The sequence below is a fragment of the Balaenoptera musculus genome, chromosome 5 (genome assembly GCF_009873245.2).
Source record: "Balaenoptera musculus isolate JJ_BM4_2016_0621 chromosome 5, mBalMus1.pri.v3, whole genome shotgun sequence".
Taxonomy (NCBI): Eukaryota; Metazoa; Chordata; class Mammalia; order Artiodactyla; family Balaenopteridae; genus Balaenoptera; species Balaenoptera musculus.
This window is the reverse complement of record NC_045789.1, coordinates 64,285,746-64,391,135: the sequence shown is the minus strand read 5'-3', so window position 1 is coordinate 64,391,135 and position 105,390 is coordinate 64,285,746. Positions and strand designations below refer to the sequence as shown.

General features: G+C 41.6%; 3 protein-coding genes across 9 annotated transcripts in view; 1 reads left to right on the top strand and 2 right to left on the bottom strand.

Annotated features, from left to right (window-relative positions):
• Window positions 1-4,270, bottom strand: part of LOC118895305 (coiled-coil-helix-coiled-coil-helix domain-containing protein 2-like) — a 16,023-nt gene extending 11,753 nt beyond the window's left edge. Inside the window, exon 1 of the mRNA XM_036852243.1 lies at window positions 4,085-4,270. Within this exon, the coding sequence (XP_036708138.1) occupies window positions 4,085-4,270 (186 nt within the window). The remainder of the gene's footprint in view (window positions 1-4,084) is intronic.
• Window positions 4,271-26,547: 22,277 nt separating this feature from the next.
• Window positions 26,548-66,389, top strand: CRACD (capping protein inhibiting regulator of actin dynamics). Of its 2 annotated transcripts, XM_036853567.1 has the most exons (9): window positions 26,548-26,609; window positions 28,613-28,634; window positions 34,124-34,288; window positions 36,106-36,174; window positions 38,724-38,906; window positions 39,560-42,350; window positions 58,537-58,727; window positions 59,384-59,546; window positions 61,552-66,389. In XM_036853567.1, the coding sequence occupies exons 2-9, from the start codon at window positions 28,626-28,628 to the stop codon at window positions 61,710-61,712; spliced, it is 3,732 nt and encodes a 1,243-aa protein (XP_036709462.1). In that variant the 5' UTR covers window positions 26,548-26,609; window positions 28,613-28,625; the 3' UTR covers window positions 61,713-66,389. The 2 variants fall into 2 exon arrangements, with proteins under 2 accessions (XP_036709462.1, XP_036709461.1); XM_036853566.1 differs by lacking the exons at window positions 26,548-26,609; window positions 28,613-28,634 and having other exon boundaries at window positions 34,165-34,288; window positions 36,058-36,174.
• A 3,943-nt stretch (window positions 66,390-70,332) lies between these two features.
• Window positions 70,333-105,030, bottom strand: AASDH (aminoadipate-semialdehyde dehydrogenase). 6 transcript variants are annotated; one of them, XM_036853568.1, is made up of 15 exons: window positions 104,778-104,866; window positions 101,119-101,393; window positions 100,907-101,027; window positions 97,464-97,789; window positions 89,662-89,854; window positions 82,442-82,683; window positions 81,963-82,069; window positions 81,257-81,429; window positions 80,633-80,825; window positions 79,474-79,589; window positions 77,627-78,422; window positions 74,813-74,976; window positions 73,481-73,603; window positions 72,517-72,648; window positions 70,333-71,085 (listed from the first exon to the last, which is right to left on the bottom strand). In XM_036853568.1, the coding sequence occupies exons 2-15, from the start codon at window positions 101,346-101,348 to the stop codon at window positions 70,696-70,698; spliced, it is 3,306 nt and encodes a 1,101-aa protein (XP_036709463.1). In that variant the 5' UTR covers window positions 101,349-101,393; window positions 104,778-104,866; the 3' UTR covers window positions 70,333-70,695. The 6 variants fall into 6 exon arrangements, with proteins under 6 accessions (XP_036709463.1, XP_036709465.1, XP_036709466.1 ...); XM_036853570.1 differs by lacking the exons at window positions 101,119-101,393; window positions 104,778-104,866 and adding an exon at window positions 104,971-105,030; XM_036853571.1 differs by lacking the exons at window positions 101,119-101,393; window positions 104,778-104,866 and adding an exon at window positions 104,987-105,017.
• Between the last annotated feature and the right edge of the window lie 360 nt (window positions 105,031-105,390).

Below are 105,390 nucleotides of genomic sequence, written 5' to 3'. Positions count from 1 at the left end.
TATAAAATTTTATTCCCTATTAACGTTGCTAAATCACAGTTTGCTGTCCGAATGTTGGGTGGACCTCGTTGCAGTTACTGAGTTTTTCCTAAAGTTAATCCTGGAAAAATAATTAATTGCCACAGTCAGTAATAAAATAATCATAAAAATAAACTTCTAAATTTTATTCAAAATGTAAAGATACTTCTGACAGGAATGTATAATTAATGTTGGAAATGAGAATGTGGGAAATTTTTTTTTTATAACTGAGATGTCACCAAACACTAAGACTTTGAAGCAGACGTCTAACAAAAGCTTCTGTGTTCTGACTCCTCCTCTGAAGAAAGATTGGTGTTCTTAGGACTTTGAATCTTTTTTTTTCTCATGGTAAGAGGATTGTTTGTTGGATGGAGAGTTCAGGTAGGTTTTACTGTTCTTTTACCTTCCGGGTAATAAGTAAGGCATTGATGAAGAAGCAGCCTTTCCCAAGTAATTTATGAGAAGGGCGCTGTCTGACATCTGGACTTTGACATGTCTTCCAGGATGATGTGTGTGGGCTCATGCCAAGTGATTGCCCATATAACATGCAGCACAAAGTGCTAGGCTGCCTGGATTACAAGCAGTCCTCAAACGACCAGCTCTACAGATAGGTCACCTGAAGGAGACCATTCTGTACTCACATGAAGCCCACCAAGTTCTCCGAGCTGAGGCTTCCATACCCTGGTGCCCTCTCCTAGACTGTCTGTTCACTTTCTGCCCCGCCCCCCCCCAATATGACCAGTGCAGCAAATATTTTATCTGGTGGCTGCCCCCATTCAAGACACTTGAGGCAGGACTTCCCTGGTGGCACAGTGGTTAAGAATCCACCTGCTAATGCAGGGGACATGGGTTCAAGCCCTGGTCCAGGAAGATCCCACATGCCACGGAGCAACTAAGCCCCTGCACCACAAGTACTGAGCCTGTGCTCTAGAGCCTGCGAGCCACAACTACTGAGCCCACACGCCACAACTATTGAAGCCTGCGTGCCTAGAGCCCGTGCTCTGCAACAGGACAAGTCACTGCAATGAGAAGCCTGCGCACTGCAACGAAGAGTAGCCCCTGCTCACCGCAACTAGAGAAAAGCCCACGCGCAGCAACAAAGACCCAATGCAGACAAAAATAAGTTAAAAAAAAAAAGACAGGCATTACTCAGCCATAAAAAAGAACAAAATAATGCCATTTGCAGCAACATGGATGGACCTAGAGATTCTCATACTGACTGAAGTAAGTCAGAGAAAGACAAATATCATATGATATCGCTTATATGTGGAATGTAAAAAAAAAGGCTACAAATGAACTTATCTACAAAACCGAAATAGAGTTACAGATGTAGAAAATAAACTTATGATTACCAGGGGGTAATGGGGGGAGGGATAAATTGGAAGATTGGGATTGACACATACACACTACTATATATAAAACGGATAACTAATAAGGACCGACTGTATGGCACAGGGAACTCTACTTAATACTCTGCAATGGCCTATATGGGAAAAGAATCTAAAAAAGGGTGGGTATATGTATTTGCATAGCAGATTCACTTTGCTGTACAGCAGAAACTAACACAACATTGTAAATCAATTATACCCCAATTAAAAAAAAAAAAAGGCCCCGTGCATTACAAAGGCCCTCATCAGCCTTCTTGGCTGACCATGTAGACCAAGTCACCCATCAGTTAAATACCCATTCAAGAAACTGTAATTTAATTTGCCTTTAATTACAGTTAACTCTCTTGGTTCCAGCTCAACTGAACCCCACCAAATCCACCTTGATTTTAGAGAAAGGGATGACTTTTTTCCCCCCATCAATAAATTCTAACATTCTAAAATTCTCTACTTAGCTTAAAAACTAGATTTGTGGGCCCAGGCTGGAGGTAATGATGTTATCATAACTGATACTTTCAGAATTTTGCTATGGTCTTTTAGAATATTTCTGATTAGAGAATTTGGGGTTAGGTATTTCTACAGTGGGAAAAAAAGCAAATGATATAAAAGGAAAAAGGAAGAATTTTACCTCAGAAATAAGTGAAATGTAGCCTAAGTTACTGTTTGACCATTTACTATGATGCTGTCAAACTTAGAAATCAGATGTCACTTACATTATTTTGAGCCTTGGACAGTTGTAGAGAAAGTACTCACTTATTTCATCAGGCAGTGCCAAAGACCAATTCTATAGTAATTGTAATGATACCTTATAGAATTTCAATTCTTCTAACATTTCCCTAATATTCTGTGGTGGTCTTCAAAAACTACTGATTATAATTTTTTATATTAGCCTTTGGAGATTTTACTGATGGGAACCAAAAGTAGGTTTTGTGAAAATCTGGCCTATACTCCTGAATAAATAACCACTGAAAACATACAGACATTATGAAATAAACCCTCCAATTTTGGGGTTTTTTTTTTTTTTACCATTTTTAAATGATATGATCTCAATTATATTGCACATTTCCTTGTCTTTTAAATAATTTAACTCTGAGGACTACATGCCTAGCACAATGCCTTATGTATGGGGGCATCTGCTATGTTGTAAATCTCCTTTCCTTTTAAGGGTGATACAGTATGTTATTTCAGGGATTGATGAAGTTTGAAGGTGTGTTTGTATTTATACTAAGGATTCCAGACTGTTATCTTTTTGTAATTGGTGATTATACTTTCTGCTTCCTCACTGTCTCACGCCACTGCTCAGAGCAAAGTAGTTTCTTCCTCACGTCAGATTTTCTGTGAACTCTTAGTAAGGCCAGAGCTGCAGATCACCAGAGGAAATGATATGACTACCTTGAACCTCATTAATGTCATTTTTATACTCAGATCTCTCTGTAGACTCTGGCCAGCAGAGATCTGGGGGCTCTGATACCCAGCTGGGGGCTCGTACCTGTGTGTTTTGTGCAAGTACTTTCCTATACACATTGTGAGTGTTCATCTCTCCTTTTCCCTCAAAGCTCCTGACTTCAGCTTCCAAGATATGTTTCCCATGACACAGACAAGTAATTTCATCTCTCTGGGCCTCAGGTTCCTCACCCGTGAAATAGGGATGTTAGTAGTAACTACTTCCCAGGGTTGTTTTGAAGATAACTGAGTTAATATCTGTAAAGGTCTTAGAGCAGTTGTGCATAGTAAGGGTTAAATACTTTAAAAAAAAGATTGACCACTGGATAAATGACTCTTTAAGCTTCTTAAAGAAAAGGAAAGATCTGAGAAGATACTTCTCCTGGTAGAGGGTGATTTACACTTTCTTTTCTGGGGTAGGAATGGAGTAATTTGGAGGGATTTGTATCTGAAGGAGCAGAACTGAAAGGTACCTAAAATATCTGTAGAAAGTGCTGGCAGTGAGCCTGGGTCCTGACTGGATCAAGTAATATATGGAAAGATGTGCATAGCAACTCCTCTGGGGGCTCGTCATAGTAGATCTTAAAAGGAGACAAGAGGAATAAACTGGAAATATATGGGGATGGAGGGAATTGGGGACAAAGCTTACACCAAGAGTTAGAAGTCATCTTCTGTTACCTAACAAAGGCTGAAAGAGAGTGATTCTCAGGGGAGATGATATATATATGTAAGTCACATACACAGATATATAAATCTTTTAACCACCTGTCTGACTTAGGTGTTTTTCTCAGCTTCTTCCGTGGAAAGGGGCCCTGGCCATCTGCTTTGTTAAAAGAAAGCAGGCAGCAGCTTCGTGTGGCACGTGCAGGGGATGCCCTGCCGACCACCATGAAGCTTGGAAGCCCTTCGTGGTGCCCGCGGGCGCTTGTCGAGAGCCCGGGGGGCGGGGGGTGGGGTGCGGGGGGCCCATGCCCGGGGCCCGCCTCGCCCGCTGCTGCGGCTGCTGCGCGCACCGGCTGCCCGACGACGGCGCTGGCGCGCGGCCCGGTGGCTCTTGGCTCCAACAGCTGGGCCGCCCTTTGCCCCGGCTCGCAGCCCGGTGGTAATTCTCTCTAGGCTCAGAGGGGCAGCCCTGTCAAACTGCAGCGTGTGTTTATCTTGTAATCCGCAGACAAGAAGAAGGGAGGCAAATTCCAGCCTTTGAAGAAGTTGTTTGGCAAAAGGAGAAAGAAAGGCACGTCGACGGCCCGGGAGGCGTCTGCAGGGCGCAAGGGTCGCTCTCCCCCGAGTGTCAGCAATGGGACCTTCTCTTCCGACGAGGAGACCCTGGAGGACAGCCTGAGGTAATCACTCGCACTTTTTTTCCTGACCTTCAGCGGAGTTCCGGGGTGGGGAGTGGGGTCCCGAAGGAGGCAGAGCGGCATCTTCGTGGGCTCCACTTCTGGGAAGGTGGAGGCCTGCGGTGCGTGGTGCGCTCTGTGCGGAGACCTTACCTCGGGGAATTAGCATACGCGTCTGGCCGCACTTTGTGGGAGAGCGTAGAGATGTGCGCCTTTATCTTGCTGCCCTCACTGGGGGAGGAAGGCAGCAGCTCACTGCCTTGGCTCGACCCAAGCTCCTCGGGTTGGAGGAGACCATGTCCCCCTGTCCCATTGCCTGGCGAGGAGGAAGGGTGGTTCGTACACTAGGTTTTACACCCGCGTTGAGGATGCAAACTGCTGGGGCTCAGGGTGTCACCCTTCATCCCCCTGGCCATGTCTAGCAGCTTCCAGAACCTGCCTACAATGGGGCTTTCAGTTTCTGCGTCTTGTTCTCTCTCTCTCTCTCTCCTCCCCTCCCTTCTCCCTCTCGTCGTCCTTCTCCTTCTCTCTCCTTCTCGTTGCTCTTTCCTCTTTTGTCTCTCCTTCTCTTCCTCTTAGAGAACAGGCACTACATCTGGCTGTTACCGTGTCAAGAACTCAGAGAAGCAGGGTAAGGAGGTACTTTCTCACCTGAGTGCTGGGAATTGAAGTCAGAGATGGTTACGTTCTGCTACTGACAGCTCAGAAGTCAGCTCCTCTGAGAAGCCCTTTCCCACTACCCGCTCTGATTTGTTTGCCCTTGACTGCCTGGCTCCCGCAAAGAACTTGTTACTTTCTCTGCAAATGATTGATCAGCTAGTCTGTCTCTCTCACTCAGCTGCCGGTTCTATGAAGCCAGGGACCAGGTTTTATTCAGCCTCACCTTAGGCACTCAAAAAGTGTTTCCTATGAATGACTGGCACTGCATTAAGTTGTCCTAGCACGTGTTGAAGGCATAGATGATGTAACCTGTGATATTCTCACTGTGTTTGAAGGACAAAGACGAAAACAGCCTCGGTGGTCTGTCTGTGAGTATAGTGTTGTCAACTACAGTTGAGCCCAGATTACAGAATCCTCAGGCAAGCCGTGCACATTAAGCATTATGGTGCCCACAACAGCATTTGTTAGCCCTAAGTAATGCTGAGTCTTTTCCTCCACAGGCCTGTATTTGTTTTCCATTGTCTTTATTAAGGAAACTATTGAATTTAACCAAAGAGAACAATTTCACTGAAAGGAGAACACAGCTAGCACCAAACTAACCCAATTGTTGGAACGTCAGTATCAATATAGAATTGAGTATTGTCCAGCACGAATCAGGTTTGACTTTACTTTGGTTTCTTCCCTTGCAAAATAGGAATGTGAACCTTTTTGCTTCACAGCATCAGAATGAGGTACAGATACTAAAATGTGACCAAGTAGCAGTTTAATGCAAAATCTGAGATCAAGTCTGGAAAGTTCTCCTTTGGAAGGACTGTCCTATGAAAACGCAACTTGTCTTTTTTATAGCAGGTTATGGTTTTGTCAAGTCTCTGATTTCTTGCTGAATTTTATTAGCCTCTTAGAAGACCCTAGACCCTTGTTCTCTTCCCATTTAAGTGGTATTCTGTTTACCCCTTGGGGTTTTCCTTAAGGTTTTAAGTTTTAAAACTTAAAGATTTTAAGGTTTACCTTGGGGAAATTTACATTGGATCAAACAGCTACATTTCCATTAAATGTACGTAATGTTACCTGTTCTTATTGATAAACCTATATTTATGAGACATATACTATATTTTAATTATTTAATACTTATTTGTATAATACAGGAAGCTAGAAGGATAAGCTTGGGACGATGAGTTTAAAAAAGGCTCTTCAAATGTTTTTAAAATTAAAAAAATAGGAAAATAGAAGTTGCTTAAAATATATATTCCCTCTTTCTTCTCAGAAACTTCCAATTGAAAAATAATTCCGCCCACAAAGTAAATATTACATGCATCACTTACAGTATAGCTGAATTTCTGATTATTCGCCCTATTTACAGATGGAGAAAATGAAAAATGTTGCTTCCAACAATTCTTATTTTCAGTTCACTGTTCACTTAACAGATATGTTACTTCACATTGCGTAAGGATTCAAAAAATGTCTGTGCCTTTTATTTGCTATTTCCAAAATGGGCAGCTCTCACTAAAGCACAAAAGTCAAAATTCCATTAACATGATCTCTGGTGGAGGTTCCAAGGAGGCAGATTTCAGCCCAATGTGAGGGAAAATTTCTTAATTACTAGAGCTGCTTAAAAATGGGGAGGCTGGGTATGTGCCAGAGGCATTGGAACTGATGAAGGGCAATTTCTGCACTGGGTGAGAATTTAAAGGAGCTGAACTTTAACATGCTGTCAAACTCTAAGAATCTGTAATTCTAGAAATGTCTCCATGGCCTAAAATAGCTCTTTATTGATCTCCTTCTGCCTGAAATTTCTCATTTCCTTTGGGTTTCAAAGCATTCTGTTCTCTCTAGGTTAGAAGTCTTTATTTCTCCTAGGCTACTACTTTTAAATTATACATGCCTATGGGAAAAGCAAAACAGTAAAACGTGATCAGTTTTTAACAATTGAATGTGACTTCCTTTAGTAACTAAATACAGCTGATATTGTGTTTCCCAAAGTGTGTTTAATAGATGTTAAATTTAAAAGGGGGAGAGGGTCAGTTTGACAAAGAGATCTGGGAAATCCTGGACCAAAATGAATTAAATAGGGTTCTTTACATGGGACTTTTCAGATCTTTTACTATGCCAGTGTGCCCTGGGAATTTCCAAGAAGAGGGATGTAGTTTGCAGCATTTCCAAGATTTAACCACAAATCTTTGTTTCACAGAGAATATCCATGGGTGTATATTAAAGCTACCACATATTAAACTTAATACATTGTGTTTTGCATAGGTGAATTCCTGTAATATTTACCGTGACTCTGAGATTGACATTATTATTCCCATTTCAAAGATGAGAAAACTAGGGCTAGAGAATGACTTGCTAGTAAGTTGCTGAGCCACTATTCAAGCAGTAATGAGTGCATTGCTGCTATTCTGCCTCTGTATTCTGCTGCGGCCATACTAGGGAGCTAGTCATATGGCCCTGAGTTGCCCTGCTGGTCCTGGGTCACCAGGCTCAGGTATCTTCCTGCCTTCAGCTGCCTGATGGAGGCTCTGCTACTTATTGGGACACCACTTGTCCTACTTCCAATTTCTGCCTAACACCTGGCATTTACTGTGATCATGTATAGCTACAGCACTTTACAGTAAGCGCCAGCTGTAAGCATGGTGAGAACCGAAGGGGCTCCACAGAGGGTGAGCTTACTGTGGGGCTGGAGCAGATAGGAAGGGGCTCAGGAATGAGGAGAACTTGAGCTTGAGCTGTCTCCCAAAAAGGGACAGGACTTGGAGTGCTGAGAGGCAAGGCACGGATGTTTCAGATCAGGAATGGCATGAGCAGAGACTTTCACACAAGAATGAGTGTGACACGAATAGAATAGGAGGAAACTTTCCCACTCGTTGTATGAGGCCAGTGTTACCCTAACACCAAAACATCACACACAAAAGAAAACTACGGACCAATAGCTCTTATGAATAAAGACATAAAAAATCCCAAACAAAATACTAGCAAACTGAATCCAACAACATATAAAAAAGGATTCTACACCATGACCGAATGGGATCTAAGCCAGGAGTACAAGGTTCGTTTTATATACAAAAATCAATCAATATAACACACCATGTTAATAAAATAAAGGACGAAAACCACATGATCATCTCAGTTGATGTAGAAAAAAGCGTTTCACAAAATCCAACACCCTTACATGATAAAAACACTCAAAACTGGGCATGGAAAGGAACTTCTTCAACTTGATAAAGGACATCTATGAAAATCCACAGCTAATATTATACAAAATGGTGAAAGAATGAATGTGTTCCCCTTCAGATCAGGAAAAGGACAAGAATGGCTATTCAACACTGTACTGTACTATACCATAGGTTATAGCTAGGACAGTTAGGCAAGAAAAAGAAATAAAAGGCATCAATTTTGGAAAGGAAGAAATAAAAGCTATCTATTTGCAGATACCATGATCTTGTATATAGAAAATCCTAAGGAATCCACAAATAAACCATTTGACTAATAAAGTTGAAACAGGCTGCAAAATACGAGATTAGGGTTTTTGCATTTCAATGTACCTACGCCTCCTGAGAAGAGTCCAGGCTTCCCACAGCCCCCCTGTTAGTCCCACTGGCCCTCCAACCAGCCAAGGGAGCTCGTCTCCCCTGTGTTGGACCCCAGGACTGGGGCACCCAATATGTGGCTTGAACCCCTCCACTCCTCAGGGAGGATCTCTGCCCATATAATCTGCCTTTCCCTCTGAATCCCCTCCCTGGGACGCAGGTTCTGAACTGATCACTTCACACCCATTAGGAAGGCTATAATAAAAAAGACAGACAATAGTACGTGTTGGTGAGGATGTGGAGAAATTGGAACCCTCATACATTGCTGATAATGTAAAATGATGCAGCCACTTTGGAAAACACTTTGACAGCTCCTCAAAATGTTAAACATAGAGTTACCATATGACCTAGCAATTCCACTCCTAGGTATATACCCAAGAGGAATGAAAATATATGTCCACACAAAAACTTGTATACAAATGTTCACAGCAGCATTATTCATAATAGCCCCAAAGTGGAAACCATCCAAATGTCCATCAAAAGATGAATGGATAAATACAACGTGGCGTATATCCATACAATGGAATATTATTTGGGAATGAAAAAGAATGAAATCCTGATACATGGTATAACATGGATAAACTTTGAAAACAATACATTAAGTAAAAGAAGCCAAATAAAAAAATACCACCTATTATATGATTCCATTTATGTGAAATGTTCCAAACAGGCAAATCCACAGAGACAGAAAGATTAGTGGTTGACAGGTGCTTGGTAGGGTGGGGGTGACTGCTAATGGGTACGTGGTTTCTTTGGGGTTATAAAAATCTTCTAAATTTAGGTGGCAGTGATGGTTGCCCAATTTTGTGAATATACTAAAAATCATTTAAATGTACCCTTTAAAAGGGTGAATTTTATGGTATTGGAATTGCATCTCAATAAAGATTTTTTTTTTGTTTTTTGTTTTTATAGAGCAGGTTCTTATTAGTCATCGATTTTATACACATCACAATCCCAATCGCCCAATTCATCACACCTCCACCCCCACTCCCCCCATGGTTTTCCCCCCTTGGTGTCCATACGTTTGTTCTCTACATCTGGGTCTCAACTTCTGCCCTGCAAACCAGTTCATCTGTACCATTTTTCTAGGTTCCACATACATGCGTTAATATACGATATTTGTTTTTCTCTTTCTGACTTACTTCACTCTGTATGAAAGTCTCTAGATCCATCCACGTCTCAACAAATGACTCAATTTCGTTCCTTTTTACAGCTGAGTAATATTCCATTGTATATATGTACCACTTCTTCTTTATCCATTCGTCTGTAGATGGGCATTTAGGTTGCTTCCATGACCTGGCTATTGTAAATAGTGCTGCAATGAACATTCGGGTGCATGTGTCTTTTGGAATTATGGTTTTCTCTGGGTATATGCCCAGTAGTGGGATTGATGGATCATATGGTAATTCTATTTTTAGTTTTTTAAGGAACCTCCATACTGTTCTCCATAGTGACTGTATCAATTTACATTCCCACCAACAGTGCAAGAGGTTTCCCTTTTCTCCACACCCTCTCCAGCATTTGTTGTTTGTAGATTTTCTGATGATCCCCATTCTAACTGGTGTGAGGTGATACCTCATTGTAGTTTTGATTTGCATTTCTCTAATAATTAGTGATGTTGAGCAGCTTTTCATGTGCTTCTTGGCCATCTGTATGTCTTCTTTGGAGAAATGTCTACTTAGGTCTTCTGCCCATTTTTGGATTGGGTTGTTTGTTTCTTTAATATTGAGCTGCATGAGCTGTTTATATATTTTGGAGATTAATCCTTTGTCCGTTGATTCGTTTGCAAATATTTTCTCCCATTCTGAGGGTTGTCTTGTCGTCTTGTTTATGGTTTCCTTTGCTGTGCAAAAGCTTTGAAGTTTCATTAGGTCCCATTTGTTTCTTTTTGTTTTTATTTCCATTACTCTAGGAGGCGGATCAAAAAAGATCTTGCTGTGATTTATGTCAAAGAGTGTTCTTCCTATGTTTTCCTCTAAGAGTTTTATAGTGTGCGGTCTTACATTTAGGTCTCGAATCCATTTTGAGTTTATTTTTGTGTATGGTGTTAGGGAGTGTTCTAATTTCATTCTTTCACATGTAGCTGTCCAGTTTTCCCAGCACCACTTATTGAAGAGACTGTCTTTTCTCCATTGTATAGCCTTGACTCCTTTGTCACAGACTAATTGACCACAGGTGCGTGGGTTTATCTCTGGGCTTTCTGTCTTGTTCCATTGATCTATGTTTCTGTTTTTGTGCCAGTACCATATTGTCTTGATTACTGTAGCTTTGTAGTATAGTGTGAAGTCAGGGAGTCTGATTCCTCCAGCTCCATTTTTTCCCCTCAAGACTGCTTTGGCTATTCGGGGTCTTTTGTGTCTCCATACAAATTTTAAGATGATTTGTTCTAGTTCCATACAAAATGCCATTGGTAATTTGATAGGGATTGCATTTAATCTGTAGATTGCTTTGGGTAGTATAGTCATTTTCACAATATTGATTCTTCCAATCCAAGAACATGGTATATCTCTCCATCTGTTGGTATCATCTTTTTTTTTTTTTTATTTTTTTTTTATTTTTTTTAAATTTATTTATTTTTTGGCTGTGTTGGGTCTTCGTCTCTGTGCGAGGGCTTTCTCTAGTTGTGGCAAGCGGGGTCCACTCTTCATCGCAGTGCGCAGGCCTCTCACTATCGCAACCTCTCTTGTTGCGGAGCACAGACTCCAGACGCGCAGGCTCAGCAATAGTGGCCCACGGGCCCAGCTGCTCCGCGGCACGTGGGATCTTCCCAGACCAGGGCCCGAACCCGTGTCTCCTGCATTGGCAGGCAGACTCTCAACCACTGCGCCACCAGGGAAGCCCTGTTGGTATCATCTTTAATTTCTTTCATCAGTGTCTTGTAGTTTTCTTCATACAGGTCTTTTGTCTCCCTAGGTAGGTTTATTCCTAGGTATTTTATTCTTTTTGTTGCAGTGGTAAATGGGAGTGTTTCCTTAATTTCTCTTTCAGATTTTTCATCATTAGTGTGTAGGAATGCAAGAGATTTCTGTGCATTAATTTTGTATCCTGCCGCTTTACCAAATTCATTCATTAGCTCTAGTAGTTTTCTGGTGGCATTTTTAGGATTCTCTATGTATAGTATCATATCATCTGCAAACAGTGACAGTTTTACTTCTTCTTTTCCAATTTGTATTCCTTTTATTTCTTTTTCTTCTCTGATTGCCGTGGCTAGGACTTCCAAAGCTATGTTGAATAATAGTGGTGAGAGTAGACATCCTTGCCTTGTTCCTGATCTTAGAGGAAATACTTTCAGTTTTTCACCATTGAGAATGATGCTTGCTGTGGGTTTGTCATATATGGCCTTTATTATGTTGAGGTAGGTTCCCTCTGTGCCCACTTTCTGGAGAGTTTTTATGATAAATGGGTGTTGAATTTTGTCAGAAGCTTTTTCTGCATCTATTGAGATGATCATATGGTTTTTATTCTTCAATTTGTTAATATGGTGTATCACATTGATTGATTTGCATATATTGAAGAATCCTTGCATCCCTGGGATAAATCCCACTTGATCATGGTGTATGATCCTTTTGATGTGTTGTTGGATTCTGTTTGCTAGTATTTTGTTGAGGATTTTTGCATCTATATTCATCAGTGATATTGGTCTGTAATTTTCTTTTTTTTGTGGTATCTTTGTCTGGTTTTGGTATCAGGGTGATGGTGACCTCATAGGATGAGTTTGGGAGTGTTCCTTCCTCTGCAATTTTTTGGAAGAGTTTGAGAAGGATGGGTATTAGCTCTTCTCTAAATGTTTGATAGAATTCACCTGTGAAGCCATCTGGTCCTGGACTTTTGTTTGTTGGAAGATTTTTAATCACACTTTCAATTTCATTACTTGTGATTGGTCTGTTCATATTTTCTGTTTCTTCCTGGTTCAGTCTTGGAAGGTTATACCTTTCTAAGAATTTGTCCGTTTCTTCTAGGTTGTCCATTTTATTGGCATATAGTTGCTTGTAGTAGTCTCTTAGAATGCTTTGTATTTCTGCGGTGTCTGTTGTAACTTCTCCTTTTTCATTTCTAATTTTATTGATTTGAGTCCTCTCCCTCTTTTTCTTGATGCATCTGGATAATGGTTTATCAATTTGGTTTATCTTCTCAAAGAACCAGCTTTTAGTTTTATTGATCTTTGCTATTGTTTTCTTTGTTTCTATTTCATTTATTTCTGCTCTGATCTTTATGATTTCTTTCCTTCTGCTAACTTTGGGTTTTGTGTGTTCTTCTTTCTCTAGTTCCTTTAGGTGTGAGGTTAGATTGTTTACTTGAGATGTTTCTTGTTTCTTGAGGTAGGCTTGTATAGCTATAAACTTCCCTCTTAGAACTGCTTTTGCTGCATCCCATAGGTTTTGGATTGTTGTGTTTTCATTGTCATTTGTCTCTAGGTATTTTTTGATTTCCTCTTCGATTTCTTCAGTGATCTCTTGGTTATTTAGTAACGTATTGTTTAGCCTCCATGTGTTTGTGTTTTTTACGTTTTTTTCCCCTGTAATTCATTTCTAATCTCATAGCATTGTGGTCAGAAAAGATGCTTGATATGATTTCAATTTTCTTAAATTTACTGAGGCTTGATTTGTGACCCAAGATGTGATCTATCCTGGAGAATGTTCCGTGCACACTTGAGAAGAAAGTGTAATCTGCTGTTTTTGGATGGAATGTCCTATAAATATCAATTAAATCTATCTGGTCTATTGTGTCATTTAAAGCTTGTGTTTCCTTATTAATTTTCTGTCTGGATGATCTGTCCATTGGTGTAAGTGACGTGTTAATGTCTGCCCCTATTATTTTGTTACTGTCGATTTCCTCTTTTATGGCTGTTAGCAGTTGCCTTATGTATTGAGGTGCTCCTATGTTGGGTGCATATATATTTATAACCCTGCTGCTGGGGGGCTGTAACACTTGGGGAGGGTGGGCCGGCCGTGGAGACGACGCGGCCCCCCCACCCCGAGCCACCTTCCCCTTCGGCCTTCCCAGCCATCCTGGAGCCGGTCGCAGCGCACCACTGCGGTGAAATATGCCTGGCGGCGACCGGTCACCAGCTGGGGGGCGGTCTCCCACCGGCTCCACCCCCGGCCCCACCGGCCCACCTCCACCCACGGAGACGCGGGGGGAGAGGCGAGGGATGGAGGGAGGGCTGGGGGAGGGGTCAGGAGGAACGGGGAGCGGGAAAGATCCGCTGGAACGCCAGGACGGCCAGACCCGCTGCTGGGTTGAATCCTCCAGGAGGACTGCGCGGACCCCACCTGTTTAAGATGTTTTTAAAGAAAGGAATAAATGTAGTCTTGATGAGGTTATACCTGGCTGAGGTGGTTAAGTTCATGTTGGCAGGAGAGACAAGGGGCATATTTTCCTCCTCTGAAACCCTAAAATAGGAGGTAGAAATTTGGGGTGGAACAGAAAGGGGTAATTTTGAAGTAGGATGTAAGTGCAGAGTGTAACAGGCTAGCTTGGAAGGGTAAGCGGCTGCTCCCATTTACTTGAGGGTTTTGTGCCCTGCATTGGGGGTCCATGGGCATCTTGATAGAGGAGAGGGGACCTGGGGAAAGATACAGGTCATGTTTGAGGCTGCCTACTTGAAATATGTGCCTCTGGCTGACCCCACACCCCTGCCCCCCTAATAATATAAATTGTACTCTTCACTTATATGAGACCCTTATTCAGTAGTCTCTCCCCGCCACCAGCACACACAGATATACACACACACACACACACACACATGTGCGTGCACACACCAGTGTTAAAAGTTTAAGGTCATTTTTAGTGCTGATCCAGTACCTTCACTTCACAAGTGCTGTTAGTGTTAGAGATATGACTGGACTCCAGGTCAGCTGATTTTGCACTTGGTAATCCTTTTGTCTAGAACAGCCCCACCCCCATCTCCACCTCCTTCCCCCAGCTAATTCCTCTTCATCCTTCAGTTTTCTGCACAAACGCACCTTCCTCGAGGGAGCAAGCTTTCTCTGGCCCCCTGAGCCTAGATCAGGACCCCTGCCTCCAATGTTCACACAACTTCCGTAAAAGCAGGCCTGCATGCCTTGTCTTTCATCGTATTTCCAGCCTCTAGCACTGTGCCTGGCACATAGCAGGCATTCAGTAGTTATTCATTGAATGAATGAGTACATGAATCCTGCCCTTTTTACCATACTGACTCTTCCCACTGTACCAGTCAGTGTTTGTCTAATTCATCCTTCAGTTTCCCATCATGATGAAGAGTATCACTGTCCCTCTGACCTGCTGGAAAAGGAAAATTACATGGTTGGTGTAGTGAGACAGCATGTCACCAGTGAAATTACAGTGAAGCTCAGGCTCCCTGATTACCGTGTGTGCTTAGGTCCCTTGGCCTTGCTGCTTTTCAGAAGATGAAGTCAGAAAAGACTTATTTTACTTGATCATTTATCCTCGATCCATAGGAACCTGGAATGTGCTGAAATTGAACAGGGAGTAGAGAAGAGGTACAAAAGCATTAAATGCATGAAAATTAGGGCTAAGCAAGAGAACAAATAGAGCTGGGCTGAGTAAGTCTCGGGGAAAGAAAGATGATGAATCAGTTTTGCCTATTATTGGAGATACAAGATGTGGGAGAGCAGCAGATCAGGAGCCAGGGTCCTCTTGTGAATACAGGTGCTTTCACTCATGAGCTGTGTGACCTTAACCAAACCAGCCTCTTTATCTGTTAAATGGATATGCTGTCTTCAAGGATTATTATGAGGACAAAAAAACGCACATGACATTACACTATCTGCTATAAAAAAGCACTTTACAAATGCAGGGCATAATATTACTACTACTGAGATAAAGAGGTTGTCGATAACTAGCTTTCTATTTCCAGAGCATAGACCAAGACTAAATTGATTCCAACAGTGGCTAGAGAGGTTTTTTGATTTTTGTAAAATAAATTTATTTACTTTTATTTATTTATTATTTTTGGATGTGTTGGGTCTTCGCTGCTGTGCGCGGCTTTCTCTAGTTGCGGCGAGCAGGCGCTACTTTGTTGCAGTGCGTGGGTGTTGCAGCGCACGGGCTTCGCATTGTGATGGCTTCTCTTTTTGCGGAGCACGGGCTCTAGGCACGCAGGCTTCAGTAGTTGTGGCTCGCGGGCTCTAGAGCGCAGGCTCAGTAGTTGTGGTCCACGGGCTTACTTGCTCCGCGGGCATGTGGGATCTTCCCGGACCAGGGATCGAACCCATGTCCCCTGCATTGGCAGGCAGATTCTTAACCACTGCGCCACCAGGGAAGCCTGGCTAGAGAGGTTTATGAAAAGATCTTTCTCCAGGTGGGGCATCTGAGGAGTGGAACAGGTAGCGTGGAAGCCCGTGGAACCCCTACAGAGCATTAGAGGGAGGCTAGACGATTGCTCGTCCTACGTGATCTAGGCATGGGACTGAGCCAAGGGGCTGAAGTAGATGATCCTTTGACTTCCAGTTCTGAGAATCTGTATTTTAAGATTCCAAACTTTCTTCCTCTTCCTTGAATTTTTTATGATGTATCCTGTTTCTACTGTAATTATTAGGTGATTTGGTACTCTATAGCCTATTGAGTACCAAATATTTTCATAAACTACCAGAGTCCAGGATGAACCTCCAAGACGCCACACAAAGTGTAATCTGACTTCAGGCTCGTCCAGCAACTCTAGTTTGTTTGATGAAGATAGTTAATTGCTCTTTAGCATTTCATTTGAATGAGACTCACGGATCTGCTTAGGAAGAAAAGTGCTGATCAATTACAATTGCCCCTGTTGTCATAGAAACAAGCTGCAATTGGACTATAATTATATTTCCTTATTCCTGAAGTGAATCCCTAATCATTGCCGGGGTAATTACCCAATATCTATGGTCCCAAATTACATGATGCTTGTCCAAAAAAGACAAAGGAGGAGTAGGAGGGCTGGCCTGAGACATGTGTTAACTGTGCAGCTGCAGAGAGCCTTCTTCTTTTTTGGGTGGGGAGAATTTCCCTCTGTAGGCTCATACTCCAAGGTTAGATGATGTCAGTGGGTCTTAGATGTGCCCAGAGTTTAGAGTAGTGGCTAGAAGGCTGTATCAGGTAGGATGATTTCAGTTGTAACAGAAAACACTTCTACTGGTATCTTTCTTCAACAGTAATCAAATATATTATCTGATTCCTTATAGTCTGGAAGACTTTCCAAGTTCCAAGGTCCATTAATGAAGCAACCCAGCAACATCATCAAGATCCAGTCTGATTCCTTTTTTTCTCTCGTATTTTCAGGGAGTAGGCTCTTGTCCTCAGGCTTGTTTCCTCATAGCTCCAAGATGGCTGCCACTGTTCCAGGTGTCACATGCAGATGACACAGACCAGGAATGGAAAGGGGATCATCCCTGTCTTGTGTCACATTTTATTTATGAGGAGACCTTGCCCAGAAACGCCTCCCCCAGCAAACTTTCCCTCCCTTTTCATTGTTCCTTTCACAGCAGACCCCACTGCAAACAGTAGTTCCAGACAACAGAACTTAAAATTGAGATGACTCTGCTTGACTCCTCCCTGCGCTCCTTAGCACTAACTGCACAGTGGGTGAGGGATGGAATAGCATGTCTAAGGGATAACTTTGTATTGCTTTCTTTCTCACCTTCTCTCTTTACTGTCACCTTCCAGTGCCTAAGCTCCAGGCCACAGGCCCATCACACACCCTCTATCTGATCTCTACCACTTCTGCAGATAAGCATGGGCATAGGGCACTGGACCTGGGCTTGGACATCCTAGGAGCATGGGGCATGTCATCCTTTGCTCTCAGGCAGCAGCATGTGCCACTAAGAAAGAAAGGCAGCCTCTTGGGGGAGAAGTGATATCAGAACACCAGAGAACTGTCCAAATGAGCTGTCCATGCAGATGGGCTAGGTGGGAAAGGAGAATCAAAAGGAGATCCAAAGGCATAGTGTGATGGCTGTTTTTGGTCATTCAGCTGTTAGCATCCGGTTCTTCTTCTCAACAGCACCCACATTTCCTTTCAGGGAATCAACTTTGCCTCACTGTGTGCCCTTCTGACAGGACATAGTGCCTGCTTCCTATGACAGAAGCCAAAAGGACCAGATCTTTTACTTGCCCTCCCGCTGAAGCCTGGCATGAGCATGTGACCCAGCCTGGCCCATCAGTCTTTGTCTCCTAGGGCTTTGACTTGGCAAGTGGGTCCAGGAAGTAAGGACACAACCACGAGAGCAGCGTGTAACTGGGCTCTTCCCGTGGTGTGATGGCCGCTGTGTTTCCTGATGCCTAGACCTCTAGACCACTCTTTACCCCTGTCTTTCTCCAAGCTTTGACTCTAGATTTCGTTGTTCTGTGAGCCCTCACTGTTCACCTAGTAGATTTTCTTTTGGTTGAGTGAGACAAAGTTAGTTTCTGTTAACTTGCAACAAAGAACTATAACTGACATAGAAAGAAACCTGAAAAACTTGGTGAGAGAGAGAGACGGCATGAAATAGAAGGTGGGAAACAAAGCCTGGAGCAATTCCCTGGTTTGAGTTGAAAAGGAGGCCTAGAAGGAACCTTTAAAGGTGCTGAACATCCTGGCTTGCCCACCCCTTGGCTCCTCAGAACTTTCTCTGATGGCCTCCTACATAGGCCTGCCCTCCCTGAAAAATACCCACCATCAGAAAATATTCCCCCTCCTCCCATCAGTATGTTTGCATCATGCTTTCACTCCCTCAGTGACCTCTCCATGGGAAACACATCTGGTTAACTACCCTTCAGTGTTAATCCTTTACTCATCCATTTAAAAAAAACTTATTCACAAACTTTATCTGGTAAAGTTCTATGGGAGAAACAAAGATAACAAATGTGATCCCTGCCCTCACCAAACTCCTAGTACTGTGGTGGAGACAAGATGATACCATTATCATTATTAGAATCACATCTATGGAGCATTTTACAATATGCAAAGCACTTTTATTTTCCCTCTCATTTAAGGCATGATTATAGTAACCATAACATAGACATGTATGTAACAGGAGATGCATGCATAGGGCTTTCAGTGGGAGAAAAGATCCCCTTCTTCCAAGGAAATAGGAAAGGCTGTGTGGGGTTGATAAGATGTGAGCTGGACCTTGAAGGGTGGGTAGGACCTGAACTGAGAGATTGGCCTTGGGCAGTCCATCCATGGGGAGGAAGAACCCATGCAGTGACAGAGCCCAGAGAGGGTATTCGGGGAACCGAATGGTTGGGTTTGCCTTACAGGATGTTTGAAGTAGGGTAACATTTGATAATAATAGGTAACACTTCTATAAGAACTTAGCTCATTTAATCCTAACAAAAGCTCCATGAGGTGGGTCCTATTATCATCCTCATTTTCAGATAAGGAAACTGAGGCACCTGGAGGTTTAGTGACGTGCCCAAGGCCACACAGCTAGAAGTGGGAGAACCAGGTTTCACAAGAAGGCACACTGGCCCGAGTCCGAGTGCTAAATCCCTGCACTGCATGGATTTCATAGAGCCAGAGTGGTTCAGGGTCCTTAAAGGCCAAACATGAAGAGCATTAAATGCCAAGCAACCATTACAGCTTCATCTGGTAGGACTTTGGCAAAAAAGGAACCACTAGAGGTTTCTGAGCTGGCAAAGTAATTGCTTGAAGATTGATGTAGGATTTGAGAGGAAGTGGAATTGGAGAGGACTTCAGTTGGAGACCATTTACAGGTGTCAGTCATATTACAGAAATAAGCAGAGGATCCTCTGAGGGCAGTCGAAAGGCCAGCGAGTATTACTGTCACTGCCCGCCTGGTTTCAGTTCTGTTTTGATCAAGTCTCTCCCTTCACCTCCCAGGGCCTTAGCTTCTTTGTCCGAAAGGATTCCAGCAGTGGCCTCCCTGATCACAGAGTCAGCAGAGACTGCTGGCTGTGCCAGGGCTGCCATCTGCCAGAGCTGCCGCTGCCCTGGATTCGCAGCTCCCTCTCTTGGTGCTCGTTTCCGTTAGAGACCCACTAGAGATGCGACAAGCAGTTCTCCGGGCCTCCAAGCACAGTCGTGGAGGAGTGTGGCAGGCAGAATCCAGTGCAGGCCTAAAATGGGTCCGGGAGCTCAGGATTTGCAGTGCTACTCATTGATTTCTGTATTGTTTTTGAAAGATTTCTGCCTGTGAAAGGACAGATAATGTTACTCACTAAGGTCTTTTGCACAATACCTTTCCCCTAACCTGGGTCTGACCTTACTTGCAAAATAATATAGCACAGAACCTGAGGGATGATAGTAACACAGAAATAGGAAAGATTGGAGTTTTGTGGGAAACGCTTGTTGAGTTTGGTTTTGTTCATGTTGAGTTTGCAGAGACAGTGGGATAGCCAAGTAGCTGGAGACACGTGGGTAGAAGAGAGCGTAGTATTGGAGTTAGATAGACAGTTATTAAAAGTGATTGTTAAAGCCCAAAGAGTAGCCTCAGGTCGTTCTACCATCTCTGCCTTTGGAAAGATAACCATAGGAGTCAGTGAAGAGTTGAGGAGAAGATGAAAAGCTGGCCTCCATGGGCTGATTAGAAGCCTCTGATTAGATGTTTGGAATCCCAGCCTCTCTGCCTATAACAATATTATCAATGACAACAACAACAAAACCTTTCTTTGCATAAAGGCCCCAGGAACTTCTGCTCTTTGGACCTCTAAGTCCAAACGGACCATTTTTCTGGCGTCTGTAAGTCATGGCTCTGCGATTCTTCTCTAAGCTTATGAAGACTGTTCCTCAGAGCCCAATGTTGTTCCAAATTTCCCAAGTGGGCCTCTTTTCCTCTCCTTCTAGAGTTTGCTTTTCCCACATGTGCTTGACATTTGACCTCAGATCTTGTTTTCATTAAGATGTCTGTTAAATGACTGTATTGACAATCCTTCAGTTACAAGTTAAAAATCTGGGGGATTTTAGAGGTCCTTATATATCTCACAACCGATCAACAGGCTACTCTGTGTCCTAAGCATCACAAGAAAAGGTTCCCACACAGCAAGTCCCATTTCTTCCATCTGAGCAGATAGTCTGAGGGTAAGTTGCGGCACTGAGGCTCAGAGGCCCCTCGCCTCTTGGCTCACTCGTAATAAATGGAAGGGCGGAGAATTGGCCTACTTTGCAATCAGTTGTGAAAGATCTTTAAATGTCAAGAGTAAAGAAGTCCAGATGAACTCGGCTAAGGTACAATTTGTGGTAAATTGCCCCTCCATCTCCTAATCATGTAGTTTATAGTTCCCAGCTGGTTAAGGACAAAGATTCCCACCAAGCTCTTTGTTCATTAGAACATAATTTCAAGCTGAGATCGCCACACGTGGGCTATTCAGTTTCCATTCCAACCCTGCCTCAAAATCTGGAACTTGGGGCAACATTCTTACCCACTCTTTGTCTCAGCTTCCTCTTCAGAGAAAAGGAAATAATCTACATTGTAGAGTTGTTTGGAGCCGACATTGGTAACCAGGATTAACAAAGATCTAAAGTTACACAAATTGCCAAGGATGTAATGTTAACTTGCATTACGTAAACTGAATTATTTAGAAGAGAGTGTTCATTAGTGTAACTAATAAACCAATGACCATTCTCCTGCACTGTTTCTTCTCAGAGCTTTAAAAAGGGACAAAAACCAAATATAGGAAGAAAAAGGTACAAATGTTTTTCATCACTTTGAAAAGTAATCCTCTTAAGAACCTTAAGCCTTATCAAAAAGTAGGTCCTGTCATGTCTAGAAACTTAATAAATATCAAAAAAATTATTTAGTTACTTTCACTTCTGGCTGTGATGAAGTAGCTTGTAGCAAATCGGTGCTCCCACCAAGAACAACTGGAAATACATATAAAATATTAAAACAGAGACGTCTGTTTGAAGCTGTCAGATTGCTGCTAAGGCACCAGACTTGAGCAGTGAGATCCTGGAGAGAAGGGAGGCCCATTGAGTTGAGGCCAACTTTCTGCATATTGCTTCTCTCCTGTTGGCATTAGTTGACTCTCAGGGTGCAGGTCAAGAGACCAAAAAGGCTCAGGGTGGCTGCCAAGAGGAGGAGAAGGCAGCAGAGCTGTAGGCAATCTCATGGAGCTGGGAACACAAAAATTAGAGTTTGAGGCTGCCATGACAGCCAGGACTTGAGGGACTAAGTTCCCCCCAAGAGAAGAGAAGCCCAGAATGAACCTAAATCTAGGCAACAGTTTTCCTTTTGAGGAGTCTGTTGATACAGCTGCACAGGAATGCAGGCTGAAAAACAGGGCAGTCTAGGGTGCTGGAAAGACAAAAATTGGAGTTTGAGAATCCACCAAGGAGAAGGGCCTTAGGAAATAACCCAGATTCTTAGTTAAGACTCCGGGAGGCCTGTACCCTACAAGTGGGGACCAAGCAGAGGTAGTCTGAGCCTGACAAAGATTGCTAACCAGCCAAGATCAGCTTGGTTTCTGATTGGATTGAGGTGTTTTTGCTCCTTTGCTGCTTGCTAGAGGAGTGAGCAAGTCCTCTCTGAAAGGAGAGAACCCAGCCTCTACAGTTTTTTGTGCATTATGTGCAGAATTCAATTAAAAAATTACCAGGCAGTTAAGAATCAGATTATGAGGAAAACAAGATAATAGAAATAGACCCAAAGGGGGCTAAGATACTGCAGATTCAGACAGAGCCTTTTAAACAATTGTGATTAATATATTCAACAAAATAGTTGACAAGGTGGATAATTTCACTAGAGAACTAGAATCTATTAAAAAGGATCATATGGAAATTCTTTTTTTTTTAAACGTCTTTATTGGAGTATAATTGCTTTACAATGGTGTGTTAGTTTCTGCTGTATCACAAAGTGAATCAGCTATACATATACATATATCCCCATATCCCCTCCCTCTTGCATCTCCCTCCCACCCTCCCTATCCCACCCCTCTAGGTGGTCACAGAGCACGGAGCTGATCTCCCTGTGCTATGCGGCTGCTTCCCACGAGCTATCGATTTTACACTTGGTTGGAAATTCTTGATTTGAAAAATGCTACTGATAGTAAGAACTCAGTAGGTAGTTTTAACAACAGACTGGACACCACTAAAGAGAGGATTAATGAGCTGAAAGCAAGCTAGGTCAGTAGAAAAATCCAGACTGAATCATATTGAGTAAAAAGAACAACAGATACAGAAAAGAGCATGAAAGACATGTGGCTCATGTTGAAAAGGTCTAACATTGGAGAATCAGAGGGGGAATAGAGAAAAACGGGGCAGAAGCAGTATTTGAAGAAATAATGGCTGAGAATTTTCCCAAACTGATGAAAGACACCAAGCCACAGGTTTAAGGAGTATTATGTACCCTAAGCTAGATAAATTAGAAGAAATTCACACCTAGCCACAACAGACTAAAACTGAGAAAACCAAAGACAAAAATCTTAAAGTCAGCTATAAGAGACAGACTGCTTGTCTTTTCAAAGAAGCAGTAATATAAGTGCATCTATAGAAATTCTATAGCTAACATCATAACTTAAGGTAAAATATTGAATCCTTTTTTGCTCAGTTTGGGAATATGACAAAGTCCATCATTACCACTTCTATTTAAGTTCATGTGAAGATCCTAGCTAACTGCAGTATGGAAGGAAGGGAGGAAGGAGAGAAGGAGATTGAAAATGAACAAATAAAACTCTTTTGTCATAGATAACATGATTCTATACATAGAAAATCCAGAAGAATCAACAGTCATATTATTATGATTAACAAATAAATTTAGCTAAGCCTAGTTATAACATCAATAATCAATAACCAAGTGATACTTCAATAGTCTGCCAATAAACAATTAGAAAAATAAAAATTTTAGCCTATACCATTTACAGTAGATTTAGAAACATCAAATATGTAGGAATAAATCTATCGAAATATGTAAAAGACCTCTATACAGAGAACTACAAAACATTATTGAGAGTAAGTAAAGAGGATCTAAATATTAATAAATGAAGGAATATCCAGTGTTCATGGATTAGAAGATTGACTATTGTAAAGATGTCAGGTATCCCAAAGTTTATCTATAGATCCAATGCCATCACAAAAGTAATCCTAGGAGTGTATTAGAGTCTGTGTGTGTGTGTGTGTGTGTGTGTGAGTTTATGTAGAAATGCAGAGACAAGAGTAGCCATCTGGAAAAAAAAAACAAAGCTGGAGAACATAAACTGCTAGATATCAAGACTCATTAAAAAGCTATAGTAACTAAGACAGTGTGGTATTACTGCTGTAAAAACAGACAAATAGACCCGTAGAACACAGTCCAGAAACAGGTGCACACATATACAGTCATTCAATTTACGGCAAGTCACTCATTGTCTTTAAGCCTCAGTTTCCTCATCTATAAATAGGCTTAATAATAGTGCCTTCCACATAAGGTTTAAATATTATATATCACAAGGATTTAGGTGTTATATTAAAGAAGTTAGCACACATGGAAGGGACATAGCAAGTGCCCAGTAACATTTAGCCAGTATTAATATTACCACTGTGACTACCACTGTTATTATAATTATTACTACTACTACTATTACTATTCATTTTCTCTATTTTTCAATAAGATCATCTGGAATTGGGGAATGTGGGGACATTAAATCCTGGTTGGCAACAAGGAATATTTGGGGCAACACAGAAGAGCAGGAAACTGTCAGTTCTTAGCCTTCCTGGAAAAAAGAATTAGAGCAGAGAGTTAAATTTCATGATTCAGTCAAAAGATTGACTTGGAAACTGGAAGGGAACTTGGCCTAGTGCTGGTGTATAATGTACATACAACTGTGAGACATTAGTAAGCATTTATTAAGCATCTAAAGTGGACTTGTCCATGTATGTGTTTATAAGAATATTTGAGAGCCTGCGTGCGTATGTAAGCCATTTGTAAAAACACTGTGTAGAAAATGAAGTCAGTTACCTCTTGTTTCATCTGAATCATAGCCAGGGATCTGAGAAAAAAGTTTAGACACAATATTAAAAGGTTTGATTCCATAACTTTGAATGGAAAGTTTATTTCATAGCATCTTTAGGTGAACTTGGAAGTTCATTTTATAGCATAGGTCACAAAGTCTCTGAGGACAGGGAGATAGTGATACATTTAATTTCCTTTTCATATTCATATTCATATCTTAAAACAATGCCTCATATTTCATAAAGTGGGTTGCTGCTATATAGTGCCTTGTGCTATTTAGCCGAAGGCTTACCCATTATTCCAGCTATTTAGTGTCTCCAGCCCTCCCATATTCCAGCCCACATGGCTGGAATTGGCATCCTGTCTTCCTCTCCCACTGATCCGCCCAAACTCCATCTCACTCATGGGAAGGAATACTAGAGACCTTCCACCACTTTAAAACACTTCAGTTGCCTGGCCTGGGATTGTATTCAGCAGATCTGAATTATGTTTCTTATGCTACAACTTCTATTTAGGCGACTTTAAATAAGGTTATTTACTCCCTGAGTTTTATTTGCAACAAAATATTGGTGATGAGATAATGAAAGTAAAACTCTCAGCACAATGTTTTCATCAAAGTAGGGATTGGTGGTTATTATTATTATTGCCGGGGGCTTCCCTGGCGGTGCAGTGGTTAAGAATCTGCCTGCCAATGCAGGGGGACACGGGTTCGATCGCTGGTCTGGGAAGATCCCACATGCCGCGGAGCAACTAAGCCCGTGCGCCACAACTGCTGAGCCTGTGCTCTAGAGCCTGTGAGCCACAACTACTGAAGCCCACGTGCCACAACTACGGAAGCCCGCGCACCTAGAGCCCGTGCTCTGCAACAAGAGAAGCCACCGCAGTGAGAAGCCCGCGTGCCACAACGAAGAGTAGCCCCCGTTCCCCGCAACTAGAGAAAGCCCGTGAGCAGCAACGAAGACCCAACGCAGCCAAAACTAAATAAATAAATTTTAATATATATATATTATTATTGCCGAAGATCACACAGCCAGGAGGCTCACATCCAAGTCTTCTGTTTCTAAACCTCATATGCTTTGTTACCATGCTGCTCGTAATTTGGCAAATTTGATGAAAAAATTTGGTACTCAGCCTTTCCAAGTAGGTCTAAACTTGGTCGGGACCCTGCCTGCTGCATTTCTGTAATTCAGTTCAGAGGTACAGCTGGAGGCCCGTTTCCCCCAGTACTGCGTCTTCTTTCTTGCCCTAGGTCACTGATAAAACCTCCAGGTGGAACCCCTTTCTGGGGAGGGGAGAGGGAGAAGTGGGGCTCTCTCACCCCTGAGAGAGCTGCCTGTGTGCCTGGCATCACGGAAATGTGCCTGCCTTGCCTTATGGGGAGTGTGTGATTCTGCCCCTGCGTGTTACTTCCCAGAGGTAACTTAATTTCCAAGATCAAGTAAGGAACAGCTGGTGTCTGCTGCTTCCTCCTCCTGCAGTTCACCCAGCCTGTACCTCCCAGTCAGGTAGAAGTCCAGATTTCCTTGAAGTCCAGACTTCTTTGAAGTCCAGCCTTTCAACTGAAAAGTGTTTATTGTTGGGTACCTACCACCTATAAGCCGCCCAGTGCATGCCACCCATTAGAAGCTCCCTAACACACATTTCTCCTCCTCTTCTCTGAATTCCTAGAGTCTCGACAGAGAGACTCTTTATTCCTATAGTTCCTATAGCAATTCCAGGCCTCATCAAGTCTTTGTTTTAGAGGTATATATCTTCCTTCCACTTTGATCGCAACCTGAAAGAAAGAAACTCTTGCCTCTTACTTCCAGATCTGCATGTTACTTAAAAAGTACTTGTTGACAAGACTTTACTGGGGTAAAACTGACAGTGACAGCTCATCAGGAGAAAGGCTCCTACAGTTAACATTTCTGCAGTGCCTTCTGTCCTGGGTTCTCTACAAACAAGTAGCAGTCTGAGTTCTCCCACCGAGTGGCTCTGAAACATTTCTGCGTTGGAGACATGCTCCCTTATTCCAGCGGGACCCTTCTGTCTACCCAGCTACTTGGCTGACCTCTCACAGAAAAGGACACCATGCTGGAAGTGCTTTCTGAATGAGACAGGGGATGTGGGTGGAGTCCCCTAAATCAGGAGGAAAAGGAAATTGAATTGCCAAAAGGAATCTTATCATCCTAGTAAAATGAAGCACATGATTTGCATTCCAGGTCCTTCAACTATTCTGTGGGAACCCGGGCGTTTTCCCATGACAGTATTTTTATCCCTGATGGGGGAGCAGAAAGTGAGCAGACAGTTCAAGCAATGTCACAGGACAACATCCTGGGCAAAGTCAAAACTCTTCAGGTAAGACAGCTTGAGATTGGAAGGTCAGAGCCATAGGGAAGGGGCCTGGCTATGGAGGGAAGTGGGAAAAGTTCCTAACTTGGCCTTGAGTAGTGGATTGGGAGGTCCAGGGGGTAGCTCCTGGGGAGAATGTCTGCTTTCTCAAACCTCACTCAGTTTTCTGGAAGCCTCCGTCCACCTGTGAGAGGTTCACTATCACCGTTGTACCCACCTACATAACACGCCCTCTCCTTTTCTCTCAAGTTGTTCCCTCATTTTTAACTGGACTTAATGAGGACGAGTGCCCTAGAGAGGCTGCAGAACTTGGGTGAGAGGAAAGAGCTCCTAACCGTTAAGTGTTGGCCATAATCCCTGAGCACAGGGTTGACTGTCAGCTGGGGGTAAGCACAGCAAGCGTTCCCTTTCCAAGTCTCCATACTTGGCCAGTGAATGGTAAGACTCTTTATTATTCTGTTGTGTTTGTAAATCTGGCTGCCCTGAGCCACCCTATCTCAGAGGGGTGCTGTGAAGCTCTTCAGCTTCGCTCCTGTTCACACTGCAGGGTTGGGCAGTTTTCCTACATAAAATTGACTCAGATGGTATCTCCTTAAGAATGAAAATATAATAAAATAATTTTTCACTAAATGAGATTGAAATAACGGGAAATCCAGGAAAAGCAAGGGGAGCAAAGACCCCTGGGATCTGACCAAGTAAGTCTGCCCGAGTGCTCAGTAGGACTCACTCACCCGACAGAAGTGCCTAAGCAAGCACTTCTCTGAGCCGGGGGTGCTTGGAAGCAATGCAGACTATGAACAGGGGGCTCTGGTCTGCTGGTTTCCATCTAAGTCTACAACAACGAATGAACCAATAAATGAATGAGTGAATGAACCAGCAAAAACATAAAAAATAAAGGGGACAGCTGGCTTGAATAGCTACTGACACTCAAATTTTTCTGTTTTCTTGAAATATTCTCGTTTCTACTGATTATTAGCTATGTATTTTGTGATGTCTGTTTGGTTACATATTCCACACACACTCAGCTGAATATAGCATATGGTGAGGTGGGAAATAGCCAACACCCTGAAACCACACCCGAACTTGCCTAGATCTTTGTACCTACCACACCACTGCCCAAGGCCATAGTCCTGCCCTCAGAACTAACCTAGGCACTTCCTTCAAATTTCAGCTTTCCTAACTAGCTCCCCCGTTCTTGGTTCTTGCTGGTTGTACTGCTACACATTTTATAGACTCAGAAGAAAAAGTAAGCTGTCTCTTCTCATAAGCTGGAGAAGGGGGAAGGGTGTGACGGCCAAAGAAAACCTTGATCCCCTTCCTCCTTACCTTTCCTTCTTCAGGTCTTTTATTTCCTGGAATATTATTGCTGCAAAGTAATGAACCCTCATAATATTCCCTTTCTAAGGGGAATGACTTAAAGATTTCAGTCTACAAAACAACTGTATTTTACAAGGGCTTTCAAGGAGTTCTTTAAAAATTAGATAATAGTCTGTCATCCTAAATGGTATCAGCTTTGTAATGTCACACCACCTGCCACTGCCACTCCAAGAAGTGGATTTTGAGTTGTAAAAAATAGATAATTCCTCAGTATTGAAAACACAGAAACTCCATAGAAATATGTGAATGCCAGTTGTTTGTGTTAATGATGTAAGCCATAAGTTTACAGAATCTGATCTCATAACTAATAAAATGTAAAACAACTAACTTCCCTGAAGCAACAATTCTGTTAAAACAGGAGAAGAAATGTGAGTAAAGCAGAATAGCTGTCTAATTTGAGTGCTCTCCTTTGGACATTATCTACTCATACAAGGTCTGCCTAATTTTGCTTCTGCTGCATGGATTCAAAAGCTTCCTTACAGCTCCAAAGTTATGTTTTTAAACAATAAAATAAGAGACTTTTGCTCTTCGAAGAGGGAAATATGGGGACCATTATCATAGCAAATGTGATTTTTGGAGTGACATAAGATATAACTGTATCACCCCCAAAAGACTGTGCTTTTATTTTTCAGTCGACTAAGCAGTATGTTCCTGGTAAGTCGTAGAAATAGTAGTTAACTTTATTAACTTGCATGAATGCTTTGCATTTTTCCATAAAAACGTTATGCTGGTATTGATGCTTAGTAAGCAGCATAAAAGACCGCCCCCTCGTAGACTCCAGCATGGAATGAGGGTGTTTAGTTACGTCAGAGGCATGTATGTTTTTTGTCTGAAATTGTCTTTGTGTATGTGTGTATGTTTATTTTAAAAAGAGAGAGAGAAGTAATGGCTAACACCTATTTGACAGTAAATGTCCTAGCAAGCTGATTTGCCACCATTATTAAGACATTCTTTTGAAATGAGATTTCTACTGGAATGTCATTTAAAAAAAAAAAAATGCCATTTTTCTCTGGCTTAAGAAACTTCCTAGTCCTTGGAAACCGGAGCCACGCCTGTTAATGACTGCACTTGGAAAGGTTGCCCCCTAGTGTCCACACGTAGTCATCTCAGCCAGAGCTGTCCTATGTTGCACCCGTGATGGTTAGTATCTGTCTGCTGATGCTGAGTACGGAATGACTGAACACAGCATAAATAAGCCTGCTCTTCTCTGAACAAAGTGAATCTACCACCTGCCAAAATTTCTGTGGCAAGCAATTGAACCTTTAAAAGAAAAATTACTTTTTCCCCTGAGTATAAAAATAATTCATTTATTATTATTGCAGAGTGAGAACAGATTTTAATATATAGGACAGTTACAGGGACAGAAACAACAGTGGTGTCCTTTTTGAGGACCCTATCCATAACAGTCAATTGTTCTATGGCCAGTGGGTGAAATAAAAAGCCCCCGCCAGGCCTCTGCCACCACCTAGCTGCGTGGCCTTGGAGCAGTTCATTTAACCTCTCTGACCTTCATGTGCCCTATCTGAAAAATAAGAGGATGCATGTGATGGATGATCTGAAGGGCCCCTCCAGTTCTTAAAATCGGCCATTTATACAAAATCACTGTTCACCTGCTATAGCACAGAGTGGCTTTGTAAGCTTTGCACTTCACTGCATTTGGACCACAATGACCTTGATGTTCCCTACAGCTGCCCAGAGCACAGATCAGGGAGGTGGCTGTTTATTTCAGATCAAACCAGGCTGTGAAGTATGTATGCACCTGTCGATGATAAGACTCAGGAACATCACAGTCTAAGCCTGCAAGTGATCTTTTAGAATTATACCAGATCTTTGTCAGAAAATGCTTAGTCTGTTAGCCCACGGACTGTTTAGCTCAGGAGGGAAAACCTCCATATTCAGTAGCTGCTATCTCCTGCTGAGCTGGATTTCACTTTAAAATGCCAAAGTGTCTTACCTTTGAGGATTTGGGCACCTCACGCAGCTGTCGAGGACACAAAGAATAAATAGCTGCTCTTAGCCACTTCTGCACAGAGCGAACGTCTTTAAATCTGTGTGCTTTTGATTTTGCTTGTTCTTTTAAATTCATTTTAACTATGGGAGTATACGTAGTTCGCTCAAGAGGACAGCAACTTTATTCTTCTTCTGCCTTGTTCTTACAGACGTGGTCTGAAGGATGGCTGTGAAAAGTCTGGGGAAATCTAAACTGGCAGTGTGAGAGCTGCAGAATATGATGTGCTTGGAATTTCCACACCATAGGAGAAAAGCCTCATAAATATGGATGTGCATTCCTATAACATCGTTCTCCAACATTCCATATTACAACAAAATGGCCCCATTTGAGTGAATAAAATATCGCCCCTTTTAGCTCACATTCCAGTCTAACAGTAACTCCATTCATAGCCACAAGTAACATGGACTCAGTTTAGGCACAGCGGTTCCACTCTCCCCTCTGGCTATTATCTCAGTACATATAAAGAATCCATGGGTATGTAAAAAATATATATCTATATATGGAGGGAGTGGTAATAGTTTATTTTCCTGAAAACTTAAGGGCAACCTCATCTCAACAGACTGGTTTTCAGTGATTGCTTATATCACAGTTCTTCCCAGGACCATGCCTGAATGGTGCGCAGAATAAAAGTCACCAAAAAGCCGCATTTATCCCCATACTCAATTCACTCGACACCTGAGATTGCCAGATAGGTTTCAGCAGTCACCTTTTAGTTGTCAGTAAATCACACAAAGTGTCCAACAGCCCAGTCTCCTTCGAGTCAGCTGAAGGAAGCATTTGGAGCAGGAACCACAGGGCAGGTGCAAGAGCCTTGGCCTCGAGAGCCCAAGGCTCAGTCACCATGGCCTTGGACCTTCAGCCCTGGCCTGGCCTGTTCCACTGTCTCGTCCCCAACCACTGCAGGGTGTGTCTGTGAAGACAGTCCTTTGTCTGGACAGAGAGGCTGCAGCCCTATCCCTAGACGATGGCCGTCATTTCTTTCATGACCTGGGTCCTCCCCTCCTCCATCCCACACCCACCTCCCAAGCTCCCTAGCCAGCAGCCCGAACTTGTTTTCTCTAGAGGGATTTTAAATCCAGCTGTTTTATGGAGATGCTCATCGTTACTCTCAAAGGCAACAGCATTGTGTTTCTTTTGCCAGGATGCACATATCTGTGACATAAATCAACCCTCTGGTATACACACACATTCTCCCTCCCTCCCTCCCTGCCTCCCGCTTCCTCTTCCTTCTTTCCCATCCACCTTCCCTACCCCGACCCCACTCCCTTCAGCTGTTGTACCTGCCACCAAGGCTGCAGCTTCTCCTCCCTATGCCTCTTCTCTGCCCCCTGCACCCTCCTCTCAATTTGCCTCTTTCTTTAACTCTCTACTTCATTTCTTAATATCACTCTCTCCATTTCCCAGCTTTGTCCCATGCACCTTATTTCACCTGTTCTTATTGCATCTAATATTTTTTCCCATTTTCTCTTTCATTTTCCATTGGCAGCCATGATACCCATCCCATCTTTGGAGTTTATTTCAATCCAGACTGGGATTACATTTGGCCATATTTTCTTTTTTTTATCCTAAGCATCAGGGTGGACCAATGTCAGTGTTCTAAAAAGTGCCCTAATGAAGAATAATATCAGCATATTCATTCTTTTCTGTGATGGTGGCAGAAATCCTAACTAAAGGGCATTTAGGGTATTAAGCCAGGTTCTCCTTGGAAGCTCATTCAAGGATTATTCTTTCCATTATAAGTAGAAGAAATACCCTCATCTTAGACATTCAAGAGCATTGGTAGATGGCACACCCTCACAGCAGGGGGTCTCAGTCTAAGGTGATTGGGAAAAGTTTCCAGCCCTTGGCCAGCACTCCTAGAGAAGGGATAACTGGTCAACCAAAGGCTGGGCTGGGAGTCCCAGAACGAATCCCTGCTCAGGCCGTCACTAGGATGCTGGAACTCCTCCTGCCACTTCTGCCCACGTCCCCGTCCCTCTCCCACAGGGCAGCAAGTGAGACGGGCCTGTGGCTTTGTTACACCGTGTCCTCTCGTCTGATACCATCGGCTGTTCTAACTGTGCCTGCTTATTGATCTGCTTAGAGTAGATACTAACTGCCGCTTCCTGCTAAACTTGTTTTTAGAAGATACCCTTTTTCAGCCTTCTCCTCCCCAAAACCCTTTTAGGCTGCTCAAGCTGTACTTCACTGGCTGAACTCAGGCTTTTGATGTGTGCTCCCTCCCTGGGGTGCCAGGGGAGCCAGGCTCAGGCTGAGATACCAGCAGATCAAATACGAGTCCTTGTCTCTCTGTGCTCCTGACTTGGCATGCTGGGGTGCGTGCCCCCGGGATGTGGGGAGGGGGGCCTGGGGCTCATCTCTTTCATGTCTCTGCAATCTCACCATCCACCATGCAAGGCCGAGGGGGAGCTGAGTGAAGGTGGGTGGATTTGATACCCTGGAGTTCAGAGAGAGAAGGGGCATATCTCCCTCGAGGGAGTCCTCTGTTGGGGAACTTCAGTGAGGTAGTAAAAATGCTGCATCCTCTCTTTCTTTCTGCCCCTAAAAGAAGAAGGAAGTGCAACGTTAAATTTATGAGAACCAGTGGAGTGCAATGAAAATAACACTGAATGTGGTTTAGAAGACATGGATTCAAATCCCTTTGGGACCACTCGTTCTTTCCATAAGCTTGGGCCAGTCACCTCTCCCCACTGGACCTCTGACTTTTTTTGTAAAGTGAGGGGGTTGGATAATGTGATTGCTAAGGCTTTTTGCAGCTTTGTGGGATTAAATATTGGCCACATTAGAGATAAATATCAGATAATGTAGTCTCTATTTTTTTTTTTCCTTTGAAGCATTAAAAGACTGTGAAACCCAAGTACCTAGATCTAGAGCAGTAATTCTCAGCCGGAGGTGACTTTAGCCCCCAGGGGACATTGGACAAAGCCTGGAGGCATTTTTGGTTGTCTAAACAGGTTGAAGAGGGGTTGCTACTAGCATCTGCTGTCCTGGGGTGATGCTAAACGTCCTGCAGTGCACAGGACAGCTCCCACAACAAAGAATTATCTGGCCTCAAATGTCAGTAGCGCGGAGCTTGAGAATCCCTGATGTAGATAAAGGCAGTAGTTTGTACAATATGTTCGATTCAGTACAGTAATCTTTCAGATGACCACGGCTTACCTCTTTTTCTTCCTGAGTGTCATTCACTTTCTCTACCCATTAAATATTTTATATCTAATATATCTAGCCCATTAAATATTTTGCCTCTTATTAAAAACTATTATGTTTATATATTTTTCTTCAGGGAATACAATTCCTTTTTTTAATCTGGCTTTTCTCTAATTCTGAATACTATTTATCTTCCTAATTTCTATCCCGTTTTTCCCTCCTTCTCCCCATCCATTCAGCTCCCTCCCACCAGTGATCAGTCCCTCTTTGGCCCTTCCTCTGGCCTCCTTCTCTGTCCCTTACCCACTTGGTTCCTTCTGGCCCATAGGGCACAGTGGGTAGCTGCAGCAAGGCGAAGAGGCCGTCCTATTGGCAGGACAAGATTGCTTCCATTTTTTCCGTGAACTCAGCATCAATCATGGAAAGACTTGTGGGCCCTGGGGCCTTCTTCCATTTGGCAGTGGTACCCACTGTAACCCGAACAGGATGTTCAAGCTAGGGGTTGGTGAGGAAGGTAGATGAAACATAAATATTCAAGGGGAGTATGTCCAAAAAGGCTGAAGGGTTCCCTTCTTTGTGCAACCACAAGGGTCTTGATTTCCCCCAGTGGTTTCTGCATTTCATGAAACGATTTTCTATCCAATTTTGGTACCCTTAGAAGACTTTTATATAAATAAACTCATAAGTTAATCAAAAAATTTTTGTCATACCCAACTTTTGGTCTCTCTACGCCCCTGGAAATGTTGGCATCTCCATGAAAGAGGTGGCTGGATGAAAAAGCTCATGGCTCGAAGGTGGGAGAGAAATACCAGGAAACAAATTCAGTTATTACAGGACCGCATCAGGGTTTACTGGCATGGTGTCTAGTCTGGAAACCGATCGTGTACAGAATATGCCTCAGTGCCTGCTAGCTATGGGTATTCTGGCTGTGGTTATTGTGAACCGCTTCACTGCTTCAGAACGTCTTTCTTTTGTTTCTCTCCAGCGACAGTTGGGCACGAACATCAAGTTTGGGCAGCCACCACCCAATGCCATTCCCATGAAGAAGGCAGACAGTGGCGAGGCTCACTTGGAAGAGGATCCGTTCCTGACCAGTCCCATGGAAATTGTGGCTCAGCAGGACGTCATCCTCTCAGACACCGAGAACAAAGTAAGGCTCCTCCAGGGAATGACTTGATTGCTAATAAGCCCAGGAGGGTGCTGGGCAGTGGACAGGGGCATCAGTAACCCTGGGGTCTGCAATGTGGGGAATAAGGTGGGAGAAGCTTTCCTGATGAGTAGCCCAGGGCTGGAGGGCACTTCCCGGGCCAGTGCCTTGATCTGCAGGGGGGCCAGCTTGGAAGAGGGGGAGGCAGGAGAGAAGTGCCCCTCGCACCAGCTCTTCCCAGTGTCTTCCACTTACTCTCGGAGACTCGGGCTGACCCACCTCTTCTGGGAGCCTTGCCCGGCCTCACCTCCAAGCTGCGCTATCTCCTCTGTGCCTTCACTGTGCATCCTTAGTGCTCCTTACACATTTGTACTCCATCTGCATCTGGGTCCACGTAACTATTTTCTCTGCATCTCTAAACGTTGAGTTCCTTGAGGACAATCTGGATCTTACATGTCTCTGTCTCCCCAGGACTTCGTTACTGCTTACTTAGGAGCACTGAATGATTACTTGTCGAATTGGACTAATTTAAAGGGAAATGAGGAAAGAAGTAGGTGCTCAATAAGACAGAACGTATCAAACAGACCAGCTTGAAGTCTACTTAGTGTGGAAAGAAAGTCACACTGGTCCAGCACTGTCGTATCTAAATTTGGTCTCTTGACACTTTGAAAGAAACACTCTGAGTATATCCTGAAATGAGAGTCGCTCTAGCAGCAGAAGGGACACCCTCAGGCCTCTTATGGGAAAAGGAAGAAAAGTCCTACCAGTAGCTAGATAAACTGTTCTCTAGCTGAGGCTCTGAGTCTTCCCATGCTTAAAAGAAAGTATTCTCTGTGCTGTGCCTACCATGGTGCCTGAAATGACACTGGGTGTTATTAAGATGCCCCTGGAAGAAGTCGTGCTTGTTATCAGCTAATATGTCGTAAGAGTAGAACAAAAGATAAGTGACTTGTAGAGCAAAGGAAGGAAGGAAAGAAAAGATGGACAATCTCCTCTGTTGCCCATCTCTGCCTGGCCCTGGTGACTCCTGGCGCCCACACTCGTGCGTGGTGGTGAAGCAGGCATGGGGCCCGTCTCTCCCACTGGTCCAACAATGCTCTCTCCAGCCTCTTGAGTGCTGGGCAGCAGCATGGGCCATCAGCCTTGATTCAGGGATTTCCTGTGGACCAAAGCAAATGTCTTCCCTGTTACTGAAGATCTAATAAGTGCAGGGCACTGTGGCCTGGGGGAGAAGGAGGGTCATTCGTTCAGCAGGTGCTGCCCCAGCTGTGGGCATCGCAGAGATGGGCCGGATTAGACAAGGGGCTGCCTCCGTGTAGTTTACATTCTAATGAGAGGACAGTCTTCTCCTTCCTTCCTCCCTTCCTTCCAAGTTTTCTTGCCTCCTCTGGTCATCCACCTCCTCAGCCCAGCCCCTGTGTGCCCCTGGAAGGGCCCTCTTTCCTTTTCATGGGGTGGAAGGCAGCCAGCAAAGCCGAGAGCTCTGAAGTTGGAGCCCTGCTTCCCAGGTAGGGTGGCAGCAGGGCAGCACCTGAGATTCTCTCATCAGTGGGGAAACACATCAAGGACTGAGGTTGGAGACTGCCCAGATGGGAAATGTGTTGAACTCGGGGGAGAGGGGAGCACACGCCGTGCCCCAGGAGCCCTGGTGGAGTCCGGACATTAGCAGAGTCCCCGCCGTGAACCTGCCGGCTCTCTGCAGCCAGCTGCGCCCCTGCGTGGAGGAGGGGGTGGCCCTTGCCTGCACAGACACTGTCTGGTTGTCTGCCCAGGACTTCCTGTGCTGGCGTTTGACTTGAGCACTCTCTCTACTGTTCCAGTCCAGTGAGACGCCAAGTTCTCCGAGTCCTCTGAACCCGCCTGGAGCCGGAAGTGAGATGGAAGAGAAGGTAATACGATTTGAACGTGTATGTAGCTTCCTTACTTTAAGTTCCATTCTTCCTTTTGTTGGGCGATCTGCTGCCTCACTTTTCCATTCATAAATGCTACCTTTGTCCATTACTTTAAATTCCTGCAAAATGCAACCAGTGGTAGATGTTGGACCGTCTGTTGCTATGGTGATGTAACTGCTGGAACTGAACCCTGCTCTGAAAAAGAGCCACACTCTCACCACGCCTGTTTGGAGTCTCAGGTGTTGGTGGTTTTCCTAGGTGCAGCATGTATTTTAAGACACCGGTAAGCCATTGAAAAAAACATTCAAAAACACCTGAAGGTAAAGAGTGTGTAAGGAAAAGCCTCCTTCTATTTAGAGATGCCCTCCAAAGACCTTAGCATTTCTCTACTTGTGTGTATTTTTGGTTTTTAACTTACACACGTCCCACTGAAACCTGGGACGTTACCTGCAGAAGCCTAGGGAGCCCTGTGGAGATCCCGTGCGCCTCTTCTACAGAAGCCAGTCCACTCCCATGAGGACCTTTCACCTGCACAAGGGTCCAGGGGTCTTCCCAGGGTCTGGCAGACAGTACGGTGAGAACAGGGCATGTCCCTGAGTCTTCTGAAGGGGATGACTCAAGACAGTTCCACCACCCAGATGAAGAGGCCCAGCTTGAATAACTAGAAACGAAACATGGCATTAAATCTCAGCTTGAAATGCTTTATCTGTGTCTTCAATCTATCACATTTGGCTTTAACTCCTTTTACTCACGCATCCATTAGGGGGTGGAAATAAATGTTTAATTCATCTCTCTTCAACAGTAGTTTAGAATTTGACACCTATTATAAAGATAACCATAAATAAATAAAAGCTTAGGAGACCAAAGGCTGGGATTATTTTTCCTTACTTCCGTGCTTCTTGTCATAAATTAGTATTTACTGAGCGTTCGTTTTGCTCTTGGAGCTAGCTGGCTCCTTTATCTTTGTGCATAAATATGGAAGATAGGACTTCCCTGGTGGCGCAGTGGTTGAGAATCTGCCTGCCAATGCAGGGGACACGGGTTCGAGCCCTGGTCTGGGAAGATCCCACATGCCGCGGAGCAACGAGGCCCGTGAGCCACAACTACTGAGCCTGCGCATCTGGAGCCTGTGCTCCACAACAAGAGAGGCCGCGACAGTGAGAGGCCCATGCACCGCGATGAAGAGTGGCCCCCACTTGCCGCAACTAGAGAAAGCCCTCGCACAGAAACGAAGACCCAACACAGCCATAAATAAATAAATAAATAAGGAAGATAAATAAATATATATATATATATGGAAGATAATTGCAAAAAGCAAAGCCACCAGCTAAACCCCATTGACTCTGCCCTTACTGTGCACGGACACAGTCAAAACAGGGGAACCCTGGCCTCCGCTGATGCTGAGCCCGTATCTTAGCTGCTGGAGAAGGCAGTTAGGGCCGTGAGCGCCCTCTGCTGCGCGGTGGCGGTGGCGTGCTGTGGCCAGGAGCCCTTGCCTCGCCGCTTGCCTGTGAATACTCTGAAGTTACAGGTGTGGCTTCTTACCATCTGATTCAGCGTGGACTGTGAGCCTCGGTCTCTCTGACCTATAACTAAATGTATACGGTTGGTCTGAGGTTGCGCTTTTTTAAGTGACCACACCTGTATTACAGAGCCGCAAGCAGTTCTGCGGTTCATCCTTTGCAGAATTGCCTTTCCCCTGTGTGTAGCACATTTCCGCCCTTCACCTTCTCACCCAGGCCTCCTCCTTTTCGCTTCCATTGCACCAGTGCTCGGTGACTTTGGCATGATCGTGCTAAAACATTTTTGCTGATTAGAAATTTTAAGCCCTAGGCAGAGAGGTTATTATACTTTATTGTTCCTTCATTCTTTTAGCAAATATTTATTGAGCACTTACCAAATGAGATTTGCTACTTGGGCATAAAGAGGATTGATACAAAGGCCAGAAAGATACATTCCCTGTTTGAAGAGGCTAAAGTAGGAGCTGAGGTATGTACACACCATGTCTGTGGCAGTGGGAGGCTCTTAGAATTACAGAGTTCTTAGCATAGAGATGAGCTAGTCCAGGGTTTAGCAAACTACTACTTATTTTAGGCCTTGTGGCCATAAGTTGCAACTACCAGACTCTGCTTTGCCCTGCTCTTCCTTTTAGCGCAAAGGCAGCCGAGGGCAATGGTGTAGCTCTGTACCAGGAAAACTTTATTCACCCAAACAGTCTTCAGGCAGGACTGGACCACCTTGACTATGTCTTACTGACCCCTGATCTAATCTAACCCCCGTACCATTCAGAGTAGGAAAATTAGTCCTTGAAAGATTAAATGACCTTTACAAGTTAATACAGATTATCACTGGCGAAACAAATACTCAGCGTCTTTTGATTATAAAAGCAGTGTTCACTTCACTGTGCCCACGAGCCCTGACCGCTTGCCAGCACCTCCTGGGCCAGGCTGGGCAAGGTGCAAGCTCCAACAAGTGCTGCCATTCCGGGATTCCCTGCAGGTCGTTCTCTGATCCGGACTGACTTCACGTTTCAATCTCCACTGTAGGCTGCTCCAGTTAAACCGTCTCGGCCAAAAAGGCACTTCTCCTCTGCCGGCACCATCGAAAGCGTCAACCTAGATGCCATCCCCCTGGCCATCGCCCGCCTGGACAACAGTGCCGCCAAGCACAAACTGTCCATTAAGCCAAAAAAACAGAGGGTGTCAAGGAGGCACAGGCGACTTGTCGGGGTATGTACGGCCGGGCAGACACCCTTGCTGGCTGGGCATTAATGTTGCCTAGCAGGATGGTGCTGTGAGGGGCCTATGGAAGGAACTCGGTCTGTCCCTGTCGGGGATGGCTGTGTTTCAGGCACAAGGGTGAAGGGGCCCATTTCCTTTCCACCACCCTTTCTGACTTGTTGCCCGCCGGTGGCTGGTGGACCTCAGAGAGAGAGGCTGCCTTCCGAGGGGCTCCGGATACTGTGTGCTTCGCAGCAGAAGGATGGCCCACTTTCCTGTGCTATGGCTTAGCCAAAGCTTCTTCAGTTTGATTAGACTTCTCAGTCACAAGTTTCGGGGGATATTGATGAAGCGCAAATCTCATTTTTCCTCACCTTTCTAATGCTGGACTACCAGTTTTCCTATGATTATTCACGTGTATTAAAAAAAAAAAAAGGAATCTGAGGATGACATGTAGAGAGGAAACACAAAGATGAAATTCTTTTCCCCACCCCCAGTTTACTCTTGGTGTGAGGGATACCCGAGGTTACCTGTCTCTGTGCATAGAGAGGGGAACGCTACTCCTACTTTTGAGATTAGGAGGGCCACCCGCATTGTGAATAGGATTGTAATGGTAGCCTGTGCACAAGGAAAGCTAATTCTGTTTCCCTTACCAACGTTAGGATCGACAGAACGAGCAAGGTGGCTTCCGGCATCAGCTGTCCCTAGACCAGAATGGGCACCCTGGAGAAGACAAGCCAATCTGGCATGAAGAGGAGCCAGAGGCGCTGGACTCGGAGGAAGAGAAGCGACGCCAAGAAGAATACTGGCAAGAACTTGAGGCCAAGTGCAAACGGCAAAAGGCCGAAGCGGCAGAGAGGCGACGCCTGGAAGAGCAGAGGCTCCAGGCCCTGGAGAGGAGGCTTTGGGAGGAGAAAAGAAGGCAGGAGGAGCTCTTGGAGGAGGAAGGGGAGGAAGAGGAGGGAGAAGTACAGCTAGAGGCAGCAAAGAGGCAGCGTGAAGAGGCGGCACAGAGTCCGGAAGAGCCAGGCTGCCGAGACCCAGAGCGGAGGGAGCAAGACGAAGGAGGGCCCCCGGAAGCCGAGGAGCCGAGACGCCTGGAGGAAGAGGCGTGGCGCCTGGCGGAAGAGGCGCGGCGCCTGGAGAGACGCGCGCAGCAGGAGGAGCTGGAGGCTCGGGGCCGGCAGGAGGCCGAGGAGCTGCGGCGGGAAGAAGAGGAAAGAGCGTTGGAGGAACTCAGAAGACTGGAGGAGCAGAGGCGGCGGGCGGCCGAGAAGCAGCGGCTGGAAGAGGAGAGGCGGCGGGAGGAGCTCAGGCGGCAGGAGCTGGAGGCGCAGAGGCAGCGGGAGGAGGAGGAGAAACGGATGCAGGAGCTCAAAAGGCAGGAAGAGCTGGAGGCGCAGAGACTGCGGGAGGACGCGGAGGCGAAGAGCAGGCAGGAAGCGGAAAAGAAGCTTCAGGAAGCACCGAGAGTGGAAGAGGAGAATCAGCCGCTGCTGGACCACAAAAGGGGCTTGAGGAGCCCATTTCAGAGCGACATTGCAGAGAAAGCAGAACAAGAACACCTGAAACTCGAGAAGCCAAGAGAAAACTCTGAGGAACCGAGTATTTGGGTGAAGCAGAGCCAAGAGGCCACCGAGCCATCAGGCGAGCAGCCCGGAAAGCAGGGGGATGTTCCCGGGGATCATCGTTGTGGATGGCAGGAAGAGAGGGAAGAAACCAACGCAGAGCCGCCCCAGAAACAAGAGGCCCAGGTGGAAGAGGCGTTGGCTCCAGGAGAGAAGAAAGAAGCTGCCGCTCCAGAAACAGACAGAAAGGTGGAGGAACTCAGATGGCAGGAGGTAGATGAGAGGCAGACCATGCCCAGACCCTACACTTTCCAGGTGTCATCTGGAGGGAAACAAATTCTCTTCCCCAAAGTCAATCTGAGCCCGGTGAAGCCCATGAAAGATGAGGGGCTTGCCTCTGGTCCCCAAGAGCCAAAGGTCCCCAAAGCCAGCCCGGCCTCCCACGCCCTGCCCTCGTCCCTGAGCATCCCACACACGGCCATTCTGGTTACGGGAGCCCAGCTCTGCGGCCCAGCCGTCAACCTGAGCCAGATCAAGGACACAGCGTGCAAGTCTCTTCTGGGCTTGTCAGAAGAAAAGAAGCACGTAGATGTCCCTGCCCTGGAGAACCCACCCCGAGCCCCAGGCGACCCCCGGGCAGGAAGTGGGAAGACCAGGCCCTCACAGGAGTCTCCGAGCAGCATGGCCGCGCTCGCTGAGTGGGCTTCCATTCGGTCCAGAATCCTGAAGAATGTAGAGAGTGACCAGCGCGGCGAGAGAGACGAGTCTCGGCCGGGTGATGAACAGACTCCCAGGGGCCGATGTGATTCCCGCGGGAACCTCCGGAGGACCCCGCCGGTAAATGCGAAGTTCTCCATTAAGCCTGCCTGGCAGAAATTCTCTGATGGGGGCTGGGAGACCTCCAAACAGAACACGGAAGCGGAAAGCATTAGAAAAAGATCCCTGCCGGGCCCCAGCGAAGAGGCCCGGCCCCAGCTCGCTGCTGCTGATACTAAAGAGCCTGTGAAGGGTGCAGAGAAACCGGGGGCGCACCAGGAGCCAACGGACACCACAGAGGGGTGCAAGTTTGCCAAAGACCTTCCATCTTTCCTTGTTCCAAGCCTTCCTTACCCTCCACAGAAAGCAGTGGCCCAAGCAGAACCCGTGGTCACTTCGGACAGCGAGACCACAGGTGGAGTAGGAAAGCCGGAGCCCGTGATGCCAGGTGGGGAGGATAAAGCTTCCCCTTTTGGAATAAAATTGAGAAGGACCAACTACTCCTTGCGCTTCCACTGCGACCAACAAACAGAACAAAAGAAGAAGAAAAAGCACGGCAGCGTGGGGGACAGTATCAGTGGGGCACCGTCAGCTCCGGGGAGCACAGCTGGAGAGAGAGAGACAGAGGCTGCGGCCCTCAAGCATGGCCCGTCCCTCCCCCCCGAGAGGAAGCAAGCCCCGGCTCCCTGGAAGGACTCTGCTGAAAGCCCTCCCAGCCAGTCTCCTCTTGCAGCCCAGCCTGGGCCCCCAGCAGCCAGCAGCCAGCCCCCGGCTCCAGAGCAGGACAGGGCAGCAAACAGAACGCCCTTGGCCCAGAAGCCAGCCCTGGCTCCCAAGCCCGCGGGCCAGACTCCACCGTCCTCCCCGATCTCCAAGCTGAGCAGGCCCTACTTGGTGGAGCTGTTGGCTCGCCGGGCGGGGAAGCCTGACCCGGAGCCCGGCGAGCCGTGCAAGGAGGGCCGGGACAACGGGGACCCCCGGATACCCTCAGCCCCGACGACTGAGGAGAGGAAGGACCAGAAGCGGGATGAGGAGGAAGAGGTGGAAACAGAGAGGAAGCCAGCTTCCCCGGCTCCGTCTGCCGCCCGGCAAGAAAAGCCTTCCGCAACACCCGAGGCGGGGAGGAAAGGTGCGTAACTGTAGGTTGCAAAACTCTGCCTCTGTCCAGCCTGTTGTCCGTGCCCAGGGCCGGAAGTGGCCCCCGGAGCTGGCGTTGGAGCACTTCCTTAATTAGAGCCTGGTGCCCCGTTCCCCAGGTGTCCTCACTTATGGATCATGGTGAGGCTCTTTACTTCTCTTTACCGTTTTGGAAATGTGGACTGACTGCTGCGTGTCTGTAGTTCACACCGTTAATGATCCTTACTTACCCAAGTAATAAGTTGGAGGTGCTGGCAGAGACTGATTCGCTTTCGGTTGGCAGTGGAAATTGAAACGTCGTCCAAGTTAGTGCAGATGTTATTAATCTTTATGAGGGGCCTGTGCAGTGACAGTAAAGACTGGAGTTTCCTAGACCAGTGTCTGTGTTCTGTCTCTGGGCACTAGCGGCACCCAGGTGGGAAGTTAGGGGGCTTAGGACAGCCCCCCTCAGGAGCCTCTGTGTGCATAATCAAGTTTGTCTCAATTTAATGCACAATGCCCACATATGCATCCTGACCCCACCAGCTTGCCACTGAGAAGCCCTCCGATAAGGAAATTTTAGAGCGACCGTTACTCCTGCCTGCCCCTAGTGTTTCTTCATGCTGGATGTTTGGGGCAGCATGGTGATCACTTGGATTGGCTTTGGGGCCCCAAGAACCTTCATCTGATACTTTTTCTTTTCTGTTTTGCAGAGTAGGTGGTCAGGTGTGGTTCATAGCCCAGGAAGTTACTCGTATTTCTCAGAGAAATTCTCCCCTCAGGTTTTTTAGGGAAGATTTAGGTTAATTCTTTAGGTGTGGGGTGATTTTTGCAGAGAAAAGAGCTGTTTCCCAGAGATGTTGGTTTGGTTACTTGCCTTATGGAAGACGCTACCGTCCTTTTTAACCAAGCCTTGCTTGGTTTCTTGGACCAGCATGTTGATCAGCAGTGTCCAGACCGTATCTCCCTATTGGTTTCTGTTTGTCCTGCCGAAGAGGAACCCATTTTTCAGGTTTTTGTTGTTTTACCTATGCGCTGGGCTCTAGGGGAATAGCCACGGTAAGTCCCCACAAGCCTGTTAAGATCTGTGCCTTAGTTTCCTTATGGCCTTGTGGGTCTCGTGGACATAAGCCCCATTGGCTTTCAGAGCTAGATGTTTTGGGGGCCTGTCACTCAGGTGGAAGTCTTAACAGATGAGGTTCCAGATGTGGGGTCCAAACCTTTGCTCCTCAGAGAGAGACGGGGAGTTCTGAATTCCCTCCTGGTTGTGGGTCACTCTGCTGGGGATGGGGTTTATGGCGAGATTGTGTCTCAGCCTCTCCTACCCATTTCCATGTGGTTTTTTTTTTCTGTTCCCTTGATGTGTTGAAGTCACTCAGCTAGTTTCTGGATTTCTTTCAGAAGGAATTGTTCAGTATGGGGCTGTAAACCCAGTGTGTCCGTGGGAGGAGGGGAGTTCAGGATCCTCCTATGTCACCCTCTTGAACCGGAACCCCCATTTTCAGTTTTGACATTAGCTTTTGTGCTGTTAGCTTTGGTGGTATCATCAGAGTTCCTCTCACAGACTGACCCGCTCTATCACTCTCTTGTCTTCTCCCAGAGAAATAACGCTCTGTACTGCTTCTTTCTCTTAGAGAGAATTCTTACAGTTTTCTACCAAAAACTGTTGCTGCCCCTGTTTTCTTTCTCAGTATCCAGATTCTGGGCTAACAGTCTCTGCTAATTGAATTTTTCTTTATTTGGTAGAAAAGAAGCATGAGAGCAAGGACCATGTGGTGGTCTCTACCTAAGACCATTGGGGTTTTACACACTATGCGACTCCAGGCCTGGGCTGACCAACTTTGTTTAACTGAACACCTTATCAGGATAAAAACGTTAAGCCTGGACCTCCAATTTATGTGTCAACTGTATACATACAATACCATCATTAGCTAAAACCCGTGGAGCACCATATGTACTTAGGGTGAGGTTCACTGAAAATACAGTGGATGTAAATCCACATTGCAAATCATGGTGCTGCTTTTTATTTTCTTTGGCCACCTTCTTGTCAGATCTGATTTCTGCACCAAGTATCAGGTAAAGAGCGTGACAGCTCTGCCGTGTTGTTATGCTTGCATTATTAGTAGTATATCCCAATCTGTGGTTTGTTTACTGGAATTTCTTTACACCATTTGTCCATTTCATAACAGATCATCTGGTTCAGAGAAGATATGATATGCCATAAACTCACTGAACTGCTGAAACTCACAATGCAAATAAGCAAAACAAATGAGGACAAGAATGCAAGTCCTCTCCCTGCATCGCATCACAGCACTCCCAGCTTCCCTCCAGAGTCTGTCTGTCTGTCTTTATTTCCAATTTTTTGAAATTGAAGTGTAGTTGATTTACAATACTGTGTTAGTTTCAGGTGTACAGCATAGTGATTCATTTTTTGTGCGTTTTTTTGTAGGTTATATTCCATTATAGGTTGTTACAGGATATTGGGTATAATTCCCTTGTTGCTTATATATTTTATGTATAGAAGTTTGTATCTGTTAATCCCATACTCCTAATTTGTCCCTCCCACTTCCCTGTCCTCTTTGGTAACCATAAGTTTGTTTTCTATGTCTGTGAATCTGTTTCTGTTTTGTATACAGTCATTTGTATTATTTTTTAGATTTCGCATGTGATATCATATAGTATTTGTCTTTCTCTGACTTTTTTCACTAAGCATAATATTCTCTAGGTAAATCCACGTTGCTGCAAAAGGCGATATTTCATTCGTTTTTATGGCTGAGTATCCCACTATATATACACACACACACATATATAAATATATACACATATATATATATCACATCTTAAGTCAATTATCTGTGGGGGTTTTTTAATCTTTATTTTTATTTTATTTATTTTATTTTTGGCTGTGTTGGGTCTTCGTTGCTGCGCGCAGGCTTTCTCTAGTTGTGGCGAGCGGGGGCTACTCTTCATTGCGGTGCACGGACTTCTCATTGCGGTGGCTTCTCTTGGTGCAGAGCACCGGGCTCTAGGTGTGCAGGCTTCAGTAGTCGTGGCACACGGGCTCTAGAGCGCAGGCTCAGTAGTTGTGGTGCATGGGCTTAGTTGCTCTGTGGCATGTGGGATCTTCCCGGACCAGGGCTCAAACCCGTGTCCCCTGCATTGGCAGGCGGATTCTTAACCACTGCGCCACCAGCGAAGCCCAGTCAGTTATCTGTTGATGGGCATTTGGGTTGCTTCCACGTCTTGACTATTGTAAATGGTGCTGCTGTGAACACTGAGGTGCATGTATCTTTTTGAATCAGAGTTTTCATTTTTTCCACCATATGTACACCCAGGAGTGGAATTGCTGGATCACATGGTAGTTCTACGTTTAGTTTTTTAAGGAACCTCCATACTGTTCTTCATTGTGATTGCACCATTTTACATTCCCACCAACAGTGTAGGAAGGTTCCCTTTTCTCCACATCTTTTCCAGTATTTATTATCTGTAGACTTTTTGATGACAGCCATTCTGACCTGTGTGAGGTGATACCTCATTGTGGTTTTGATTTGCATTTCTCTAATAGTTAGCATTATTGAGCATCTTTTCATGTGCCTGTTAGCCATCTGTATATCTTCTGTGGAAAAATGTCTATTGAGGTCTTCTGTGCATTTTTTGATTGGGTTGTTTGTCTTTTTGTGTTTCTTCTATTTTTTGGGCGCACCACATGGCATGCGGGATCTTAGTTCCCTGACGAGGGATCGAACCTGCGCCCCCTGCAGTGGAAGCATGGCGTCTTAACCACTGGACAGCCAGGGAAGTCCCTGTTTGTCTTTTTGATACTGAGTCATATGAGGTGTTTGTATATTTTGCATATTAACCCCTTATTGTTTGCATTGTTTACAAATATTTTCTCCCATTCTGTAGGTTGACTTTTCATTTTGTTGATGGTTTCCTTCCTTGTGCAAGAGCTTTTAAGTTTGATTGGGTTACATTTTGCTTATTTCTGCTTTTTATATCTTTTGCATCAGGAGACTGATCTAAGAAAATATTACTACAATTTACGTCAAGAATGTTTCACCTGTGTTCTCTTCTAGCAGTTTTATGGTGTCATTTCTTATATTAAGATCTTTAAACCATTTTGAGTTTCTTTTTGTGTATGGTGTGAAGGAATGTTCTAGTTTCTTTACATGTAGCTGTCCACCTTTCCCAACACCACTTGCTGAAGAGACTGTCTTTTCTCCATTGTATATTCTTGCTTCCTTTGTTGTAGATTAATTGACTGTAGGTGTGTGGGTTTATTTCTGGGCTCTCTATTCTGTTCCATTGATTTATGTCTCTCTTTGTGCTAATATCATGCTGTTTTGATTACTGTAGCTTTGTAGTATAGTCTGAAGTCTGGAAAGGTTATACCTCCAGCTTTCTTCTTTTTTCTCAGGATTGCTATGGCAATTCTGGGTCTTTTGTGGTTCCATATAAATTTTAGGATTATTTGTTCTAGTTCTGTGAAAAATGTCATGGGTATTTTGATAGGGATTGCATTAAATCTGTAGATTGCTTTGGGTGGTGTGGCCATTTTTAACAACATTAATTCTTCCAGTCGAAGAGCATGAGATATCTTTCCATTTCTTTGAATCATCTTCAGTTTCCTTTATCAATGTTTTATACTTTTCAGCATATAGGTCTTTCATCTCCTTCGTTAAGTTTATTTCTAGGTATTTTTTTGATGTGATTTTTAAATGGGATTTTTTGGGTTTTTTACTTTTTCTGATAGTTTATTGTTAGTGTATAGAAACACAACAGATTTCTATTTATTAATCATGTATCCTGCTACCTTGCTGAATTCATTTGTTAGTTCTAATATTTTTTGTGTGGAGACTTTAGGGTTCTCTATATTGAATATCATGCCATCTGTAAATAGTGACAGTTTTACCTCTTGCCTTCCAGTTTGGATACCTATTACTTTTTCTGGTCTGATTGCTGTTGCTAGTACTTCCAGTGCTATGTTGAATAGAAGTGGTGAGAGTCTTGTCTTGTTCCTGAATTTAGTGGGAAGGCTTTCAGCTTTTCACTGTTGAGTATGATGTTGGTTGTGAGTTTGTCGTAAATGGCCTTTATTATGTTGAGATATGTTCCCTCTATACCCACTTTGATGAGAGTTTTTGATGTGAATGGATGTTGAATTTTGTCAAATACTTTTTCTGTGTCTGTTGAGATGATCATGTGATTTTTGTCTTTCCTTTTGTTAATGTGGTGTATCACATTGATTTTTGTGTATGTTGAATCATCCTTGTGACCCTGGAATGAATCCAACTTGATCATGGTGTGCAATCCTTTTTATGTATCATTGGATTCGTTTGCTAATACTTCGTTGAGGATTTTTGCATCTATATTCATCAAAGATATTGGCCTGTAATTTTTTTTGTAGTGTCTTTGTCTGGTTTTGGTATTAGGGTAACAGTGGCCTCGTAGAATGAATTTGGGAGTGTTCCCTCCTCTTCAATTTTTGGGGAATAGTTTGAGAAGGATCGGTTTAAGTTCTTTATATGTTTTGTATAATTCTCCAGTGAAGGCATCTGGTCCTTGACTTTTGTAGGGAGGTTTTTTTGTTTTTTGTTTTTAAATTACAGATTCTATTTCACTTCTAGTGTTCAGTCTGTTCAAATTGTCTGTTTCTTCTCAACTCAGTCAGCAGGCTGAGAAATTTTTCTAGAAAATTTTTTATTTCTTCTAAGTTGTCCCGTTTCTTCTAAGTTGGCATACAACTTTTCATAGTATTCTCTTATGATTTTTTGTTTCTGTGATATTGGTTATTTTTCCTCTTTCATTTCTTATTTTGTTTATTTGAGTCCTCTCTCTTTTCTTCTTGTTTAGCCTGGCTAGAGGTTTGTCAATTTTTGTCTATCTTTTCAAAAAATAAGCTCTTGGTTTTATTGATCTTTTCTATTTTTTTAAAATCTCTATTTTATTTATTTCCTCTCTAATCTTTATTATTTCCTTCCTTCCACTGACTTTGGGCTTTATTTGTTCTTTTTCTCATTCTTGTAGGTGGTAGGTTAGGTTGTTTATTTGAGGTTTTTCTTGTTTATTGAGGAAGGCCTGTATTGCTATCAACATCCATGTTAGAACGTCTTTTCTGCATCCCATAGATTTTGTAAAGTTGTGTTTTCATTTTCATTTGTCTTGAGGTATTTTCTGATTTCTTCTTTGATTTCATCATTGATTGGTTCTTTAATAGCATGCTGTTTAGTCTCCACATTGTTCTTTTCCCGTTTTGCTTTCTGTAATTGATTTCTAGTTACATACTGCTGTGGTCAGAAAATACGCTTGATGTAATTTCTGTCCTTTTGAAATTGTTGAGGCTTGTTTTGTGACCTAGTATGTGGTCTTTCCTAGAGAACTTTCTACATGCATTTGAAAAGAATGTGTATGCTGCTTTTTTTGGATATAGTGTCCTGTAGATATCATTTAAGTCCAACTGGCCTAGCGTGTCATTTAGGACCTCTTGCCTTGTTGATTTTCTGTCTGCAAGGTCTGACAGTTGATGTCGGTGGGGTGTTAGTCTCCTACTATTATTGTATTATTGTCTATTTCTCCCCTTATGTCTGTTAGTATTTGCTTTATTTATTTAGGTGCTTCTATATTAGGTGAGTATATGTTAACGAGTGTAATATCCTCTTCTTGTATTGATCCCTTTATCATTATATAATGCCCTTCTTTGTCTTTCTTTATGGCCCTTGTTTTAAAGTTTATTTTGTCTGATATGAGTATTGCTACCCACCCACCCACCCTTCTCCCCCCTCCCCGCCCCTGCCGCTTTCTTGTTGTTTCCACTTGCATGACATATCTTTTTCCATCCCTTCACTTTATGTATGACTTTTGCCCTGAAGGGGGTCTCTTGTAGGCTGCATATTGTAGGTTCTTGTTTTTTTTTTATCCAATCAGCCACTTTATGTCTTTGATCAGAGCATTTAGTCCTTTGACATTTGACATAAAGTAATTATTGATAGGCATGTACTTATTACCATTTTAATCCTTGTTTTCCAATTGTTTTTATAGTTTTTTTGTTCATTTCTTCTTCTTTTTGTTTTTCCTTTTGTGGTTTGATGATTTTCTTTTGTAGTATGCTTCAGTTCCTTTATTTTTGGTTTTCATGAATCTATGGTATGTTTTTGATATGTGCTTATGATGGAGTTCCTATATGTTGACCAATAACTGTATCTACTTGCTTTAAACTGATAGTCATTCAAGTTCAAATACATTTTAAAAGATCTAGTATTATACTCCCCTCCCTCACATTTTGTGATTTTGCTGTCCTATTTTACATCTTCATGCTTATCCTTTTACTGTTTATTGTAGTTATAATTGCTTTTACAATTTTTTTGTTTCTTTGTTAGTGTAAGTACTGGATTATTTAGGTGATCTTCAATCCTTACTCTAGGTTCGCCTTTCCTATCATGATTTTCCCTTTCCTACAGATCCTTGCTTCTTTTCTATTTAGAGAAGACCCTTCAATATTTCTGTTAGAGTAAGTTTAGTATTGCTGAATTCTTTTAGTTTTTGCTTGTCTGAGAAATTCTTTATCTCTCCTCCTATTCTAAATGATAATCTTACTGGGAAGAGTATCCTAGGTTGCAAGTTTTTCCCTTTCAGGACTTTGAATATATTATTACACTCCCTTCTGGGCTGCAGAGTTTCTGCAGAGAAATCAGCTCATAGCCTTATGGTGATTCCCTTGTAAATGAGTCTGTTTTTCTCTTGCTGCCTTTAGAATCCTCTCTCTAACTTTTGCCATTTTAATTATGTTATGTCTTCTTGTGTTTCTGTTTGGATTCATCTTGTTTGGGACACTCTGAGCTTCTTGTACCTGGATTTCTGTTTCCTTCTTTAACTTTGGGAAGTTTTCAGCCATAGTTTTTTCAAATACATTTTTAATCCCCTTCTCTCCCACTTCTCCTTTTAGAACCCCTATTATGCATAGGCTGGCAAGTTTTATATATACCATAGGTCTTGTATGTTGCTCTTTTTCTTTTTTGCCACACCACGCAGCATGTGGGATCTTAGTTCCCCAACCAGGGATTGAACCCAGGCCCCCCCCCCCCCCCGACACACGCACACATTTGTAGTGCAGAGTCTTAACCACTGGACCACCAGGGAAATCCCAGTTGCTTTCTTTTTTTTTTTTTTTTTTCATTTGTTTTTCTGTCTGGTGTTCTGATTGGGTGGTTTCCATTATTCTGTCTTCCAGGTCACTTACTCTTCTGTGTCATTTGGTCAGCTATTCATTGCATCTAGATTACTTTTTTTTTTTTTAATCTTGGCAATTGAATTATCTGTTTTTCATTGGTTCATCTTTGTAATTTCTAGTTCCTTGTTACAGTGATCTGCATTTCTATTAATAGTCTTTCTTAATTCAGTTAGCATTTTTATTACCACCTTTTTGAACTGGGGTCTGGTAGACTAGTGAGCTCTGTTTCATTATTTGTTCTTTCAGGGAATTTCTTTTGCTCTTTTAATTGGGAGTAGTTCCTCTGCCTTTTCATTTTACTTGACTTTATCTGTCTCGGTGCATGTAGGAGACACATTATCTGTTGTGGTCTTGAAGGAGTGTGTTTACGTGGGAGCATCGCTGTGTAGATTATGTGTGTCCAGTGTCTTTGGTGTGAGGCCTGGTTTGATATGGATGCCAGCCGTGCCTTTCCTCCAGGTGTGCTGGCCGTTATCACCTTGAGAAAGGGTGTGGTTGGTGTTGGGGGATCTAAAGCCTATGCAGGGTGTGAGATGGGACTTCCTCTCTGCTCTGTGGCTCTTGCCACCCTGATAGCAGTGAGGTGTGCTCCCCAGTTGTTGGAGTAGCCTTGTGGGTTGGGCTCGATCAGGCTCTGTTCCCCTTTAGTGTACGCCCTGCCCTAAAGGAGGGGATTGCTGAAGCGAGTGAGGCCCACGCATCCAGAGGACCTGTGTACCTCCTTTGTAGGCGTCCACGGCTCTGCTGAGATGCAGCCCAGGGTTATGTCCCTTCCCCTGTTGTGTTCAGCCTCCATCTGGTGCAAGGCTATGGTGTGGAGTAGGCTGGGGCTGGGGATCCGGGTGTTGTGGCTGCAGGAATTGAGATGGCCATGCTGCCACCAGAAATCCGGGCTGCCTCTGTGGCAGTTTTCTCCCAGGACCTGTCTGCCCCAGATCCAGAGCCAAGCTGCAGTGTGGAGCTGGTGGGGCACTCTTGCTAGGCTGGGAGACAAACTGCGGCATGCTTCTGTGGGGCCGCCTGAGCGCACACTGACAGTGACCACCACCCCACCCGGATCACACCCAGGGCCCCCAGTCTGTCTCTGTGTAGCTAGACTGAGTCTTTCCCCAGGGGGCCAGTTGGCCCAGGTTTCACGCCACGCGGCGGTGTGGAGTGAGTGGGGCTGGGGTGTTCACCCGGCTCAGACTGGGGAGTGCGGCAAGGTGGCAGCCACCAGTGCAGAGTTCTCTCCACCATGATTGTTGACCAGCCAGTGCATGCACACTCCTCACGAGTAGAGTCTAGGCTTCTCCAGCCCTTCTGTCTGTCCCAGAGGTTCTCCCGGCAGCCAAGGGGACTTGTCTCCTCCATGTACAACACTAGGATTGGGATGCCCAGTCTGTGGCTCAACCTGCTGGCTCCCCAGGGCAAGGGTCCGCCCATACAGACCTTCTCTTCCTTTCAGAGCCCCCTCAGGGGCAGGGGTCCCAACCCTATGCCTTTTTTTCCATCCTACCCAGTCACGTGGAAATCTTTCTTGCAGCTTTGGTTGTATAGGAGTTCTTCTGCCAGTTTCCAGCTAGTGTTCCATGAACAGTGTTCTGCATGTAGATGTATTTTTAATGTGTTTGTGGCAGGAGGTGAGAGCTCTACATCTTCCTACTCTGCCATCTCGATCCCTCCCCGCCTCCAGAGTCCTTAAACATACCATTTGTTATACACGGCCTTCTGATACATGGGCTGAGTGAGGTGTCTGCATCTGGGTATTCAGAATTAGAAAAGCTCGATTCTATTATTTCTAGATTTTAAAATAGGTAAATAGAAATTTTAATCTTTTCTTTCTTCACTCTCAGTGAATTGCCTTGCACATCCTTTAAGGCAGACACACACATTTTTTGGGGGACACCAATTTAGAAAGAGGTCTCCATTCCCTAGGTGGAGCTCAGCAAGGACCAATACATGGGACAAGGCACTGGGAAGGCATTGACTGAACCCACTCCAGTGGGAATGGAAATAGCAATAATAATCCCCCAGTGTCTGTCCTCCAATGCTTTGATTATAGATATCACCAGATATCATCTCATTCTGAGATTCTCACCTCCTTCCAATGGGTAGAACAGATACTAAGTAGTCCTTTCTCCAAGAAGTGACCTACAGGAGCAGTGATTAGATGCCAGGAGGCACTTGCTTGTCTCCCCAGAACCTAGAGGGGGGAACTTCAGTGGGCTGGCTGTGGTTCTCCTCATCCAGTGAGTTTAGAATGAAAGAGAATAGGTTTAATTAAGCATTGTCACAAAATAAAATTTTAATTAGACACTTTGAACTCCCCCATTAAAAAGATTATGTGATTAACAAAGAACTTCTCTGTCTTTTAAAACCTGGACTTAAGTTAGGGATTTTACTGTTCCGGAAAATTTCAACAACAGTCATCCTTTGTGCTTAATCACTTACAAAGTGCTTTTGTTTACAGCATCTCATTTAATCGCACAGCACGTGTGGATTGTCCTGGCTCCATTTTACAGATGAGGACATCAACATCCAAAAAGTTAGGTGCCTTGCCTGCTCCTCGCAGTCATAAAAACTGGATGAGGGGTTCTTTCCCGGGTTAAACGATCTTCCCATTTGTTATCCTAGGACTTCTTGCCGTAATTCTCACCTGGTATTTGTGAAATGCTGTAATTAAGCCTCTAGAAACACTTTTTACATAAATGTTCTTAATGTTACTTCTTGGACTGAATGACCATAGTCATATATTTGTTCCAAAAAATTGTTCAAAAATTCCACAGAATTTAGCAAAACCTTGTTTTATTTATTTTATTTTTGGGGGCTGTTTTTAAAAATCTGATCTGTGATTCTCATTTTTCCCCCATCTCTTGGATAATATCTTGGGCATAATTCTTTCAGTCACTTTTACAAGTTTTTTTTATTGTGGTAAAAGATACATAATGTAAAATTTACTATCTTAACCATTTCTCAGTGTATAGTTCAGTAATGCTACATTCACATTGTTGTACAACCAATTTCCAGAACTTTTTCTTGCAAAACTGAAACTCTATATCCGTTAATCAATTCCAGTTTTCATCTCCCCTAGCCCCTGGCAGCCACTGTTTCACTTTTTGTCTCTATGAATCTGACTACTCTAGATACCTTATATACGTGGAATCATGCAGTATTTGTCCTTTTGTGACTGGCTTCTTCCACTTAACATAATGTTTTTAAGGTTTGTCCATATTGTAGCATGTGTCAGAATTTCCTTTTTTTTAATTAATTTTTATTGGCATATGGTTGCTTTAGAATGTTGTGTTAGTTTCTGCTGTACAGCAAAGTGAATCAGCTATACGTATACCTGTATCCCCTCTCTTTTGGGTTTCCTTCCCAGTTAGGGCACCACAGAGCATTGAGTAGAGTTCCTTGTGCTATACAATAGGTTCTCATTAGTTATCTATTAGAATTTCCTTCCTTTTTGAGGCTGAATAATATCCCATTGTATGTATACACCACATTTTGTTTATTCATTCATCTGTTGATGGACATTTGGGTTGCTTCCACCTATTGGTTATCGTGAATAGTGCTGCTATGAACATGGGTGTGCAAATATCTTTTCTAGATCCTGTTTTCAATTCTTTTGGATAAATACCCAGAAGTGGAATTGCTGGATCATATGGTAATTCTATTTTTAATTTTTTGAGGAACCACCCTACTGTTTCCATAGTGCCTGCACCATTTTATATCCCACCGGCATCACTCAAGCGTTCTAATTTCTCCACATTCTGGTCAACGCTTGTTATTTTCTGGGAGATACACACACACACACACAAGTGCCATTCTCACAGATGTGAGGTGATACATCATTGTGGTTTTGATTGTATTTCCCTGATGATTAATGATGTTGAGCACCTTTTCATATGCTGTTGGTCATTTGTATGTCTTTTTAGGAGAAATGTCCATTTAAGTCCTTTGCCCATTTTTTAACTGGGTTTTTTAGTTGTTGTTGAGTTGGAGTTCTATCTTTTCAGCTACTTTTTGATAGTAAAAAGTCCTCTAGGCACCTTTAGTAACAACTATCTCATGTTAGTAATTAATATGCTGCCTCCAGTGTCATAATCAAACTCCAAACAGTATTTCAAACTAAGTGTCTCCCTCCTAATTTGGCCTGCTTTGGGCTGAAACGCCTAAAGTGGGGATGCAGGCGTGGTCGACTTCTGCCCTTCCTCCTGGCCCAGAAACAGGCTCCATAGCTGGAGCGAAGGAAGGGAGAGAGGTGAGGCAGCAACGTTCACTGCTCTTGGGGGATGTTCAGTGCTGATTCTTCTGTGTGTTCCTCAGACCTCTCATGTGCCACCTGGGCTCTTTCTCCTCCTGCAATTCCCTTACTTCAGTGGTGCCTCCTCCAGGCAGCCCTGGGTCCCTGCTTCCCCTCCAGACCGCCCCTCTCTCCCCCATCCACATGGCTAGCACCTGAATCTCAAGCATCACTCAATAACAGATGTCTTCCCAGCACAAACGCCTCTTCTCCAGGCCCCTGGCAGCCACCGTCCTTGCCTTTGGACTTTTCCTGGTGTGAATAGAACCTCAAGTCTGTGCCCCACAGACTCCAGGAGTTTGTCTGAGTGGTCTCATTAGAGATCCTCTCACTTGGCTTAGCCCCCTTTCCTCTGCTGGGGAGAGGACGGGGGAGCACACCATGCTCCAACAATGTTTTTCAAAGAAATTCTCTACTCTGGCTGCTTCTGCCTCAGCTCTGATTTTCCTAGGACCTTGAGGTGGCTGTTTTGGTCACCCCGTTGGCTAGTCCTGAGTAGGTGATCAAGCACATCCCTTCACAACACGGGAGTAAGTGCCATTTATTATTTGTTACGACCTTTTGGGGCATCCCTGGCTGAAACTCAGGCATGAGTCCCATTTTAACATCCTGTTTTCTGTTTATTGATCCCCAACTACAATCCAGACCTGTTAGGCCCTTAATACATATTATGTTACAGCCTTTCAAAGAGTCTGGTCCATAACTCCAGGATGTACTATTCAAACTACAGATCTAAGAAGATAAAAATCTGGCTAGAGATTTATCTTTTCAAATTATTTTAGTCAACTGTTAAGTTTAGGCAATTCTGCTTTAAAGGTATTTCGACCCTTGTGATAAACCCAGTCAAAGTTGTTGGCAGGAAACTGGCCTGTTGCTTGAATGACCTTCCCAGGCAAGTTCAGGTGAGACTCTCTTTTACATAACTGCTTTAAATGGAAATCACTTAGATCTGGGGAATTTGGTTTTTGGCCATTTTACACACAGGTGTTACAGAGCCCTTGAGTAAAAAGGTGAAACTCATTTCGTTCCAATGTACGTAAAGCTTCTCAGTTAAGCAGAATGCTCGAAGTGGTAAATATTTTTTGATCTTCTGGTTAACTAATCAAAAACTCCTTTCAGTTTCAGTTTTAGTTTTTTAAAAAAATACTTCTGAAATGTGTCGGTTTTCTTTCCTATGTTAGATCATAACTGAATCCTTATTTGGTTAGGAATATTACAATTCACAAGGCCCATTATAGGAATTCTTTGTACAGCATTATAGATCTAAGAGTTGTAGAATATTAAGGATCTGCCTGAATTTTTGTGCTTGAATTCCCAATTCGAACTTATTTTGGTTCTTTCTCCTCAGTATGACGTTCACTTAACTGAAAGCCTTGTTTGGTAAGGTCTGGATCAAAGTGTAGACTTCTGTTTGGTTTCAAAGAACAGGACTAGAATGGGCCCTTTCCCTTGGAGATAGTAAACGATTCAATGCCAATGCCAGAATGGTTACCTCTAATAGCGCATAATTTTTACTTGGGGAGTAGAAGGCGGGTGGGGATCATTGTCTCACAGACATAAATAACAAGAACACTCACTTTTGTAGAGCGGTTACTACATGCCAAGCACTATTCTAAATGTTTTCATACCGAGGACCCCTTTTGTTTTAATTTTTTATTTATTTATGGCTGTGTTGGGTCTTCGTTTCTGTGCGAGGGCTTTCTCTAGTTGTGGCAAGCGGGGGGCCACTCTTCATCGCGGTGCGCGGGCCTCTCACTATCGCGGCCTCTCTTGTTGCGGAGCACAGGCTCCAGACGCGCAGGCTCAGTAATTGTGGCTCACGGGCCCAGTTGCTCCGCGGCATGTGGGATCTTCCCAGACCAGGGCTCGAACCCGTGTCCCCTGCATTGGCAGGCAGATTCTCAACCACTGCGCCACCAGGGAAGCCCCCGAGGGCCCCTTTTAATCTTCACATTAGCCTGGTGAGGCATGTGCCATTCTCATCTCCATTTTATGGATTAGAAAATGAAAGCTTGGAGAGGTTAAGTAGCTTTTCTAAGGTCACATAAGGTCAAACCCAGGTCTGCTCAATTCCAGAGCCCAGTTACTACTCAGTGTTTGACCCCATCTACCTGGGAAGTTTGTTGCCCCCAGTTGCATAGGCAAGACAGTCCACCACAATAAAAGCACAGACTGGAAGTCAGAAGTCCTAGGCTCAGGCTTCAGCCCGTGCACTAACTGCTGGGTGACCGTGGTCACTGCAGTTGATGGTTATGGACCCAAGTGCTCACATCTATCAAATGAGGGCATTGGGGACTTCCCTGGCGGTCCAGTGGTTAAGACTCTGCGCTTCCACTGCGGTGGGCACGGGTTCCATCCCTGGTTGTGGAAGTTCCACACGCCACCCAGTGCGACCAGTAAATAAATAAATTTAAAAAAATTAAAACAACAAAAATGAGGGCATTGGACCAAAATTGCAGCTTCCCACTGTGTTCCTCAGAGTCCTGGTGCCCTCAGCAGCCCCACTAGGCTGAGCAGTGTCCCCTTTTCCTCTTTCATACGTTGGGATTCCACTTGTTTGGATGGGGGGTGGGGTGGGGACATGGAGAAGTTTCCATTGAAAAAATAAATTTAAAAAAGCAATAAATAAAAAGAGGACAATGAATCAAATAACTACCTGGGTCCTCTGTAGGCCTGAGGTTTTTTGACACTTGAGACTATTTCTTCTTCCATTTTGAGGGGAGACACATGCTCCTGTTTTTTTTCCACTGATCGAAGGAAGATATTTCTTTCCCACCCAGCGGAGTCACTCAGGTATTGGCACGGTGTTTGTGTTAGAAAGGGATAGTTGACTATTTCTTGGGCTGATGACTGTCACAAGTTTTAGGGGATGAGGGACTGAGGCAAGTGAGTAGTTAGTTTCAGTGCACATCTGATTTTTTACTGACTCTGTTGGGGAGATGTGGGGGGTGGATGCCCACACCTCCAAACAATTCTCTGACACCAGCTGGTGTCAGTTCAACTCACTTCTCTCAGTCCTGACTTTCTACCTGGAGATAGCATCAGATTGCACAGGTTATGGGCTCAGTCCTACCAGACTGCCCCCATCTAATTAGATGCCAATTGCAAATCTACGTTGCTCACTTAATTTGCTACAGGGGCTCAGGGAACCATTTTACTTACTAGTTTATATATATATATATATATATATATATATATATAAGTTTATATATAAAGAATAGAACTCAGGAACAGCCAGATGGAAGAGATGAATGGGGAAAGGGGCATAGAGCTTCCATGCTTTTGGAGCTAGTCACTCTCCCAGCACCTCCATGTGTTCCCAACTCAGAAGCTCTCCTTACCAGTTCTTTTGGCTTTTTACGGAGGCTTCATCACATAGTCGTGATCAATTAAATCACTGGCCATGGGTGATTGAACTCAGCCTCCAACCCTTCGCCTCTCCCCGAGAGCTTGGGGGTGGGACTAAAAGTTCTAACCCTCTAATCACATGATTGGTTCTGTTGGCAACCAACCTCCATCTTCAGGTGCTTTCCAAAAGTTACCTCATTAGCAGAACAAAAAGACACCTTTATGCTCTCATCACTTAGGGAACTGCAGGGGTTTTAGTTCTGTGCCAGAAACAGGGACAAAGACCAAATATGTATTTCTTGCTTGTACATCACAATATCACAGTCTTTTTTCCCACAGAAAAGCCGACGCTTCAGAGCAGACACTCTCTAGACGGCTCCAAACTTGCGGAGAAAGTTGAAACCGCGCAGCCACTGTGGATAACGTTGGCACTGCAAAAGCAGAAGGGGTTTCGGGAGCAGCAAGCGACTCGAGAGGAGAGGAAGCAAGCCAGGGAAGCCAAACAGGCAGAAAAGCTCTCCAAAGGAAACGTAAGTAGCTTAGTCTTCAGCTTTAACTTTGTTTTCCTGAGCTTGGCTCTCTCTTTTTTTGGCTGCGCTGCGCAGCTTGCGGGATCTTAGTTCCCCAACCACGGACTGAACCTGGGCCCTGGCAGTGAAAGGGCCGAGTCCTAACCACTGGACCGCCAGGGAATTCCTGAGCTTGGCTCTTTTAGTTCACAGGATTTAAGACAACAACAATAACAAAACAAGGCTAGCTGAGAGTGGTGGAGAATACTTAGACAGTAGAGCAATAAATAAGCTGACCACTGTTAAGACAAGGAGGCGTTTCAGGTTAGAAATTTGGTTTCCTTATGCTCTCAGGTTAGCCTGATTTGGCAGAATCCGCTCACACAAGTTATATGAGAAATACAAAAAGCATTTTATTTGAGCAGTGAGCAGAGGAAATTAGGAATCTTGCTCTGTGGCCCTGACGGTATAGTTAATTTGAAGGGCTCTTCTGGGAAAGTATGTGGCGTCCCCTCTTCGGGACATTTGCACTGAGCGGCTCCGTGGTTGAGCACACACTGCTTCCCCGTGCAGTCCGGCCCCTCCTCTGGGAGCAGAGAACGGGGGCTGGCCAATGGAAGCCTCCAAGGCCTTGCCTTGCATGGTCAGTCTTCCCCTGACTTCCTCCGTCCACCCAGGTCAGTGTCAGCCCGCAGCCTGGAAGCAGCAGTGTCAGCAGAGCTGGTTCCCTGCACAAGTCCACCGCTCAGCCGGAAGAGAAGAAGCCAGAGACAGCAGCGTCCAGGCTCGAGCGCCGAGAACAGCTGAAAAAGGCCAACACTCTTCCTACATCTGTGACAGGTAGAGAACAGGTCCATTTCTATTTAACCGTACTTAAAGGTTTTTCTTCTTAGGGTGTGTTTTATTTCCTCTAGCGTCATAACTAGCACGGCATTTTAGGCATTTCAGAGCACAAGCTGTCTCACGACCCCACTCATCAACTCTGAGACTGATAAAGCTCCTCTGATAAAGATCATCAGAAACTCACCCACTATCAGTGGTGTGATGATAAACGTTTAACAATCAGTTCTTCAGGGAGTGGAGAGACCTCTGATTTGTAGTATTTGCTGTGGTGCAAATACTCCCAACCATGGCTAATTTCAAGCTACTAACGTGATATCAAGTGACTCGTTAAATTCCTGAACCTTTAACAAGGTGATATGAGCCCTCTCTAACTCCACTGCCTGTAGTCCAACAAAATTAGGTTTATTAACTTCCTGCAGCAAGGAAGACTGCACACCATAAGAACCTTCTAAACAAAACAAGAGATAAGATTATATTAGGATTCAGGGGAAAGGGTGAATTTTAGGTAAAATTTAAATGAAGCAGTGACTAAAAGCAAAGTAGTTGATATCAAGCCTGAGCTGAAAAGTGGACTCAGGAGCCTGTTTCCTTTGACACCACAAACTTAAGGTAAATGTGAGGAAGCTGTATTGGAAAACCCCTGCCTGGAGCTCTGTCTGCTCCAGTTGGAAATGGAGATTGTCTCTCTGAATCATGGTCATCCAAGTGGCTCAGATGCTCCAGGCAAAAGTGGGGTGGTCCCTTCTCACTGATGTGATTTCAGACAGCAAATTTCTGACCCAGGTGTGACTTTACAGAGCAAGGTTGTTGTGCTCTAAGCCCTTGATGTTAATTAACAGCAGCAGTGTTTATATGTTCATGACACATAGAAGACGCATGCACATTAAAAAAAAACCCAACTCTATTCTGTTAAAAGATAAAATGATCCAATAATGTTTATAACTATTTCCTTGTTACACATCACTTGGAGGATGGAGAGTCTGAAAGAGCTTCCTCTCAGGGGTTATTAGGGCATCTGTTTTCCCCACTAGGCAGCCCTGTTCCTCAGAGGACACCCAACTTCTGGACCCAAGATTTTTTTATGCCTTGGATACCTGCTAGCTGAGGTCTGGAAATGTAAAGAGGTCTCACTATTAAAGCTATATTTACTATTTGGTGAGGAGAAAAAACCTTTATATTTGAAAACCACTTTGGAGCATTTTCTCAAGAACCTCCAAGGGCACTATTTCGTTTGATCTTATACCCAGGAATTAAGGATTCTAAACATCATATTGGTGTGTGTCAAGAGAGAATTCTTGCAGAACAGTGAAAGCTCCGAAGTCAGAGATCAACCTTTGTCTGCCTGATTTCTTAGAAGCACCAAAGGGTTAATGCAATTCAGAGCTGGCTCCACCTTAATAAAGCAAGCCTTCTTCTGAAGTTTTTGTCTTTTCAGTATTTTGTAGGCCATTGCCTACAATAAGAAAGACCCAAAGATAAGATGGGAACGCTCACCACACAAAGCCTCTAAGGTCTGATTAAATAGTGATGGGATGCAAAGGAATTGTGTTAGACGAGTCTGAGTGATACGAGCTGGCAGGATCCATGGGCCTCAGAGGGAGGAGGGACCCAGGGCATGCCTGGTAGAGGAGGTAGCTTTTAACCTCACCAGCTAACAGGTTCAAACTTCAAACTACTTGGTTTAAGCTTTTTCTTCATGAAATTGACTGGTTGTATGCCTAGAATCACAGAATTTACCTCTTATTATTATCACACAGGCATAGCTTCTGTGCACAGAGAAAATTAGGTTTCTAGACATTCTCTGAAATTAGAATCGACTGCACTGTGATCACCGTAATTCTGTATGGAACAGTTATGATCACGTAGCTTTCTTTCTCTAACTCTTCTCACCAGAGATACCCAGTGTTTCACTGGGTTTTCCTTTCTGAATCTCATACTTCTGCTATATCAAAATGTGGCTCTGACTTATTCCTTTCTCCTTTTCCTTCAAAATGCAATCTAGTGGAGATCTCTGATTCGGCTCCCCCAGCACCACTGGTGAAAGAAGTCACAAAGAGATTCTCTACCCCAGACGCTGCCCCCGTGTCAACAGAACCAGCCTGGCTGGCTTTGGCCAAAAGGAAAGCCAAGGCCTGGAGCGACTGTCCACAGATTATTAAGTAAAGAGTGACTCTTATCCATTCCTATTGCCAGTTATTGGCTCTTCTCTTGCCCTTTTTATTTATTTATTTTTTATATGAGGTAAAGAAAGAAACGAAGCTAGGGAAAAGCAGCATGTTTTATAGGCTCTAAAATAATGTTTAGAAACTGAACTGGTGGTGTTCCTTGTAAAGAGTGTATTTGCACAACCCTAGGTTCTGGTGCCTTGAGCTCCTCCTAGTTCTAAAGAGAAAATTCCGTCCTAGGGACCACATGAAGCAAAATCTCCAGACTGAGAACTTCTCACGAGAGCCTGCCACACCCATTCCATGGCCCTTCCACACACATACACCCACACACCATTCAGAAGATGTACTTTTGCCAATCTTTGTAATAGTTTTCTTGATTCTGTACTCCTGTTTCTTTTTTCCAAACCATTTACCATGTGCTTGGGGATTTCTACCCTTTTCTGTAGTGATAGTGAAAGGATCTAATATAAACAAGAGTGCCCATTCGCCTGAATGCAGTGAGTAACTGGGAATTTCAAGTAAAAGTCTGGCTCCCAACTCTTTGCCCATGTCTGCTTCTCATGATTTTGCCCCAACAGGAAACGGTAACAAACACAGACAGCGAGTCCATTGACTCTTCTACTGCACTGTTGAGCTACAGGCCCCGTTATACCACAACTCTCCTCAAGGACATGTTAACCATTTGGCCCAGCTGGCTCCTAGGGAATATTTTTATTTAAAATGATTTAAAAAGAAAAAAGAAGCTACAAATTCTCTGTCTCTGAGAATCCCCGTCTAGTGCAGTTGTTCTTAAGAAGTTCAGGCTCCATCCCAGACCTACTCAATCATCAGAGATCCTGTGAGGATGGGGCCAGATGTGTATATTCTGGTAAAAACTCTTCAGATGACTTCCGGTATATCACAGAGGTTGAGAAGCGTGGGACACACTGCTTCTAGTGTAATCTAGTTTTTAAAACTCTGAAGGGGAGGCTCATTTCACCCAAAGCAGCAAAGGTGAGACGACAGGAAAAATAATAAAACCACCCCCCAAACCAGCCATTCATTACAGGGCATAAAAGAGTCTATTGACATTACATGTCTCTGAAAATCTTTTAAATCTTTAGGGAAAGTTAACAGTAAGACAAGATTTGAAGCCTTTGTACTAAGGACTTCCCGTGGGAAGTTTCTTTCTTTACCATAATCAAGTAATTCATATTTAGAGTCAAATGTTCAATAGCATTTATAATGTCGAGCATTCACCTTGCTACCTTTAAAAACATCTCAGAGTTTTAAGTGGCCTTGTTGTTATACACGTGATTAAAAAAAAAGGACTTGGCAATTTAAAAGCCACATATATTCACTTTTATTTCCCTAAATTTGCTTTACATGACACACAGACAGACATACAGCAAACCCACATATTGCTGGTACTAACCTACATTTCATGGTGTTGGCATATTACCTTTTTCTTCAATCCTGACTTCAAAATCTAAGTACAAATCCTTTGCCTAGTGCAGCAGGGGAAGGAATTACATCCTTTTTTCCTCTCCTACAAAAACACATTAGTATTTTATTAGTGTCATTTTCCTCTATGCTTACTCAATAGACAGACAGTGTGCTGTTACACCATTATGTACCTTAAAGAAAGGATGACAGCAAAGTTGTTTACCATATACAAGGCATTTTCTTTCTGGAAATGATGGCTCAGCCTCATGGTAGCAGCTGGCATGTGTGGTGAAGTGTGGATAGTTGTACTTTTGCAAGTTGGAGTTAATATTATATATAGTGGACCTTCAGACTGTTAAGAATCAATGGAACGTTAATTTTTTTTATGGCTATGAGAAGCAATTAATATTCCACTGCATGTTTTCCACAGTAATGTTCATTTCTAAATCAAATATGTAGACATTTGTTAGTTTCAATGATTTCCTCACTAATATAACACTTCTTAATAGGAATCTTTCCACCTAGAGCCCTGGAATTATACTGCTACATTAATTCTTCTGCATTGTCTTTTTCTGTCATCCTGTCAGCTTTGAATAATATCACAGTAATTGCAGAGAACAGGTGAATAAATCAGATCATTAACAAAGAATGGTAGACAAGTCAACTCTGTACTGGCTTACCTACCACTGATCCCATACAAAGGAGGAGAAATACCTCAGTTAAAAAATTTCCATCAAAATCTTTTTAAGAGTATACTGAGGAAAGTATACTGGACGTAAGTCATAGCACTTACTTTCAACAACTTCTAAAGGCTACATGTTTAATATTTCATGTAAAAATTACTCCTACTTTGCACTAAATACCAATGAAGTGTTATTTTGCTTTAGTTGTGTTGCAGTCTTTTCTGACCAACAAACTATGGGGGAAATTCTATAAAGCATATAAAAACTTCAAAACTTAAAAGAAATGAATGATTGCTAGTTAAATACACAAGCTTTTTTTTTTTTTTTAATTTAAACAAACATACACTTCTCCTGGCAAGGTTATAGATGATTAACCTCTGTTCATAAGACATATTACAAAACTAGAGGTTTTTTCTTTACTTTTTTAATTTTTCAAGTGCAATTGTTTCTTATATATTAATTACTATTAAATTATCATTTTAGCCAGTTATTAGCAAATTGTAGTATGTATTCATTGTCTCTTCTTGTGATGTTTAGTTTTAATTGCTTATTTTAAAGCAGAAACATTAGTTACAAGTGTCTTGCAATATTTTTATCAACAATAAAATGAAGTAGAGACTTAACAATAAAAATACCTTAGTGTGATTTTATTATTATTTTGAGATTTTGGTTGTATAAAGTTTTAATGTAAAATGTCCATTATTGAAGGAAAAAGATCTTTCAATAAAAAATACCCACAAGATCTTTGGCACTGATGGAATTTCAAGCTGAAGTTTTTATTGATTTCAATGACCATCTATAGAAAGCTTGTATTTATACAGCTTTTGTTGAGAAAGAAAAATTTCAAGGCATTTTATATGGTACCTTATTATACTTTTAACTAGATGTTTTCGGAGAAAAATAATGATTAGGGACAAATAAAATGTTTATCTCAATCCTAAATTGGAACTGAATGGTCTGGCATCTCAGACAAAATGATCCTACAACCTCTTTACTCAAAGCGTGGGCCATGGAACAACAGCATGGGCACAAGCCAAGAGCATGTGAGAAACGCAGCTTAGGGCCGCAGACCAGACCTACTGACTCACAAGGCCAGACAAGGGCAAAGTGAGTGACGTGAGCAAGGCACTTGCCTTTGGTGTCAAAAAACCAAGTAATTAAGAGGAATGCTATTTTAATGCAATATTTTAAAGATCAAGGTTAACGCAAATTCCATGATGAACAAATACCAAAATTTTAAATAAAGACAGGGTCAGTATTACTGATTTTTCCTTTTGCCTCAGTCTCCAGTGTGGCTAAGCCAAGCCCCCCTCCTTCCAGCCCTCTCAATTGGAATGTGCATTTAGCAAGAGCTCCAGGTGGTTAATACATTAAAGACGAATCCGCACGGGTCTAAAACCTGGCAGAAGATATGTTCTTTTGGGCCAGCCATGGCCTCAATCCCCTTTCTGTGTTTGTGGAAATCTCTACCTTGTGGGTCTTGGTAGAGGGCAGCACTCACCTTCTACCACAGCTGAAATGCCTGTTAGGTGCCTTCCTATACTCTCTCGTGGGCATAACAACATGTTTCACTTCAAATTGGAAGGGACTGTGGTTTGGGAGCAACTGACCAAAAGATGGGACTGTGAGGAAGTCTGGCAGTGGTAGGAAACAGTGTCCAGCATTAGTGGGGTCAGCCATAAGGTAAGCATTTAGAGCCTCAAGGACAGCAGCTGTCTTCTGGCCGAAATGATATTTCAGGCATTCATTGTTTCTGGCTGTATATAGCTCTAGCCCTCTCTGTAATTCTGCAAGAGACTCAATATTCTTTTAAAAATTCATTCTGGAGGCCAAGACAGTGGAATAGAAAGACCCTGAGCTCACCTTCTTTCATGGGCACACCAAAATCACAACTATTTGCAGAATAACCTTTGATGAAAAATACCAGAACCTTCCAGAAAAGATCTTCTACAACTAAAGACATAAAGAAGGAAACACAACAAGATGGGTAGAAGGGTAGGATTTGCGATATAGTCAAGTCCCATACCCCTGGAAGGAAGACCCAAATATAGGAGAATAACTACATTGCAGAGGTTCTCCCAAAGCACTATGAGGTCTGAGCCCCACATCGGGCTCCCCAGCCCAGGGGCCCTGCACCAGGAAGACAAGCCTCCAGAGCATTTTGCTTTGAAGGCCAGTCAGGTTTACTTTCAGGAGTCCCAGAGGGCTGGGGGAAAGAGAGACTTCATTCTTAAAGGGCACACACAAAATCTCACATGCTCCAGGACCCAGGGCAAAAGCAGTCATTTGATAGAAGCCTGGATTAGACCTACCTGCTGATCTTGGAGAGTCTTCTAAAGAGGCAGGAAGCAGCTGCAGCTCACCCTGAGGACGTAGACAATGGCGGCAGCCATTCTTGGGAGTTCCTTCTACCACGTGGACATTGGTGTTGGCAAGGGCCATTGTCGAATCCTCCCTTTGGTTTTTAGCCCCAAGACCCAGCCCTGCCCTGGCCGTACTGTCCAGGCAGCCAGTTCTAGCCTCTGGACCAGCCTCAGCCACCAGAGGGCAGACACCAGATGCAAGAAAATCACGGGCTTCCCTGGTGGCGCAGTAGTTGGGAGTCTGCCTGCCAATGCAGGGGACACAGGTTCGAGCCCTGGTCTGGGAGGATCCCACATGCCGCGGAGCAACTGGGCCCGTGAGCCGCACCTGCTGAGCCTGCGCATCTGGAGCCTGTGCTCCGCAACGGGAGAGGCCCGCGCACCGCGATGAAGAGTGGCCCCCGCTCGCCACAACTGGAGAAAGCCCTCGCACAGAAACGAAGCCCCAACACAGCCAAAAATAAATATAAATAAATAAATAAATAAATAAAAAATTTAAAAAAGCTTTAGTCTCCAAAAAAAAAAAAAAAGAAAACCACATTCCCACAGGCTGCAGATGCATCCAGCCCATCAGTAGGCCAGACCATGTCCTGGGACTATCTGGGCCTGGGGCCTGGGCCTGGGGCCTGGGGCCTGGCCCTGGCCACTAGCAGGCCAACATAAGCTCTGGGACATCCCAAACCCCATACCCAACTGTGTCAGGAACAGCCCCTCCTCCTTCCCCCCAGCGATCTGACAACAGCTCTGGGACCATTGGCCTTGCATCCAGACTCCAGGACCTGGCTCTGCCTGCCAGTAGACCAGCACTAACCCCAGGACTTGGCTTCACCCACCATAGGATGGGCAACAGCCCTGGTGTCTTCTAGACCCTGACTCCACCCACCAATGAGCCAGCACTAGCCCTGGGGCCCCTGGGGTTCTGCAGTCAGCCACCTTGTGACCTGGTCATACCAACCAGTGGCCAGCAGCCTCTGCAAAGGGCAGGGCTTAGCAACCAACCTGAACAGGGGCCAACCAAGCCTACCAGACGGCCCACATAGTTAGCTCACCACAACAGAAGGACCCACACAGCCCTCATAGCAGGAAACCACCAGAGCATATAGCTTGGGTGATAAGAGGGGAATGCACTGCTGGGACACATAGGTCGTCGCCTAAAGGAGGCCACTTCTCCAAGGTCAGGAAACATAACCAACCTACCAGAAACATAAAAATGCAAACAGCAACTTAGGCAAAATGAGGCAACAGAGGAACATGTTCTAGATGAAGGAACAAGATAAAACCCCACAAGAAAAACAAAATGAAGTGGAAGTAGGCAAATACCCAAGAAAGAGCTCAGGGCAGTGATTGTAAAGATGATCAGAGAACTTGGGAAAAGAATGGATAACAGAGTAAAAATTAAAAGTTTTTAACAAAGAGCTAAAAAATATAAAGAATAACCAAACATATGAAGAACATGATAACTGAAATTAAAAATACACTAGAAGGATCAACAGTAGACTAAATGATACAGAGAAACAGATCAGTGAGCTGGAAGACAGAGTAGTGGAAATCATTGATGCTGAACAGAAAAAAGAAAGGAAAAGAAATGAGGACAGTATAAGAGACCTCTGGGACAACATTGAGTGCACTAATATTCTCATTATAGGGGTCCCACAAGGAGAAGAGGGACAGAAAGGGACTGAGAACATATCTGAGACATAATAACTGAAAACTTCCCTAACCTGGGAAAGGAAACAGACATCCAAGTCCAGGAAGCACAGAGAGTCCCATACAAGATTAACCCAAAGAGGAATACACTAAAATATGCTGTAATTAAAATGTCAAAAATTAAAGACAGAGACAATATTAAAAGCAGCCAAGGGAAAACAACAAATAACATAGAAGGGAACTCCCATAAAGCTATCGGCTGACCTTTCATCAGAAACTCTGCAGGCCAGAAGGGCAACATATTTAAAGTGATGAAAGGAAAAAACCCACAACCAGGAATACTCCCAGCAAGGCTCTCATTCAGATTTGATGGAAAAATCAAAATCTTTACAGACAAGCAAAAACTAAAAGAGTTCAGCACCACCACACTTAACAAGAAATATTTATGGAACTTCTCTTAACGAAAAAGAAAAGGCCACAACTAGATAAATGAAAATTATGAAATGAAAAAACTCGTTGGTAAAGGCAAACATACAGTAAAGGTAGGAAATCATCCATGCACAAAGCTAGCAGGGAGGTTAAAATAGTAAAATCATCTATATCTAAAATAAGCAGTTAAGGGATACACAAAACAATTAGAGGTAAAATATGATACCAAAAATAATAATTGTGAGGGGAGGAGAATACAAATGCAGGATTGTTAAAATGTATTTGAAATTAAGAGATCAACAACATAAAACAATCATGTATAAATACAGATTACTATATAAATACCTCATGGTAACTACAAGCCAAAAATCTATAATAGATACACAAAAGAAGAGAAAAGGAGTCCAAACATAACACTAAAGATAGTCATCAAATCACAAGAGAACAAAAGAAGGAACAAAAAAGCCCTACAAAAAAACCCTGAAATAATTAACAAAATGGCAATTAGAACATACATATAATTACTTTAAATGTAAACGGACTAAATGCTCCAATCAAAAGACACAGAGTGGCTGAATGGATTAAAAAATAAATAAAAAGACCCATATATATCCCGCCTTCCTGCCTACAGGAGACTCACTTCAGATCTAAAGACATACACAGATTGAAAGTGAAGAGATGCAAAAGGTATTGAACACAAATGGAAATCAAAAGAAAGCCAGGGTAAGTAGCAATACTTATATATGATAAAATAGATGTTACAATAAAGACTGTTGGAAGAGACAAAGAAGGACACTACATAATGATCAAGGGATCAATTCAAGAAGACATAACAATTGTAAATATATAAACACCAACATAGGAACACCAAAATACATAAAGCAAATACCAGCAGACATAAAGGGAGAGATCAACAGTAACACAATAATAGTAGGGAACTTTTACACCCCAATTACATCAATGGACAGATCATCCAGACAGAAAATCAGTAAGGAAACACTGTGTCTTAAATGACACATTAGACCAGATAAGACTTAATACATTTAGAACATTCCATCCAATAGCAGCAGAATACATTCTTTTCAAGTGCACATAGAACACTCTCCAGGATAAATCACATGCTAGGCCACAAAACAAGCCTCAGTAAATTTAAGAAAATTGAAATCATATCAAGCATCTTTTCTGACCACAACACTAGAAGACCAGAAATCAACTACAAGAAAAAAACTGCAAAAACACAAACATGTGGAGGCTAAACAATATGCTACTAAAAAACCAATGGATCACTGAAGAAATCAAAGAGGAAATTTTAAAATACCTGGAGACAAATGAAAATGAAAAACAATGATCCAAAATCTATGGGACACAGCAAAAGCAGTTCTAAGAGAGAAGTTTATGGCAATACAAGCTTACCTCAGGAAATGAGAAAAAGCTCAAACAACCTAACCTTACATCTAAACTAGAAAAAGAACAAACAAAACCCAAAGTTAGTATAAGGAAAGAAATCATAAAGATCAGAGCAGAAATAAATGAAGGAGACTTAAAAAACAATAAAATGAAACTAAAAGCTGCTTCTCTGAAAAGATTAAAAAAAAACCTGATAAACCTTTAGCCAGACTCATCAAGAAAAAAAGAGAGAGGGCCCAAATCAATAAAATCAGAAATGGAAAAGAAGAAGTTACAACTGACACCACAGAAATATGAAAGATCATAAGAGACTACTACAGGAACTTCCCTGGTGGCGCAGTGGTTAAGACTCCCTGCTCCCAGTGCAGGGGGCCTGGGTTTGATCCCTGGTCAGGGAACTAGATCCCATATGCATGCCACAACTAAGAGTTCACATGCTACAACTAAGGAGCCCGTGATCCACAACTAAGGAGCTGGCGAGCCGCAACTATGGAGGCCACGTACCGCAACTAAGGAGCCCGTGATCCACAACTAAAGGAGCCCTCCTGCCCCAACTACTACCTGGTGCAACCAAATAAATAATTTTTTTAAAAAAATAATAAAAAATTTTAAATTATGGAAACTAATTTGATAAATAGGTCCTTTCTTTGAAAATCTTTTGTTATGAATCTCAGTATAAATGAGTGAATGGTGTATTATATCACAGACTAATTTTTTAACCCACCAAGTATATTCTGATCTTTTTTTCCAGAAGTCTTTTATAAAAAAACCAAGTAGAACATCTGTAGCCTAATTAAAAGAAACTGCCACTTAACATATTGATGTGTTTTGTTCTATAATTCCTTTTAAAAGCATTTGTTGCTCCTATAGGAAGTAAAATACGGTTGTTTTCCAATAAAGTGTAATAGACAAGTTTCTTAAACAAAATATAATCTTTAACATAAAATAAGACTATCCACATGCTCCATAATGTAAAATATTTTCAAACATCTCACAGATATATTCTAGCAAGGACTGTACTTCATTATCTTTGATTGCCACCCAATAAATCCAGACAATAAACATAATTATTTCTACATCCAATAATAAGCATTGATTCCCAGACCACAGGAGAAGAGAAAACTTCTCCAGGAAGTTGATACACACTTTGCAACTCTCCACTCTTAGATTCCAAGATCCATAGCTTCCCATCAGTAGATGCTGCTGCCAGCAACATTTCATTGCCACGGTTGTGGTTATGGAAAGCAAATGGTGTTGAATACACCCTTGAAGTAGTTTCAAATTTCCATTGGAGGTGACCTTTCATACTACAACAGTAGATAAAGCAATCATGGGAACCAAAAAATATTTCTTGCTCTGATGCTGAGGTACATGGGGATGAAAAGATTGGTTCATTGGTAGAGAACTGCCAAATCTGAAGGGTGATAAAGGCAAAAATAATTTATTCATCTCATTTCAACAATTCTGTAAAGCTTTTTGAAATTCTTAATAAAATGTGAGAGATGCAGGCTACTGAATGGTAACTATACACAGAGAAAATAATGGCTTTCTCCCAAAAGTAGCACCCTCAGATTAGACCTCTGACCCAATGGTAAAATCTAGCACAAAACCCACCAGTGTCCTTATTACATAAATCACCGCTATGCATAATATTATGAAGTAAAATTCATTTCGAACCCCATTCAAAAGTTATTACTAATATGTTCAGAGACACTTATTTCAAAGAAAAAACTACACAGTTTTCAGTGTATCTTATTAAAAACTGTATCTTATTCTGGTCTCCTAATGGAGGAATAAGGGGGTAAGTAGGCTGAAAGGAAGAGTTTATGTGCAATAATTTAAAGCTTTAAACAAAGAGCTATGAGTTGTGTGTCTACCCTGTAGATGTATACACTGTTTGCTTATTTCAAAGCTACTGTAGATTAACCTGTCAGCCATATTTTAAAGAAAACACACAAGGAAGAAAAAGCATAAGTCTAAGATACTGTTTACAAATCCACAGTAATAGCAGTATAGTAAAAGCAAAATAAAAAGAGTGGGTATATTCATGAAATATGATTTGTAATTTCAATTCTGTCCCTGACTTGGACAAAATCACTTTAATCTTTCTTTGGTTCATTCAGAAAAGGTAAAAAAAGGGGTAATAGCATTTGCTCCTTCTTTTTAGAAATCCAAAGGTGAGAATATATTCAAATTACTTTGTAAATAAAAAATATTAAGTGAACTTAATAAAAGATTTCATCACAGAGTAATTGTCACACAGAACAAAAGAAACTGCTAGGCTATGAGGGGTCAATGTAGAATAAAAAGCACCCAGAGTCAACTCTAGCCAGCAATGGGCTAACTTATGTTGGAGCTAGTACACTCTCAAGTCCACAAAATAATCCCCAAAATCAAAAACACAGAAGTTGTGCCATAGTCACTTATGGGTAAAGAAGTAGAGATTATTATCCCAACGAAAGAAGGAGCCTACCCTGCCGATCATGAAGTTGAAGATGGAACTTCCATACAATGTAAATTGGGTTATGTAACAGATTTAGGTTTTCATAGAAAAAGCAGGAGTTTATTTCAATGTTCACAATCTGAATAGAGGTTATAATAAAATTGGCTAAAAACTGGTAACATTTTTTAAATTGTGAGAATGGCAAAAGTAAAACAACGTTTGGATAGAATCTTTTAAATCTATTATAGTGTCATTCTAAAATTTAAATACCCGTGGTTTGACAAATAAAATAGAATTATTTTTCAACACAATGGTTCATATACTGTTTAAAATTTTACTTCAGTTGTCACCAGCTACTATGCCTTTGAGAAATGTAAGTAAAACAGAACTAGAAATTTTTACCTGTTCTCCAAAGTGAGTAAAGCAGAGAAAATTCCCATCTACACAGCCAATACAAATATACTGTAGGCAACACCGTGGAGAAGAAAAGAGTGGCTTTCCACAGGAATGTTTCCAAACTCTCTTCCCAGTGGCCTGTCATGGGCAAAAGCAATTCACAGCATTTAAATCATTCTACTAATCAACTACCCTTTATAAAATAAACTCATAAACCTCCCAGAGGTAAAGCTATAAACACCAGAAAATGCTATAATGGCATGCTGACATTATAAATGAAGCTAGTACACATATACACAGCTATAAAATTAATGAGTGCTACTTATGAATGCTAAGATAAAAACTTGCAATAAAACCAGGAAAGAAATAACTAGCACATAAACTCCATCCTTAGAATGGACACGAAGTTCTTGACAGGACTGAGAACAGTCTGCCAGCTTAAAAAATTGATAGGACTTCCCTGGTGGCACAGTGGTTAAGAATCCGCCTGCCAAAGGAGGGGACACAGGTTCGATCCCTGGTCCGGGAAGATCCCACACGCCACGGAGCAACTAAGCCCGCACGCTGCAACTTCTGAAGCCCACGCCTAGAGCCCGCACTCTGCAACTACTGAAGCCAGAGCGCCTAGAGCCCGTGCTCCGCAACAAGCCACCGCAATAAGAAGCCCATGCACCACAATGAAGAGTAGCCCCCGCTCTCTGCCACTAGAGAAAGACCATGCACAGCAATGAAGACCGAACACAGCCAAAAAAATAAAATAAAATAAAAAATTGATAAAAGACATACACAGAACTTAGATTTTTCTCATCTTTCTATACTTCATGTCAGTCATTTTTAATGAATTCTGGTTCAGTAATGTATGGACTATATCTAACTGAAATCTACTTCAAATTTTCAGAATTCAAAGCAAAAATAAAAACTATTAAAGAAAAATAGGTAATAAAATCAATAAATATTCTTTTATGCCTACAGGATTTATAGCCAGTAAAAGTCCTCCCAGTGTAGCAAAATACAAGTGATATGGAATCAGGCTCAAACAAGGAGAAGAAAAAACAGTTCCTCCGCATTTCAACTTCCAAACACACTTCTTTTTCTGCAAATAAGAAAGCAAATTTAAAAAAAAAAAAAGAAAAAGAAAGCAAATTAATTGGTTTCTGCTGGTGATTAACAAAATATACATATCCTGTCCCTCCTGATGTTATGTCTATCTTAGTTAATATAATTTTTATTTTTAGTATAAAAATAATATATACTCACTGTGGAGAATCAAGTTAGTATAAAAAGATGACAAAAGCCAATACCCAGAGATTACCACTGTTACCATTTTAGCATTTTCCCTTGTGATCTTTTTGGTGTATGCACACCCACACACAGCTGAATATGCTTGAGATCATCATTCTGAATACCATACACTTTGTATCTAATTTAGCTCACTTATTTTGTAAAACTCTTTAAATGTTACTTTAATGGATCATATCCCATATGAACACAAAATAATTTCTCTCTCTACCTTATCATTGAAAATTGTCTGGAACTAATTGCTTGGTGTTATGAACAATTTGGAAATAGACATCTTGGTGCATATGTCTGTCCATGTTTCTGATTATTTTGCCAGGATAGATTCCTAGAAGAATTTTACTGAATCAAAGGATATGAAATTGCTACCTATGGTCAAATTGTTTTCCTTGAAGGCTTTACCTCCCACCGTTCTCATCAGCATTTAATGCTACCCTCTAATCTAATAACATTTGCTTCTTTATCTCAAAGTTTTAAATTTTCATTCCTTTGATTCTTAAACATATTAAATATTTAAATACATTTACTAGCTATTTCTTCTTTGGGGTCCTGTGCATTTATATCCCTTGTTTATTTTTCTATCTGGACCTTTATATTTTTCTTATTAATTTGTATTTGCTCTTAATTTATACTTATAAATATTTTAACTCTGTCACACTTGTTTCAAAAACTTTTCCCAACTTATTTCTTTTTAATTTTATAATTCTTAAATTTAAAAATTTTATGTAATCAGTTCTTACTGATATTTTTGTGATTCTTCTCTATTGTCAAGATGGCATTCTAAGTTCCTTATATTTCAAAACTCTGAGTAGCAAATTTATTTGTGAAAATTCGGTAAGGAAGTTAAAACTGTCTTAAGATATTATGGCTGTTAATTAACCCCTTAAGCTTCCCAGATCACAAACTTGGGAATAGTTAATACCTGCTCCCCTAGTCACCACCACCTGATAGTTTCACACTCTTCTATCTATGCTTATGGTATGAAATTGATGAAGTGAATTCTTACATATATATCTAAAGCATATGCATGCTGGTCATGAGAGCCAATGTAAAAAAGTCCTGTGGTTGGATCCACAGTTGCTGAGCTTTTGACAGCATCCTCAGTAGTAAACATCCAGTATTTTTCTCCACTATTACTCTTCAGAATATAAACCAACCCATTGTAACAGCCTGTTGGGAAACAAAATACAAAAGATGAGATTTAGATATGTCACTGGAAAATAATTATTTGGCTAAAATCATGACGATATATATTCGATGTTCTTCATGTGTACTTAGGCTCTATGTCTGGCTCGATTTACATTTCAGCAAAGCAGCAACCATTTGTGTAAAAAACCTATTTAGTAGGTACACCTTACATTTTTAAAAAAGTACCATAAAGTGCTTCACTACCAGGAAAACAGTGAACATGAGCATGTTGCAGCAGAAAGAGGCTTTGACAGACCTGGATTCAGATCTTGTCATGGCCATCCTTTGGGCAAATTACCTAGCATCGCTGGACCTAGATTATCTTTCTGCTGAATGTGGATACATCTACATCAGGGTTACTGTGATAATTAGGATAAATGCCCAGCACATAGTAGGTGTTCCAGAAATGCTAACATTAACAATGACCAAATGTTTATTGACCTTTTACCTTGTGAAGGATACTACTCTAAGAATTTTATATCTATTAACTCATGTAATGCTCACAGAGAAGTGCTACTATATGCACATATATATATATTTTTTATCTTGGAGGTGTTGGGTCTTCGTTGCTGCGCACAGGCTTTCTCTAGTTGCAGGGAGCGGGGGCTACTCTTCCTTGCGGTGCACAGGCTTCTCAATGCAGTGGCTTCTCTTGTTGTGGAGCATGGGCTCTAGGCGTGCGGGCTTCAGTAGTTGTGGCACACGGGCTTAGTTGCTCCGCTGCATGTGGGATCTTCCCGGACCAGGGATCAAACCTGTGTCCCCTGCATTGGCAGGCAGATTCTTAACCACTGCACCACCAGGGAAGTCCCTGGAGCAGTGGACTCTTGATTGTGGTAGTGGTTACATGATAGTATGTATCTGTCAAAATATAAAACTGTATACTAAAAAGGGTTTTACTGTATATTATATTAATAACAAATATTTAAAGTACTAAGTGATAGTTAACAACAATGAATTGTATATTTGAAAATTGCTGAGAGTGAATCTTAAAAGTTCTCATCACAAGAAAAAAATTGTAACTCTATGAGGTGATGTATGCTAACTAGATTTACTGTGGTAATCATTTTGCAATATACACATATATCAAACATTATATTGTATACCTTAAGCTAATAAAATGTTATATGTCAATTACATCTCAATAAAACTGGAAATTTTTTTAAAAAGAGAAAAAAGTACTAAGTGACCACCATGTGCCAGAGGCTTTGGGTTTAGACACTTGGAATGCAAACAGTAACCTCAATGAGCTGACTTTCATGGATAGGGATTACTCATGATCATTCACATGTATAACTTAAAGTTTCCTGTAGTATAATTTTCAAAATGTAGGTTTTCAATACAGAAGAATCAAACTCAGATTCAAGTAGATTCTAGCCAGGATAACATAAGTAGGGAGATATATTCCTAAGCACTTAGTCTGAAAAGCTTTGGTAAACAGATGCCATGAGCACTAAAGTAAAACTTGATGTAGTTTGGGGGGTAAAAAGAGAGTGGTAGTTGAGGAGACGTTATGCCTAGACCCCCATATCTTTGTAAAGTAAAAGTCACCTACACCTTAATGAAACTGAGTAGAAAGTAGTAGCTAATACTTGTTGAAGGTCACAGAGCTGGTAACAGCTTTACAGCTAGGTTCAAATCCAGAAACTCTGACCTAAGGCCCACACTGTGAATCAGCATGTAGTTAACTATTATTCTTTGAGCACTTAGTCTGTCCCTAGCAATGTACTAAAGGATACACAAGCAATCATTTCATTCAATCCTCTCAAAAGCTCTATGATTATTGTGGTAGTTTTAAAATATATCCACAATTTCTTTGATACTCAAAGAGATATTCAACAGGTGAAGCTAATTCCCCTCCCTCTGAGTGTGGGCCAGACTTAATGATGTTCTTCTAATAACAGAATAAAGCACAAATAATGGTATACAACTTTAGACACTAAAAGTACTGCGTTCCTCCTCAATCACTCTCTTGGGTCACTCACTCTGAGGGAAGTTAGCTTCCATGTTGTGAGGGCATTCAAGCAGCCTATGGAGAAGCCCATGTGGCAAGAAACTGAAGCTTCCTGCCAAAAACCAGCAAAAACTGAAGTCTTCTGTTTGCAGCAGTGTGAGTAAGCCAACTTAGAAGCAGATTTTTCCAGCTCGTCAAGCCTTCAGATGGTTGCAGCCACATGAAAAACCCTGAGCCAGAACTTTCAGCTAAACCCCTCCTAAATTCCTGACCCATAGAAACTGTGAGATAATAAATGTTTATTAAAGCAACTATATCCCAATAAATAAATAAATAAATAAATAAATGTTTATTAGTCTAAACCATTAAGTCTGGGGATAATCTGTGATGCAGCACCATGTTTTATTTATTATGCCCATATACTCATAAGAAAAATGAAGTTCTAAGAAGTTCAGCAACTCGTTGAAGGTCACAGAGCTGGTAACAGCTTTAGAGCTAGCTTCAAATCCAGAAACTCTGACCCAAGGCCCACACTGTGAATCAGCATGTAGTTAACTATTATTCTTTGACAGCAACCAAACCTACTATACATAGGTTTTTTAAATTTAACTTGGCCCTACTAGCATTATCATATGGTAATTAAATTTAACTCTATAAACATCAAATTCAGAAACTTACCCACTACAATAAAGTTTCCACACTTAGATACACATGCTGAGGATTCAATGCGATCTCCCAAAATCTGTTCCCATTTCACCTTTCCAGAGTAAAGATCAACTGCCATCATTCTATGAGAATGGGAGCCAATGTACACAGTCGCAGATGACTTATCAACAGCTGGTATTACAACCAGAGGTGAAGCATCCACACATTTGCCTGTGTCTGACCTCCACCTCACATGAAACTCCATTTTTTCAGCCCCCATCACAGATGTTTCCTCTTCAGAAACTACTGCAACACAGGACGTATCTTTTGACTTCCCAATAAGAGCTGGAGGATTTAAGCTTTTCATATTTTGAATGTTAGTCTGTGAAATTAAATCAGAAGAATAGGCTGAAGGGCAATGTTCCAACTTAGTTAAAAACCTAGTAGTATTCAGAGACAAAATCTGACTCCCTCGGCTCAGTGCAATAAAAGCATTGATCTCGCTGTCACAATTTAAAGGCATGACAGATTCCTGATGTAAAGATTTTCCACTGGTTTCCTCTTGATTAACATCGCTGTATTTTCTTTTTGTGGCATAATTCTTGCTAAATGTCAGATCTTCATCTGGAAACACTGTTTGAAGGATGTGATTGTAAATCTCTAAAATAGAACTGCTAAGAATAATTTCCAGAAGCCCAGGTACTGATGTGCCAACAAGGTTTTCAATCTCATTGAGGAGCCGTATGGACTTCAAAGAATCTCCACCACTATTTAAGAAGAGTGACTCATCAGGAACCTTCAAAGGGTCTTCTGAGAGACTCAGAACAGACTACAGATTAGAGAAGTGAGAAATATGGTGAAGTTAAAGATCTAAAACCAAAAGAATTCAGCATTTAAAGGTAATATATAGATGATGGTAACTACATTAATGAGATGAACACAAAACACACACAAAATAAATTTTTTAACAATTAAATTTTAAAATTATTTTCTGTATAGTAAAGGAGACCATCATTATGCTACCAATTTTGTCACAAACTACCCTAGAACTGCAAATTATACTTCCCTTTAGAGCAGTTTTTCTACCCATACAATAGGGAATGGAATTATAAAAACATCTGATTTAATATCAGATATTAACAATATCTGATGTTTCTATAATACAGGAATAATTATTTTCATTAACTTCACATAAACCGAAATTATTTTCCAAGAATCTAAAAATGAAGTGGATATTACTTTTATCTAGATATCCTCTATTTTCAGACAAGACTGTACAGTTACATCCTCTTGTTAGAACCCTTTAGAAAACTCCAAATTTTATCTAAGAAAAATTATACTGACCTGTAAATCATAGGTAATAAAATATATATATTTTAAAATAAGTTTTTAATTGTTATATACATATATACATATATATATATATATATATATATATATATATATATATATATATTAATTTCCTTAAGCCGAAACATACATGTTGTTACTGAAAGTTCTTCTGGAATAATTATGTTAAGCCTTTATACCACAGATTGTGGTACAGCAAGATTCGGCTATTTTTTCAACTCTGACAAGTGTTACTGCACTTGACTGACCCTCTTAGGGAAAAGTTATGTCAAGAGAGGTTTTGTCTACTCATGCCTTTTATGACTACCTCACTTCCAATAAATTTCTATATAGGGAGCTTAATCTAATCTTGCAGTAGAGAACCTAACCCTTATTTGAATACAAATTGAATTAAACAAAGCTATACTACTTAACATCTGGGCAGCAGTAACATTCTTAGAAAATTTTATCAGACTTATTAGGATGCTACATTCCTTGAAGATATACAACGACCTCTTTATAATAACAAATTTGTATCTTAAAAGTTGTACCTTCCACAAATGATGTAATTTTTCCCAAAGTTCCTCTTTTCCATTGAGTTTACACTCAGACTTCAAGTCTATGGAGTTTAAATAAATCTTATTTAACTCAGAAACATCAATTTTGCCTTAATACAAAAGAGAAATAACAATTTTTAAATTTCAGCTTGACCCCTTCATGTCTTTGTTAGTCACAATACACACATTTTTCATTGTTAAGGTTAGAAAATCCTATAAAAGTTTGTCATGCAGAATCAATAATCAAGAAGACAGTCCCATGCTACCCAGAATGTAGTGGGTAGCAGATAAGAAGAAAAGAGGGACTTCCCTGGTGGTTAGGAATCCGATGCCTGCCAATGCAGAGGACACCGGTTCGATCCCTGGTCTGGGAAGATCGCACATGCCGCGGAGCGACAGCCCGTGTGCCACAACTACTGAGCCTGTGCTCTGGAGCCTGCGAGCCACAATTACTGAAGCCTGCGAGCCTAGAGCCCGTGCTCCACAACAAGAGAAGCCACGACAATGAGAAGCCTGCTCACCGCAACACTAGTGCACCACAACAGAGTAGCCCCCGCTCGCCGCAACTACATAAAGCCCGCGCACAGCAGCAAAGACACAACGCAGCCAAAAATAATTTTTAAAAAAGAAAAAAAAAAAAAGGAGAGAAAGCCCGCGTGTAGCAACAAAGACCCAACGCAGCCAAAAAATAAATAATTTTAAATAAAAGAAAAAAAAAAGAAAGGAGGGGCTAATGTTGCTCTCATTTAAAGAGCTAAAAAAATGGTACTATTTACTGAGCAATAACCACATTCTGAAATATTAAATAAAGATGAAATTGGGAAAGTAATAGACTATGGTGATTAAGAGCACATGGTTTGAAGTCAAACAGTCCTACAGAATTTCAACTCTACTACTAACTAGCAATGTGATTTTGGGGAAATTATTTAACCTCTTAAGCCTTATTTTCCACATCAGTAAATGGGAATAATACCACCTACTCACAGGAGTTTCTGGAGATAAAATGAGTTAATTATACAAAGTATTTAACAGAGGGGCTACCACAATATATATTAGTATTACTTATAATAATAAGGATTTAAGTGGCCTTTAAACTAGTTAATACAATTAGTATCATTTGGCACTGAAACATAGCTGCTTCAAATTATTTTACCATGAGATGTAAATGGTAGAGAATCAATCAACACAAGCTCATCCGGGATTGCATGACTTGGAAGATGTTTCTGCAGTTCTTTAAAGATGTAATCCTTTACTAAATCATTTTTGGACACCATGAACAAAATTAATTTTTCCTGATTATACCATGTAACTGCACAAGACTCCACTTGTTGAAGACCTTCAGCAACCTATGAGAGAGATTATCTCAATTTGCCAATAAGGACATTTAAAAACAAACTTGCTAAATACTCTGCATTCAATACAGTCAAATTAAAATCTGTAATTCACTAGAGATTTTTTAAAAATTGTTTCCTACTATCACTATTAGCAGCACACAGGGTTCTTAATGTTTTCCAAAAATAATAGCTCCCAGAGCAAAATAAGTCAACTTATTTTCACAGTTATCAAAATCCACTTTGTCACTTATTTAAAAAACAACTCTTCATGCTGAGAATAAAGTGCACAATGTATTATCCATATCTTCTACTGTAATTCATCACTAACACAAAAGTCTTAGGTTTAAATAATACTGACAGAGAACCCTGGAACAGAAAAGTAGTTATGGCTGCCTCTAATACCTACATATATTAATAGATATTTAATATTTAAACAGTTCTACCTGTTGCACAAGTTCAATGTTAAGACGTTTGCCATGACGTTTGATCTGACTGTCCTTTCGTCCCAAGAAAAATATCTCTCCATCTTTTATAGTCACAAAGTCTCCTGTGGCCCTCATTGTGCCAAGTGGTACTGTCATTTCATCATCAAGAAAACATACTCTATTTCGGCCACCTTTCACAAGATATAAACAACAATGTAATTTTAAAAATTCATGGAAAATATATTAAAAACCATGAAATCAGAACACCTCCAAAAGCTCAGTTACTAAGTTTCAAAGTTTGAATATTTATATAAAAAGGGGGATTCACTTTTAAATGTTATCTGATAAAATTATATACAATAAGAACCTTAGTAAAATAAGCAAAGGGACGAAACACAATCTAGTTCTAAAAATACATGTGATTAAAAATATTCTTAAAATACTAATTAAATAGAATTTTGGCTATAAACAGAAATACAAACAACCAATTTACAGTTTCTAAATTACTTTTATATCTTCTCTTAGAGTATTAGACATTGTTATCTGAAATAATTATGGTAACTAATTAAATGTTTCATGACTGTGAGGATGAGATTAAAAATTACCATCACTGAAAAGAACACTAGACTTAAGAATAATTGAGGAAAGAATAAAATTAACACATCAGATTTTTTTTCTTGAAAAAAAAAAAGAAATTATTCCCAATCAACAAATGTAAAACAACCTAAAAATACTTGGCCATTGCCTTCTTGAACTGTGAAACCATTAGTATCTTTGACTTCAACTACTGTTCCAAGCAGTGGAAATCCCAGTTGTACAGGCAATTCACATCTATGAAAACACAACAACCCAAACCAAATTTAAAATTTTTCATTTGAATAGAAAATTTACCAGTGTATTTAAATCACATTGTACCAAATAAAGAAAAATAAAGTTTTTGTTATAATTCAAAGATTGACAAGAGGAAAAGGTTAGGTGGAAAAGTTATCATGTTATTCATTGCTGTTTAGTTACAAAAACCTCTAGCAGGATCTGTAGCACCAGTTAAAATAAGAAAGGTTCTGGATTCCCAGCTTAAAATTCTAGATAAAGTAGTGTTTATAAAATATTACTCCAGTGCCTATCAAAAATACTATTTGTGTTAAGATACTGGAAAAATAACAGTTTCTCTCTACCCTACCCTGAAGTAACTGAAACCCTTACTTCAAAGTAGAGTTAAGAATTTTCTCTGGTATCCTGTAAAAAGTCGCCCAACTTGATACCTCTGTGATACCATAAACATTAAATATTTGTGTTTTATTGCCTATTCCTCTCCAGCTTTTGAGAACAGTTAATGATGGAAATGCTTCGCCACCAAGGGCCAATACTCGAAGAGAAGTATTGGTTGATAAAACAGTTGACTTGATACGCTGAGATCCAAATCTTCTAAGCAATGTCGGTGTTGCCTGTAGATACATTAAAAATAAATTATTTCTTTCCCATCACTTCTTTAAAAAAAAAAAAAAAACAACACTCTGTAGTGATTAGTCCAAAGCTTAACATTGGGAGCTCACAAGGAAATTAAGGCTGTGTTTACTAAATGGCAAATCATATTTGGAAAACTACTGAAGCAGCATTACATTTTTAATGTGGACATAAATTTTGCTTCAGTAAAAAATAAGCAAATATTAATTATGTTTCATTATGCACTTTAGACAAAAATGTTTACAAGGACAAAAATCTATAAAATGAATTTACATTTCCTTTCCCATTATTTCTATGTAGAAAAAGTATATAAAAGTGTTAAGGAAGTGCCTAAGCAAAACAATGAATAAAGATTTTAAAAAACAACTTTATTAAGATAATATAATTGACATACAATAAACTATACATACTTAAAGTGTACAATACAAATTTTGAGATATATTATCAGTGAAACCATCACCACAATCCAGATCCTTCAACCCTAAAATCACATATGTACCACTGTAATTCTTCCCTCCAACTGGACCTCTCCTCCAGACAACCGCTGATCTATTTTTTGTCACTGATGATCAGCTGACATTTTCTAGAATTTTATAAAAATGGAATCATACATGTATTCTGTTTTGACCTAGCATCTTTTACTGTATGTTCAGTGAAAATACTTTGTGATTCATGTTGTATATATCAATAGTTCATTCTTTTTTGTCTTAGTCTGTTCAGGCTGCTATAACAAAATACTGTAGACTGGGTAGGTTATAAACAGCAGAAGTTTATTTCTCACAGTTCTTGGAGGATAGAAGTCCAAGACCAGGGTGCCAGCATGGTCAGGTTCTGGTGAGAGCTCTCTTCCAGGTTAGACTTCTTGCTGTGTCTGCACATGGTGGAAGGGGATAGAAAGCTCTGTGGGGTCTTTTTTACAAGGGCACTAAATCCCATTCATGAGGGCTTCACCCTCATGACCTAAGCAGTCCCAAAGGCCCCATATGAATTCTGGGGGGACACAAACACTCAGACCATAGGACTTTTTATTCTATTGTATGGATCAGGACTAGCTTTTGAATTTCCATATAAAATTTAGGATCAGCTTGTCAATTTCTCCCCCAAAAAAGTCTATCAGGATTTTGATAGGGACTGGGTTTAATTTATAGGGAGAACTGCAATCTTGACAATATTGAGACGTCCAATCCATAAACATGAAATGTCTCTTCATTTATTTAGCTCTTCAATTTCTATCAACAATGTTCTATAGTTTTCATCGTACAAGCCTTGCTCTTCTTTAAATTTATTCCTATTTTATTATTTTTGATGCTATTGTGAATATAATTATTTTCTTAATTTCATTTTTGGGCTTTTTTTTCTATAATGTAGAAATATAGTTGATTTTGCATATTGATCTTGTACCCTCCAACCTTGCTGAACTTGTTTATTAGTTCTAGTAGTTCCCCCATGTCGTCTGCAAATAGTTTTACTTCTTCCTGTCCAGTGTGGGTGCTTAATTTCTTTCTTCCTTTTTGCTTTATTGCACTGGCTAGAACAACCAGAATAATGTTGAAGAGAAGTGAAAAAGCAAACATCCTTGCCTTGTTCCCAATCTTAGGGTGAAAGCATTCAGTCTTTTATCCAATTATAATGTTAGCTGTAGTCTTTTTGTAGACATCCTTTATCATGTTGGGGAAGTTCCCTTCTATTCCTAGTTTGTTGACTTTTTTTTTTTAATCATTGGCATTGGATTTGCCAAATAATTTTTCTGCATCTGCTGACATAATTATGTGCTTTTTGTCCATTATTCTTTATCTAGTATATAGCATCAGTGGATTTTTGGATGTTAAAGCAAATGTGCATTCCTGGGACAAACCCCACTTAGTCACATTTGATGAAATAAAATTATTTTTAAGGCAGGACAAAAAAAATTTTTTTAACATAAAATTCTTTCTCTGCCCATTTGGGCCTCACTACCCTCGCTTTACGGTGCAATGTGCATCTGCATTATACATTAACCAGACCACCTTAGAAGACACAGAAATTCCTGCTTCATCATAAAAAGCAAATTTCTCCTCGCACCAACAAGGTAATCCTTAGAAGATAACATTCCTTTCTTAATCCTGTGACGGGTCACAATGACCCACTACTTGCCTTATATGTGCAGATCTAGACTATGTAAACTATCAATATGTCACTTCGATGTATAACTCTTTGTCTCGAAAATGTACATAATTGTGCTTTGACTTCTAACAGGCAGAAGGGTCCTCAGATCTTTCTGAAAGACTGTCTCCCGGGTTATAATCCTCAGTTTGGCTCAAAGAACATTCTTTATTTCTTTCTTAGATTGACTAATTTTTCATCAACACATTTTACATTTCCTGAGACTTATTTTGTAGCCTAGCATATGACTTATCCTAGGAAATGTGTACTCTGCATTTGGTGGATGGAGTGTTCTACATATGGAATTTGACTGATAATGTTATTCAAGTCTTCTTTATTATATGCACATTGATTTCTGTATAGTTTTTCAATGAATTACTGAAAGTAGGGCACTAAAATTTCAAACCATTGAGTTGTCTATTTCTCCTTTCAGTTCTGTCCATTTTTGCTTCATGTATTTGGAACCTCTATTTTCAGGCAGATATCATGTTCTTGATATAACAATATATTTCTTTTTTTAAAAATTAATTAATTAATTAATTAATTTTGCACCAGGTCTTAGTTGCAGGAGGCAGGCTCCTTAGTTGCTGCTTGCTGGCTCCTTAGTTGCAGCAGGCGGACTCCTTAGTTGTGACATGCGAACTCTCAGTTGCAGCATGCATGTGGGATCTAGTTCCCTGACCAGGGATCGAACCCGGGTCCCCTGCATTGTAAATTGTCTCCCCCGTATGGTCACTGATGCCACTGCTCAGTTGGCTTTTTTTTTTTTTTTTAATTTATTTATTATTTATTTATTATTTATTTATGGCTGTGTTGGGTCTTCGTTTCTGTGCGAGGGCTTTCTCTAGTTGTGGCAAGCGGGGCCACTCTTCATCGCAGTGCGCGGGCCTCTCACTGTCGCGGCCTCTCCCGTTGCGGAGCACAGGCTCCAAACGCGCAGGCTCAGTAGTTGTGGCTCACGGGCCTCGTTGCTCCGCGGCATGTGGGATCTTCCCAGACCAGGGCTCGAACCCGTGTCCCCTGCATTGGCAGGCAGATTCTCAACCACTGCGCCACCAGGGAAGCCCCTCAGTTGGCTTTTAAAATAGGTATTTGGGAACTCCCTGGCGATCTGGTGGTTAAGACTCAGCACCTTCACTGCCGTGGCCCAGGTTCAATCCCTGGTGGGGGAACTAAGATCCCACAAGCTGCATGGTATGGCCAAAAAAATAAACTAATTTAATTAAATACTTTTTTTTCTGGCCCTTGGCAGTGAGAGCTTGGAATCCTAACTGCTGGACCGCCAGGGAACTCCCTAAAATACATTTTTTTTTTTTTTTGGCTGCATCAGGTCTTAGTTGCAACACACGGGATCTTTCGTTGTGGTCCGCGGGCTTCTCTCTAGTTTTGGCATGAGGGTTTTTCTCTCTCTAGTTGTGGTGTGCAGGATCCAGAGTGCGTGGGCTCTGTGGTTTGCAGCATGCAGGTTCTCTAGTTGAAGTGCACGAGCTCAGTAGTTGTGGCACGCAGGCTTAGTTGTCCCGCGGCATGTGAGATCTTAGTTCCCTGACCAGGGATCGAACCTGTGTCCCCGGCACTGTAAAGCAGATTCTTTACCACTGGACCACCAGGGAAGTCCCAAAATACATATTCTTGTTTTCATTTTTAAGTCTTACTTCCTAAGGGTCGCCTCATGTCTGCATAGTTCAGATGTCAACCAGTGACTGGACAGATTGTCTGTATAGATGGATCTGTGTGTGGATAGGGGAGCTCATTCAAAGTTAGGTCATTTTCAAGTCTGATCCAGCTTTTATTTTCCATGGGCTCTTTTGTGTCTCTTACATGCATGCACATAGCCTCAAGGTCAGTCAGGAATGTGCTTGCCCTCCTCACCATAGCAACCTCAGGCTATTGGAGCTGTAGGCCCTTCTTGCTGGCTAGAATGCCACAGATTCCCTTTTCTAAAGCAAAATTCAGCAGTTTTTAAAAATGTAAACATATTTCTGTTAAAAAAATAAAAACAAAAAAAAAACATGTTTCAGATAGTTATATGCCTTTAGTTGATTTCTAAAGTGTTGAAATGGTTATTTTTGTCAATTTTGTCCAGTTTTATAGTTGCTTTTTGGGGAGCATATCTGCCAATCTCCTCACTTGGCTGTAGCCAGAGGTTACGTGAATAAAGATTTTAAAATGGCTTCTTTCAATAAAAGCTAAAAGGACAACTTGAATTTTAATTTGGGGAGATTATTTAAGGTCATGGCTTGTCAAAATATTTAAGTAGTAGAATGACCCTATATCCCAGTATGTACTTATTGTTCCAGATTACTGTCTGGGAATTTAGTGCTTTCATTCACTCTCAGGATTCCAAGTTTTTGGTAATAAATTACAGTGGTCACCCTATTTATCCTGAAATGATCCTAAATCAAGCTCTTAACTGTTCCACCAAGAGTTGTGTTTTTTTTTTTAAATAAATTTATTTATTTGTTTGTTTTTATTTTTGGCTGTGTTGGGTCATCGTTGCTGTGCGCGGGCTTTCTCTAGTTGCGGTGAGCAGGGGCTACTCTTCATGCTTCAAAAGCATGGGCTTTTCATTGTCGTGGTTTCTCCTGTTGCGGAGCATGGGCTCTAGGCGCACAGGCTTCAGTAGTTGTGGCACGTGGGCTCAGTAGTTGTCACTTGCGGGCTCTTGAGCACAGGCTCAGTAGTTGTGGCGCACGGGCTTAGTTGCTCCGCGGCATGTGGGATCTTCCCAGGCCAGGGCTCGAACCCGTGTCCCTTGCATTGGCAGGCAGATTCTTAACCACTGCGCCACCAGGGAAGCCCCCAAGACTTTTATCATAAGGAAAATCTCTTGTCAAAATGACGACTGAATGGTCCTGCTCTCCATTTTCAGTAAAGCAAATCTGAAACATTCTGGCCTAATTTCTAGTGTTAAGGATAATTGCAACTTTGAACTCTACAAATGAATGCACAACTATGAATATTCAGCAAGGTAAAGCATAGTAACACTTTTCAGATACTGATAAACTGAAATGATCAATTTATTGGCACAGGACAACTCAACATCCTTTGCTACCAAATCACCTTAGGCATAGGAAAACAGGACTTAGCAAATAACAGAAAAACGTGATAGAAAATATTATAGTTTTCTTCCAGATTGTCTAAGTAAAAATTTACGTAAAAATGAAAAACACTTATGTTAACCCTTTGGTAGCTAGCAACCTAAGATTTTGCTCTAACTAAAAGGTTTCACTTTTAAAAGGCATCAAGTTTAAATAATATAACTTTGTTACCCAGAGTATGCAAAAAATTCCCAAATATACTTTAGGTTTGTAAGAAACCAAATACTGGCTCTTTCTTCGCAAGAGAAAACTCTTACTCCTGAGATAAAGAGGTTCTTAATTTCCTCAGAGGCTTAGTCCATCTCACTTTGGGGCCTTTCTCTCCCGCAATAACTCAAGATATTCTATTTTTTCCAATTCTCAAAACTTTAGTAGCATGTATTCTCTTTGAGAGCTTTTAAGATCCTTGTTTAATATCCAATTAGGTTTGGGCAAGGTTATCTGTAAATAAAATCTGTAAAAGGAGCTCTTAAAAAATATATATATATATGGATCTCCTTGATGACTTACATATTATTTGGTAAGAAATTGACTCTGGAGGGAAAAGGTGAACCCTGATAATAAAATAAAGCTAAAATTCACTACAAGACATGTGTCTTATACGAAAGAAAGGTTAGTCTGTCAGCTTTTGTGCTTCTCTTCCTTACTCAAACCAAGTCAAATGTGATCTGCTCATAATATTCCAAGTAAATATGTATTGTGAGTTATATAAAATCACAATGAAACTATATGCGAAATTTGCTGTATTTCGGGAACAGAGTTAGTAAATGTGTATCCATTTCTCAGAAGGATCTATGATCCCAGAAAAGTTAAAAACCACTGCTAAAGTAAATTTATCTGAGATTGTGCTTTAACATTAAGCAAGGGGGTCAGATTTAGAGAGGTGTAAGACACTATTAAGGTACTTAGCAAATATTCCCTGAAAAATTATGCTCCTTGAATTTTACAGGAAAATAAAAGTTGTATTAAAATCTTGCCCAGATTCATAGAACAATTCACCAACAGATGAGAATTTATACCACTGATACCTAGCAAACTGCATTGCTATACTCATTTCATTTATATATAATGGTTTTTTTAATAGGAAGAAAAACACATTTCCTAAAAAGAAAGTCAGCATCAAATTCTGTCTCTGGGAAGAAATTTAACATCCTCTCAAGTCTCATTTTAAAAAATTTTAATTTATCATGATATGCATATAATTTTATTAATTCTCTCTAGTTTCATTAACCACTTGCAATGCTATATCTTTAGGCTAGAGTACAAGTCACATACTTTCACATATATATTTTTTAAATCTTCAAAAATGCCAAACTTAAAAAATATTTTTTTTTAGGTTAATATAAAACATACCGATGTAAAAATCAGAAAATCTAAATTTCTAATTATAATTTAACTTACTTAAAGCAGCTTTTAGTGGGAAACACAATAAACTCAAAACTTTAAGACAAGAGAGGCATATCCCAACAGATTTGAGTAAAAGTTCCTTTAGTTACTATAGTATGTACAAAGTGCATAGTAAAAGAATTTTCTAGACAGAATTAACTGATTTTTTTCATTCTCAAACAAACAAAAAGCGACATCATCAGGAAGACAGCCCTTGATAATCTAACTAGATTATCATTAATCCATTGTAAAGAGCTACAGGAATATAAAATAGTCTCTAAAATACTGAATAATTAAAGACAAAACATTTCATTTGCTACTAAAATGTACCTGTAAAATAGTCACTCTGTGATGGGAAAAGAGAACAGCAGCTAATTTTGACGGGAGCACTTTGACAGAAGTTGGTACAATAAGCAGAGAGGCACCACTTGATAGAGCAACAAATATTTCCACAACAGAAGGATCAAAGGTCAGAGGTGACGCCAGAAACAAAACATCTTCTTGAGTGATCTCAAAAAGCACCCTAAGGCAAAACAGAATGTAATTATGAGAAATGCCTAACATTTAGTAAACACATATCCTAAAGAAGTATTTACAACCATTAAGTTTCCAGATGTTGGCCAGATTTTTTTTTCTCTTAGATTAACCAAAACGGTGGTATTAATTCTAGAACTCTTCTTTATAAATGTAAGGATTAAAAGCCATTTAAAGCAAAGCCACTTTTTACCATGACGTATTTTATCATATGTGATTGCCTTCTGATGCATCAACTTGACTGGACTGAATTACGGTCCTCAGAATTCCCTTTCTATTGATAGTATGTTTCCCGTTAGGGTAGAAGACAAGGGATATTCTCTCTAGACAGTTGGAGGACAGAAGGCGGACAGCTGTCATTTGATAGCACACACACCTTCTCCCATTTATTCAATCAAACACTAGCTTAGGTGCTGCTGTGAAGGGATTTTGTAGATATGATTAAAGTCCCTGATAAGCTGACTTTAATCAAAAGGGAGGTTATCCTGCATTGGCTGGATTAACTCAGTTGGAAGGCCTTTAAGAGAGTGTTTAGGCCTTCTCTGAAGAGACTCCAAACAGCAGCTGGATCAGCAATTAGCTAGTTCAGCAGTTACTCTCCCTTTCCCCTGGATCCTCTTCCCTGACTTGCCTGTGGACAAGCACATGCCCATGGGGTTCCAGTCTGTTCACAATCACCCCTTTCTAATTGTCTACCCAATGGACTTCAGTCTTGCTTAGCCAGCCCCACAAGTGTAAGCCAATTCCTTGCAATAGATCCCTGATATATACTCCCAGTTCTGTTTTTCAGGTAGAATCTTGACTTCTTCTATACTACTTATTGAATGATGATTAATAGAGACCTCTGACTCCCTTTTCCCATTATTTGGCATTTTCTCTCAGTAACTCAACAAAGAGCAGAACAGAATATATGTGATAAGGGTATTATAGAGCATGGATGGTCAGCGATGAGCCTATAACACTTTTCAATTTAAAGACACAAAACTCATTCTATCTAAAAGCAGGGATTACCTTAACTTCAAAATATCTTCAAGTATGGTATTGTGGGGACCCACTTGGAACCCCAGGGTTGGTATGAAGATTATTTTAAGCTGAAGACATTTTGGATTCAACAGATGCAGAAAGAAGCCTTCCTGGAGCTTCCCTTATCTGATTGATAGCAGAAACTTCTGGGGAATGAGACTACCATAAATTCCATCTTCAGGGTGACTTTTACTCCCAAAAGTACACCAAGAGTAAACCCACCATAAACCCCCCTACTGGGGAGTTTTATGGCCCTGATGACATGATGAAACTACCCTCATATGCATAGGCCAACATTACCACAAAGTTTCTTATCTTCTTTTGTCTTTCCTAAAGAAATCAATTTGTATTTCCCATAGAAGCCTTTCTTCCCCTCCCTTTCCCCTACTAAGTTAGGTAGATAAGCCCCAACTTTAAGCATTTAATGATGGAGTTCAGAACATGCTACCCCAAAATATGCAGCTCTGGTATATTGACCATTTTGAGTTAAAGGCACTTGAAAAACAGCAAAACAAAAACACTCTGACCTTCCTGTTTTTCATAAAGGCAGATGAAATTCCCACATGAAAGATGTCCTCCCTATACCAGAAGGAAAGTAATGTTCTTAATATCAAGGATGAGATGCTGAAAGCAAGAGAACTCTACACAAACAGACCTGGTTAAAATAATTCTTATCTTCCTTTAGCCTCCCCACACAGTTTAGTCACTTTTCCACAATTGCCTTTCTTTGTTTAACCTAATATAGTCTTGTCATCTCTTTGGGTCATTCCTTATGAAGGATCCTGTGCCACATAAAACTTGTTATACTTAAATGTATGCTCTTCTTCCGTTGACCTTTCTTTTGTCAATCTAATGCTCAGACCCAGCCAAAAAGAACCCTAAGAGGGTAAAAAGTGATGAAATAAAATTGACGTTTTAAGGCGAGACAAGAAAATTTAAACATAAAATTCTCTGTGTCTGTTTGGGTCTCCCCCACCTCCTTCCCAACTGTGCAGCGTGCATCTGCATTACACCTTAACCAAGCCTCCTCAAAGATGTGAATGCCTCCTCCACTGTAAAAGATAATTTCTCCCCCCTTTCTTCTGATGCTAGCAATGTGACTTCTTAAAAGAACAGCATTCTTTCCCAACTCTGTAGGGGGTCGTAATGACTTGCAACTCGCTTTGTACATGCTTACCTGGACTATATATATCTTTGGAGAACTTTATGTAAAATATCAGCATGTCATTTTGGCATATGATCATTTGTCCAGAAAATGTATGAGTGTGCCTTCGACTTTTAACAGGTATAACAGTTCTCAGAGCTTTCTGAGACTCTCTCGGGTTATAATCCTCAGTTTGGCTCGAATAAAATTCCCTTTTTTCTTCTTAATTTGTTAATTGAATTTTCATTGACAAAGGTAAAAGTTTGCCTCCCCTACAATGAGCGAGCTATTTCTTTTGTTAGCTCCCATATGTATATGAATAAACATTTTTTCTTTGTTAATCTGTCTTTTGTCAGTCTAATTCACAGGTTCCCAGACACTGAACTTAAGAGGGTAAAGTTTTTCTTCCCCAACAATATAGGTTTTTAAATCTAATTATATATATATATATATATATATATATATATATATATATATAAAATCTTTTTAAATAAATTTATTTTATTTATTTTTGACTGCGATGGGTCTTCACTGCTGTGCTGCTTTCTCTAGTTGCGGCAAGTGGGGGCTTCTCTTGTTGTGGAGCACAGGCTCTAGGTGCAAGGGCTTCAGCAGTTGTGGCTCGTGAGCTCTAGAGCGCAGGCTCAGTAGTTGTGGTGCACGGGCTTAGTTGCTTCGCAGCATGTGGGATCTTCCCGGGCTAGGGCTCGAACCCATGTCCCCTGCATTGGCAGGCGGAGTTTAAACCACTGCGCCACCAGGTAAGCCCATGTACTTCTCTTTAAGATATGATTACAAAAATATATTTAACAAGATAAATAATCTAAACAAATATATAAAAAGGATATGTTTTGTTGGGCTTTCCTTCAGAGTACTATATTAAGTCATCAACCTCCAGAAGTGAAAGGGGGCTTAAAAAAAAGCCACAATAAAATAATAGAAAAGTTCTACTTTTTTTTTTACTTTTTTTAAACTTCACTGAGCTACTTTTCTTGTTTGACTGAAACAAAAGGAGTTTTAAATTTCCATTTCATTTCTGACTCTGCAATCAAACTAGGTAACTGTGCACAAAAAACAAAATAGTTCCTTAAAAACTAAAAGCTCACAAATGCTTATACAACTAAAGACTATATACTTGATGCACAGCTATCAAAGAGCAGCTATTCAGCTTTTTTTTCTTTTTTTGTTTTGGCATAATCTAGAAAGATTAGTAAATATTTTAAGGGAAGTTCAATTCCATGTTATCACTACAGAAGATACCATATCTGTCTTTGTAAAATGTCTGTGGGCATAAACAACACAATTCTTCTCACATGTTCTTATTAAAACAATAAAGCAAAAGACAAAAAGCAAATCAAAGTCCCATAATCTGCTTTCAGAGAGTGGTACTGTCACAGCTAAAAAAAACAAAACAAAAAAGGTTTACCCTCACACAGTTTACTGAGTTTACTGCCTATATTAATAGGACTTACTATTTACATTGTCTTCATTAGCACAGTTTTATTATTCTAGGAGACTCTAAACCAAGAAAACAGAAGTTACATATAACTTTATTGTTCATTAATGAAAACCAAATCATCTCTTTAGCAAAAGCATCAAAAACAGTTTACAACCCAAGACTCTCTGAACCTCTTTTCTCAAAAGTTCCTTTGCTATTTCCACCAATCCATCATGATTATATCACAAACCTTACCCAATCCTTACATTAAGCCCCTGTATTGAAAGATCTAGGAACCTCTCTGGTGGTGCAGTGGTTTAAGAATCCACCTGCCAGGGACTTCCCTCGTGGTGCAGTGGTTAAGAATCCACCTGCCAATGCAGGGGACACGGGTTTGATCCCTGGTCCGGGAAGATCCCACATGTTGCGGAGCAACTAAGTCCGTGCACCATAACTACTGAGCCTGCGCTCTAGAGCCCGCAAGCCACAACTACTGAAGCCCGCACGCCTAGAGCCCATGCTCCACAACGAGAAGCCACCGCAATGAGAAGCCCGCAAACCGCAACTAAGAGTAGCCCACCTTCGTCGCAACTAGAGAAAGCCTGCGCGCAGCAACGAAGACCCAATGCAGACAAAAATAAATAAAATAAATACATAAATAAAGAATCCGCCTGCCAATGCAGGGGACACGGGTTCGAGCCCTGGTCCGGGAAGATCCCACATGCTGTGGAGCAACTAAGCCCGTGCACCACAACTACTGAACCTGTGCTCTAGAGCCTGCGAGCCACAAGTACTGAAGCCCGCGAGCCACAAGTACTGAAGCCCGCGAGCCACAGCTACTGAAGGCCACGAGCCTAGAGCCCGTGCTCTGCAACAAAAGAAGCCACCGCAATGAGAAGCCCGCGGACCGCAAAGAAGAGCAGCCCCTGCTTCGCTGCAACTAGAGAAAGCCCGTGCACAGCAACGAAGACCCAATGCAACCAAAAATAAATAAATTACTTAATTAAAAAAAAAAAAGAAAGATCTACCTTACTTCAAAATCTCAGTAAATCAGATCCTGCCCTTCTCCCTCTGAGACCATCATACTCTTGGAGGTAGGCAGCATTCTCTCCTACCAATGTAAGCAAGAAACTCAGCTTTATCTTACTAACAGGTTATTCTTATAATATTTGGGGAGTCAGCTGAAATTTGGTACTCCCTAGCTTGGTGATTTAAGTCCAAATCAAATAGAAAATTTAACATCACTGTTTCAATTTCTAAATTGGATATCTTAACATTTCATCTTTCAGAATCCAATTATTTAGCACTTTGCTTACTTGTGAACCTAAAAGTAAACCAAGAAGGGTTTAATAAGCAAATAGAGTTCATTAAGTTCAAGCACAAAATAGCTATCAAGAAATTTGTACACTCTACTTACAAATTAGCCCCTCATCCCTCACTGAGCACATATTTGCTCTCACCTTACAGACAATTCCTGCCTGTTAGGCCCAGTGCCTCTTAGTCAGCTGTCTCTCCCACCTCTCCTAGATTCCAAATCAGTTCCACTCTCTTCAAGTTGCCTATATCTCCATCCCCACCTCACTTCCCATAATGTTAGCATAGGACATTGCATCCTATTTCTTTCTAAAGTTACAATCCATCAACTTCCTCTAACATTCCTTATTACATAAAGAATTTATGTAACTTATTATCCCTCTTATCCTTTTAAGGCTCTCTAAAGAAGAGAGAGTATTTTAAATATCATCTCCTCCCATCTCAAAATATCTTACTCCTTTACCATATTCCGACTACTTGATTTTTCTAACCAGTCCTCTCTACCAGGTCTTTATGCTCAGCCTACAAGTCTCTCCCATCTAAAATCAAAGATACTTAAGCTACACCCTCCCAGAATCCTTTCTCTTCTATTAAAACTAGTTTCTAGAAAATAACACTTTACTTTTGTTGTCTCCATTTCCTTATCTCTCATTCACTTATCTCCAGCCTGTACTGTCTTCAGCCCTGGGAATTAGAAGTGAAGTCACTAAAAACCAGATTGTCAGGACTTCCCTGGTGGTCCAGTGTTAAAGAATCCGCCTTCTAATGCAGGGGATGCGGGTTCAATCTCTGGTCGGGGAACTAAGCCTGCGCACCTCAACTAGAGAGAAGCCCGCGTGCTGCAAACTACAGAGCCCACACACAACTAGAGAGAGAAAACCTGCACACCAGAACCAGAGAGAAGCCACACGAAGAGCCCATGCACCTCAACAAAAGATCCCACATGCCACAATGAAGATCCTGCGTGCCACAACTAAGACCCAACGCAGCCAAAAATTAAAATAAATAAATAAAATAAATATTAAAAACAAAACTAAAACTAAAAAAACAGATTACCAATTACAACAGACACCTCTGCAGCATTTAACCATTCCTTCCTTCTAGACCTGGGCATCCAATATGGTAGCCACTAGATACATGTGCCTATTGAGCACTAACAATGCGACTGGTCCACATAGAGATGTTTATAAAATACGTGCTAGATTTTGAAAATAATTAGTATATAAAAAAGAATGTAGGACTTCCCTGATGGCACAGTGGTTAAGAAACTGCCTGCCAATGCAGTCAACACCAGTTCGATCCCTGATCCAGGAAGATCCCACATGCTGCAGAGCAACCAAGCCCATGCACCACAACTACTGAGCCTGCGCTCTAGAGCCCACGAGCCACAACTACCGAGCCCGCACGTTCTGCGACAAGAGAAGCCACTGCAATGAGAAGCCCGCTCACAGCAACGAAGAGTAGCCCCCGCTCACTGCTACTAGAGAAAGCCCTTGTGCAGCAACGAAGACCCAACACAGCCAAAAATTAAAAAAAAAAAAAGAATGTAAAGTACCTCACTAAATTTTTATATTGACACATATTAAAATGATACTTGGAGTATACTGAATAAGATATATTGTTAAAATTAATTTCACTTTTTACTTTTTAAAATTAATTAATTTATTTATTTTTGGCTGCGTTGGGTCTTCATTGCTGCACGCGGGCTTTCTCTAGCTGTGGTGAGTGGGGGCTACTCTTTGTTGCGGTGTGTGGGCTTCTCATTGCAGTGGCTTCTCTTGTTGCAGAGCACGGGCTCTAGGCACGTGGGCTCGGTAGTTGTGGCTCACAGGTTCTAGAGCGCAGGCTCAGTAGTTGTGACACACGGGCTTAGTTGCTCCGCGGCATGTGGGATCTTCCCGGACCAGGGATTGAACCCATGTCTCCTGCATTGGCAGGCGGATTCTTAATCACTGCGCCACCAGGGAAGTCCCCACTTTTTACTTTCTAAATGTGGTTACTAAAAAATTTTTAATTACATAAAACTTATAATGACATAAAATTACGTATGTGTCCCATGAGGTTTCCGTTTCTATTTCTGTTTCCTCCTCTGATTTTCTAAGCCTACTCTCCTCTGGTTCCTTTCCTCCTCTATTTCCTCCTTTCTTCAGAAGTTGAGAATCTCAACTTTATAGAGATTTCTCATTTCCCGTAACAGTAAAACCAACTCAACAATGCTACGAGAGTAAACATAATGAAATGCAAAATTTTTTAATGGTTCCTTGGATTAAGTTCAAACTTCTCCAACAGAGCACACCAGGTGCCTGCCCCCTCAGGTCATATGACTCCTACCCTCCCACTCTTCAGCTCTGCCCAGTGCACTCTAGCAAGCCAAGCTCCTTCTTTCTCCCATACCTCTGTAGGTACCTCTGCCAGGAATATGTTTCCTCTCTTCTTACTAATAATTAAGAAGCAAAGCTTCCAGCCATATCATTTGATTGTTGTTTGGCTCCAGGTCTGGATCAAACAGGTAAAGCCCTACTCTGCAGAGAACTAAAGTTCAGATATAGCTGAAACAAGAGACCCAAGTACTTAGGACGGTCAATTTAGGAACAAGAGTTATAAAGAACAGGTATTTCAAAATTAATTTTTCCCTTTAAAATACGAGTTCTGAAGAAGGATTCTAAGGATAGAACTTACCGGAAGTGCTGGATGTTTGGCACTATACATGCATGAGGGACTCTGACAATCTTAGGTATCCCCGTGGTGCCTGATGTATGGAGAACATAGGCCAAGCAATGCTTTAGCCTCACATCCATGTGCTCTTCTGACTTTTCTTCACTGCTGTTCTCAGAATTCATGCTCTTTGTCATTTTTTCTTTTTCATATGTCTCTCTTCTTATGCTATTATTTAGCATCAAGCTCACCTCAACATTTTTCCAGTGAAGTCTGAAGAGTACTAGGTCATTATGTTCTACTGTAAACACATCATAGTTCAATAATGTTTCATAGGAAGATTTGAATTTCTGTGTTAAATGGGGAACAAAGTTTTACAACATTAATATGTTAAAAGGCATTCTCTTTCATATAGAATATATATAGAATATTAAGTATTCATTTACTCATTCAACATAGCTTTTTTTTTTTTTTTTAAGTACAGCTGACTTTTGAACGTGGGTTTGAATTGCGCAGGTCCACTTATATCTGAGGTTGCCTGAATCTGTGGATGCGGGTACCAAGGACAACTGTAAAGTTATAGGCGAATTTTCCACTGCACAGAAGTCAGTGTCCCTAACCCCTGAGTTGTTCAAGGGTCAACTGTACTTGCTATATATCCAAGAATAAAAAGATAAATGAGAAACCTCCAAGAGTAAAGTGCGGTGCTTACTTTCAAACTCATCTTTAAAATAGAGACATAAAAACACACAACTTCAGTGTAATGTGGTGTGATAATGAAATATGCTTTAAATGTGAATGAGAACAGGGGATTTCCCTGGTGGTCCAGTGGTTAAGATTCCATGCTTCCACTGCAGGGGGCGCAGGTTCGATCCGTGGTCCGGGAACTAAGATCCCACATACCACGGCACAGCCAAAATCAGTCAATCAATCAATCAAAAGAAAAAAAAAAAAAACATGAATGAGAACAGAGAAGGCTGAACTTAACTTGCCTGGAAGGTCAGAGATTGACTCTTCATATGTAATATTTGTGTTATAAGTAGCTATTTTCCAAATAAAGAGGGGTACTTTAAACAAACAAGTCAATACACAGTATCTGACCTGACAAAGCTGGTGTTATGGAGAACAGTACACATTCCAATAAGCTGCAGAATTGGGGGAGATGGAGAAGATAAGTAGTGCTATTGATAGGAGATGAGATGCTAATCCTTAATAACTGTATACTCAACACCAAGGAGTTTAGACCTTAACCTGTGATGGGATCTAACTGAAAGTGGCAATAGCACAGACTAGACTTTGCTTGTCAAGGAGAGACTGATATGCAAGACTCTGATAAATGAGAGCCTTTAATGAACCTTTCATAACAATTCAGATATGCTATATGGGCCTGAATGGTCTGTTGCAGCAGAAGTAGATAGAAAGGGTCTATGAAGAAAGCATCAATAGGACTTGATGACTTTCTGGATAGGGAGTGAGCTTGAGAAGATTGCTTAGTTTCTGGCTCAGTTATTTGGTAGATGGAAATAGATTAATACAGAAGTTTGCTTTGAGTATATCTTTTTAGGTTGATAAGCAGCAGCTTAATGAAGCATAACAAGTTTTCACAATAAAGAAATCAATTTAAATGAGAGGAAAAGATCACAACCCAGGACCAGGAGTTTTCTGTTTGTGTTTGTGTTGTGGTTTTAGGTGTAAGGTGTGGTATATCCTGTAATGTGAAAAAAATTAAGACCTAGCTCAAATACCATCCTCCTCCATTAAAACTGTCCTATCTCTACTAGGTTACGTATACTTTGCTTAGGGCAATATCACACTATGCAGACCTTGGAAGTACTAACCTTTTCTCTCCAACTATATAAGCAACTGGGGGGCAAGAATCATATCTTAGGCTGCTTTCACATACCAATGCCCTCCCAAACACCCTGTCTCTAGTGCAGAGTTTCTCAATCTAAACACTACTGACATTCTGGAACAGTTAAATCTTTGTGGAGACTGTCTTATGCATTGTAGGGTTTTTAGCAGCATCCCTGGCCTCTACCCATTAGAAGCCAGTGCACCCCCTTTCCATCATGACAATAAAAAATATCTCCAGACACTGCAGAATGTTTCCTGGCAGGTAAAATCATGGCCAGCTGAAAACCACTACTCTAGTGGATCATGGGCATACAGTAGATGATCAATAAATACAATGATTGCTCCTGTGTTAAGTGAAGGAAGAACACTTACACCATCATCAAAATCATGGAACAGGAAGCAAGGTAGTTTCTGTGGGGTTTGCTGCTATGTACTCAACTCCTTCCTATATGCAGTTATAAAGAATAGCTTGATATTGACAATTAATTCTCCCACCCACCCACCTTGTCTATAGAACTTTCACCAAGGTTGTTAAAAAAATGAATATCACATCCTCATTTTAGTCTTGCTAACTTATCAACAAATAACCAATTTGAGGAACAGAAGAGAAAACTGTGGCCAGACACTGATATATGTGTACTTAGAAAATATTTATTAACCAAATTCATACTTTATTGTCTCTTTCTGGAGGCCTTACTCTAATACCCATTATTCTCTAGGACGTCCTCCATATAATATCTGAAGCTTTTGAATTGTCTTACTGCTATATATTACAGATATAGATGCACACACATATACACAAATAGGTAAAATGCATTTAAGTTACCCCTAATATAAAATGGTTCATATAGGAAATGGGTAACAATAGGCTAAATTGAATATAGTTTCTATAATGTTTTCTCCATGGTAAAACAATATTTTATAAACAAGAAATGAAGAAATAATAATGAAACATGGGGTACCCTGCTTAACATATAATACCAATTCTTGCCCCTAAAGCAGTGTTTCTTGGCTAGATCTCTGGTTGGCAGTCACTTAAAAATAAAAAAAATAATAAATTTAGTTTTCCAGAAAGGTCTGGTTTAAGTGCCAATCTCTTTTTCAAAATCTAAGCTTGGATACAGTTCTTTAATGTTGCTGACCACTGTAAGTTGCCATAAATACACCAAGATAAAAGTATCAAGTATTATAAAAGTTTCCTACTATAAGAACAACTTTGGAAAGAGAAAGTAAATTCAAAACAATGCACAATACATTATTACGAGGCTAGAAGATATGTCCATGCCATTGAGCAGTGGTTCTCAGTGGAGCATGCGGGGTGGAGGGTGCCTCCAGGAGACATCTGGCAATGTCTGAAGACAATTTTGGTTGTTGCAACTAGGGGGTGCTACTGGCAATTATTAGATGAGGCCATGGGGGTTACTAAACATCCTATAATGTACAGGACACTCCTCACAACAAACACCCAACCCAAAATGTCAACAGTGCTGAGACCAAGAAATTTTGCTGAGTTAGTGAATTTAGATATTAAGACAGGGGATGGGACCCCTTCAATTGAAAAGTAAATGCAACACATAAAAATACAAACAAACAACTGAAATACCCACACTTACATTAATTTGCTGTTTTTCAACAAGGATATACTTTAGATTACATTTTTTCATAAAATGAATTGATAATGCTGGTGGTGAATCTGGATCAATAGGTGCATAAGCAGCCGGGACTTGGAGAATTCTAAAGAAACAAAGTACAGAGTCAGCACAGAATATCTGTTGAAAATAATCTTACTTTAAGATACCAAATTTTTAGTTCTAAAAAATATTACCCTAAAATCCAAGAGGGTAAGTTTATCCCAGGATGGCAGTACAGACCAATTTCCCGAATTCCTTGAAAGTCACAATGTAACAGCAGAAAATTTGATAATTCTGAAGCAGCGTTAACCACAGTCTTGTAGGTGTAATAAACTGGAGGCTGGTTGTTACATTCATCAAAACATACAGCTATTTTATCCGAATAACGGGAGGCAGCCTGATGCACCAATTCCTGAAGAGTCATTTCACTGAAGTTTATCTGAACATCACTGGTAGCAGAGAATTCTACCTATTTCCAGAAATGTTAGGGGGACAAGGAGTTTTAGGGAGTTTGTTGGGGGGCGGGAAGTAGAGAAAAAATTCTATACAATCACTCCTCACAAAAATAACTACATCAAAGACACACAGTTAAAGAATCTCTGAACTACCAACTGTCTATGGTAACTTTGCTGAGAACAATGAGGTTGAAATTTTGATACAAGCAACCTAACTCCCTGTCAGAGGTGGAAGAAAATTTGAGAGGGGAATGGTATATACATAGATGAGGATGAAACAAGCAGAAATGTAGAATTCTCTCAAAACAGAACACAGGGCTTCCCTGGTGGCGCAGTGGTTGAGAATCTGCCTGCCAACGCAGGGGACACGGGTTCGAGCCCTGGTCTGGGAAGATCCCACATGCCGCGGAGTGACTAGGCCCGTGAGCCACAATTACTGAGCCTGCGCGTCTGGAGCCTGTGCTCCGCAGCAAGAGAGGCCGCGATAGTGAGAGGCCCGCGCACCGTGATGAAGAGTGGCCCCCACTTGCCGCAACTAGAGAAAGCCCTCGCACAGAAACGAAGACCCAACACAGCCAAAAATAAATGAATAAACAAATAAAATTTAAAAAAAAACAAAAACAGAACACAAAGTAAAAAAGAAATGAATAATAATAAATAATTACCCAAAATAAAACCAAATCTAAAGTACCACATGCTCAATTTTTTCATTTTTCTTCAGTTGTTACACATTGATTAAAATAAAGTGGTTACAATCCTGTATGGTAACTTTGAAAAGACTAATGCAAATGAAGTCTGCTTTTAGGAACTGAATTTAGGTGATAGCAAAACCAACCTCTGATAGAAAGAAGAGAAAAAACCCTTACATCCATCCAGTTTTAGTTCTCTATATATAAACTGTGCTTATTATTATTGTAACACAGCAAGCCACTTTTATAATTGTTAAGAAGTAAGCTCTTCATACTCTAGTTTGATATTTATTTGTTTGTTTGTTTGGTTTGTTTGTTTGGCAGCTTGCAGGATCTTAGTTCCCCGACCAGAGATCCAACCCAGGGCCCCAAGAGCGCCAAGTCCTAACCACTGGACCACCAGGAAATTCCCTCTAGTTTGATTTTTAAATTGTCAATAAATTCATTTAAATTTAGACTCTAAATATAGTATTACGACTCGGTAAAGTATTGTATCAATACAATGTTCTTTGGGCTTCTCAATGCAGATTCTATAAAAAGAAAATCTGGGGCTTCCCTGGTGGCCCAGTGGTTAAGAATCTGCCTGCCGGGCTTCCCTGGTGGCGCAGTGGTTGAGAAGCTGCCTGCTTATGCAGGGGACACGGGTTTGAGCCCTGGTCTGGGAAGATCCCACATGCCGCGGAGCAACTAGGCCCGTGAGCCACAACTGCTGAGCCTGCGCGTCTGGAGCCTGTGCTCCGCAACAAGAGAGGCCACGATAGTGAGAGGCCCGCGCACCGCGATGAAGAGTGGCCCCCGCTTGCCGCAACTAGAGAAAGCCCTCACAGAAACGAAGACCCAACACAGCCAAAAATAAATAAATAAATTAAAAAAAAAAAAAAAAAAAAAAGAATCTGCCTGCCAATGCAGGGGACACAGGTTAGAGCCCTGGTCCGGGAAGATCCCACATGCCTCGGAGCAACTAAGCCCATGCACCACAACTACTGAGCCTGCGCTCTAGAGCCCGCGAGTCACAACTACTGAGCCCGCGCGCCACAACTACTGAAGCCTGCATGCCTAGAGCCCGTGCTCTGCAACAAGAGAAGCCACCGCAGTGAGAAGCCCGAGCACCACATCGTAGAGTAGCCCCTGCTCGCCGCAACTAGAAAAAGCCCAAGCGCAGCAACGAAGACCCAACACAGCCAAAAATAAATAAATAAAAAATTTTTTTAAAGTTAAAAAAAAAAGGAAATCTGAAACAGTATTTCATCAAAGAAACTTTAGGGATGACTGAACAACAACAAAAAAACTTCACAACTCCTAGTATTTCCTTGAAGGTAAAGGTGATTTTTGTTTTCCCACTGTGAAATTTATTTTCTGGATTTCAAAGCAAATAAGATTTATCAAATAGTCTGTTTTAATTATTCAAGTTTTTTATTTGTTTATGCTTATTTGAACTCATTTCCCTACTGATTCATCCATGTCATTTAATCAATATCAATTACAGAAAATAAAACATTTCTAAAGAGAGCAAAATGAACCAATAACTGCTGACACCCATAAGGTTTGGAAATGCTATGATTTCTAAACACAAAATTTTTAAATATAAAGTAACTTTAGTACTTACAGTCTTTTCCATAAATACTAGCTCTTTCTGTGATGCACAAGATAAAATTTTTAAGCTTTCCTCATACACACAAATGACCGTTATGTAAATATAAGGAAAGCTTTTCATAACATGCACTAAAATTATGGGAATGAGTCCATTCTTCAAGATTCAGTTAGTGCAGAAGGGGACCTTCTGCTTCCCTCTCCCCAAATGAATAACAAATTGCCTATACTACAGAATGTATTATACTAAAGCATTTTAACAAAAGGTTATAGTCTACATGCAAAAAAAAAAAAAAAGCACTGTTTTAATGCAAAAACACATCCAGCAGTTAATTTTCCACAGGAGGACAATTTGATTAATATACTATAATCTAAAATCCCTTGACATCAAAGTAAGGGGCAAGATTATAAAATGGATTAAATTCTTTTAAAAAAAGTCATTTTTTATGACAAATTACAAGATTCACCACACATATCTATACAACAATTAAAATGTTTTTAAACTTTTAATTGCCAGTTTCCCAGTGGCTGCTATAGAGAATTAAGGCAAAATCTATTCTTGTTGTCTAAGGTTTTCATTTTCATTAAGTGAATCATAAATACATTCGCTCCAATAGAGAATGCTATACTAACTGGATGCCCAAACATTTCTGGGACCATAGAAGAAGGGGGTGGGGGGGAAGCAAAATCTGATAAACAGATTATATATGTAATGGGATCATTAAGTTTTAAGATATTTTCTACTTTATATCTGTAGAGGCTGCTACTTTAGTCATCAGAAGTCTCAGGGGCTCTCCCTAGGTTATTGGCTATTTTAAAGACATAAATAATCTAAAAACTTTATTTTCCCGTATCCACCAGCTTCTTAACTTTCACTAAGCAACTACGTTTAATAACAATGCACTTTATACCTTCCAACACATTTTTTCAATTGCTTTTCGAAACCACGCTAACAAGACAGGGTAGGCTTATTTCCATTCGAAATAAGGAGCAGAGGGTCTAAGGCAGGGTGAGTGGGGAGAGCACATGGGTCAAGTTCAGCTTTTTGCACCACTCCATCCCTCCAGACACCACTGATTCAACTCCGAGGCCAGGCGGTTGCCCAGAAGCTAAGCAAACCTGTGCGCAGTCAGCCGCAGGTGTCTTCGTACTTCGCCTCCCTCACACATGTCCCCAGTGGATACCGCCTCCTGCCGAGACCCACTCAGAAGGCGTAGGGGTGAGGGGGTAGCGGGGAGGTCCGAGCCCATACGGACCTTCTCCCGACAATCCAACCCCAACACTTCTTCACACACAGCGAATAAGCCCACACCTTAAAGCCGACCCACCGCGCAGCCCACCGGGCTCTCTGGTTCCTAGAAATGTTTCTCGTCGCCTTGCTGACGTCAGCAGGAGCGACCCGGGGCAGGCAGCGTCCTGCTGCCCCGCCCCTTCCCGGAGCTGCGGAGCCAATGGGAGAGAAGTGTTGGCTGCTTTGCTGCCCGCTCTCGTTTCAGATTTCTGGTCTGGTCTTGCTGGGTTTTGGACAGCGTTTGCAAGGACTTTGAAGTTGACCCGGTTGGAGTCGTACTCTTTCATATTTGCCAAGAAACTCCGGGCAAGAATCTTTAATTAAAATCTTTAAAGTGGGGATAAAGGTATTACGTAGAGTTAACGTGAAGAGCGATGAAATCATTGTGAAATAAGAGTGACTGGACTTCATGCGTTGGACTTTTTTTTATAACCTGCCCTA

Excerpts from the sequence above, each read along its gene's own strand:
- CRACD (XM_036853567.1), top strand. Across the intron at positions 34,289-36,105 it reads TCTCAGACACCGAGAACAAA|TCCAGTGAGACGCCAAGTTC; the intron begins GTAAGGCTCCTC and ends CTACTGTTCCAG. Across the intron at positions 58,728-59,383 it reads AAAAGCTCTCCAAAGGAAAC|GTCAGTGTCAGCCCGCAGCC; the intron begins GTAAGTAGCTTA and ends CCGTCCACCCAG.
- AASDH (XM_036853568.1), bottom strand. The coding sequence starts at position 101,348 with ATGACTCTTCAGGAATTGGTGCATCAGGCTGCCTCCCGTTATTCGGAT. Across the intron at positions 78,423-79,473 it reads AATTACATCATTTGTGGAAG|TCTGTTCTGAGTCTCTCAGA; the intron begins GTACAACTTTTA and ends TCTAATCTGTAG. Across the intron at positions 71,086-72,516 it reads TTACTCACTTTGGAGAACAG|ATTTGGCAGTTCTCTACCAA; the intron begins GTAAAAATTTCT and ends ATCACCCTTCAG.